Source organism: Zalophus californianus, chromosome 11 (genome assembly GCF_009762305.2).
Source record: "Zalophus californianus isolate mZalCal1 chromosome 11, mZalCal1.pri.v2, whole genome shotgun sequence".
NCBI classification, from domain to species: Eukaryota; Metazoa; Chordata; class Mammalia; order Carnivora; family Otariidae; genus Zalophus; species Zalophus californianus.
The window spans coordinates 73,351,495-73,494,826 of NC_045605.1; the positions used below are offsets into that span (position 1 = coordinate 73,351,495).

The following is a 143,332-nucleotide window of genomic DNA, read 5'->3' on the forward strand; positions in this document are numbered from 1 at the left end:
GAGGTCACCTTCATCTGGGGACCAAAGGGTCTTCATAGGTGGGATTATCTCATCTTCCTTTTGCAGATAGAGAGGGCACACAGGACAGATTACCGTGTTGGTGTTGGCTAGAAAATTCCTGACTGACCGCTTAAGACTACATTTCTGGGGAAGCTTAAAAGTGCCATTAGTTTAGGTCTTAAGCCCCGGTTTGGTGACTTGGCCTAAGTAATGGCATTTTGGGACCTGTGGTTTCCTTTTTAATATTATGATAGCCAGAAGTTTTTCTCTGTCTCCCTCTTGTGCTCTCTCTCTCAAATAAATAAATAAAATCTTAAAAAAAGTTTATTTCCAACAAATATTTGTATAAGTCAAGAATGAAGAATTATTTAAAATATTCTATGGAAAGAATATTATATTTATAGAAAAATAAAGATTGTGCTGTTGGGTTTTTTTATATGAAAGGAAATTGCGCCCATCTTTGTGCAAGGCTGCATCTGCTGGCGGGTGACCTTAAGCAACTTGGTGTAACCTCTGTGAATGACAGTAACCCCAAGGTGCTCAGAACTGTTGCCCTCCGTTTTGCATCCTGATTCTGATCCGGCTTATTCATGCCTCCCCCCCTCCCCCCTCCGCCCCCGGCTTGTGTCATCTGGGGATGTCCATCTCTCCTCCCCAGACCTGTTCTGCCTGAGTCCCTATGCCCCCTTCCCATGGCAATTAAGTGCTTTGAGATGTCTGAGTGCTGATGTCAACCTGACCTCAGGACAGGGTGAAACCAAGGAGTTAAACTCATGATCACTATTATGATTTATAAGAAAATAATCCTACCAGCTCCAGTCCTCAGAAAACAGACGGGGTCTCCCCAGGGCACCCTGCAAACATCAGCACATTGTTCCCTCATCCGGAAGTTTCTCTTTCTGTTTTCCTTTCTCTAAATAGTGATGGCTTTGTGGTATTTTCTGATTTTAAAACAAGAGACACTTTTATTTTTTTAAAGCATAGAAAGGCCCAGAGAGTAAAAATAACCATAATCTCACTATAATCTGCCAGATACAGCATATCCTTCCTTTTTCTAGACCTATGTAGCAGAAGCCTTTTTATAGGATATTATTGGGACAGTGCTTAGTGGGTTAAACAAAAAAGTTAATTGAAATAATGAATGATAATAACCATAAAACCTATACATACTTTAAATCTCTTATTTTTAACTTAAAATGTATTAATGTTTTAATATAGCTTTTCATGTTGCTATCAGTCTGCTGAAAGGAGTTCATCTTTGTCTTTTTTTTTTAGACACCATGATAGTTTGTCTTCAAATTCCTGTTTTGGCTTCTTTGAAGAAGCATTCTGAGAAAAAGAAGAAAAAGAAGCAAGCATTCTGAGAGCAGAATCTTGAATTTTTCCAAACCACACTCCCCCTCACCAATCCATTGTAACTACATTATTATGATAGCAGTTGAATTCTACAAAGCAATTTAGTCTTTTTAAAGGAACTTTTTTCCGTTTTCGCTCATTTTTTTCAATTTATATAATACTTAACTATGAAATTATACTAACAAGGACATTGGAATAAAGAGGCTAGAGAATCTTTAAACTGATACCTGCTGACCATGTGAGCTGTCTGGTGGGAGCAGAAGTGGTTGATAAAAAGGCACAGCCTTCCATCCAGAACCTTCCATGAATCTGAGCATCATTCCTGGGGGTTTTCAGGTGGAAGGGGAGGGTTGACTCAACTGGGGAGTCGGCTAAGTGGTTGGATACCAATCAGGAGAGATCACAGTGTATACACAAACGAGGATAATTTATTTACAGAAGATGAGATCATACTACACATATGGCCTATTTTTGGTTTATCATGTTGTTTACTTACATAACAATAAATATAGTCCAACATCATCCCTTTGAATGATTGCATTGTATTTCACTGTATGGATACCCTACCTTTGCCTAATCCCTTAGTAAGACTTTTTAGACTTTGTTTCGTTTTTCTTTTTTTTTGCACTTGTTTGTATTTTTATGTATTTGTTGGAGTATTTCCTCAGGATAAATTTCTAATAGTGGAATTGCTGCATCAAATCATATCCAGATTATTAAGACTTTTGGTACATATTGCTACCAACTCTCCAGAAAACATGTACCAATTTATACAGCTCCAGCAATGTAACCCCCAATTTTCCTATTGGCCCCCAAACTGCTCCCTTGCTCACCTGACTTCCAGGTGAGCAGTAAGGACTCTCAGGAGAAAAAGGGGTGCAGGGTGAGGTGAGGCTCCCCCACAGAGATACTGCTGACCAGTGATACCAACGCAGTCAATCCAGTAGAGACAGAAAATGCTTGGGGAGGGGAGAAATCGGAGACCCCTTTCTTTCCTGGAATCTCAGGATAGCATCATGTAGCAGAGAGAGCCAAGGATGAGACCCCAAAAGACCGGGAGATGACAGATGGCTCTGCCACTTAAAGGTTGTTTGACCTTTAAGCAAATCATTTAACCTCTCTGAGTCTCAGTTTCTTCATCTGTAAAATGGCATCACCTTCTGTTAGAATAATTATCTCTAGGAAACTTCCAGGTTAACATGTTGTGGCCTGACTTTCACCAGGGGATTGCTGCCTTAGTGCTGGGAAGCAGCTGACCTTGGACTTCCATGAGTATAACCGGGGTCCTGTTTAGCTCCTAAGAACAAGTCCTTGCTTACTCTCACAGTTAGGGTCTTCATCTTGTATTCGATAACCATGTTGCCCATCTTCTCAATTCCTATCAGGCTGGGTCCAGAAACACCTGGAGTCTTGAGGTGAGGGTAAGGAGAATGGGAAGAGAGTTGCCAATGCCTAGGACAATTCCATCATGTGTGTCGATTGTTACTATTACGATGACTTTAACACAACCTGCCTGATCTTGAACTTCAGACTGAAGATCCCCCTTCCTAGACCTGCCTGCTCCTGAGCTCCCTGTCTAGTCCCAGATGCTTCTGTTCTGCCTAACTGTACCTCTAGTTTGATGACACCATTTCTTCCACCTAAAGCAGTTTCTTTAAGATAACAACTCTTGCTAACACACATTGAGCACTTATTAGATGTCAAGTACTGTACTAAGCAATACACAGCAATATCCTCACTGATGGTCCTAGAAAGTAGGCATTCCCATTTTATATTTAAAAAAACTAGCTCATTGAGGTTTAGCAACTTTCCCAAGGTCACACAGCTAGAATGTAAATGAGCTGGGATTTGAACTAGTCTGTCTGCAACAAAGCCTGTGTTCTTAGTCATGGCTAACAACCCCGAGAGGCAGGGAGGTCAGTGTTCAACACCCTTCTCATTTTATAGAAGAGCAAGCTGAGGCTCAGAGCTTGTCAAGATCACCCAGCTGGTCTGTAGCAGAATGAAGCCTAGAACCAGATCCCAGGGAAAACAGGCCAGCTGGACCCGGCTGACCCAAAGGGGTCACCAAAAATGTTTAGGGGTAGTTTTCTGACTCCAAAAGTGGAAATGAAGAAGAGACACTTTGACATCTTGGTTGGGGATTAAGGGTCCTCACTTAAAAGCTTTTTGGCAAGAGCCTATGAAACATCTATGCAGACCAGAATGAGTTGTCTCCTTTCTCCATCTAAGGGAAACTTGAAATGCATACACAAAGTGACAAAAGTCCATATAGAGGTGGGAGGGGGCCCCTTCTGCCATATCAGGGAAGACTCCCTGGAGGGGTGCATTTTTAATAGTCCCTCAAGGGTTGATATGATTTGAACAGAGTTGGTGGTGCTGGACACCTAGCAAGTGTATAGTCCTGATTTCAGGCTGACACATACCAGACGGCTATTTTGAGCCAAGCAAACACTACTGTAAGGTTTATATGCTTGGTGATGTTATTTTAAAGCTATCCTTACTGAATGCATAGGCTGTGTTTGCTTATGTTGTTTTATTGGATGAAAAAGAATGATCATCTATCCTCACTACCCCTGAACCTGACCTTCATAATCTCCTTGCACTGAAAGCCCTCTATTTTTCTAGGCAAGGCTGTTCTTGACAGTCTCCCCATGAGTTCCTGTTGGCGACATATCTTCTTTAGTCACCTACTTTAAGCATTTATAAGTGCTTTTCCATCCATTATGTCATTTGATCCTTACACTATCCTTAGAAAGTAAATGTGCGGAGAGTATTCCCATTTTACACATGAGGAAACTGAGGGTTTAAGATAGGGGTAGCAAATAGGCTTCAATTCACTTTGACTTTCTGCAACATTGTATTGAGGGTCACGAGGTCAAGTCCAGGAGTTTGGCAAAAACTAGTGCTGTGATCAATTAGCAATGTCTGTCCTGGGCACCGAAAAGGAAGGTGATGGCACTTGTGCTGGTGAGTTAAAGAACTCAGATTTCCTGGGGTGCCTGTGTGGTTCAGTTGGTTAAGTGTCCGAATCTTGATTTCAGCTCAGGTCATGATCTCAGGGTTGTGAGACTGATTGGGCATGGAGCCTGCTTAAGATTCTCTCTCTCCCTCTCCCTCTGCCCCTTTTCTTACCCCGGCCTGTGCGAGCATGCCCTTGCGCACTCTCTAAGAAACAAAAACAAAACAAAAATAGAACACCCAAAACAAACCAAAAAAACAAACTCAGATTTCCTGATTCCCAGCCCCAAGTTCTTTCCCTGCTCTATGTTCCTCAGAGAGGGCTTGTGGAAGGAGATGCAGGGATCCAGACACAGGTAGGAAATGGTACAGAGTAAGTGTTCAGTTGGTAGGCTGAAATGGCCCTCCAAAACGTATCCATGTCCTAATCCCTAGAAGCTGTGAATGTTACCTTATATGGCAAAACAGAAATGGGGGGGTGGTCTTTGTAGATGTGATTAAGTTAAGGATTTTGAGGTGGGGGGATTATTCTGCATTATCCAAGTGGTTCCTAAATGCAATCATGTGTGTACTTAAAAGAGGGAGGCAGAGAGAGATTTCACACACCAAGATGATGTGAAGATAGAGCTGAGAGAGATTTAGAGATGTGTCCACAAGCCAAGGAACACTGACAGCCACCAGCAGTTGGAGGCAACAAGGAATGGACTCTTCCCTAGAGGCTCTGGAGGGCATGTAACCCTGACAACATCTTGATTTGGGGCCCAGTGACATTGATTTCAAATCTCTGGCCTCTAGAACTGTTGGGAGAATACATTTCTGTTGTTTTAAGCCACCAAGTTTGTGTTGATTTGTTACAGCAGCACCAGGAGACTAATATACTCAGTGAGTATGAATTTTCCCTCTCTTTGAAGTCTTTCTGAGCTCTGGAAAACACACATGCACATGTATTATCTAATAAATAACGTGTATTTCCATACATATTTCATTGCCGGGAAGAAAGACCTCCATTATGAGTAAATATGTTCAAGGCAGAATCTAATGCCCACTAGGACCATGCGCTTAGATGTTTCCTGCACAAGGATGTTTACTCTACATGCATACTAATTAAGAAGTAATCAGTCTGCTCCATTTCCTACCAGAACAGTTATTTGTTTGATGTTTTTTCAATCCATCTGACAGGGCCCAGGGATGGGAGAATAGCATCCTGAACAAATGTGAGCCTTTGTTCCAAGGGAAAGGTATGCATCTATCTTCTGGGGGTGTTTTTGGTTTGTTTGTTTGGAAGGTATTAGGGGCTGCAGTTTTTCCTCCTTTGGGAAGAAGCTGGTAAAGAAGCAGAAGTTCAGCCTGCCATAAAGTTAGTACACAGGCAGACTTAGTATCCAAGGCCAGCAAACTGGAAGCAATAAATCATGTCATCTTGGCGCCTTGCCCATGAAGCCCAAATTAAAAATAAAATCCATTGTGAGAAATGAAATTCTTAATAATGAAATCTTATTCATGGATGGATGTGAGTTGGGGAGGTTATAAAATATGACTTGGGAGAGGTTTGGAATGTTAATATCTGAAGATTCAGAAGATGGCTGTCATAGATGATTGCAATGCAAATATTAAAATGTAAGTCACCCACCGTGCCACCTTTTTTTTTTTTTTTTTTAATATTCTACACACGCCGCACTCAGGAGAAAACACCTGCCACCAGAAGACACAGAAGAGCCATCAGGAAAATCATTTTCAAAAGAGCTTCAGAGAAGATTTTCACCAGGCTGGACATCCTGGTGGCTGGGCAGGAGTTCTGGGTGCTCTCCTGGGCTGAACATATTTAATCCAGCCCCCATCACCCCATTTCACAGATGAGGAGCCTAAGGCTTAGAGAACCCAAGTTCAGTGGTCGGCAGTGAGTTAATGTGTGGTAGAAACCTAGGCCCCTCCCTAACGACCACACTGTCTCCCAAGGCACACACTCTGCTTGCCTTGTGAAAGTCAAGGTGGACCTCAGCTCCAGCCTTCCTCATACACCTATGGGATTGGGTGAATCTAGAACAAGCATTTGTTGGGTATGATGAAGAAACTGGCCACTTTATATGTGATTGAGTAAGAAAAAAATACCGTTTCGAGTGCGCTGATCTGGTTCATTAAGGGCCTGCCCCTGTTACCCTTGGGGAAAAAGGTTCAAATAGTGTGGGGATATCAGAACAGCTGGGAATGAGCAGGACTTCAGTAGCTCTTTAGTGGAACCAAATCTTCTCCTGCCTAACGTAACCTCAAATCAGTGCTGTCTTTATATACAGAAACCCTAAAGGAACCCCACTTGAGCTGCCCTCCTGGAGAGATCAGGGAAGCTTCTAGAAGTGTTATTTACCTGGTAGTGGCAAAGGGTAGAGATATGGAGGCTGTGAGTAGGGAAACAGGGTTGAGTAGAGATTTTTATTGTCTTGGCTAGCTCTCTGGTATATATAGGAGGTAAAGTTCAAAGAAGGCAAGCACCTTTTTTTTTTTAAGATTTTATTTATTTATTTGAGAGAGAGAGAGAGAACACAAGGGGGGAAGGAGCAGAGGGAGAGGGAGAAGCAGACTCCCTGCTGAGCAGGGAGCCCAATGCAGGACTCAATCCCAGGACCCTTCCCAGGACCCTGAGATCACAGCCTGAGCAGAAGGCAGACAGACACGTAACCGACTGAGCCACCCAAGTGCTCCACCTTTTTTTTTTCTTTTTAAGATCACACAGTGAGTTAGCCAAGCTGGAACATGAAACCAAACCTTCTAAGTCCTTAAACCAAGCCCTATGTCCCACAAAACTCAAAGGTAGTTTTCTAATTACAGAAATCCCTTTTAGTTTGTCAGTGGACAATGGAGGAATAGTATATTATTCTTCCCAGGAGTCCCTGTTACCCTCTGGAATTAAAATACCATGACCTTAACAAATAGAGAAAAGAAATTCCCAAGAATTGAAGTATGTGTATAACTTGCACACACAACCTTCTCTGAAGGGTTACCTGAGAATTGACCGATGCAGGTGTACAAAGCCCAACTCCTTTGCCTGGAGGCAGGGCAAATTCTGTGGTGCAATTAGCACTCCAGAGCTCCCCATGGCGTTGGGCTGAGACCAGACCCTTGTTCTGCTTCTCCTCCTCTCCTTTGCCATAATAATCAGAGTTCTTCAGAGAAACAAAACTGAGAGAGAGAGAGAGAGAGAGAGAGAGAGAGAGATTTTAAGGAATTAGCTTGTGATTGTTCGGGCTGGTACTCTGAAATCCACAGGGCAAGTCAGCAGGATGGAGATTCAGGTAAGAGTTGAGGTTGCAGTCTTGTGTCTAAGGATCAGAATTTCTATGTTTCAGTCTGGAGGCAGAATTCTTTCTTCTTCAAGAAAACTCAGTCTTTGCTCTTGAGGCCTTCCACTGATCGGATGAGGCCCACCCACACACTATATAGGATCATCTGCTTTACCTAAAGTCAACTGTCCTAAGTGTTAATCACATCTCAACATATACCTTTATAGAAACATCTAGACTAGTGTTGGACCAAACAACTGGTCACCATAGTCTAGCCAAGGGGACACATAAAATTAAGCATCACATCCCCTCACCTTAACAGGTATTCCTGAGAGCACACCCTTAATACATCACTTTTATATTAATCTTCATCTCAAACTCAGCTTCTAAGGGACCTGCACTAAGACCCACTGATTCTTTGTGTCCTGCTGCACTCCCTTGTTTGTCTTCGGCTTGCTTTTGTATTGCCTACCCTCCCCCTCCAAAAGTAAGTTCCTGGAGAGTGGGGTGTTTTCTGTCTTGCTTACTGCTATAACCCTAGTCCCTAGAACAAGACCTAGCACAGAGCACCTTGGCAGGTGTTTTGCCTGGTTGCTCTCAGCCTCCATTTCTACTCTGCTTTGTTCTGCTGTGTATTCCAGGGAGGCTTGGACCCTGTAACTGCATTTCTCGCCACGAGGCTTTCAGATAGGCTCCAACAATAGGGCAATGGTGGGAGATTAGCAGAAAGGAGGAGACCGGGGAGGCTCTTTTCCAGCTTTGGACTTGGGTTAGTGTCTCCCCAGCAGGCACAGAGGGCAACAGGGTGTTCCTGGCACTTCAAGCTCCTGCCTGTGAAGCTTCTTCCTCAGAGCCCGAGTAGCTCTCCAACATGGTCCTCGCACCGGCCTGCAGTGTAGCCCCGACATGGTCTCAGTTCTGGCCACCTTTGGGAAACCTCTATGGCTCAGAGCACCAGCTCAGCCTCCCCTCCTCCCAGGTTCTGGACTCTGGTAACACCACCTCTACCCTGCTGTTCTCCCATTCTTAGGGACAACAGCTTCTTCCTGCGGCACCAAGATCTGGGTTAACTCAAAGTCCCTCTTTTTTTTTTTTTTTTTTTGCTTCCCCAGCCCTTCTAGCACTATAGAGTCACTTTCCTATATTAAATTCCCTCTGTTTAAAATATCCAGAGAGGTGTATGTCTCATGACTGGATCCTCTCAACTCTGACTGATAATTTGGTCCTCAATAAATACTTGTTGGATGAATAAATTGTATTGCCACGCTAATGCTCTTAGAGCTCATAATTCTAAAGAAAGAAACATCTTTTCCAGCATCCAAAGATCAAATCACATGGAAGGACTCTGGTTGGCCCTGGTTGGGGCCTCCGTGCCTTGGACCAATCTCTCTGGGCAAAGGACTGGAGCACCCTGATTGGTCAGGCCTGACTCACAGACTCAGCCCTATAGCTCACAGCAGGTAGGGTATTGACATGGATGTCCCATCTGCACCACTTGGAGTGAGGGTGAAGGGCTTCACCAATGAAAGAGGGAGCTGGGCAGAAAAGAACCCCAACACTTCCCCACCATGATAACTTTACAATCTTCAGGGGGAAATAGACATATTGACAAACGATTATCATACGATGAGGTGAAGCACCAGTGTTCTAGGAGTACAAGGGAGCGTTTACTCTACAAAACACGTTCACATACGCTATATAATTTGTTTCTGATGATGCCAGCCACTGCGAAGTAAGCGTTTTCATTTTCATGAATGAGTGAATCTTCGGAATCTTCTCTGGCCTCTTGTGACGGGTCTGTTCTTTCCTTTTTGATTCAAAGCCTCATCTGTTCAGCTCCCTTGGCCCAGGTCACATCAGCCTTTGTTTTCTTTCTACTTCTGAATATCTCCGCTCCATTCCTTTTTGATGTAAAATCCTCTTAAAGGAGGAGTGATTACAAGCAAGTTTTCCCTGGTCCCATCACAACCATGGCATGTACAAAGCCCCCACTATGAGGCAGATACCGTACCAGATGTTTTGCACACATTCTCTCCTTTTCTTTACAACCTTACAAAATAGCACTAGTGTCCCAGAAAGATTGTGTGACTTGGCACAGGTATGTAGCTACTTTGTAATAGGATATAAATCCACCTCAGTCTGGCTCCCCCAACAGCAGCATTTCCCCTACGTTGTCTTTACACCAGTGGAGGAATGGTTGAAAGAACTGGGGATGTGTAACCAGCAGGACAACACACACAGGGGTGTCATTAATCATCCAAATGTCTAATGGGCTATGAGGTAGCAGAGAGAATTCATTGGAATTTTTGTGGCCCCAAGAGCCAGAAACGGCACCAACTATGTAAGTTAGAGTGAGATAAAGGTCTGCTCAATATAACCTAAATGGTAGAAGGTAACGTGGGTCTTCAAGGAGATAGTGATGGGGCAGGTTTTGAGAGATGTGGAAGAATGAGAAAATCCTGACTCAGGGAGCAGATTGGGTGGAGGTTTTTTAAAAGTCCTACGACCATGAAACCACTCCTTGCTTCCTGCTCACCCCATTTCCTGAAGTTACAATTCTGGCAAGGCTCCCCTAAGAATCTGGGTTAACTCCAGATGGTAAATTGATGAAAAAAAAACAAGTAACTCAAAATGACACACTGGTTGTTTAAGAAAACAAACCAACCACAAAACCATGTATTGATAATATAGACACACCATAGAGATGTTTTGCAAATTTTCACACAACTTTAAGCATCTTAGTCTGCCTGAGACTTCTCCAGACTTTTTAGTTTCATTTTATCATTTGAAACGTACTTCATGCTTATCCAGTTAAGACTAGACTGCTTGTTTGCAAAAATTTTACTGATTTTAATACTCCGCCTCAGACTCTACATGAATTGCCTGAGAAAAGGGCCCAATGGGGCTGAAGACAGTGGGGAGGGGACGGATGAGAGTGGAGGTGTCTAGTCTGTGCCTTGTCTGAGAGGCATCACAGCACGCTTCCTTCTGTGTCCCTCTGCCCCCGGGTCCATTACCTGGCTCTGCACCAAAGTAATGATGTGGTACTGTTTCGCCCTTCCCGAGGCAGGAGTCTGGCTTGTCCTTCACCTCAAGGAGAATCACCTGTAAGCGTCCACACTCCCATGTTTGGGACTGGAATCAAACTAACTTGGTCTTGGAGCTCAGGACTCCCTTCTTTCTTGTCTGTGGCATATGACAAACTCTGCAGATATTTCCATAGAACATACTTCTAAGTGCTGCTCAGGTGTGCTGTGGCCAAAGTTCCATTTGCAGGTGAGGAAACCTGTAGAGGTTCCATGTCTCACCAGAGGCTACGCAACCAATAACTGGTCACTTTAAAGCTGGCCCTCCTGACTGCTGGCCTGGTTCCTTGCCCTGCCCCACACAGCTCCTTCACAGGCTGCTCTGGGGCATGGTTGATGGAGGAGGAACCTGGGCTAAGCAAAGGCTGGGCTCTTGCTTCAGGATTGCTGTGGGTCTGCGACCCAGCTCTGATCACAGCTGGAGGCCTGGCCTCTGGTGCCCTTTATTCAAGTCACCCATCTTGACTCTCCTTTCTGATCCATCCCCTCTCCCCACCTTGGGTATATTCCAGCCTTGAGAGCTCTTTCTGGTCAGTGACGAGCAGGTAGCAGGTGCCGGGCCTGTAAAATCTTGTAGAGTCTGGGCTGGAGTCAATGTCACATATATGCAGAAGTTGTGGGAAAGCAGCAGTTTTGAGTACAGAGTACGCAGAGGGCCCCACTCTACGGTGAGAGCAGGACAGATGTCCAGAGGCACAGAGACAAGAGAGAGAAACTAGTGACCATGGCGACCTTGGTTCTTGAGGGCACCTCACTGTTCCACTCCAGTTCCACAAGGGACTTTACCACAGGCAATAGGGAGCCAAAGAGGGTTCAAGGGGATGGCAGAATTTCATGTAATCATTTTATTCCGTGTTCTGCCTCTCCTGCCATCTCACCTACTGCCCTTGCTGCTAAACCATACCTCCAGAAGTCAGATTCATCGGGAACTCAGTGGCTTTGGGAATGACTTCAGTGCCTTCAGCTTGGGAAATTCAGATTTTTGTCTGGATTCACCATCTCTCCAAAGCACAGGGTGGAATTCTTTCATTTAGAAACTGAGATGACACTTAACCAATTAGGCCTTCCCTTGTCCCTTCTATATTCTTGAACAACTTGCACCACAAGCCAGCTTGGCCGGTTACCATGGACACCACTGTCACTAGAATTGCGCCCGCGGGGCAGCAGCTAATAGCAAATTTAACCAGTTTCTTGTCTTCTAGGGAAGGCAGAGCTGGTGGGAACGCAGCTCTTCTCATCACTGTAAATAGTTTAGTGTGTAGGGCAGGGTGGTGATGGAAAGAGAAGAATAATTACTCCTTCAAAATGTCACAAACTAATGTTCTTGTTGAAACAAGGAATAAATTTTGACCAGTGGAACTGCGGTGATTATATTTGCTATGAAGTCACGAATATTTCAGAGTTGGATCATAATCAGTGTTAAGGCTGAGTTTTCCCTAAGATCTCAGCTTTTCTCAGGTGTCTGAGTATCTAGGAGTGATCAACATTTACAGAGCACTTATTGTAGGTACACTGCACACATTCTTTCATTTAATTCAGACAACTACACGGTGAAGTAGGTTCTCTTACTATTCCCATTTTATAGATGAGAGCATGTAGGCTCAAAGTGGTAAGGTCTCTTGCTAAGAGCACACAAAAAGTGAGCCTCCAAAACTCATGTCCCACCTGATTCCTCCAGGTAGGTGGGAAGTTTGAAAATACTTTTGAAAAAATACCTGTATGAAGTTTTGAAAATTCCTGAACCTATAGATCGTTCCTAGGCCCTGAACTTATTTCTCCTCAGTGACTGTACTGCCAAGGTCACAGCTTTGTCACACGGGAGATAGCCTAGCCCGTCACCCAAAGCTCTGGGCCTGGGCTCTTCCACAGTCTCTAGCCTGACACCCTGGGGCAATTGCCAAAGCTTCCCAAATCACAGTCTATAAAGTGGAGTGTTAATCCCCACTCTGCTCACTTCACAGGGATGTTATGAGTCTCAATCTATGTAAAAGCAAAAGTGTTTTGCAAACTGTATAAAGCCATAGGTGGGAATCTTCAACTCAAATCAACATTTTCTGAACACTTAGCTTGGGTTGGGAAATGTGCTAGGTGTCAGGGATATAAATACAAATGAATTAATGTAGGATTGTTTTTCAACAACAGTATTGAGCTGAGTTCCCATGGGCCAGGTACCATGCTATGCATTGGGAACGTGGCTATGTCTGAATCAGGGCCAGGTTCTATGCTCACAGAACTGCTCGTGGTGTGCAGAGAAGATAGATGTTCAAAACCTGAATTCAATAATGTTCCATGGGTGCTGTTAGGAGAACTATAGGTGCTATGGGAGCATTTAACAGGGAGTCCTAACCTGATGTAGGAGTCCAGCCTCCCTGAGGAAGTGATATTTAAGTGTCCTCTAGGAGCACAGAGACTAAGGGGGGAGTGGGTATATAAACCAATAAACACGGAGCTATGATAGATGGATAGAGAAGGAGAGAGGCGAGTCTTGCTACACCTGTATTAAAGTCAAGGCGGATTTATTACCCAATCCTGAGTGTTGCTGTCACAGTTTGGAAACATCCAGAAAAATTTCCATAGGAATACATATTTAAATATGTGACTGTAAGTAGGTGACTAAGACTCAAAATAGCAACCAACAAAAAAATTGTGGGAATATTTCCTGCTTTACCTTCTCCTCTCTCTCTCTCACACAGACACACATCTGGTTAATCCGGCAAGTAAAATGTAAGATGTTCACCATGGTCTCCTAACCCAGACCATACTGACTTCGAGTATCTCATTATCAGATCTTGACGATTTATATAGATTTATATATAAAATAAAGGGAAAACTCACTTTCACTTTTTCACTGTGAAGCTTTTCATGCATTGAAGACAAGAGACCACGCAAGATTTCTAAGGAATCCCTGCCCCATTCTGCAACTTCCAGCCCTGAGAATCTGTGAGGTTGGTTACAGTTAGAAAGTGAGGCACTTTGAGGGTTGGTGAGATAGCCTTGGGGCAGGGCCAGAAGCGTTGCCTTAATCTTATCTTCTCCATTAACTTGTAGGATGGTCCTGGAGAAGTCACTTCCCTCCCCAAGCCTCAGTTTCCCCATCTATAAATAGAGGAAGTTGAGAAAGTCCTTTTGACCTAGTTTTATGAATTTATGAAAAGGACTCTTAATCTCCCCAGGCTAATGCGGGTCCCTGTGTTATAATCCCTGTGTATAATTCCCTGTTAGCACTTATCCTTGTCTCTACTTTTTCTCTTTAAAAAAAAAAATCTATTCATCTATCTCCATTAGTGTTTGCCCTCCCCCAAAGACTTGACCTTCAGGAGAGCAGAGACTCTGCTGTTCGCCACTGTTCTCAGGTGTTTTAGCCTGTACCTGGCACAAAGTAGGAGCTCAATAAACATTTGTTGCCCGAATGTTCCCAGGGAGCACTCATCCCCACCCAGCCCTGCTGGCTTGACACCAGTGAGCACTGGGGTTTTCTAACAGGTGTCTGTGAAAAGCTCTGTGCTGACAGATGTGTGGAGCTTTGTGACATTCCAAAGGATCATGACAGTGTCTTTGAAATAATTACAAACCCAAGCCCCTGTTCCAAAAAACACTCCTGTCCTTTCTAAGGCCACGGAAGAAATGAGACCAGAGTCAAAAGGTCATTCAGAATGAAGTCAGTTGCCACCCATCGTGTGACAGTTGGGATTAGCAAACCCTAATGTGGAATTTTTCTTCAAAGTCAAGAGTTGTCAAACATTGTGAAATCAGCACTTCTTATAGTGATTTATGGAACTGAACCCCTTTGATTTCCTTTTGTAAACCATGACTTCCACTGTATTCATTCATTTGCTCATTTGTTTGGACAGTACTTCTCTTTAGGCTCTACCGTGTACCAGACCTTGAGCAGAGCATGGTGAGGGCCATAAAGATGGATGTGTGCCAGGAGTCCATGGCCAAATAGAGGGAAGAGCATCCACCCAAGAACTGCAAGGCTGATCTAAGAGGTCAGTATCTGTGAGCCCATTTGATTAAAGTCTGTCTCTTGCTACTAAACACTAAGTCCCAGGAAACCAGGGACTAATTTTTTTTCTTTGTCTTGCTCAATATTGAATGGTGCTTGGTACCTAGCTAGTAGGAACTCAGTATATAGTTTATATAGTTGCAGAATGAGGGCAGTAATGTTCTCTAAAAGAGATCCAAAAAGTGCTATGGGGACTGAAGAGGTAGAGCTTAGTCTCAGCAGGAGAAATTACCTGATCAAAACTGAGAGGGACCATTGAGGTTAGTGCTTCCTGTAGCCAGTCTCAGCCCCATTTTACAAATGAGCAAAGTGTCACAGAGAGAGAAAGTGATTTGCCCAGGGTCACACAGTTGTCCTCCCCCCTATTCACGTGTTGAAGTTTTAACCCCCAGTACCTCAGAAGGTGACAGTATTTGCAAGTAAGGTCTTTAAAGAGGCAAGTAAATTAAAATGCAGTCATATGAGTGGGCCTTAATCTATCTGACTAGTGTCCTTATAAGAAGAGGGGATTAGAACAGAGATACATAACGGAGGGGAGACCTTGCAAAGACACAGGAAGAAGATGCCTATCTACCAGCGGAGGAGAGAGGCCTCAGAAGAAACAGTCTGCTAGTATAACACCGTGATCTTGGACTTCTGGCTTCTGGAATTGCGAGAAAGTAAACTTCTGTGGTTTAAGCCCCCCAGTGTGTGGTACTTTGGTACAGGAGCCCTAAGGGAACTGCTACCCACAGTACGTGATGGCAGAGTCAGGATGAGAGGCCAGGTCTGCTTTCTTCTCTATGAAGCCTTGCCTAATGTCTCATCCTGGCCCTTCCAAATTAAATGCTCACGGCTCTGGCTCTCCCAGGAAGTTGCTTACTCTTCTATTTGTCCTTCCGTGTATCATAGAAGTTGATGACACACCTATCCAACTGTCTGTCCATCCTCTCAACAAAATTATACTTACCATTGTCCATGTCCCAGTGCTGTGCTGGGCACTGAGAGTTCAGAGATGGATGCCTGGGCACCCACTTTTGCCCTAACCAACCCTGTTTTAGCTCTTGTTACCACATCCTTCTTACTCCTTCAAAGAATTAAGGCTCTAGTTTAGGCCAGGGAAAGGTAGGTGAAAGAGAGATACGTGATAGCTCTCTGCAAAATCCCAAGGGACACTACTCTGTGCAGGAGATATTACCAGAAGACAGTAGTAGTTCCAGAGCACAGAACGGTTCATTGGGGCCCGTTACAGGAGACAACAGGAGGATGTTCCAAGAGAACAAGTTTTTTGTCCTTTTTGCTTATGGCCTCAAAGAGGGTGGGCTTCTGGGGCAACTCAGGGCTGCTCTGCCCAACAGGCAGGGTACTATGATAATAATGATAATGATAATGATAACAATAATAATAATAGAGTTTAAAAATTTTTTACCATTATATTGTATTATGGTATTTATTATGGGAAAACCCAGCACTTTGTTGGATTTCCAGACACTTATTTTATGATTAAAACTATTTTTATAGAATAAGGGAGTCATAGTGTTTTCCGTTCCTTTCCAGTTTAGCTTTTAAAGGTCTTAATCCGGTTCGGTTTGGCAACAGATACATTAAGGAATAATTACAAAGGTGGTGTTAAGTGCTGGGCTAGAAAACGCCAGTGTTTTCTGGGGTCTGAGGTAGGAGAGCCCCATTGCCCCACTGGAGTTCCCAAGGGCAGGAACCTGAACAGTTTAGACGCCAGTTCCTTCAGTCCACAAAAGGGCGTGGAGAATGCAAGTGGGGGGCTCTTGCCCAATCTTTCCCTAGCCTGAGCAGTGAAACGCACATATTTTCTCTTTCGTATGAAGAAATCAGAGGCCCAGATGATGGCAGTGGCTCACTCAAGATCACAAAAGTGGGGAGTGGCAAATGTTTTAATAGTTAACATTTATTGACTCCTTACTATATGTCAAACACTGACTGAGGAGCTTTGCACGTTTTCTCTCATTTAATTCTCCTGACAATCTGTGAAGTACCCTCGTTTTTCCCCATTTCACAGATGAGGAAGTAAAATAAGAGACTTTCACAAGGTTAGCTCGCTATCTATTAGCTAAGTCTGCATGTGCTCTCAGTAGGTGGTGGGGTGACTTTGGAATAACAGCCTGATCCTGGACCTGTGTGGGGGGCACGTTGAGGCGTGAAGGGCCGGTGTACGCCAACCCCGGCTAGCACTGCGCGGTCTTGGCCTGCGGCTGGAAGCACACGGCGGGGGCGGGCCAGGGGCGGGGCCTCCGACGCGCTGGTCCCCAGAAGCTTCAGCGGAAAGTCCCGCCCCCAGCCTAGGAGCGCAGGGATTGGCTCTCCCGAGGGCGATTGGCGGCTGCGGCGGAGGCGGGGCCACAAGCAGGAAGTGGGAGTAAAGGCGGCTCGAGGCGAGGTGGCCGGCAGGTTGCTGCGGCCACTTTGCCGTGTCGCCGCCGCCAGTGGCGAGATGGAGGGGCCGGGCCTGGGCTCGCAGGTGAGTGCGGCCGGATGCTGGCCGTCTTGGGGCGGTGAGAGCGGCGGCGGCCGTGGGGAGAGGGAGGGCGTAGGTGTGAGGCGGCTCCCAAGAGGGGCCTCCGGGGGCGGAGGGGCCTGGGCTGGGAAGGAGGAAGCAGGGAGACTCCGAGAATGATGCTGGGAATTCTCTCCGAGACGACCGGAAAGAAAAGGCGAGGACGTACGGGTGAGTGCCCTACGGGCCCTCCATCCTCCACGGTGGCCCAGGGCGCCCCCTGGGGCTGGTACCCTGGTGCCCAGTTAGGGACCGCTGAGGGGCCTGAAAGGGAGTGTGGCCCTTCCTAGGAGAGGTGTCAGGTGACACACCTGAGTTGGACCAGCCTGTCTTGACCTTGGCCTGGAATCCATGCAGTTCTCTTGATTTCTTTTTTTCGGTGGAGTTGCCTGGACACCTTCCTTCGCCCCACCCAGCCCTATTCTGGTTCTTGCTCCCACTTCTTGCCTACTCCAAAGAACTGAGGCTGTTAGTTTAGGCTGGGGAAAAGGTGGGTGGAAAGAGGTACGTGATAGCTCTCTGCAGAACCCCAAAAGACGCTATTCTGTGGAGGAGATACTACCAGAAGCCAGATGTAGTTCCAGAGAAGAGAACGGGCCAGTGGGGGACGTTACAGGAGATAACAGGAGGACGTTCCGAGAGAAAAAGATATTTGTCTTTTTTGCTTATGGCCCTCTTCCAGTTCCTAGAGTGCTGACAGGCATATTGTAGCTGTTCACTTAATATTTGTTGAATAAATGAAGAATATCCAGATTCTGCCAACATGTAGTGAGTGCTTAGCTTATGCCAGCTGCTTTTATATGCATTATTTTATTACGGAATTGAAGCATCCTTGAGATGATATGATCTCTTTTTTACTGGTGGGAAAACTGAAGCTGTCTCCAGTTGGAGTGAGTTAGGTAGATTTTCTGTCCTTAATGGGATCCAAGCAGTTTGAGATGACTGGATGAGTTAGCTTCTAAAAAAAAAGTCTTTCCATTCCTTAGAGTGTTTCTCATGCTTCCCCATTCCTGTCCTTCTTTCAACAGTCTGATATAGGTTTAAGAGAAAGAATAAAATGTGGAGAATTTAAGTTGTTCTTATCATATTAGGTATTCTAGCACTTTGACAGAAAAAAAGATTGCCAGCTGACTGGATTTTACAAAAGGGTGTAGAATCTTCACATGCAAACTATGTCTTGTTCTTTTTCTCAGAGTATCTCAAGGAAAAGTTGATAGGAGTAACTATCATATCTTAATTGCTGCCACTCATTTTCAAAAGCCTTCAAGTACTTAAAGTCCACTCCCTCATGCTGAAGGGAAGATATCCCTGCCCAAATTTCATGACAGATGGAGGAAGAGAATGATTCAGAGGTTGAAATTAATGGGGCAAGGTAGAGTAGTCATTGTTCATAATAATTGTTGTTGTTAATAATAATAATTGTTTTTCAGTAATAAAGATTTCACCTGTATATGGTGCTCTTCAGTTTGCAAAATAATTTCCCTATTCTTGATCACTCTGACCCTGTGAGTTGGGGAGAGATTGTTATTCTAGTCATTTGTTAAAAGTCAAATAGCTGCTAAGTGGTCGAGCCAAGACTTCATTCTCCTAGGTGTTGGGCACTGTTACAGGTGCTAGAGATAAATCAGTGAATATAACAGATAAAAACATTCCTGCTCTGGTTGAATTTGGTTCTTCTGATTCCACTTTCAGTGTTGTTGGGTTTTGCTGGAATTTGCTATGTCATCTGTCCCCTTGTTTCCTCTCTGACCTCATTTCTTTTTACTACTTTCTTGTTTGCTTAATCAGCCCCAGCCACACTGGCCTTAAGACCTTTGTACTTACTCTTCAACTCTGTCTGGAGTACTCTTTCCTCGAATACCCACAGGGCTTATTCCCCCACCACTTTAAGGTTTTGACGCAAATGTCACCTCAGTGCGGCAACCTCTTCTCCTCATTACCACTACCAGCAACATTTCCTAGTCTCTTTTCTTCTTTTATATTTCTCCTCAACAATTAATACCATTTAACATACTTCTTTGTTTTGTTTGTTGTCTCTTTCCTTCCACTGAATGTAAATTCTATGAGGGCAGTGATTTTTTTTTGTCAGTTGTGTTGACTGCTGTGTGCCTAGCTTCTAGAACAGTGCCTAGCACTGGTGGGTACTCTGTAAACAATTGTCCAATGAATGAACGTGGAAACGGAACTCTGGCACTTCTGTTAATGTCCTGAGAAATTTTAATAGTTATCTATTGGATCTCTCTTTGTTTTATTTGATAATCTGGCACGATAGTGACCCTCATAAGAGTTTGAATATGATTTTTTAGATCTTGGGTTTCTCTTCAATTAATGCCCACTGTAACTTTAACAGTACTTATTTACTATTTAGAAAAAATAATATGATTCATGATATCTCTGTGTGAAAAATATTGTGTGATCCCTTATCTCTTAAAATTGTTCTGGTTGTCTTTCTTTCTTTCTTTTTTTAAGTGTTCTGGTTTTCTGTCGCTGTGTAAAAACTACCCCAAAACATAGTGGTGTAACACAGCCATTGTCATGTTCATGGACTGTGTGTCAGGAATTTGGACAGGGCATAGCAGGGATGGTTTGTTTCTGCTCCACTGTGTCTGGAGCCTTTGCTAGAAAGACTCATAACCTGGGATACCTAATAGTTGGGGTTGGTATCATCTGATCATGTCTTCACTCACTTATCTGGCAGTTGATGTTGACTTTTAGCAGGGACACCTACATGTGGCCCCGGGCCTCTGCGCAGCATAGTAGCTACGTTCCAAGAGTGAGCATCTCAAGAAACAGAAAGAGGAAGCTGCCAGTTTCTCAGTCCTGGGCCTGCAAACTGGTGGAACATCACTTGTGGTATTTTATTAGTGAGGCAGTCACAGAGCTCAGATTTGAGAGGAAGGGACACAGACCCTCTCCTTTCAATGGAGAAGTATCAAAGAATTTAGGGACTCTATTGTAAAAATCACCACAGATGTATCCATATCTCTCTTACATAGTTTTCATAATATCTTGTTCTCCCCTGTGAAGGAGGGTGTTCAGCTAGCTACATGTTTCTTTCTTGGTATCCTTTTTACTTTTTTTTGAATCTTGCCTGTTGTGTTCACTGTCATATCCCGTGTCTAGAGCAGTGCCTGGCACATAGAGGGCATTCAGTAAATATCTCATGAATGAATGAATGAGTTGCAGCAGGAATTGTGTCTTATTCCCTAATTACCTCATACAGATCTTCATCGAGTTACATTGGGGTTACATCCAATAAACCCGTCATAAGTTGAGAATGCATTTAATACACCTAACCTACTGAACATCATAGCTTAGCCTAGCCCACCTTAAACACGTTCAGAACACTTTAAATGAGCCTATAGTTGGGTAAAATCATCTAACACAAAGCTATTTTATAATAAAGTATTTAATATCTCATGTAATTTATTGAACACAGTATTGAAAGTGAAAGAGAATGGTTGTATTTGGGTACACAATGTTCGGAAGTCTTTGTCAGTGCACATTTCAATAATGACTGTTGTAACAGCTCCTCTTAGACCCATACAGCATTAACGTGGAAGGAACTTTATAGCTATATTAACCTGCTCCTTCCATTTTAGAAATGTAAAAACTGAAGCCAAAAATAGGGTAGATGATTAGCCGCCATCATTCAGGCAGCATGAAATCTGAGACTTTGGCTTTGTTCTCAAGGGGTTTGCATTTCAACATGGTAAAAATGAAACAACTAGAGAATACTAAAAAAATAAATAAAAAATAAAGGGTTTTTTTTGGTAACTGGAGAGTAATTTCTAAGAAGGATTTTTTAGTATCTTGACATAAACTTTGCTTCAGTCTTGGCGACGGGAACATATGGTTGTTTTCTTAAACATCTTTATGTGACTGTCTCCAAAGCTGACCTCCCAAAAGCAGGTCATTCCTTTTCTCACCTGTAGCTCTTGTAAAATTTTGTGAGGGTGTGATACCTAGAGCAAAGGAGAGAACGTAGAGCTGTGGTCTCTAAGCTGTTTTGATCATGCGTTCCAATCAGTAAAACAGTTTTGAGCTTGTACCCCTAGAGTAAAACCTTACCATAATGTGAATGGGATCCCAAATTTTCATTTTTGTAAAGCATCATGTATTGTGAGATTAATGGATGATAAATGAAGGCTGTGCTATAAGCTGGCCGGGAGCTTGGCTCCAGACGCACAGTCCAAATCACCCAGGTACTGACTGCAGTTTGTCATCACTTGTTGGCAATTGATCACTCTAACTTACACACTGATGGGATGATTTTGTGTCATGTGGTTGGCTGGGACTTAAAAAAGTTCAGCTTCCATCCATTTGAGGTACGTGGGGGCTGGGGGTAGGAGCCACTTGCCGAATTTGTATCATGACAGGGCATGTTATTGTAAGATTTGGCAGTATGTTTCTAAATTATGTTCATTGATTGATAGCTCAATATATACTAGTGGTAAGGTTTTGAATTAAAGATAATAAATAGAAACCTCTTTCAAATTAGCCTTTTTGATAATTTTGATTTTTTTTTGGAGGGAGGCTGGTTTTTTGTTAGATCACATTAAATTGTTTTTGTTTTTACTTCAGGTGATACTGAAGATACTATGCATAGACATGTCAGCTTTGCCATTTTCTTGTTTGCTTGGACTTATGCTATTATTACTGTCCTACTTCATGGCTTCTTTGTAGGAATCGGTTTAAGCCACTTGCTTATTTTGGGAGGGGTAACTTAGTTAAAGTTAGATAATTTCACTTGAAAATTAACTTACCCTCATGTATACTGCAGTATGCTGAAGGTCCCCCTGTCAAGCCCTCTGGGTGGTAGAACTTTTACTCTGCCCCCAGGTCACCTTGTAAACAGACTGTAAGGAGTGACTCGCTTGACAAACAAATTGAGAGACGCTGGCAGTGCTAAAATTAGTAAAGCTTAAAGAACTGGATTTGTAAATTTTTGTGATGTTCCCCCCCCTTTTTTTTTAAAGATAAAAGTCATTATAATAGAAGCTTTAATATGTTCTTCCATTACCCAATGGGTCACTGCATATATGGCCTTGAGTGACCTTGCCCGGCTTTGGAGACGACTGACTTCGAAAACAGGCTTTGAGTTTGTATATAATTTTTTAGGTTTTACTCTGATTTGGATTTCGGCAAAAAATGATGATGTGAACAGAAGGTACCTCCTGTTCTTTAGTCTTTACCACCCATTTTTGGCCTTAATCACATGTTGCCTTCCATTATCATTTTACTCTGTTTGTCTCTGTTGGATTCTATTAGACTCAGACTCCTGGAGGATAGACACCCATGACTTTCGTGCTTCTAGCATAACACTTTGTACGCCATAAATACACAATAATTAATTGCTGAAAAAACAAATGCTCCTAATTGTGGATATTCTTTACATTGAAAGATGTAATCTTCAACTTTCTACATGAAAAATGAAGCTGATGTCCTTAATGCTTTAAGGCATTATGAGAAGCAACAAATTGGTATCTGTGGAATGCGTCAATTTTCTGTGATGAAAAATCTGTTTAAAAACAAAGGGTTAATCTTCTTAACATAACAAATGGGAAAAGATATACCATCCAACTAGGAAAAGAGTAGACTATGAAAAAGGAGTCCACGAAAGAAAAATATGAGAGCCAGTAAACGTAACAAACACACTCAGATTCATTAGCAACTAGGGGCATGCAGATGAAAAACAAGATGCCATTTTTTAGCCATTGGACTGGCAAGACTGTAACATGACTGAGAATGTTCAGTTATGGAAAGGTTTGTAGGGAAAAAAGAACATTTACATCCTTGCTGTTTGGTGTGTGAAATGGGGAAAGTAGTTGCTCAGTATCTATTTACGTTTAAATGCATATATTTCCTGACCTAGCAGTCCTCCTTTGGGGAATCAATGCTGTAGAATTGGACAGGGATTCACTGTAGCATTCTTTATAGAAGTGAAGGCTGAAATCAGCCTGCATCTCTGGAGCAGCACCAGGTATAGGGGCGCTGACCCCCCCCACAGTTAAAAAATCCTGTGTGTAGCTTCTCCCTAAAAACTCAACTAATACCTGCTTTTGACCAGAAGCCTTACTGATAACATCAAGAGTTGATTAACACATATTTTATATGTTATATGTATTATATTCTGTATTCTTACAATAAAGTAAGCTAGAGAAAAGAAAATGTTAAGGAAATCATAAGGAAGAGAAAATACATTTCAGTACTACACTGTATTTATCAACAAACATCTGTGTGTATGTGGGCCCATGTAATTCAAACCCATGTTGTTCAAGGGTCAACTATATATACAATGGGGTGTAGGATACACCAAACTCCTAATAATAGTATCTCTATTGCTCCAAGATTGGAAGGAAAATAGTCTGGATTTGCTTACCCTTTGTTCACTTTTATATTGCTAGATCTTTAAAATGGATGTGAATCAAAATTAAAAAAATTAATGTTGATGTAAAAAGTAGATTGATCACTCTGTCAATTTTAACTCCCATCTCCTATGTACTGACACTCTAACTGATTTAAGTTCAGGACTACCCAGACCTTTATTAAAAAATAGGTTGTCTTTGATCCTCAAGGTAGAAATTTAAGAATTAAAAAAAAGAAGTTGAATTGTCACAAGAGGTGGGGGGAATGACCTTAAATTATAGTAATTCTGAGTATAGTTCAACTCTTGCTCAGCAGCTAGTCTTTTTTCCAGTTGGATATAATTATAATTGCTGTGATATGATGAAAAGAATCCTAAAGTAATGTTCTTATTTATGTTTTAATCTAACTACCTATATGTTTATTTTTAGCTGTGTGTGAGTATGCTTGTGTGTAAAGATTGTCAAGTAGGGGGGAGGTTGAATTCACCAGATAAAGCAGAACTTACCTATTCAAAAGAGCATTTGTGGTTCTGGTTCTGAGTAAGATGGAGTAAGCACCCTCCACCCTGCCTATCCCACTGAAGGCACTGGGCAGAATATAAGTAGCAGCTATTTAAGGATTCTGGAAAGTAAATTGTAACAGGGAGATTGGGGGGAAAGACCAGAATTCAAGAAACCACTGAACCAGGAGCTAATTTACGTTTTTTTGTTTTGTTTTTTTTCCCACTGGGTCCCCTTCCCTGTTCCCCACCATGCCTGAACTTGAACCATGGAGTTGAGCATCAGTGCAGACAGAGCGCTCCAGGAGAAGCCCTCTAGTTCAAGTTCAAGGGACAAGAAGGAGGTCTGGCAACACAGGCTCCTGAAACTCTGTGGGAGGAGAACTTCCTCTTTGAACAGAGGAGTTGTGGCACCAAGACAGCTGTTCTTAGAAGTGACACCCAAAGCATGATCCATAAAAGAAAAAAATTGCTAAATTGGACTTCATCAAAATTGAAAATTTGGGACTTTTAAGAAATGGGAAGATAAGGTATAGGCTGGGAGAAAATGTTTGCAAATCTAGACACAAGAGGACTTGTGTCTGGAATGTATAATGTTAAGAACTCTCAAAACTTAACAGTAAGAAAACAAACAGCCCAATTAAAAAATGGGTAAAAGACAATTCACCAAAGAAGATATACAGATGGCAAATAAGCACATGAGAAGATACTCAACTTCAGCTATTAAGGATATGCAAATTAAGACCATCATGAGCTACCGCTACTTATCTATTATACTGACCATACCAGATGCCAGTGAGCATGGAGAGCAGTTGGAACTCTCCTACGTGGCTAGCGGCAATGCAAAGTGGTACAGGCACTCTGGAAAATAGTTTGGCGACTTCTTATAAATTCAACATATACTCACCAGATGGCCAAGCAGTCTCACTCTTAGAGAAGCAAAAACATATGTTCATACAAAAGCTTTGTACATGAATGTTTATAGCAGCTCTACTTAAAATTGCCAAAAGCTGGAAACAACTTGCCTGGGTTGTTTGAATGGATAAGCTGTGATACATTCATATTATGGAATACTATGCAGCAGGGAAATAACTATGAATAACCCAGAACCACTTGAATGAGTCTCAAAAAGCTTATGTTAAGTGAAAGAAACCAGTCTTAGAAGATTATATGCTGTATAATTCCATTATATGACACTCTGGGAAAGATGAAACTAGTGATGAAGAACATATCGGTGATTGCCAGGAGTTGAGGTATGGGGAGGTTGTGACCACAAAGCAGTATCCCAGCAGAGTTTCTTGAGGTGTTGGAACTGTCCTGTATCTTGATTTTGGTGGTGGTTATACAATTCTACACGCAATGTGTTAAAATTCATAGAACTACATACCAAAAAGTCAATTTTATTGTAAGTTAACTTAAAAGAAGAAAAAAGCATTTGCCCCTTCAGTAAACCCATTGAGGGGCTGTAGACTTATTTCAGTAAAACTATCATTTCTTAAACCTTTTTTGGAACTCCTGGGGAATTGACTTAGGCACATTATTTTAAATATCTTCAACTTTTCTATTCCTAATGTGTATCCTTTGAGGATGTTTTGTTTTTGTTTTGTCTGTAAACAGTGAAAAGCTGTTCAGAGAGACAGGTCTGATGAATAAGGTGGGTGAAGGCTGGGTAACAACTTAATGGTAAAGAACAAGAGGGAATGATTAATTAGCCAATTTCGATTTCTAGGAATGGTTTGCTAGATATTTGATGTGAACTTCCCCCCTTGAACTAAAAATGCTGGGTATGGTATTTTATTTTATTATTATTTTTTAAGGATTTTATTTATTTGAGAGAGAGAGTGCGCGTGCGTGCGTGCATGCATGTGCATGAGTGGGGGGAGGAGCAGAGGGAGAGGGAGGTCTGAGAGAATTCCAAGCCAACTCCCTGCTGAGTGCAGAGCCCAGCCTTATGCAGGGCTCCATCTCAAGACCCTGAGATCCTGACCTGAGTGGAAATCAAGAGTCGGATGCTTAACAGACTGAGACACCCAGGTGCCCCAGTATTTTATATTTTATATTTTTGATGCTATTGTAAATTTTATCAAAGATTCCTTAGGTCTCCTATATGTGATCATGTTGTCTACAAATAAAGATGGACTTGCTTCTTTTCTAATCCATATGCATTTTGCTTCTGTTCCTTACTCTATTCTGTCTAGGACTTCAGTACAATGTTGATTAGAAGCTGGGCGCCTGGCTGCCTTGGTCCTTGGTGCATGGGACTTGATCTCAGGGGTGTGAGTTTGAGCCCCACGTTGGGCAGAGAGAGAGCCTACTTTAAAAAAGTGGTGATAGTGAGCATCCTTGCCTTGTTTTCAGTCTTTAGAGTTAAAGCATGCAGTCTTTTGTCATGAAGTGTGTGGTAGCTGTAGATTTCTTACAGTGTACCTGTTTATCAGGTTGAAGAAGTTTCCTTCTTTCCCTGGTGTGCCGAGAATCTTTATCCAAGAGTTTTTATTATGCATGGGTGTTGCATTTTGTCAATTGCTTTATTCTACTGAAATGTGTATATGCTTTTTTCCCCTTTATTCTGTTAATATGGGGAGTCACTTGATTTGTTTTAAAGTGATTAAGCTTGGTCGTAATATATATTATTCTTTTTACATATTACTTGGTACACTTTGCTAATATTTTGTTTAAGGATATTTGTATCTATGTTTATGAAGGATATTGAATCTGTAGTTACTTTTTTGTTTTGTTTTTTTACTTGTAATGTCTGTTGATTTTAGTATCAGGATAATGCTGCTTCCTAAAATGAGCTGAGAACATTTCCTATAATTTCTGAAGGAGTTGGTATCCTTTCTTCTTTAACTATTTTGATAGAGTTCAGCAGTTAAAGGTTATATGGGGTTGGGGTTATTTTGTTTTGTTTTTTTTATTGGAAAGTTTTAAAATTATTCAATTTCTTTAATAGCGAGAGTGCTACTCATGTCTTTTTAAGACCGTTTTGATAACTTGTGACTTTTGAGGTATTTGTGCATTCATTCCATCTAGGTTGAATTTATTGACATAAAAGGTATTCACAGTATTGCCTTATTACCCTTTTAATTTTCATAGGCTCTTGTAGTGTTAGCCCCTTTTTAAGCTTGCTATTTGTCAATGACATCTTCTTTCTTGATCGGTTTGACTAGAGGTTTATCAATTTTATTGATTTATTCTTTACAAAGAGCAAGTTTTTGTTTTCAGTGATTTTCTACATTGTTTTTCTGATATTTCATGAATTTCTTCTGTCTTTGTTTACTGCTTTCTTCATTCTATGTTGGTTTTTTAAAAAGATTTTATTTATTTGAGAGAGAGAGCATGAGGGGGGGGGGCGGTCAGAGGGAGAAGCTGACTCCTGCTGAGCAGGGAGCCCGATGCGGGACTCGTCCAGAATCACAACCTGAGTGGAAGGCAATTGCTTAACCAACTGAGCCACCCAGGCGCCCCCGTCTACGTTGATTTTAATTTTCTTTCTCTAGATTATTATCTTTTTTTTTTTGAAGACTTTGTCAGAGAGAGAGTGAACACACACACAAATGGTGGGTGGGGGGCATAGAGGGGGAGGGAGAGAGGGAGAGCATCTCCAGCCGACTCTGCACTGAGCATGGAGCCTGGCGTGGGGCTCGATATCATGACCCCGAGATCATGACCTGAGCCAGTTTGACACTTAACTAACTGAGCCACCCAGGTGCCCCTCTTTCTCTAGATTCTTTTCTTTTTCTTTATTAAGATTTTATTTATTTATTTGACAGAGAGTTAGCGAGAACAGGAACATAAGCAGGGGGAGTGGGAGAGGGAGAGGCAGGCTTCCCGCTGAGCAGGAAGCCCGATGCAGGAGATGCAGGACTCGATCCCAGGACCCTGGGGCCATGACCTGAACCGAAGGCAGACGCTGAACGACTGAGCCACCCAGGAGCCCCATGTATGCTTTTATATTTAAAGCAAGTTTCTTGTAAACAACCTATAGTTGTAGTATTTTTGTTTTGTTTTTTAAAATCCACTCTGGCAATCTGTGTATTTTTTTTTTTAGATCATTTGCACTTAACATGATTATCAATATAGTGATTAGGTGAAAATATATCACCTCTATGTTTTTCTTTTTCTTTTTCTTCTCTGTTCTTTGTTCCTTTTTTCCTTGCCTTTTTCTTTTCTTTTTTTTTTTTAAGATTTATTTATTTATTTATTTGACAGAGAGAGAGAGAGACAGCGAAGAGGGAACACAAGCAGGGGGAGTGGGAGAGGGAGAAGCAGGCTTCCCGCTGAGCAGGGATCCCGATGCGGGGCTCGGTCTCAGGACCCTGGGATCATGACCTGAGCTGAAGTCGGATGCTTAACTGACTGAGCCACCCAGGGGCCCCATATTTTTGTTTTGTTTCTTTTAAGATTTTATTTATTTATTTTAGAGAGAGCACAAACAGGGGTGGGGAGGAGAGGGAGAAGCAGACTCCCTGCTGAGCAGGGAGCCTGATGTGGGGCTCTATCCCAGGACCCTGGGATCATGACCTGAGCCGAAGTCAGGTGCTTAACTGACTGAGCCACCCAGACACCCCTTTTCTTGCCTTTTTAAAAAATATTAATTGGGTGTCTTTAGCATTTTATTTTGTCTCTGCTCTTGGCTTATTACTTATGCCTTTTTACAGGTTGCCCTTGGGTTAACATTATACACTTTACCTACCTGCAACTACTATTATAGTGTCTTATAACTATTATAGCATCTTTTACAAGTACACTTAAAAGTATGCTTCCATTTCTCTCCTTTCATCAAGAAATTAAAAAATGAGAAAAAGTCTGTTATGTTTACCCACATAGTTATACATATTTAAAGGTACTCTGTTCTGTTGTATTGTTTTAGATTGCCATCTGGTATTATTTTCATTTAAGCCTGAAGAACTTCTTTTATCATTTCTTTTAGTATAAGTTTGCTGGCAATTTTCTCATCTTTTATTTGTCTGAAAAAGTGTGTATTTCACCCCCAGTTTTGAAGAATAGTTTTGCTGGTGTTTCAGGTTTGCAATTCTCTCAGCTCTTTAAAGCTGTGTTTTGTGTTCTGGCTTGCCCTTACTGATAAGAAGTCTGAATTCATTCTTATCTTTGTTCTTTTGAACATAATGTGTCTTTTTCCTTAGGCTGCTCTTAAAATTATCTCTTTGGCTTTGGCTTTTAGTGATTTGATTATAATATGCCGTTGTGTACAGTTTTGAGGTTTATCCTGCTTGGGTTTGTTGAGTTTCTAGGAGCTGTGGGTTTATAATTTTCACCAAATTTGGAAGATTTTGGCTATTGTTTGGTCCAAATATATATATATTTGATATATAATATATATATTAGGAAGCTTGCACGTGTGAGTCGGGGGTGGGAGGGGCAAAGGGAGAGGGAAAGAGAATAGGAGAATCTTAAGTAGGGGCGCCTGGGTGCCTCAGTCGTTAAGCGTCTGCCTTCTGCTCAGGTCATGATCCCAGGGTCCTGGGATCAAGCCCCGCATCTGGCTCCCTGCTCCCCGGAAGCCTGCCTCTCCCTCTCCCACTCCCCCTGCTTGTGTTCCCTCTCTCGCTGTGTCTCTCCCTATCAAATAAATAAATAAAATCTTAAAAAAAAAAAAATCTTAAGTAGGCTCCATGCTCAACAAGGAGCCCAACGTGGGGCTTGATCTCACGACCCTGAGATCATGACCTGAGCCCAGATCAAGAGTTGGATGCTTAACTGACTGAGACACCCAGGCGCCCCAGTCAAATATTTAAAAGCATTTCCTCCTCCTTTCCTGAGACTCCAGTTATACATATTCAAGAACTCGATTTATTGGGAGGTTAGGGGATATCCTTAGGGTGTGTCTGCCACAACTTCCCAAAGCAGAGGCCTGGTGACCTTCCCACTGTGTCAGTATCCATTACCCCCCCCCACCTGCTACAGGTCGTAAGGTCCAATTGTGCCTTTGCAGGTGACCTTTGTTTTATGACAAAATAATTTTCTCATAATGAGCATCTCATCTTAGTGAATAGAATTAAGATGAAAATCTTCCCTAGGATATACCTGTAAGACTGAAAGAAATTCTAATTTAATGACATAGATACAGTTGACAGTAGTAAATGCTTCCTTATGTAATTGAATGTGACATTAATTCTCCTACTATACTTTGTCAAATTACTCTTATTCTTCAGTGCAGGAATCACGGCCATGGCCCCCACCCTCCAGGGTTTGGTCGACATGGAATCTGTGCATCTGAAAGCAAAGAACTTGCCAAAGCGAGAGAGGCTCTTCCTCTTATAGAGGACTCTAGTAACTGTGACATTGTAAAAGCTACTCAGTAAGTCTCCCCAATGTTTCATTTTATCCTGTGTTCTGTTGAATTATAATGACATTTGTGCATTTCATGGCATCCCAGTGTATACCTTCCTCACTTCATACTTAAGCCCTAGCATGTTTGTCCTACCAACATCAGAGCACTTAATGCAGTGCACCCTTTTAGCTGTTGATTACCAGTCTCTCCCATTAAATCATGAGCAGCTTCTTAGCAAAAGCATGTCGTTTTTTTCCTTGTCATCCCAGGGCTTTTGCATAGTTCTTGTCATGTATCAGGTGCTGAATAAATCTTTGTTGAGTGAATGAATGAGATTATAAATGATACTAAAACTATGAGTTTGAAACACAAATCTGAGTTTTTAAAAACGTACTACAACCTAAATAGGTCAACAGAATGGAAAAATATCAGCTCACACATTTATGGATATTTTAAACAATTATTTATCGAGTAATTTCTATGTACCTATTGCACTGGGTGCACTGGAAGAAAGTCGGTAAAGTAAAATAGGTTTTCTGACCTCTTGAAGCAAATAGCGGGTTATTTGCTTGCACTGAAAATGAAAGTATGTTTTGAAAGTTTCCCCTTAAGATCTCCATAGGTGGGTATGTGCATTAAATCATTTCTAACATTTTCACCCTCACGGATCTCACTGTTCATTAACATCCACCCCACCTCTTGCCATTGAATGTATTTTGAAATATTTTGTCTCTCAGACTACATTAAATTGACTACTACATTTTCTTAGTAATCAAATACAAATCTGCCCATCAGAGCTAATCAACTTATAAGGAACTAATGTTATCACACCTAACTTGATATAATTTCTGTCAAAAGCAAAGCTGTTTGGTGATTAGCCTGTTAAGCCTTAACAGAGACTGATGTGTTATTTATGTTAAAAAATAATCGACGATTATTTGAGTATTCTAATTACTAATTTATATGAACTCTAGAGGCCCTTGGAGCTGCTACTTTAGGTGAATATTATTTGATATTATTTATATTCTTATTTTTATATGAAGGTAAGAGTGTTCTTAAGGTAAATCTTTGCTTTAATTAGCATAGAAGCGTTTAAATGTTTATCTGCTGCCGGTAAAGCTCTGTTATGATAAATGTAAGAAATTAGGCTACAGTCACAGGGAATCTCAGTAAAAACTCCCATTTTACATCTTCCCTAAAATTTCCGTCAGGTCTTGGGCCTTCTTAAATGGTTGTGGGAGTATCATTAGGTGGTGTTTGGAAAAGGCAAAAGAGAGGTAGGATGCGTGTGTTCTCTAAATTACCAACATCTCATTAGTGTGTGCTCTTACATTTCTCACATAAAGGGAGTATTTCTTTTTCAGTAAAATGTTAAAGTTGACATTTAAAACTTGGAGAATATGAATACATGTATCATTATCAACAGTTCACTCTCTTATTACTATTTTCACTTAGCGTTGTTAAACAGGTATCTCTGTCTTAAAGAGTGCCATAAAGACAGACTGATAAGCACACACATTTTGGTAAGGCAGAAATTACTTAATCTAAAATGTGATTTTGACCCTTGAGGGCCTATTGAAACATTCGGGGCCCTCTAAATGAAAATAAGTCTCAAAGAAAGTGCTAAATGGTCTGTTGGGGACTTAATAGTTACTGTTAGAAAGAAAGAAAGCTAATCAGTGATTTAAAAAATTACTATCGCATTAAAGAGAGACATTTCTCATTCTGATAGTCCATTAAATAACCCTCTTCAATATTCCTCCAGTCCATCCCTCCTTTTCCATCTCTTAGTTTAGGTTCTCATTGCCTCTCACCTGTATGTCTATACAAGAGTCACCCTCTTCTAATTAACTCCCATTCCACCACTCATGCGATCTTTCTTAAAACTCGGCGTGTGTGCTTTCCTCTTTAAAACCTTCAGTGGTTTCCCTTTGAGCTAAGAAGTCTAAACTCATAGCATGGCCCAGAAGGCCCACGCAGGTTTTGCCTTCCTCTTCTAGCCTCGTCTCTTGCACATTCCCTTCCTTTATGCTTAATGCTTCTGCCATGCTAACTTGCTTATATTTCTCTGAACACCGTGCAGTTTCACATCTCTGATTTTTGTCCAGGCTATTTCCACGGCCTCAGATACCCTTCCTTCAGCCTATGAGACAGCTCACATGTATCGTGCTTCATCTCCTTCAGGAAGGGCTAATCTTTCCTTTCTTTGCTGTGACTATACCATGTCTACATTGTATTGTTGAATTGATCCCGTTCCTACTTTGCTTTTAGTCTCTCTCCCTTATTAAAGGATAGGATTGTAGTCAGGGATCAGCACTATGCATTTCTGGCATATAGTAGAGGATAAAATGAAATTTATTGAAGGGAGGGGAAATGTGAATGTTGAAGTTTAGTTAAGAAGATCAAGTTCAACTCCAAGTGGGTTGGTCTGATCAGTTAGAAAATAGGGTTTACTTTCGTTGTTTACAAGGCTTAACAATATGCCCTCTGTGTACATCTTTGTTAATTACTGTATTTCTGTGTCAACTGAAAGACAGATTGGATAAAGATGTGATAAAAGGAAGAAATTTTGGTATTTGAAATTATTTTAATGGTATCAATTATGCTTTTTTTTTTTTCTTATTTGAGATACGGGATTTTTGAACGTTGTAAAGAGTTGGTAGAAGCAGGATGTGATGTCAGGCAACCTGACAAAGAAAATGTGTCGCTTCTTCATTGGGCTGCTATTAACAACAGGCTGGATCTTGTAAAGTAAGATGGGATATATGTGTGTTAATTAAGTGTGTGTTTGTTTTTCTAGACCTCTCTTCATTTGTCTTTTTCTTCAAGTACAAGTATGAATGTTGTACCATCTGTCATCTTTTATTGTGAATGAATACCTGAAACTTCATGCCATACACATCAGTTCATAGTGTTGAAAAGAACCTTAGTGATCGTCTATTTTTCTTAGAATAAATACATGAAAACAGAAATTGTAATAACCCTCTGTAAAAGCACTCAGTCCTACAGAAGTCTGAGATTCACACAATAGCATCAAACAGATCCCTGGTGAAATATTCTCAGCAAAAACCTTGGAGTTTAAGAAAATAAAAATGTACTAACGTTTAAAATATACTCAAATAAACACACTTTATATTCCCTGGCAAACTCCTTTTCTGTGGAAATAAACTAGATTATTTGGATAATATGATATATGAAGCATAACTTTAAAATAATGAGATTAATTCCTATAAACCACAGAAGAAAATAAGTCTCTTTACCTTATAGGTTTACCTGATACACTGTATCACACCTGTGACCCCGAAATAGAAAGCCAAATACTCAAAGTGTCTAACTTTTCTGAAAGGATTTTGAATGAATTTTTTACTACTTACTTTTAGAATTCAGTCCTGCCTAGTAATTCTAATTCTAAACTGTTAAAAGTGACATAATTCCACCTTTCGTCTTGCAAGTTAAGTAGAATGTCTGTATGATCCTAAATGTTTTGAATATAAACCGTTTTGAGAGTACTGAGTAATTAGAGTACGTGAAGAGTAGTTATTGTGCGCTTGGTATGTCTGTTATAATGGAATGCTCCTGACAGCAGGAGTAATTATTGATATGCTGAGAATATTTCACCAGGGATCTGTTTGATGCTGTTGTGTGAATCTCAGACTTCTGTAGGTCTGCGTGCTTTTAGGGAGGGTTATTATAATTTCTGTTTTCATGTGTTTCTTACTAAGAAAAATTAATGTTTTCTTTCTCAGCATGAATTTTAAGTTTTAAATCTTATTTTCATTTATGTCTGTTTTTAATAGGTTTTATATTTCAAAAGGTGCTGTAGTAGATCAGTTGGGTGGAGATTTAAATTCGACTCCTCTTCACTGGGCCATCAGGTAAAGATTTCTTTGAACACTGAAATTGCTATTCAGAATCAAAGTGACTTAAGTTCATTTTCTGAATCTTGTAGACCAACACTTTCTTACAGAATTTTCTGTGATAATGGAAGTGTTCTGTTATGTGGTGTGGCCACTGGCCACATGTGAAATATGGTTAATGCAACTAAGGAAATGAATTTTTAATTTTATTTAATTTTAACTAATTGAATTTAAATAGCCACATGTGGCTAGTAACTACGTTATTGGAAACTTGTTACAGACCATTTGAAAGGCTTTCTTTCCCTTTTTTCCCCCACCTTCATTAAAAAAAAAAAAAAATTACAGTTCTAAAGAGTTTCCAGAGACAGTGTTTTTCAGTGTTTAATTTAGGGTTCCATTATGATGCTAAAACTCAAATATGTGTATTATACTTTCTTATAATCAAAGTAAGTATCTTTTATATCTGATCACATGGATAAAGCGATAGTTCAGAGAACTGTAAACTCAGTTCTTTTTTTTCAAATTTTTATTTAAATTCTAGTTAGTTAACATACAGTGCAGTATTGGTTTCAGGAGTAGCATTCAGTGATTCATCACTTACATATAACACCCAGTACTCATTATAACAAGTGCTCTCCTTAATACCCATCTCGGTCAGTTCTTTTCTGTGGTATAATATTGGCCATTTGAAGCTCAAGGTAACATGCTTGTCTTGATACTTAACAATTTCTTCATCTGTCATTTTAATCCCAGTCTCTGGTTGGTGGGGTTGGCGTGAACCCCAAACTAAAATGAATAATTGTTCATTTAAGAAAAGGAGTAGAGTCTTTTTTCCATAGCCAAGAATTTTGAAGAATTTAGGTTACCTCATCCCTTTTAAGCTAGCAAGGTACAATGCTTTACATGGAAAATGAGCCATATTCAAGTGTAAAAGTATGTAGTTCCTAAGAATAAATAATACTATCATGTATACCTGTAGTCTGTGAATGTTGTACTTCAGTGTATCTGGCTCATGATTATTTCTTGTTTTTAAAATAGCAACATAGCAACAGTGAGGGGCGCCTGGGTGGCTCAGTCGTGAAGTGTCTGTCTTCAGCTCAGGTCATGATCCCAGGGTTCTGGGATCGAGCCCTTGCAGGGCTCCCTGCTCCGCGGGAAGCTTGCTTCTCCCTCTCCTCCCCCCTCCCCCCGCTTGTGTTTCCTCTCTCTCTTTGTCTCTCTCTGTCAAATAAATAAATAAAATCTTAAAAAAACATTTTTAATAAAATAGCAACAGTGAAGTCTAAGTGGTTTTAAAGTTTTCATTTTGGGCATTAGTCATGTAGAATTGTTACTTCTATGTGGTAGCAACATAAGGTTTATAGTAGATTGGGAGGTTATTAAGTATATTACCAGCACTCAAGAAAGACTTTCCAGATAGCTCTAAGTTTGGAGCATTAAAGTGAAATATGTTTAGAGAATCGCCAGTGTTTTAAAAGTCTGTTAGGAAATCCTCTTTATATTGAACCAAAATCTTTCATGTCTTAGGGATATCAATTTCTTCCTGAAGTTTTTCTTTTTCTGCATGCTACAGAAAACAGTATAATTTTTATCCTCTATCTACAGACAAGGACATTTGCCTATGGTCATATTATTACTACAGTATGGAGCAGACCCCACTCTCATTGATGGGGAGGGCTTCAGCAGCATCCACCTGGCAGTATTATTTCAGCACATGCCCATTATAGCCTATCTCATCTCCAAAGGACAGGTACGTTTTGAAACCTATCTCATACTCCAGCTATTGTGAACCTGAAGAGATTGGGAGGATGGTTAGTAATAGTCTGTCCTTGTTTTTAAAGTAGACGTTATAGATATCCAGATACTCAAATATTAGCCTCAGTGAAGCTAGCTATTGAATGCTGCTTTTCTGGCTTCATTGGAGCAAAAAGGACAGGTTTTTAGCACAGTAACATATAATAGGTATTTTTGAAACTTGTAAGCCTACAATAGTTTTCCTTATGATCCCAGTAATTTGCAGAGTTTTTCAAAAACATGACTTTAAAAGCCTGTATTTTTCTTCTGGTTGAATGTAGAAATGGTAGTCAGATCACTAAATTAACCCATCATTTGCTTTCATTATTTGAGTCCAAATGGGAGACCAATTTGAATGTGTGCTTCTTATTGTTCTCTAAAGTAATTCCATGAAAAATGACTTGCCTTAAGAGGCATCCATTTATGGCACAGGTTAAATTATAGGGTATTGGCGGTGGGAGTTTCACTGTCGGCTGTACTTGTCTGGGAAGTGCTTTCTGGTAGCAAAGTAGTTTATACATCAGCAGACTCGCCTGTAACAGGCATGGAAACGTGTTTGCACAAATTCTCTTGGAATGATTGTGTTCTTTTTAAATAAGCACTTTCTCTCAGACTTAGCCAGCTGAAGTAGAATAATTATAACCTCTTGGGTCTCATTTTGGGAAGACGTATGAGGAGGAGCCCTGTCTGCCTCTCTTTGGGCTCTTTCCCGAGTTGTATTCCTCCAGGGCCCAAAAGACTCTTCGGTAACTGAAACTCTTTCTTTGACTTGGATGGAACCATTATTGTGTGCCTCAAACCTGGGCCCATTTATTAAAAGGAGCATATCCTCGTGGAGATAGGGTTTCCTTTTTTCCCCCCCTATATTCTAAAAAATAGAAAATAATTTTTCACATTTTACTCTTTGGAACAGAAGTCCAAAAATACAGTGAGTTGCCTCAGAAAAGATGGATATTTCACTATCCCTTGTGTGTTTACATAAAGACTGGGTACCATTGTATAAGACACGGTAGTTTGAATTACTCTGTCAGTTAAGGTGTAACCTCAATGATTCCTAAGGTCTCTGCAGTCTCTTATATTTGATGGCCATTGTTAGCCTTCTCCCCCTTTCCTTAGCTCTCTTCCATTCACATTATACACTTTAAACCATATATTCAGATTTTCCCTTTAAGAATATTTTGTAGAAATCAATGGATTTTTACCCTATGGATGTGAAGCAGAACATTCTTTTGTTCAAATGATATTTGAACCCTTCTTGTAAACACAATGGTAATGTTGAATGTATTAGAGAGCTACTTCCATTAAGAGAAGAGAGAATTTTGACTGCGTTTACAGTAAGTCTGATTGACTCTTCTTTTTGAACAGAGTGTGAATATGACAGATTTAAATGGGCAGACACCTCTCATGTTATCAGCTAACAAAGTACTTGGGTAAGTACATTTAACTGAATTGCCTCATTTGGATTCTTGGTTCTAATTTCTGTGTATGTAATTTTAAGTATCTTAGAATGTTGAGATGATACTACTTTGTGAAAAAGAAAGATTTTCCACCTTGTGACTGATAGGAACTTTTAATGTAGTTGTGGTTAGACAGGCACCACTGAAATAAATTTTCTTTTTCCTGGTAGCTTTGGGGAAAAGTTTGAAAACTACTAATAAGAAAAAAATTTCCTTACAGAACAAGTAGAGATTCCATAGCATATACTTATTAATGTGACTTATATTTCTGAGTTTGCATTTTTTTTAAAAAAGGGCTACAAGTTTAAATGTTCTCATAATTTGAAATCTAGATGATAAAATCTTTTCAGAAAACAATACATTTTGAGGTTCTCTGCCATTGTTGACCGCTCTGAAAATATTAATTGTAACTGATCTATGAATATAGTCTATTGCTATGTTTATATCAAGTATTTACATACTTAAGTTTTTCTATGTATTGTATAAACACATGTGATTAATGACCACCATATAGTCCCAACTTCTGGTGGTCTTTCTGTCCAAATACTTGCTACAGTTTTACCTTTATGAATTTGTTTCCAGTGTTGTACTTAATTTCTGATTCTGCTTTTACTTAGGACCTCTCTCCTAGGAACCGAGTTAGTTGTGATGCCATTTCCTTTTGTTCGTGGAGTGCTGGGGCTGGGGGTTGAATTTTGTTAAAAAGCATTTCATCTTTTTTGCTGATAACTCTAAAGTCAGATAATAGTGTTTAAAGATGTTGATAGAATAAGTAAGTAGAATATTGCTTTATTAAAAGAATCTCTTCAGCAGTCACGAAGGAAGGGAAGATATTGATGGTAAAGTAAAAATATTGAATTCTGCCTGCAATAATTGGTTAAAGGGAACATGGAAAGTTAGCTTTTGGCTTATCCCCTCAAATATAATGTTGTACATTTAGTTTTTAATTAGGTAAATGACATAGCATTGGCCAAAGCTAAAGTCACAATTTAAGAAAAAATGTTAACCAATAGAACAACAACATGAAAGTAAAAGTTTGAAAAACAAAAGCAGTTATTCCACTGTATTGACATTGAAATTATATTATCTGTGTAGCAGACTGTCACTTGCAGATGTGTTTTTGGGGGGTGCATCTCTCCTATTAGCCCCTGGAATAGAACTCTGCAGAAAGAAGTTTTGTGGTTTTCAGAATACTTAACTGATTGGTCAATTTATACCTTAGCTTAAAAGATTTGTTATTTTGCATTTACCCGTGAAATCATTCATCTCTCTTAATACTCCTGGGTATTTTATTGTTTTGAGACAGGCCAGAACCAACTGGATTTCTTTTAAAGTTTAATCCTTCTCTCAATGTGGTTGATAAAATACACCAAAACACTCCACTCCACTGGGCAGTTGCAGCAGGAAATGTTAATGCAGTCGATAAACTTTTGGAAGCTGGTTCTAGCCTGGATATCCGAAATGTTAAGGTATGACCAGGTATTTATCTCCCTTAGTTTATTAGGTCTTCAGTTAGAAAATTAGTACATCAACATAAACATAAGCTATACATATATTTTCAATTAACCACAAGATAAATAACCATCAACTGTAGCTGGCTACTTTCAGAATGAATACATTTGAGTCTGTGATTCTGCTGATTTCTTATAAAATGTTTAGCACCCATACTCTGTGGAAAATATAATTGAATTTTCTGTCTCTCTCTTTTTAAGGGTGACACACCTCTTGATATGGCTCTACAAAACAAAAATCGCCTCATTATTCACATGCTAAAAACAGAAGCCAAAATGAGAGCCAACAAGAAGTTCAGACTTTGGAGGTGGCTGCAGAAATGCGAGGTATGTTCATATGGGTCCTGTTCTGTGGGCCATTAGAACTGTTTTATTCATTTGTGTTTGTTTCTTAAGGCAAATCAGGAAGAAAACCAGGGCGAAACCAGGAAATTGGCTTAGTGCTACATTACATCTGCTCATTGCATCTTTCCCACGCATCCCGTAGCCCAGAGTTGGAAATTTGGCACTTTCATTAGCAGTTTACTATTGGTCCTCAGCTAGATGGCTCTAAAGCTACATGTTATCTTGTGAATGTCATAGCATACTTCCACATTTATTTAATGAATGAATTGAAAACAGACGGTTTAGATTCTTAAACAAGCAAAGGGAAAGATACCTTGTTGCGAGAAAATTTGTGGAAGATTTTCTTTTTTTTTTTTTTTAAGATTTTATTTATTTATTTGAGAGAGAGAGAGCACGTGGTTTGGGGGGGGCGGTCAGAGGGAGAAGCAGACTCCCTGCCAAGCAGGGAGCCCGATGCGGGACTTGATCCAGGGACTCCAGGATCATGACCTGAGCCGAAGGCAGTCGCTTAACCAACTGAGCCACCCAGGTGCCCTGTGGAAGATTTTCTTAAAGAAATTGTTTTTATTGAAAATTTTTTCAAGAGGAAAATAGTAACATTCAACACGGATGAGTTGGACTTTAAAAATAAGTGTTGCAGACTTCAAGCATGTGATGGCTCTTCACAAAATGAAAACATCTGGAATTTCAAGAGATGTACCCAAGTTTACTCTTTGTTTAACTTGGCAGTTTCGAGTGATGTGAAAGTGAATTGATAGAGAAAGTTAGAATGTTCAGCTTGTTCTCGTGAATGGCCCAAAAAATCTCAGTCATATTAGTGAACATAATTGAAATTATGTACACAAAATGAAAACATCTGGAATTTCAAGAGATGTACCCAAGTTTACTCTTTGTTTAACTTGGCAGTTTCGAGGGATGTGAAAGTGAATTGATAGAGAAAGTTAGGATGTTCAGCTTGTTCTCGTGAATGGCCCAAAAAATCTCAGTCATATTAGTGAACATAATTGAAATTCTACTATTTTTAATGTTTTCAAATATGACAGATGGCATCATCTTATCTAATAATGATTAGTAATTATATCCTCAGAAGGATTCTAAATTCACAGACACCAGATTTCTATGCAGGGGTCATCACAAATACCACACCTATTTTGGCCTTCATATGTATGGAGGGGGAGAGGAAGAAGTTAACTGTCACTCCTCAGTATCCTTTGCCAGCTCCTCTGCTTCCCTCCTACCCCCTATTGGTAGAGTGCCCCAGGATTTTGTTCTTGGACCTCTTTTTTAATCCATTCATTCCCTTGGTGATTCCCTTGGTGATTTCATATATTTCCATGGCTTTTTTTAAAAAGGTTTTATTTATTTATTTGAGAGAGGGCGAGAAAGAGAGGGAGAAGCAGACTCCCCGCTGAGCAGGGAGCCCAGCGTGGGGCTCGATCCCAGGACCCTGGGATTATGACCTGAGCCAAAGGCAGATGCTTAACCGACTGAGCCACCCAGGCCCCCCCAGTACACTTCCATGGCTTTAAATGCCATGTACAGGTTGACAGCTTCCAAAGTTACCTCTAGTTAGATATTTCCAGACTCGTATATCCAGTTGCCTACTTACCCGGTTCCATGTCTGATAGGCATCTCCAGCATAACATATCCAAAACTGAACTCCCGATCTTGGCCCCACTCCTCCCCAACTGTTCCATCCACAGCCTTTCCCTTCTCAGTAGGTGGCAACTCGGGCTTCCCAGCCATTTTTGCCTTTTCCCTGTCACACCATGTATCCAGTCCATTAGAAAACCATATTGGCTAATTGTGCCTCAGTCTATATCCGGGAGTCTGACCCCTTGTCAGTGTTCCACCAGTGGCATTTTGGTCCAGCCACCGTTACCTTTCATGCAGATTACTGCAGGTGTCTGACATCTCCTTGCCCCCACTCACCTCTAGTCCATTCTAACGGAGCAGCTAGATGAATCTTTTGAAATGTAGGGCAGGTCCTGTCATTCATCTGCTCAGAATCCTGTGATACCTCCCCCTTTGTCCCAGAATAAAAGCCAAAGTCCTTACAGTGACTTATAAGGCTCTGTGTGATCGAGGTGTTTATGTACTATTAAATCACTTAGTACATTTAGCTGTCATCTTCTGCTAGAATTTAAGCTCCATGAGAGAAAGATCTTAAATCATGATGTGTCCCAAGTGCCTAGAACAGTGCCCAGCATACGGTACGCACTGGAATAGTTATTGAGTAAATAAATACTGTGGCTCATTAGGAGTGTTAATGTCTGGGGTTAAAATTTGAGATCCATATTTAATTCATAGTTTTGTTCCGAGAGTATGTTGCTTGTAGATTCTAAGTTTACTACTTTTTAAAAAATCTAACTTGCTAATTTTATATTGCCATACAAATTAGATTTAGGATTTTAAATATTTGAAAGCATTTGAAAGCATTTGAAAGCATTACATATAGTTCAGAATACTTAGAGAAGTAAAAATCAAAGAAAATAGGGCAGAATAAGTTTTCTCCCTTTGCTGTTACAAAAGCCCTACTGGCTTCCAAGGTCATGTATATTGCAGTTAAGGGACTGCATTGCAGCGGTGTGGTGCCCAGCTTCAGTGCATTCAGTCACACTGTTGGTTCATAGATACTTCATTCTTTTTTTTTTTTAAGATTTTATTTATTTGAGAGAGAGAGAATGAGAGAGAGAGCGTGCACATGAGAGGGGGGAGGGTCAGAGGGAGAAGCAGACTCCCTGCTGAGCAGGGAGCCCGATGCAGGACTCGATCCTGGGACTCCAGGATCATGACCTGAGCTGAAGGCAGTCGCTTAACCAACTGAGCCACCCCGGGGTGTCCCATAGATACTTCATTCTTAACTTTGCCAGAATAAACCTGAATGATTAGCATCCTGAGGATTTAATTCAGTCTTTGGCTTCTGTGTGACATTTGACAACTGAGAACTACTCCTTTCTTGAAACTCTCTTCTCTGGCTTCATGGGGACCTTTCTCTTGGTTCTCATCCTGCCTTTCTGGTCACACCGGTTACTCTTTCTTGGTGACTTTTGATGACTTAGCTTTTTCCCCCTTAAATGTTTGTGTTGGCCAAGATTCCACCCCTTTCCACCTGTCCACAGTCTTTGGGATGTTGTTCATTCATGGCTTTCCAGCCTGTATACCGATGAGTACAAAATGTTCTCCTGGGTGGTAGACCTGCTTTTTCTTACTACCTCTTGGGTATCTCCTAGATGCCCATAGGCATCTGAAATTCCACATGCCCTAAACTATCATCTTTTCTGCAAATTTGTTCCCTCTGACCTTCTTTATTAGGGGCTAGCACCATCTGGTGTTCAGGCTGGAACTCCTGTACTCTCCTCACCGAGTCTTGGGTGTATTGATTTTTGTGTGGTTCCTTTGTTTGGCTTTATGCTTTCTGACCTGTATTACTGTTTGAAAGGAATTAGTTTTTAAAAATGTTAGCTCTCATTAGCACTTTTCTAAAAGACCACCATTTCTTGGAGGGGAAGAAAGCAAAAGAAAACATGTTTAAGCAATATTTTATAGAGTCTAAGGCTTTTAAAAGATTATTTCCAAGATTTGTGGTTTCTCAGACTTCAAATTTATCAATCAGCAATTTCAGAGAAAAAACTCTGTATCCTGCTGTTGTATTGTTATATATTTAGGAAGTAGCTCTTTTGTTGTACTAATCATTGTTAGAAACTTAGGATGTAAAATCCATAAAGTTCTAAAATTCTCAATCTCTTAATAGCTCTTCCTGCTGCTGATGCTTTCTGTGATTACCATGTGGGCTGTTGGATACATACTGGACTTCAATTCAGATTCTTGGCTTTTAAAAGGATGTCTTCTATTAACATTGTTTTTTCTGACATCTTTGTTTCCAAGGTGTGTATATTAGTATTTGCAAGGCTGGTTATTGCATTTCCATTTGATTACTTATTTCTATTGTCGATTAGTTAGAATCATAGGTTTTTATTGAGCTATGAATGTTACTACATAGAGACTTTTTCAGGGGTGGTGGGAGGGAAGGGCTTTGGTAGCTTATGTTTTAGCTGAAAGCAAATTGGTCAACCCAGTAATTTGATTGAACTGGCAATTGATGGAAAATAAAGATCCTAGCTCACTTTTTGAATTGTTGATTTTGGTAAACAATGAGAAGATTTTTGTAACTGTTTTGCATCTTGAAGCATTTTTGCCCATTTTTCAGAATGTTTTTCCTTAATCTAAACTTATTTTAAGCTTATTTTTGCTCTTAATGCTTTATAGTTGAAACAACCTAATTAAATTATATGAAATTATAAAATAGCTGCATACGGTTCTATTTTTAGGAAAATATTATACATGATTATGTATAATCATGGTTAAGAGTCAGGTTGTCTGGGTTCAAGTCAGGCTTTACCACACAGCAGTCTGACGTTAAGTTGCTTTACCTCTCTGCGCCTCACTTTGTTCATCTATAAAATGTGGATAATTGTGACAATGCCTGCTTCATGGTTAATGCATTTACAATGGTTGGAACCATGGCTCACACACATTACTCAATAATCATGCCACACCCCAAACTCTTCTCACTTCCATTTGTCAATAAAATGGCATCCAGTTCCCTGTGTGAATGATGAGTGCCATCCTTGGATTACTTTCATCTTTTGATTCTTCCCTTCCCACATCCAGCCCATCACCAAGTTCTTCCTGCTCGTTGTCCAGTCAGTCTGCTCTCTCCATCTCCACACTGGCACCCTAGACCAAGGTTTCTAACTGGTCTCCTTACTTCCGCTATAATCCCTTTATAGTTCATCTCCACTTAGCAATCAGCACGGTCTTTTAAAAAGGCAAATAAATCAGTTTCTGTCTTTTCTCCCTGCTTTAAGCCCTCCAGTTCCTTTTCTGTGTCTTCAAAATAAAATCCAAACTCCTTGCCCGTGAGGTATTATGTGATTCGATCTCCCCTCTGATTTCATTTCTTTCCTCTCTTCCCTTTTCTGCTCTTCTGCCTTCTTTCTATTTCTAGAACACATTGAGGTCATCCCCCCCCGCCCCCTGAGCCTTGGCTCTTGCTTCTTTGTCTGAAGTGTTCCAATACCATATTGTTGTTGTATAGCAGGAGACATAACCCTTCAGGCCTCAGGTCCAGTGTCACCTCCTTAGGCCGTCTCTGACTAACGCTCTGCATCACCCTGTTTGATTTCGTTCATAGCACTTAATCACCATTTCCTGGAGTGTTAAGGCCCCTATAAGCAGGAAACTTGTTTCTCCTGTTCAATATTTTCATTTACTGAATGAAAGAAAAATGTAATGATGATCCATAGAAAAGGATCTAAAAGGAAATACAGTATTGCTCTCTTCAGGGTGTGGTTGGTGTTCGGTATTCCTGTGCCCTTTTTTGCTTGCCAGCATTATCTGGAATAAGTATGAGCTGCTTGAGTCATAAGAAAAAAAAGTATTAGAGGAATCTTACTCTTGGTCACTCAAGAGCAGGACAGTCGGCTAGAAATTAATTAGAATATAAATGTAAAGTAAAAACTTATTTTTCTGAAAAATAACAAAATGCCTAACATTGTCTGCTATTCAGAAAACTTGTAACATAGAGATATTTATTCATTTTCCACTACTTAGATTGACTCAGATGCCAAAGGAAATTTTAAGCCAGATCCCCAGGAGTCTCAGTCATCACTTCGGGGTTTTTGCTTTTGCTTTTTCAAAGGGCTGGCAGTATCTCCTCACCCAGGATAGGAATATTAGAGGTTTTATTTTCTAGTGGAAACTAACATTATATGAAAATTCTATGGAACTTTTGTTTTTGCTGACAGTGAGTCGAGGGCTTCATATGCTAGGCTTGGCATATGGACACAGTTCAAATGGGAGACAAATGCATATGGCAGCTTTATCCATACTGCTTTTATTTCTCTCATACCCTTCTGTAGAGACCCAGTTTCATGGAGCTAGGCAGCTGCAAACGTCTACTATTATTTAGGCTCCAGGGGCAGTTGCTTATTGATCCAGGCTGCTATGTGATGCCAGTTAGAAGTAGACAGGTTGTGGTAGCAGACGCTTACGGATAGGTAGTTCGCTGCACTACTTAATTAGGTCAAACACATTTGTGCTGCAAAATCTCAGACAGGTAATGCTGTGGAGGTTACATGGGCTCCATTTGGCCTACTCTGGCAGCATTTTATGTGCCTGAAGTTTGGGATCTTTAGTTTTTCTGAAATATTTTATCTTAATTACACTTATGATCTTGATAGCTTTTTAAAAAAATCCTTTTCCTGCCCGTCATCAACTATTGTTTTTTCCTGGTATAAATTTTAAAACAGATCCAGGTAAACTCTGTTCATGCATGGATTTACTATATTGAGTATTTAACATGAAAGACAGATTTTTTTTTCTTTTGAAACTCCAATAGTAACATTTGAGTAAGTGATATGTAGCCTTCCACGTTGCTTGTTACCCAAGCGAGGGCGTTAGCGTTCTGATGACGAGTGCCACCTTTAGCCATTAAAAATCATTTTATGTCGCCTGTCTGCTTCTCAAACTGGTTTTGGGATGAAACTGCTTAAGGTTGTGTGCATCTGTTTTGTTTTTTAAAATATGCTGCTATCCTCCGGAAGGAAGCGTGTTAAATGTGAGGTGAATCTCCCAAGTATTTACAATTTTTGCATTTTGGAATATTTGAAAACATGATATGCCAAAAAGAGAAATACACACGTGATACATCTCAATAGAACTAAAGATTCATTGCATATAAAAAGTTATGGGGAATAAAATAATGTAGAAGTTAGTTATAAGAACTGGAACGTGCATCTCCGCTTTACTTTTCTCATGGAAGATGGGGCAAGATGGCGGCGAACTCTCGGTTACCACGTGGAAAGTGGCACACAGGAAGCGCTTGGTTCTGGAAGCTGTTGCTGCTGCCATTACTTAAGGGGAGTGTTATTATTACTGTTATTATTTAAGGGGACTTAGAACTAAAATTAATATGGACCGTACTTGTTTTCACTAACATCATGTGTTTATCCTTTTTTCTTTCAGGTTCTTGGTCGGGTATAAGAGCCTCGTATACTTACCAGCGGTCTTCCTGCTAAGTTCCATTTTTTGGATATTTGTGACTTGGTTCATCTTATTCTTTCCTCATATCCTTCAAGCTGAAATTTAAACGCGTATCTCCTTTTGCCTTTAAAGAGTAGTAATGCCAGTGTTAGAAATTTAGGTATTAGAAGAGATGCAGGGAATGCAACTCCTATTTGTATTCATTTTAATTATTCTGGTTGATGATGTTTAGTGTTGAAAATCTTCTCAATTCCGGAAATAATCTCAGAGCACACCATGGAAGCGGTAAGGGTCTCGTATTTATTACTTCCAGGAAAGAAACAGTAGGATGAATTCTTATTTTACTTGGACCCATAAACATTTATTGTATTGCCTTGAGATACTCTCTTCAAGGTCAAATGGTTCTTTTAACTTGGTCGGCAGTTACTAAATCTTCTGGGTACCAAGATGGCCTGTATGGCAGGGGTATTCGGGGAAACATGTCCTCCTCAGCAGTCAGCGCAGTGTTGCTCTCTACAGCGGTGATTCTCACTCCACAGTAAAAACACTTTTATATTGCCACCCAAAACGTATGTGAAACAGAAAATTGATACTCCTGATGTGTGCTTTACTCTGAAATTTTGTTATTTTATCCTATTCTATTTCCTTCTTTTTAAAAAAATGCTGGTCACAGGGGTGCCTGGGTGGCTCAGTTGGTTAAGCAACTGCCTTCAGCTCGGGTCATGATCTCAGGGTCCTGGGATCGAGCCCCGCATCGGGCTCCCTGCTCGTCGGGAAGCCTGCTTCTCCCTCTCTCCCTCCCCCTGCTTGTGTTCCCTCTCTCTCGCTGTCTCTCTGTCAAATAAATAAATAAAATCTTTTTTTTAATGTTTTATTTATTCATGAGAGTCAGAGAGAGAGAGAGAGAGAGAGGCAGAGGCAGAGGGAGAAGCAGGCTCCCCACTGAGCAGGGAGCCCGATGCGGGGCTCGATCCCAGGACCCTGGGATCATGACCTGAGCCGAAGGCAGACGCTTAACCATCTGAGCCACTCAGGCACCCCATAAATAAAATCTTTAAAAAAAAAAAAATGCTGGTCATAGCCCACTTAATTCTTTCATGGCCAACTAACGGATGGCAGCCCATGGTTTCAAACAAAAAAAACTCTAAGAAATAGGTTTATCACTTGAGGAGCCAGGCTCAGGCCAAGACCAGCTTAGGGGTGTACTGTGCTCTTAGGGTCGACCAAGCCTAGTCACATAGAAGTGGGGATAGGGCATACTTCTTGGTTTACAGCTATTTATATCTCCCATTAAGAGGGAGGCATTTGTCGGATTTTTATCTTCCCACCTCTTTCCAGGTTTCTCTCTCCCCTTGCAGAGACTCTAGGAAGCCATTATAACCTTGCTTGCTTTATAGGGTAGGGGAAGAAGGAATGTGGTGGATAGAAATGTACCTGTAAACATACTCCTTTAACTTGTGTTATGTCTCTTTCTGGTAATGGTATTTTTGAAAAGAAAGAATGGTGTTTGTGGGAGAGATGCATATACCCAATTCAGCAATATTTTTTTCATGGCAATCAATGTAAAGTGAGAGAGGCAGATGAGTTCTCAGAGTGCATACATTTCCTTTCATCCATAGCATGTTTGTACTTCAGTGATGCTTTTTGTTTCTGAGCATTATCTCTAACATTTTTCAGATTTCTTTAATGTAAATGAATGGTGCAGCATACCATGGAGTTCATTTGACTTTTATCAAAGGTGTCATTACATATAGCCTTTGTCTCATGATTACTGATTTGGGGGCAGCTTTTTAAGCACTAGCCTTATGACCACTGCTTAATGAAGGCTTGGATGATACTATGTGATATAAAAATGCTTTATAAGTAATCATGAGTGTATAAAACAACAGCACGATACACACCCAAAATCACTTGGAGAAATCCCCAGGCTGGTAAATTCTGGGATAATTGACATGATCCTTAGGGGTGGCTGGTATTTTTGTTTACCGACCCATGTGGCCGTGGAGTAAACACAGTTTTAAAATTTTGTTTCTTGATGAATTTTTAAGATTTGAGCAATTCACATTATTTCGCTTTTTGCACAAAAAGTGAGATACCGTTCATATTGAATTATTTCAACTTTGCAGAAGTAATAGCAACAAGAATGTTAACTCCGCTGTAGTTTGAGAGCCTCAACTACAGAACTTAGTATTCAGGTGAGTTGCATTACAAGCAGTTCACCATTTGTGAAGATGCCATTAGTCAGAAGAATTGATTTCCAGAGCTAGACAGATTCTTACGATGTCAGAGTTGACAGGATGGGATATTTTCCTTGCATGAACAGCAGAAAGCCCTTTGATCCACGCACCCATGTGAACCTGCTGCTGGTGAGTACCTACATGCCAGTAAGTAGGTGGCGTACTTCTGCCGTCAGATCAGTGTTTTGAGAGCTGAATGTTAAATGCTGTTTGAACTGCTCTGGGTATGAATTGAGGTGCTACCCTGTAAAGACCCATTCTGAGTATATAGACTAATCTTGTCTCAGGTTGCCAAGTCTGGATCGTGTGGGAGCTTTCCCGTCCCACAGTCCATTACGGGAAGAGTGTCTGGGGCAATGCGGAAAGAGTACCATCTTTGGAATCAGACAGAATGAGTTTGAGTTTGGTTCTTTTTCTGACTCGTCACGAACCATTGGGCACATTATTTAATTTCTCTGAGTCTCAGTTTTGCTATTAAAAAAATCCCTGAGGGATAAGAGTACCAAGTTCATGGGATGGCTGCAAGGATTATTATGCTATGATGTCTGTAAAATGCTAGCCCCATTGCATAATAGGCATTTTCAAAATAATACCTATTTCATTATTAATTACTCTTATGAATAAAATCTGTGTGGAAGGCTGCATGTTGAAGTTAATTTTAAGGGGAGCTCTAGGTTGGTTCCTCAGAAGATCACTTCCTTTTGGTGCCTTTTATATGTTCAGCATTAATGTATTTGGCTTTTCTGAGGCAGGATCAAATGGAAAAGATAGGACCTTACTGCTGCGTTTGGAGGTAAGATTAAGACTCAGAAATGGTGACGCACAGATGCTTCTGGCTTGTTGTGGAGGGAGTGACCCAGCTTCAGTTCAGGTGCAAGAGTAAGAGCTTTGACTAAAAGCCTTGTGTAGGGAGTGACCTAGCTGCCATGGAAGCCGCTGTATTCTCCAGTTGTAGTGCAAGGATGTGAGTGTCCCTGCAAAGGACAACAGCAGTCGCACTGTCTCCGGCGCTGGTCAGGACAACCCTGAAGTGTGTTTGCTCTGTTTTGAATTCTGTTCTTTTGGGAGAGACAGAGACAAACAGGAGCATAAGCAGAACATGACCAGGAGACTGTACTGTATAAGGAACAAGGTTGCTGCTTATCCTGGAGGTGTGAGCACTGCCCTCCAGTGTCACGTGTTCCGAAGTCTATCGTTCGGAAGCCAATGCATTGTATGGAATGGACATTGAATAAAAATGTATTGAAAAATGAGGAATAGCTTCTGTAGGGTAGATCTAAGGACAGCTATGGTATAGATCTTTAGTGTAGAGCTACAGGATCTATGGAATGAAAAACAGTCCCAAGTTACAGAAAGGCAAATTTCAGTTCCATATTGAGAGACTTTTTAACTGCAAAGAGTCACAAGCTAACTGGGGAGGCTGAGGTGTGTATGAGGTCTAAGTACCACAGAACAAGCGTCTTTAGTTTCAGGGAAGGGAAAGAATTCTCTGTAGGCAATCAAGAAAGACCTTCAAGGGGAAGTAGAATATGTTAGGTCTTGAGGGCAGTTAGGGCTTGGACATCCTCAAAGTGTGCTTCTGGAAGTAGATGGGGGCAGTGGGGAGCATTTGCAGTTAATGAACCACACAAAGCAAGGGCATGGAAGCAAGGAACGTTTGGCTTTTATGTGAGGAGATAGAATGCATTCATTTTACTTGGAGAGAGAGGGGCTCCAGTGAGTTCTTCTGGGATTGGTTTTGAAAGTTATTTAGAACAGGAGCCCAGAGTTGGGTCAGCTCAGTATGCTGAATCATATGATTCAGCTGAATGTATTTTTGAGGATGTGTCATGTGCGTTGATCAAGATTCTATGGGAAGAAGGCAGGATGTGTTTCTTTAAAGGTCTTGACTTACGTACTCTATAACAGTGTTCTTAATTCATTCTAAGTAAGCTTTATTTGTTGCAATTCCATTTCACACAACTCTTGTAGATCCTCTTCCTTTCTTTTTTTTTTTTTAAATTTGACAGAGAGAGACAGCGAGAGAGGGAATGCCAGCAGGGGGAGTGGGAGAGGGAGAAGCAGGCTTCCCGCTGAGCGCGGAGCCCAATGTGGGGCTCGATCCCAGGACCCCGGGATCATGACCTGAGCTGAAGGCTGGCGCTTAACGACTGAGCCACCCAGGCGCCCTGATCCTATCTCTTTCTTAAAGCCAGGCCCTTCTGCAGACAAACTGATAAATTTAACCAGCAACGTTTGCTCCTGCCTACCTGAACCAGATGTTCTGGTTGCTGCTACTGGTGGTTTTTGTGGGTTGGAGCAGTGCTTCTTGAACTGTAATGTGCATGTGGATCCCCTAAGGATCTTGTTAAAATCCAGAGTCTGGTTACAAATCTGGGGTGAGGTCTAAAGTTCTGCCTTTCTAATAAGCTCCCAGGTAAAGCCATTGCTGTGGGTCCACGGACCACACTTTAAATAGCAAGGGTTTAGAGGCTCCTTATGGCCATCTTTTCAACTCCAGAGTTTGGCACAAGACAGCTTGAGGGGCGCCTAGGGGGGCTCAGTCGGTTAAGCATCTGCCTTCAGCTCAGGTCATAGTCTCAGGGTCCTGGGATCAAGCTCCACATCAGGCTTCCTGCTCACCTGGGAGTCTGTTTCTCCCTCTCCCTCTGCCCTCTACCCCCCACCCAACTTGTGCTCACTCACTTTCTCTCCCCTTAAATAAATAAATAAATAAAATCTTAAAAAAAAAAAAAAAGAGATAATACCTTGGAGGGCAGATACAGTTACCGTGTTGATACTGATTTAAATTGGGCAAGGAGAATTGGTTTACTACTGGTGTATTGGCTTATTACTTAGTGCACCTTCATTTATCTTTCCCTAGAGCAAAATTTTACTTTTTATACAAAATTTATACCATTTCAAAATGGGCAATGTTTATCCTTGAAATACTTTTTATCTTGTGTCTGTAATATGTTCCTTTCCCAAAATAGTATTTGATTTATAATTACTTTGCAAAGAGAGCAGTTTTTTTGTGTGTATTTCTAAATTAATACAGCCTAATACATGACAAGGATTCGTTATTAAACTTTCCATTTAGGAAATTTTTGCAAGCATTTATCTAATGTATAAAGAAATATTTTCAGTTGGAATCTGAATCAAGTGGTTTGTTTCTTTGAATGTTTTTTTTTAAATGATCAATAAATACTCTTTTCAATGCTTACAGGAGAGCCGTAGTTACATCATGAGGGATTAATTTATTTGGATCTGGAATGTTTTTCAGTCCTCAGGATGTTCCTCATACATTGCAACTATTCCTATCAATATTTCATGAGTTTTATCTAATCGGGAGGGATTAATTATTAGCAACTGTGAGCAAATTCCTGTAGGATTAGAACATAGGATGGGGCCAGGCTTGGGGGCAGGGATGTGTATACATAACGGAAAGTGAGGATATAATGCAGAGAGATTCTCAGGCACCAATGATGAAATTTGCCTAGGTCATAGTTATACCGTTCTTAGTGGAAGCTGATACATTCCTTAACGTGGCTCTCACATCTAGCAGGCACCCCTTTCTATTTTGCTTTCCTTCTCAGCATAATAGGCTTCCTCTACTTTTTCTACAAGACTTGGGCAACAGATCCAGGCTTCACCAAAGCTTCTGAGGAAGAAAGGAAAATGGTGAGCTTTCTTTATAATGTTACTTTTTTTTTTTTTTTTTAAATAAGGAGGTCATAGCAATGTTGGTGTTTGTCATGGCTGCATCTCTCATGTCTGGCGCATAATAGATGCAACATACATCAACAAAGTTGAGATTTCTCCACTGTCATGCTTTCGTTTGTTTATGTAAAAATTTTTAAAAAATATTTTTATTTTCTCTTAAGGTCATACCCACCAAGACTTTTTCAAACGTAATTTCTGTTAGCAAACATGATCTCGATTTCTTCATAGTAACGCTGAGATAATGATCATTTAGCTTAAGTTCCCCCAGTTTAATACATGGAGAGTAAGCAGGCAGGGGCAAGGGAGGAGTCCTTATTGACAAGAGATGCCCTTCTCTTCCTCAGATGTGAAGCTGTCAGTTGCCATGCATGGCTTCCTTTGCTTGTGAATGTTTAGAAGTCGGGGAGAGTATGGATGTCTGTGTTACTTCTAGCCAGTGTTCCTGAAAGACAAGCCCATGGTGCTTATAACCATCAGTTCTGGTGTCTACTGATGGGTTTTGTTTTGTTTTTTATGAGTGTATATGTGTGTATGTATTTTTCCTCTACCAGATTATAACTGGGAGATGCTAGCCCTTCAACGGAGCGAAGGGGAGGTGTAATTTTTGTGCATTCTAATTTATTGGCTTTGGTTGAAAATGCAGCCTTGAAAAGTCAACATTATTTTCGGGTACAGGATGATTTGGTGGCAAGTATTCCACATTGCTTTTCTGGCTACCTGAGTTTGGAGAGAGAGCTGTGAGAATGGTATATGACCATGCATTATACATTCCCTAGTAAAACGTAATCATAAGGTCAAATTTCATGCCTTTCAGAATATCATCACCCTTGCAGAGACTGGCTGTCTGGACTTCAGAACATTTTGTACATCCTGTCTTGTGAGTCTTTTTTTCCCATAGTAAGAAAGCAAATTCTTGGTAACATTTCTCATGTAAGCCTTTGTTAAATCTTCATGGTATATTTGTACACCTTCGTTTTTACCAGGTTCTAATTTTGTATTACTATCAGAATAGTTTTTTGCCTTGAGCGTATGAGGGAATGATGTTTATAGTTTCTTGAAGTTGCCCATGGTTAAATCTCTCTGAATGATCCATAGTGTGTTTTGATTGCTTTTTCCCACCATGGAGCATGTATTAGAACTAACTTCAAGTCAGAGGCTCACGATGACCCTAGAAACCACTTAGTGAAACCTCTCATTTTGCCATCGAGGAATCAAGGCCTAGAGGGAGGAGGTAACTTCCCTCAAATTATTGACAGAGCCAGAAATGTAACTTGGGTTTCCTTTTTCCTTTTTCTTAATCCAGTGCTCATTCTGCTGCCTGGTACTGCCTCACTTCCCCTTCGTCAGTGTGAATAGGCTCTGGAAGTCAAATCCCTTTTAGTGAAGGCCTAATCAAAATAGATGTTTGGAAGTAAATATTAATAAGGCATTCCAGAGCCTCTGTGAACTGATGATCTATTTAGGATTATTTGTGCCCATGTCTTTATGACTTAGGAGTATGATTTTGCTTGTGATTTGTTACCACTTTAAGACACTAATTTTTGCTTAGACCTGTCTTAATTGCCCACTTAGATAAGGAAGCCATTAAGGTCACTTCATTGCCACGTGTGTAACTCCTGTGTCGCTCGATATGATCAGCATTGTCTGTGGACTGGACGGTGCATAGGTGAGAGATTGAATTCTTTTAGTTAACACTATGAAGTTAAGCATATATTTAGCTATGGGTGTGATTCATAGAAAAAATGGAAGGGCATCTAAGGGGTCCATTTTATAGCTCTTCCTTATCTGAGAATCCTTTCACGGTTTAACACTTCTGGAAAACTGGCAGTGTTGATAATAATGAATGTGATTTGTATAGTATTTTAGAGTTTATAAAGCATTTTTGAATATAGTATCCTATTTGATCATCAGGGCACACCTTTGAGTTGGTATTACTATCTCCATTTTAGAGGTGAAAAAAAATAAAAGGTAAATTATTTGCTTGAGGTTATTTTAGTAATCCCAGTCTTCTATACCAAATTACCAGCTTCTTGCCATGTTTTGTGCCTTGTCTCTCTCATTTACTACTCCACTTGCCTCCTTCAAAGCTCAGGTAGGAGTCAGAACCAGAGGTGATTGGGAGTATTCCTCGTCCTGGTCTGTAGTCCTGAGTTTCCTCTGAGTGGTCCCTGTAAAAACCAGGGGTTTATTATGAGGAACTGCAGAGGAACTATGGTCATTTGTCTTCAGCAGAGGAAGTGCGTTCAAAAAATCTTGAACAAAAGGCTGCTTCACAGTCGGGTTTCTTTGGTGCATTTTGATGTTCTCTACTATTCCTAGAGAGTAGGTGAAGAGGTAATTCTTACGGCCCCAAGCTTCATTGACCCCATCCCACTGTAAAGATGGGATGGTTAGCATTATAGCAGGCAGCTTTGAATGGAAGTGGAAAAGCAGCAGTAATGAGTCCATATCTATTTGCTGTTCTTCAGATTCATTTTCTCTATTCCCCTGATCAAGTGGATCCTTGATGTTCCAAAATTGTACTTCTTAAACTCGCTACATGGAAGGAAGAGATAGGGTATGGTTTGCCCAAAGTCCTGCTTTCTCACTTTCCCCCAGTGCAGTTATAGGCCATCCTAGAGCTGCATGTGTCTAGTAAATCTTGTTCTGTCCAAAAACGATGTCTTTTAGGTAAGCAACAAATAAATATTAGTTCAGCTAACATGGACAATTGACCCTGACATACCAGAGCTGTTTGGTTTTGATGTAGTGGTATTTAAAGGCAAAGCATAAGCTTATTTATTTTTTACTTTGGTGAAGGCTTTTGACAGGAAAGTGGTTAATAAGGTCTTGATCTGGAAAATCATTGTAAGAAAGTGTTAAATATGTTTTTTCTTTTTGATGTAGGTTTTGGCAACCATCGCTATTACATATTCTTCTTATTTTTCCTTTCCATCGTTTGTGATTGGATTATATATGAATCTATTATCTGTAAGTATAAATTTTTCTTACAGCAAGCTCATGAACCCATACCCACATGCACTTTTCTTAGTAAATTCTTGTATATCACATTCTGACTGGGTGACGATAAACCATACCCCTAATTAAAATGAAACGGCTGCCTCTAAGACTCAGCATTGGGAAGCTGCAAGAAATGCTCAAAGAGATTAGTTGTTAGCACTTGGCAAGAGATTGTACCTCACCTTGATGAATTTGAGAAGTGGTCAGTAATACAAATTCATTCAAGGCAGAGTGTAGATTTATCACCTAGTGAAGTGAGGAAAATTAGCTGCTCAGGAACAAAGCTAGGGAAGTGAGAAGTAAAAAAAATGGGAAAAAGAACAGGTTGGCAGTGGAGAGGTTAAGGGTGGGAGGAAGTGATCACAGGAGGGAAGGAACAAAAGCCTGAACGTCCCTGCGATTTGGTAAATGTTGTCACAGGGCTAATGGGACAACTAATAGTCGTTGAAAGTTTGGAAGTAATGTCTTGGAAGAAAACCTTAGACCATTTATTCTGCATCCCTGAGAAGGGAAAATAACTTCTCAGTAGCAGCGTGAACAGGCATGTAGGGGGCTCATGTAGGGAGTGACATCCAGCTGTTCCAAGGTGATTGACCAAGAAGAACAGGGTTTACATTGAAGCAAGAAGGATTTGGGTTAGCTCTTAACAACTGCATGGCTATGCTTCGCAAACCTAACTGGGAAAACCCATAGCACATGTAGTTTATTTTGGCCTTAACTGTTTATTATTTGTTTATTTTGAAGGCTCTGGGAGAATCTGCCCTCACTACGAATCTGTTTCCACCCACCCTCCTGTTATATACATGCTCAGGTCTTAGATTTTGCCAGTAGTATACTAGTTTATATCCTGAGCTAAAATGTGGAACGGTTCAGGAAGATGTTAGGAACGTTTTTTTCTACTTTATTTTCTTTTTCCCTTAGCATCCTAAGTACCACCCCTCCCTGCCTTCCCCGGCCCCCAGCTTTCTTTAGTTTAAATTTTGTTTAGTTTTTGAAAATAAATCCTCCTGCTCTGTCCCTAAGCCTCCCAGTTCCCCTCCCCAGAAACATCCAGTATTACAAGTTTTGGTTTGTTTGGGGTTTCATTTTTAAAGATGCTTAATATCTATGTGAACTGGTTTCTTTTTCACCCTGCCATAGGCATGGAACGGGCTTCAGTTACCTTGTCAGCCCCTTTCTTGTCTGACACCTTGGGTGTCTATGATCAGTAGGGAATGCTTTTGTAAGCTCAATGTGACCGTCACTATCTCAAATGGATCTAATAGTCAGAAGGTTGAGATCCCTGATCTCCTTTCTTGTCAAAGGCCATCCGTACTCCTGAGCATTGGAATTCAAAAACCTTAAATTATGTCCTGTGGTGTAAGAAATAAAAGATTTCTTGACAGTTCTGTTGAAAGAACTGCCCTTTTAAGGCCTAACAATAAAACATATTCCTGGAAAACCTTTTTAAGCTGGCCCGTGGACCATCTTGTCCCTTGGACTTGATCCTGAGGGAGAGGAGCCAGATTTTACACCGCTCTTGTCTCTCCCGCTTCTCTCTTCACTAAAAATAGTCACCTTTGTTTGGTGTCCATGTCCAGCATAAGACTGTATTGATAAGGACAGAAGTAATTTTCCATCACTTCCATTCTTTCCAAGTTGCTTTCTTATTACATGCATTGGTTCTTCCCTCTTGTCTTTATTCTCTGGCTCTGATCCAATATTTATATTTTGTTTCTTAGGAATGGTCCCACTTTATATTCACTCGCAACCCTGTAGACTAGCTGAACGCATTTGGTTATTTTTATCCCATTTGTATTCCGACAGTATTTCTTTACACTAAATGAGGACATTGTGTCATTTATCATTACCTCACAGATGGAAAAAGTGAACTTGTGCTTCATTTTTCTAAGGTCTCACTGTCATCCCACCCTCGTGGTTTCCCAGGGACATTCCTGTTGCTGGAGCCCTGGCGGGCGCACTCCTCACTTGTGAGACAGTGCCAGCTACTTCTGGCTCTGTGTAGCCTCCATCTGTTCCATCTTCTGTGAGGTCTGCTTGCAGGGTGGACACTCAGAAAGTGTCAGCCTCCTACAAGTTGCAGGGAGAAAGATTTTAGGTTGTTGTTAGAAAGAACATTATAACTGTCAGAGCTATCTAGAGAGGAAAACGATCGGCTTGGAACAGTAGGAGTCCCCTGTCATTAGCCAGTGACAGGAATGTATTATTAGCACATATGAAAGTTTTATATTGCATAAGATAATGTATGTGGCCATTTGTTGCCATATCTTTGACATTAAGTCTGAAATCAGTCCTATGAAAATTTCAGTTTGAGGTCATGGTGTATTATCAAAAAAGTACCCAGAAGAGAGCAGTAGAAATCTATAAGCTGGAAGAATGTAAATATTCTTTCCCATGTAGCAGCTGTTTCCTCTACCTTCTGTTGGGAATCATATTCTTTTTTTGTCATGTCAGGTGCATGGGATGCATCTTTTTCTGCTGTCCTAACGAGAAGCTCTAAAGAGAGCATAATTTGCCTTAACTTGTTGCCTTGATTACTACTCTGTGATGATTGTCCTTAGAATGCTTCTGACATATAGTCATGACAGATGGTTAGGAACCAAAGGAGACTTAAAAGGGGGGAAAAATAGATTTTTAAGACTAAAATGGACAGACAGGTGATAGTAGTCAGGGACTCATGTTCTTTCTGTCCTAGGAGTTCTTAAGTGCTGCTTTGGGAAGATGTCTGAAGCTACTTGTCAAATTGTCAGAGGCATTAATGAAACCTCAAGGTGCAAATTTACAGAGTTCTTATTTCAAAAAGAATTTGCCCTTTATAAATGGTCATGGTACTACAAAAGTCATTGGCTTCACAAAACCTTGAAGATTTGTTCCCTTGTTCCTGCTCTACCTACCTGCATTCTCCTTACTGCTACTCTTAGCTGCATGGCTTAGGGGGTCACGAAGGCCATAGTGAAGTCCTCTCTTTTCCTAGGGTTTCTCTCTCATGATTCCCTTACCTGAACTTTCTCTCTCTACAGGATAAATCATGGTGCTGTTGCAGAAATACACCCAATAACCACGTGCTGTTAGGTCGTGTTCCAATGGTATCTGGGTGCTTACAGGATTTCTTGTGTCTACAGCAGTGGCCTGTTGATCTGAACCCTTAATAAGAGTTTATTCTGTGTTATAACAGACTCATCTCTTGCTGTGTATCCTGGATAAGATAAAGGGTTTTCTAAGCAGATATTTATTAAATACAGCTATTCTCCATTATCAGGTCCTTGAACGGTTAACCTTGGGCCAGTTTATTTTATGCTGAATAGGATGGTTTTAGTGGTGGTCTTACGGACCTTTTTTGCTTTTATTCCTTTACTGCCAACCACCAGTGCAATGCTATCATGGCCTTCACGAGCCGTGAAGTACCATTTTTTTCATCTTTGTTAGTTAAGCTGGCATTTGGAAGATAAATTCTTAAAGTTGGGTTCTAGTCTGTGTTACCATGTCTTAACTTTCTCTTCTGCCTGAATAGAAGAGCAATGATTTTATCTTCTTGAGGAATGATCACTAGTTTGTTGCCTTTTTAAATAATAAGTTCCTTTTTTTGTGAATTCACAGATTGGTCAAATCATTGTGCCACAACATTCAGAGAAGATGGACTATGGACCTACCTCAATCAGATTGTGGCCTGTTCCCCTTGGGTTTTATATATCTTCATGCTGGCAGCTTTCCATTTCTCTTGGTCAACATTTTTATTACTAAATCAACTCTTTCAGGTATTTATTTCTCTTCTTATAATGCTTTTGAGTAAAATTTCCTGTAGCCTGTAACAAGGTAGAAAAGAGACTTGACTTTTAAATCAGAAGGCTTTCGGGTCTTGGTTCCACCTGTCGATTACTCTCTGGGTATAGGCATGTCATTTGACTCTTGAATTTCAATTTCCTTGTCTGGAATATGTAGTTGATAATTCTACACTCACAGGATCGTGTAAAGGTTGGAATAATAAGTTGTTATCTTGTGCCTAGGAATGATCTAATCTGACCTTTTTATTTTATGGATGGAGTTACAGAGAGGTAAATTGAATTGCTCAGGATCACTCAGTGAGTAGCAAAATCAGAACTATAAACTTAGGTCTTCTGACAGCCTATTCAAAGGCTTTTTTCATCATACAATTAAATCATAAGATGTGTGAAAACATGATATAAAATACAAAAAGCATTGTGAGATGCTTTTAAAGACATTTGTGAGATGATTATCTTCCCTCATTTTTTCCAACCCTGTTTATATCCCATTTATTATGCAGTGCTTAAGTGAATAGAAGGGGGGAAGAAATGCGAGATCCATCACCAACCAGTGGACGTGGTAATTACACTTCCAGAGAAGGTCACGGCCATTAGAGAGTTCACGCTCCAGGGCAGTAGCCACATTCAGCTTCCTATGAAGCTCTGTCCTTTCCCTGCTGCTTTCCTTCCTCTATGAGCGTAACCTAATTCTTGTTGTTGCTATGGCCTGCCCTCGTGGAATGGACAGCCGTGATCAGTCTGAGCCCATTACTGTAAGACCTCAGATAATTAGAGCATTACTCATCGAAAGCAAAATGCATTCCACTTTTACAGGGAAGTAACCAATTCTACAATAATAATAATAATAATAATAATTAATAAAGAAATAAAGACAGACAAAGGAAAAAATGCTAAGGAAAGGAATGAAACTGGTAACACTGAACCGAGGCCTCTGAATGTTCATCTTCATCTCCTGCCCCTCTGGTATCTACAGACTCAGGCACGAAGAATGAATATTAGCATCACTGATTGTTAATATCTTATAATACCTAATATTTATATATGCTTTACATATACCAAAGCACTTTCCTGTCTATTTGCTGACAAACAGTTAAGGCATAGACTGTGCCAAAGCAGTGTCTCCATTTTATAGATGAAAAAACTAAGCCTATGAGAGGTTGAGTGCCTTGTTTTGGCCACGTGGCTGGTGAGAGGTGGAATTAGAAGTAGAACCAAAGATTTGAGACCTCCTTTCTAATTCTCTTCCTTCTTTTCTGGACTCTTAGGACAAGTACAGATACATATGAGACTATAATATCAACTTTTTAAAAGAAAGCTTACTGTTTCTTATGCTTTCTTTCTTTCTTTTTTTTTTAAGATTTTATTTATTTATTTGACAGAGAGAGACACAGTGAGAGAGGGAACACAGCAGGGGGAGTGGGAGAGGGAGAAGCAGGCTTCCCGCGGAGCAGGGAGCCCGATGCGGGGCTCGATCCCAGGACCCCGGGATCATGACCCGAGCCAAAGGCAGACGCTTAACGACTGAGCCACCCAGGCGCCCCTGTTTCTTATACTTTCTAAGGCAAGAAAATGGACTCAAAGTTTTGGATAGTTTTCTAATACAGGAATTCAGGGTAAAGTTGTTTTCTTAATAAAACAATTCAGTTGTTTGAAGCCTTTCATTTGCTGACTGCTCTAGTGAGTCATGGGTTTGACTGTAGCAAGTCAAACGGAGCATAGACTGGTCAGGACTGTGAACTTTATTCTCACACTGACTGAGGCGTCTGTCTCAGTTCTGCCACTTTCTAAGCTGTTGTGTGACCTTGGACCAGTTACTTCACCTCTGGAAGCCTCTGCACTGGCTGTTTTAAATATATCATGTTAAATCCTTCAACAGTCTGATGAGGGAGGATGGTGTGATAATCTCTGTTTCATGGATAAGGACCTTGATGTTTGAGTTATTTTGAGGATTAAATGGAGTAACTTAGTGAATAGTAGGGTTTTAATGACTTGGGGGTTTTTAAGTTACCTTAACTCTTACCTTCCCCAAATTATGGATTTAAATGTTCTTCACTTCAGATTAACTTTTTCAATTGGCCCTTTCCAAAGAGATGCTAAGAAGCATACGCAAGGTGAGATAATTGCAGTAATATTGACCTTATATAGTTTTATTCATCTAAAACTTACATGCTACATGTGTTGAGAGTCTAAACAGGCTTCTAAGCCATGACTTGAATTACTAAAGCAATTATTTCATGACTGTGCTTTGTTGAAGGTTAATAAAAACAGACACTCAAAAAAATAAATGCTTAAGGGCGCCTGGCTGGCTCAGTCGGAAGAGCATCGGACTCTTAATCTTGGGGTTGTGAGTTTGAGCCCCACGTTGGGTATAGAGATTACTGAAAAATAAATAAACTTTTAAAAAAATGATCAGCTGCTAGATTTACTTAGTCTCATTTAGAGCTGTTGAGTCGTTATCCTTACCATGATCCTTGGTTAGACAGAAGGCTAGGTTATACTGTCTTCGGAGGAGTACTGAATGTTTACCACTGTCCTGTGATACACTACGAGTGACAGAACCTCAGTATAATGGTATTTTTCATGTACCTTCCAACCTTCTTTTGCAGATTGCTTTTCTGGGCCTGACCTCCCACGAAAGAGCCAGCCTGCTGAAGCAGAGCAGGCATATGAAACAGACATTGTCCCTCAGGAGGACCCCATACAAGTAAGTCAGATCTGTTTTGGCCACTGTGTCCTGTGGAGGATGCTAGTCTAGCCATTGGTTTCCCAGCCTACTGCCACCACCCAGGCTGTGCTGCTCTCCTCTAACTTGCTGTCTGGTAGAGTTGACTCTTCTTTCTTGGAAGCCTCAGTGACAGGAGGTGAGTGGTAAGGTCATGAGCCCCAAGGTGGTAAGAATTTGGGACTTAGTCTGCTGGACTCAGCACCAATAGTTAAGTGACTTTGAAGTTTTGCCAAGATGGGGAATCTCTCTAGTCAAGCCACATGGTCACAAGATTGCATGTTGCTGGCATGAAGTCAGTGTGAGATAACCAAGCATGTGGCTGAGAATTCCAGCCACAAGGCTCTCTGCAGAAAGCATTAGATTGTGAGCTTTGCCAAGATTTTCCACCTGCCTTTCTATCACTAGTAATTCTTTTAGCCCCGTGTTTAATGTGCCCATCTGTGTCAGGGAGAACCTAGTGCTTTGGGTTTGGGGTGTGGTTGCTCCAGGGCGTCGGTTGTATAAAACCTGTTCTCAGTTGAAAATGGGAGTGTTTGTAGGAAGGCTGTCATCTTACGATATGAACTATGAATGATCGGGCTTTGAAGCTTATCTCCTTGTCCTACATATCGGGGTCTTGGAGGCTGGGAGTGCTGCAGAGGTCACCCTGAGCCCTCAGGGGATTTAACGCTCACTTGCATATCTCATGAGTAGTCTATTTTAAAGCACACTCATGGTACAAGATGAAACTGTTAGGCTGTTAGACAAGGAAATCAGAGCCTGGGATAGGACTATGATCTGTATTTAGAGAGGAGAGGAATTGACTTAATCGGGAAGAGATGGCTAAGGTGATGGAGGTTGGCCGGTGGTGCTGAGCTTGTGATGACGGGTTCAGACTGGCAAGGATAAAACCCTTTCCCAGTAGTTTAACCAGAGGAATAAGGATGAAAGCCTTTGTGACCGAGGTGGAATTTTCAGCTGAGCCTTGAAAGCTGTGGGATGGGGCCTGACGGAGAAGGACAGAAGAGTATTTCAAGCCCTAAGGAGCCCGAAAGAAGGGCCTGAGATGAAAGAACTGGGGCATGTTTGGGAATTACTGAGTAAGGGCAACATACCCTGGAGGAACTAGCAGGAAAGCCTTAGAGCTCCCTTGCATCTCGCTTCCACAAACCTGCCCAAATTGAAGATTTGTCTTGTCTGTCTTACCCTAAGTTACTTGCACTCACTCACTAGCTCTGGAGGAGTGTTGATGGTACTTTCCTGACAACTGTCCCCACAGCAGCAATGGCATAGTCCTCCTCACGCACAGATATGTTTTAATGCATACGGGGGTTGGTTTTGATAAGGTTTTTGGAGGACCAGACAGTATCCAGTTGATAAGATTATTTGGAAGGAGCTCCTTCCTTTTGCCTGGAACCGCCATCTTCCAGTAATTCGCCAAAATGACCAGCACCAAGGGAAAGAGGAGAGGCACCCACTGTATGTTCTCTAGGCCTTTTAGAAAACATGGAGTCGTTCCTTTGGCCACATATATGCGAATCTACAAGAAAGGTGATATTGTAGACATCAAGGGAATGGGCACCGTTCAGAAAACAACGCCCCACAAGTGTTACCATGGCAGAAGTGTAAGAGTCTACAGTGTCACCCAGCATGCTGTTGTCGTAAACACACAAGGGCAAGATTCTTGCCAAGAGAACTAATGTACGTATTGAGCTTATTAAGCACTCAAAGAGCTGAGATAGCTTCCTGAAGCATGTGAAGGAAAATGATCAGAAAAAGAAGGAAGCCAAGGAGAAAGGTACTTGGGTCCAACTGAAGGGCCAGCCTGCTCCACCTAGAGAAGTGCTGCACTTTGTGAGAACCAGTGGAAAGGAGCCTGAGCTGCTGGAACCCATTCCCTCTGAATTCATGGTATGATAGGTCTAAAAAAAGACAAAAGACCCCGGGACTATAAAAAATCAGTCAGTCGATCGATCGATCATTCAATCAGTCATTGGAAGGCATTGAGACAGGGCCATGTTTTACTTAGGAAGTTTAGGAAAAAACCCACTTTGTTGACTATAATGTTTCTGGCCTTTCTGGCCTTTGAGGTCATCAAAATGCGAATCAGTGCAAAGGGAATGGAAAGAAGGACACTTATTGATGGCAGTCACCATTCCAGTGATTGGGGGACTCAGAAGGGAATTAAGTTGCTGGGCAGAAGCCAGGGAATCTCGAAATAGGGATTCAGGTCCAGAAATGGAACTGGGCTTCAGTTTTAATGTCCTCTAAGCCGGGGAACTGTCTGATTCACCTCTGGATTCCTGCTACAGGATCTTCAAAGGATGTTGTATGTTATAAATTCTCAGTGAATGTTTCTGGTCTGAATGAATGTTCAAACAGGAAATGTAGTAAGATGTGTTCTCTTCCTTCCTCGGCAGCCTTGGGCTCACACAGAACCTCGCAGATTTCTTTCAGTGTGGCTGCTTCGGCTTGGTGAAGCCCTGTGCCGTGGATTGGACGTCACAATACACCGTGGTCTTCCACCCAGCGAAGGAGAAGGTCCTTCGCTCCGTATGAAGAAAAACAACCCCAGACTCTCCCTCTGACCTGCTTGCGTTTATGTTGATGCCCTGTGGTCTGCAAGTGAAGTGAACATTCAGAGTTCACCTAAGCCCAAAGGAAAATGCAGGTGGTTTTTAAAGCTATTTGGTAAAAACAAGTTCTCAAATAAAGGCATTACAGTTTTAGATTTAGCAAGATGGACTGTTCCTGAACAATCTTGGCAGACATCTAAAGAAACTTATATTTTTCACAAGAAAATACAAGTTACATTTTTTTTGGAGATAATATTCCCTAATTATGGATAAAATGTGGTATTTTCAAATAGTTTATTGGTTGTTTCAAATAGTACTATTCTTTAAACTTGTAATTTTTGATAAATTATTTGTGTTTGTTTTATCTATAAATATGTAAAAAATATTTAAATAGATGTATCTGTTTTGCTTTCACACTTAATAAATTTTTTTTTGTAGTTGAGATTTCATTTCTGACACTTAACACTTTTAGAATCTTAAATTGAGAAAAGGTGTATATAGGACATAAACTGATTCGTGATTCCAGGAATGAGTTGAGCTCTCTGTTAACACCAGTAAGCAAGATTTAATTTAGTTTTCCATCTTACTTAGAAAATTGAACAGAGGAAATCTTAAAGATTAATTACTGTTTTTACTTAGTACCCTCAAAACATTGGACTGATGTGATTGTAATTGCTAATTTCCCTACAAATTCAACTTTAACTCTTGGTATTGTATATAAATGCCCCTGGGCACGGCCCCTTCCTGCTGAAAACCATTCCTTATGGTTCTGTCGCTCTTGGGGTAAAGGCTAAAATTCTCATCATGACCTCCAAGGCCTTGAATAATATAACCTTATTTTGTTTACCAGTCTTACTCTGGACCACGCTTTGTACTGGAACCACATTGACCTTTCAGTTTTTCAAGGATCCATTCTTTCCTCTACAGAGCCTTTGCAAATAAGGAAACTAAAGCCTAAAGAAGTTCCTGTCTTCTCCAAGGTCACTTAGACACTAAATGCGGTTGCAGCTCTAGGAGTGCTGGTCACCTTGAATACTGTCCAACGCACTCTATGTGTTCAGTAAACATTTAAATTCGTTGAATGAATGAATGGTTTTTAAGCAGGATGTGATGTGATCGTAATTGTTTGAAGACTGATTCTCTACTGGGGGACAGAAGGACTTTCTCAAGCTATATTCTTTCCCTTTCTCTCTCTTCGGACTCTTGTACCAAGTATGTATTCTCAAATTGTCGTCCATACACCATTTAATCAGAATTACAGGGATGGGACAGGGGCTCACTTGTTTAAAATTCAAATACCCCACCTCACACCTTCCAAACGACTATATTCCAGTACTTCTAATTGACATGTAATAAGGAAAGCACATTTCATTAATTTAAATTATTCCATAGATATTTATTGAACACCATGATAGGTCTTTCAGGCCATAAAACATTTAATTGGGCACATTAATCACAGAGCTTGCAGTCTAGAGGGAAAGCTAAGATAAATGAGCCTATAGTATAATGTAGAAAATATTAAAAGCCATAAGAGGGGTACAAATAAAATATTGTTAGAGTTTAGAGGTTGGAGAGAGCCTCAGTGGATGTGATCAAGTGTTTATGGACGATAAGGCATTAGAAAGGGTCTTTCAATGATACTTAGTTTGGAAATACGGAGTTGGAAGTGAAGGGCATTCTCATGGAGAGAACTCTACAAGTGAGGACAATGGGAGAGTCTGAAGTGTAGTTAGAACCATGACAGGCTGGGTCTATAGGGTGTTTAAAGTGGGGAGCATGGTCAGTAAATTGGACTGTTGATTGGGACTAGATCTCCAGGAGCCTTGAATGTTAAGCTAAGGAGCTGTATTTAAGTGAGCAATAAGGAGCTATTTCTTTACTCACTTGTCAGTAAAAAGTCCTCTTATATCCTCTTGTCTGCTCTCACCAACCCCTGCCAAGTAATTACTCTCAAATTGGGGTCCACAGACCATTTACATCAGAATAACAGGCCTGGGATAATGATGGGGGTGGTGTCTGGGGATCACTTGTTTAAAATTCAAATTCCTAGGATGCCTGGGTGGCTCATTTGGTTAAGCGGCTGCCTTCGGCTCAGGTCATGATCGGCTCAGGTCATGATCCCGGGGTCCTGGGATCAAGCCCTGTGTCAGGGCTCCCTGCTCAGCAGGGAGCCTGCTTCTTCCTCTGCCTGCCGCTCCCTCTGCTTGTCTGACAAGTAAAATCTTTAAAAAAATAAAATTCAGATTGCTCTTCTCAGACTTTCTAGAGGTCTGAGGAGTGAGTCTTGGAATCTCAGTTTTTATCAGGTTCCCCAAATGATTCTTACATTTACATGATACCGTTTGGGAATCATTTACGTAAGGACTCTTACCCCACCGTTCCATTGTGGCTTTTCCTCAGGCATACGTTCGTGGGAGAGTTTTAAGAAAAAAAAAGTTTGAGAGTCGGTGTTTTATAGCTAGGCATCCTGGGTTTGAGTCCTTGGATCTGCCAATTATAAGTGTCTTTTACCCCTGAACAAATGACTTACCTCTATAATGCTCTAGTTTCCTCATTTGTATCATGTGGATAATAATAGTAGATACCTCCAAATATTGTGATGAGGATTAAATGTGTTAATAACCTAGAAAATGCTTAGAATTCTACTTGGCACATAATAAATGCTCGATAAATGCTATTAATTCAGGAATCTTTGGAAAATTGACTAGAGGTAAGGAAATGTGCCATATTCACCCTTCCATACTCTGTGTTCTGTGTTTGGGGACTACGATTCTCAAAACTACAGTTTTCCTTGTCAGCTGATTTTCCATTAAGTTCGGCCAGTAGAGGAGGAGGAGGGAAGAAGAGACTTCCACTCTTCTTAGCAGCAAGTCCTCTCAGTGTTGTTCCTGCAGTGGCCCTTCACCCTGATGGTGACAGTTGGAATCTGTCTAGCTTTTCTCCTGCGTTCCCCAAACCACCTCCATTGTTGTCCCTTAGAATCCCCAGCAGGACCCAGATAGGGCTGTCTGCTGGGAGGTCTGGCTCATAGCCCTGAGATACCTGGCCTGGAGGCATCTGAATTAGGGCGCTCCTATCTCCTCTTTGTCGGGGCTGCTTCCCCGCAGGTCCCATCTCTGTGCTAAATCAGTGTGCTTCTCTTTACTTTTTGAAAAATATTAGCACCTGCTTCGTCAATTCCCTCTATTATTTTCTCTCTGTTAAAAAACACAAAACAAAACAAAAAGCCTAGTGTGGTCTCTGTTTTTCTGACTGGACCCTGACAGATCTAGAATGTTAGAGATAAGCTTTTAATAATATTCTAGGCAAGAAGTGATGAAGGTGCAGATTACTGATTGAATGTGGGGGGAAGGGAAGGTAGAGTCCAAGATGACTTGGAACCCAGTGAATGAGAGGGTGGCAGTGCTCTTCTGAGAAGTAAAGAAAGCCATGGAGAGACTAGGTGATGAGTTTGGTGGTTGGGGGCTACGGAATTTGAGGCATCGCAGGCTGTGCGGTGGAAAAGTCTGGAAGGCAGCTGTAAAGAGACCAGGGCATGGATGGGAGTCATGAACACGGATGAGGTTGTCACAGGAAAGAGGTAGAAAAATGAGATGCAAATGAAATGGGGAGTTGCCCACCTGGAATGGGAAGATCAATTCTAGAAAGACACCAAAGATGACAACTCAATGCAAACAAAGAAAATATGAGGGGGTGGGGGCAGGGAGCAGGAAAACGACCTTACAGAATATGGATTTAGGGAGCTGGAGATGAGGAGGGACCAGCGGGGAGGAGAGAGTACGTACCGTGGCATAGAATTCAAGAAGAATTCAAAGAGGAAGGAGTCACTCGTCAGGAGCTGCGGAGAGGACAACTGAAGAAAGATGGGTGTTGTGGCTAGGAGGGTAGTGGCGGGCTCAGTGGAGCCGTGGCGGTGGGGGAGTGGGGTGCGCAGCAGGGAGGGCACTTGGAAGCCTGATGCGCAGGCAGTAAGGACCATATGGAACAGAGTCCTACGGCTTGGCTTTGAGAGGAGCAGGGAGAAGGCGGTAGCTTAGGGGCGAAGTGGCCAGGTTTGGGCTTGTTCGGTTTGTCGGGGCCAGGGGATTGGGACTCTTACCCTGCGATGCCAGAACTTCATTCCTTTCCCCAAATATCTGTGTAGTTCTATCGGAGATTGCATTTGAATCCCTTCCACAATTATTAGCATCCTGAGGATGCTGCCTGTGATTTAGCAGACAGGCTGTACACTGAGCAGTGAGAAGTGGAATATCTTGGGTATAGAACGTTCGGTATTATAGCTGCGAGTATTTCAGTGCAGGGAGTTCATGCAGTAATAACCGCCCCCCACATCTCACTGCCTTAACAGAAGCCTTCTTTCCCCTTCTTGTTACAGCCCGCATAGCTGTTTGCAGACACTCTAACCTGCAGGGACCCAAGCTCCCTCCCAGCTAGAGCTCCCACCATTTTCTAGAGCCTCAGGGCCTGCTGGCCCTTCTGCGTCCACGGATGTGGGAAGAGAATGGAGCCTGTCCTGGAGGTCTTGGGGGCCTCAAGTCCCGTGTCCCATGTCCCATGTCCCAGTCGATGTAGGTGAGCCTAGAAAATGTAGAACATTGCCCAGGAAATCAAGGGGAAACACAAAGACTGCTAAACCACAATAAGGTTCTTCCTTTGTTTTGCTTTGTTTTTTGTTTTTTCACTTCCAAGCTCCTTCACTCTGCAGGTAATAATCTCTTCTTTTACGTTCTAGCAGAATTTGCTTGTAGTCCAGCCTACACTCCCACTTCACTGGCTCAACAAATGTTTACAAAGTGCCTACTGTTCCTAGAGCACCATGAATACATACATGTCACATTTTAACAAGGAAGCAGAGGGGAATTCAAAATCGCAATGTAGAGAGAGCAGTGCTGTGTCACTTATATAGGCTGTGTATCCAGAGGTGGATTAATTCTGCTCAGGAAGTTCAGGAAAGATTTTGCAGAGGAGATGGCATTTGACCTGTGACTTGATTATAGGAGTTTGCCAGGCTGAGAAGTTGGGTGGGGTGGTGAAGATGGGGGCAGGGGGTGGGGCTCCGTCTTCTAGGCGTTTCAGGCAAAAAGATCAGCATTAGCAAAAGCATGATGGGATAAGGATGCTTGGCCTATTTGGAAAGCTTCAAATCTGAGTGTAGCTGGAGCTCGTCTGGAAGAGATGGTCTAAAGCTAAGTTGAAGGGTGAGTCCCAAGTCAACTTGTGAAAGTCCTTATATGATATACTGTTATGGGCCAAATTCTGTCCCTCCCCCTGGCCCCACATCTATGTGTTGAAGTCCAAACCCCCAGAACCTCAGAATGAGATTTTATTTGAAGACAGGGTCATAACAGAGGTAATTAAATTAAAATGAAGCCTTTCAAGGTCCCTAATGCAGTAAGACTGGTGTCCTTATAAGAAGAGGAAATTAGGACACAGACATGCACAGAGAGAAGGCCATGTGATAACACAGGGAGAAGGTGGCCATCTATAAGATAAGGGGAGAGGTCCTCAGAAGAAACCAACTCTGCTGACACCTTAATCTCGGACTTGTAGCCGCTGGAAGTGTGCAGATGTAATTTCTGTTGTTTGAGCCAAACCTGTCCATGGTCCTTCATTATGGAAGCCCTAGCTGACTACTGTGTATACGAAAGGGTAGGAATGGAAGGGATGTATTCTAGAGACGTTTTGGAGTCAGAATCAAGGAGGCTTGGGGAGTGAGGCAAGGGAGGGGGAGGGGGAGGGGGAGGGCAAAACTAAGGATGGCTCGAGTTTTGAGCTGAGTCTCCCGGGTGGATGGGTGGTGGGGCTGGTAACTGTGAGATGCGGTAGAGGAGGAGAAGGTTGCACTGTCCAGTGATCATTTCACGTGTGTATCTTACCCCTCTGCAAGCCTGGAAGTCTCTACGGTAGGGGACTTCCTAGTGAAGGCCAAGGGACTATATTGCTTTTAAAATCCGTGCAGGCTACAGGGGACTTGATTGACTTATTTCAGTTTATCACTGATGTTATTAATTGTTCGAGTGACATTGATGGGATCCCAGACGACTCTGGCCAAAAGCTTACAAATTAAAAACAATTGCCCTGCGCTTCCTTCCCCAGAGAGTGTAAAGTGTACAGTATTTCCACCCTCAGGTCATTTGGTGGAACTCTGTGGCTGAATTACCCAGCAGGGGTCTCTGGACAAAGAAAGCATACGTCTACATTACCTCTTTGAAAGGGGAATGGGACACAACCTCTGCCAGCTCTTTGTTTTTCTCTGAGCCATTCTATTAATGCCAATCCAATAGAGAAAATGACAAAACGTAACTGCATTTTGAGCATCAAAAAACTAGTAAATAAATGCATAATAGAGTCAGTGCGGGGCTTTGTCTATGACAGCAACCCCGAATAAGTGATCATTTTAAAGAAAGTCTTCTTGAGACTTGGAGCATAGAAGAACCCATGGTTTAGTCTAGATACTCACTCGCTTTCGTTTCCTCCCATAATTCAGAATTGCATGGGGGTGGGAGAGATGCGGTCGTTGTTGAAAGCAGAGCCCCAAGAAAATGCGCACGCCTGGGCTGCCGAGAACTTGCTGAGGAGGCACAGAGACATTTTTAATTGGCTGCATTTCACGGGTGAGACTGGTAATTTGACGTAGGAGAGGTTTTCAGGGAATTGCTAAACCCTAGGGAATTGTCCCAGGATAAAAGAAAATCATCCTCCCGTTGTTTACGACACAGAAGCAAACTCCGCGTTTTGTTGCCATGTCCGGTTTTTATGAAATGTGTGAAGATTGCAAAGCCCATTGTAGGACAACAGGACTGACTCTTCAGCAGTTTTTTAGTTTTGATGTTCCTTTCAGAATTTGCTCTCCTGTTGTCTGCTTCCTCTGGAACCCCGTTTCCTTCTGCAGCGAGAGAGCCGCTCAGCGGACAGATTCTGGAAGCCCACTCTCCTTGGCCTCTCGTTCCTCCTCTTCCCGCCTTCCCCAGGTGACACCAGGATTCGTGACATCCTTTGCAGTGAGTTTCTCGAAAACCCCTCTGTATTTTTTTTTCTCCAAATCTCCCTCTACTCTAAAGAAAAGATCCAGAGACACACAAAGTGCCACTAAAACATTTATTTATTGCCTCTCCCACCCCGGTATCAGAAATAATAACACATTTGTTACAGCTTAAACTTTTAATACTTTTCTTCCAAAAGTGTTTTCTAACTTTGGGTCAAGACTGTGATCAGTTCCGAAGAGAAATACTGGCTGACCCTCCACGAGAGGATGATCGGGCAAGGCTTTCCGTCCTGCAGGAGAACATGGCAAATGCTCGAGGCCGGTGAAGTTTGGCATACCTTTCACTCTTTCTTCTCCACTTGTTGTGTTAGGCCTCCAAACCCAATACCTGTAGGGCCAAAATTTTTGGCATAGCAAACTGTGAACGAGAGGGGGTAAAAGGGAGAGAGAATGGGTTGGTTAGACCGCAGTTGCGCTTCCTGGGGTCTGGACAGTCCTTTCACCTGTGAGAGGCATCCTTGCCATACCTGTGTTCCTAAGTGAACTTTGAAGTATATTGAACTACCTTGACTTTCGATCTCCTGATAAAAATTGTTCATACTTCCGGGCACTTAGGACCAAGTGTTCACAGGCATTTTGTCATTTGAGTCAAGACAAAATGGCCCCTGCTTGCCTGCCCAGCCTCGTCCCCTCTTGCCTCTGCCTCCTTCCCGCCACCCCAGGCACAGAGAACCACCCACGGTCCCTGGAATGAACCGTGGTGCCCTGGCTGGGGTGCTGTTGCACGCACTGCTCCCCGTTCCTTGGCTGTCCGCCACCAAAGTCCACATTCACCCTTAAGACCAGAGGAGGCTTGTCTTCTAAGAAGCCTTCCCTAACACCCCAAGCTGCTCACTTGCCTCTTTGTATGCTACTGCACTGTATACTACCAGAGCTTCTTTCCCTTGGCAATGCAATTATTTGTCTACGGGTCGATCTCTCTGCTGGCTGCAGCAACATTTTAGGGTTTTTGGCCTGTGAATGCTGAGGACCCTCTGTGTCCTCCGCTGTCAGGAAAAGGCATCTCCCGTGGGATAGTGCATTCCTTCGCATTCTGTCTCCCTGTGGGCAAAGCTTTGGCATCCTGCAGTCTTGATTAGGAATGGCCTGCCTCTGCCCCCTCCCATTGCTCCTCTCACTCCATTCCAACACACACAGCTGGAGACCTAGGGACACCATTATTACTTGCAAGTGTGGGCGGGCACCACTGAGAAACAATAGGCCCTGGAGAGGCTCTGAGGTTGAGGACACATTGCCTTGGCCCGAATGCTTCCCCTCCTTTTCGTAGCATCAGAAGAGAGCTAACCTTTCCTACCTCTCCACAAGACAAAGGGACTGTGGAGGCATCTGGGGCTAGAGCTGTGAGAACCAGAAGGAAAACCTGTTTCTCAGTTCTGTCCCTGCCATCACTAAGTGATACGCAACATTAGAAACAGAAACGTCAGGAAGGAAGGAGGGAGAGAGCAAGAGCCGGAGGGAGGGAGGGAGGGAGGGAGGGAAGGATCTAGATATGTCTCGATTAATTAAAGAGAGGTCAGACTCTCTAAACTAATGAGCTATTATTTAATCTAATGAACTAAAGAGAGTTCATCCTCCCCCAGTCGCCCGTAACTACCACTTGGGTCGACAAAGGGCATTTGGGTTTTCAGAAGGGAATGTGATGCTGTTTATCGAGTCCTGTGGCCTGTTCCAGGACTCGTGCTCTCTGCCCCCAGGCACCCAGCTGCCTTGAACCACTGAGCATCTGCAAGCATCCGGTCCCTCCCACGTGTTCTAATGGAAGACCAGAGCTGGGCCGGGGGTAGAATTCTTTCCCTTTAGTGGTTTTGCTCCCCATCCTAAGAGCCCAAACTCCGCTCAGGCTGAGCAGCCATACCCCCTGGCAAACACAGCTTACCCTCTAAGGATCCTCCTTGGGAAAACCTCTCAAGAGAGTCCCTGAACCACTCACCTTTGCAGTAAAGTTCCCCATCTTTGTCAGTGACATTCGTGGACTCTAGACTCTTCCCACAGATGGCGCAGCGAAAACATGTCTTGTGCCAAGGCTGAGGGGTGCAGGAGAGCAGGAGAGCTACGTAAGTGTGGGGGGCAGCATATTCTGTGTCCATGTTAAATCTCACCAGCAGCATATAAAGGAGTGCCACTGTCTTAACCACTCATGTATCTAGTCGACCCCAGAATAATTTTTCCAGGGATTCAGAGAAAATGAGATACTATGGATTCGGCCAGCAATTCTTAGAATCCCTACAAATAAATTTATCGAAGTGATCACCACATGTATTCCTTCAGAACAGAGTAAATAGAAAAGGGCTTCCCCCTTCTAGAAGATCAAGGAATAGAGTAGAGAGAAAGGAACTCGGACTTGGGGCCCTGAATACGTTCATTTACACTGAATATAAAGTTAAAGAAGAAAAGAAGTGAAGAGAGAAGGCAATTAGCCAGGTAATTCAGCTTTGCTTTGTACTCTGTGTATTTCTCATGGAAGACAGTTGCCTGGCTTGGATCATCACAAGATGGCCTCTTTCCTCACACCCGCCTGTCCACCAGGCATGGCCTAGGGGTTCTCATACATCTTCAAGTAGTCGGTTTGAGGGTGGAGACTGCCTTCATATTTGAAGTCAGACACTCTCCAGGGCCCTTATTTCCACCCACCCCACTCCACTTTAGTATAAACGGGTTTTCCTTTGCCTTTGTTGGGCCCAAACCCTCTGGTGAATACCCTGAAACCAGAGGTTGTAGAACCAAGTGTGTGGTACTGTCTCAGACATTGGATAACTCCCCTGACTGCCAGGATGCTTGGGAGCAGGGATGCTTCTCACTGCCATGAGGGGTCTGCTCTACCCATCGGTGGTGATTGAGTTATGCAGTGGTGACTAGCTCACAGGGCTGACACCTTTCTGGAAGGATTTTGGACACTGAAGGACAAGGGGCTGGTGCACCTTTGTATCTCCGAGCTTCTGGCTGGGTGCCTTCCACCTAGTGGACTGAGGCTTGTTGCATCGAATTGCACCAGTTTTAGTTTCCAAGGGCTCTGCCGAGTGGCAGCCACAGCCCAGGAAAGTGGGTGAGAATGGGTGGCTCCTAACGTGTCTCCTAATGTGGCTCCTGGGAGCAAAGGAGAATAAAGGGCCCGGCTCCCACCTGTGCACAGTTCCTACTCCTCTCTCACTCCTCCCGACTGAGCCTGTGCAGATGAGCAAGTCCCATTTGGCTCACATGGCAGTCCTTACCTTGCCCCCTCCCATCACCTTCTCAGCAGCATAGACTGACTTTCCGCACCGGGGGCACTTCTCTGACTCTCCAAATTTTGCGGTGAACTTGGAAGGGTTGCTGGTGGTGGCTGAGCGTGCAGGCTTTGGGGACCTGGTAGGAACAGACAAATGAATGAAACCTATAGACCTTGTTGGCAACGAGCACTTAGCTGTGTGACCGTGAGCGAGTTACTTAACTTCTCTGCTTCCCACTCCTCATCTGGAAAAAGGAGCTGCCTTCCTCACAGGGTTGTTGAGAGGGTTTGATGAGGGGACATGAGGAAAGCCCTTGGAAATCTGAGTGTCTCCTGGTATGTAGTAAGGGCTAACAAACCTAGCTCCCATTGGCTTAAATCTTTCCTTTCTGTCGTTAAGCCTTTAGCTAGTGTTCCATGTGCATTAGCTTGTGTTGTTGTCATGTTAGTATTGTTGCTAGTGTTTAGATTTTTCTGGACCATCTCGAAGCCTACTGGTCTGCTTTACCGAGTGAGTTGTGAAGATTACTATAGAGCAAGATGGGATCTCGACAGTTGATAGTAAACAAACCACAGTCCAGTACGTTGATGAGTCCTTGTCACAGTTCAGGTGGTGATCCTGCCTCAAAAGGTCACCTGTCCCCATGTCGAGCAACATCTAAGATAGAAGCACAGGAGCCTCCCCCCCCCCACCGTTTCCATCTCTGTTGGTGTTTCCTTGTACGTTTACCACTTGCATCTCATCATAACCTCTAAGATAGGCGGGACTAGCTGGGGGAAAGCAAGGGTTCGAGGGGTCCCTGCCCAAGGTCAGGCAGCTCATGACTGGTGGAGTTGGGACCAAACCCAGGTCTGTGGACTCTTATTCCTCTTTGGTGTAATGTCATAAGGAAGCCATAACAGAGAAGAGTGGGCTTCGGGCAATGCGTGGCCCAGAACGAGGTCGGTATCTTTCTTCCGAGGTCAGTATCTTTCTTCACTAAACAGTGTGCAGTTGGGATCGAGTAATGAGAAAAATTCAAATGACTAATCATACATCGCTGCATCATTTTCCCAGGCTCTACCATGGGCTACTCTCTTTGGAAGGGGCCAGATGACAGTTTAGATGGTCTAACTGCTGCCCTCTGGGGGAGACCCTCCATGGGCCACTGGCTCATGTGGGTCTTTCTGCCTAGTCCCACTGTGGAGCTGAGCCCAGAAGCTTCCGGATGACACTGTGGGCAAGTGGCTGTCAGTCTGTACTCAGTTCCAGGCTGGAAGTCAGCAAGATCATCAAGACAGTAGACCAGCCTGGTAGATGGACCTTGTATGGGGTGGTAGCCCAGCTTCCCTTCATCATGCTGGGGGGATGTCAGCACTGTGTTGTCAGCGGGCAGCTAGGGGCGCCCAGAGAACAGTCATAATTGATTGTTTACTCCTGAGGCCCACTGCCCTCCCTGCAGACCCACCCTCCCTGTGATGTGGACATTAGTCATCTTACAACCCGAGGGAAGAAATCTTTTAGTGACAAGTGCACAGCGAATGGCCATTGCTTCCCTGCCATATTTATGGGATTTACACAGAAACGCTCAAAGGGGAAGAAAAGAGACTCCATGCAGTTTTAGCAAAGGTCAAACAATGGAAAATCTGCACTTTCTGGGTTTTCTCTTGACATGTAAACCAAGAGCCATGGTGTAAAAGTAATTGCCCTTTAGAAAGGCAGATAATTTGAAGAGAGTCTTGGGAGAGATGGCACATTGTTAAAACTTGGTCAGACTGAGTATTCCTATTGCTGGCAAGTCAACAATAGAGTCCATTCTCCCACTTGCAGAAAACGTTACTATAGGAACAGAATGAACTGTCCTGATAGCTGGGGCTCTACCGGGCTGGGAGAAGCGAGGCAGTAACTCACTGTTGGAACTGGAGGCCCAGATGTTCGCCTGTGTCCGTGCTGAGGCAGCCGGCGCCTTGTCCGTACCCGATCCCCTTGGGGCCATACCTGCGCCCGTAGCAGATCTTACAGTAGATCTCCGACTCGTGAGCTGCCACCGTGGTGCTGTCCAGAGCCTTCCTGCAGGCCACTGCCGGGGAAGGGAGGGTCAGGGGGCTGGGGCCACGGTTCCTCTCCCACTTCCCCGAAGCCTTGATGCCATGCTCAGGGCCAAGAGACCCAGCAAGAGGGGTCCCCGGCCAAGAGCACAACTCTGATTCCTGACCAGAGCATTCTGAGCTGTGGGCTCCATGGCACCCCTGATTTCATAGGTGAGGAAGCTGGGAAGCAGAAAAGGGACAGAATGTGCTCAGTGGAGCCCAGCTAGAAAGAGGGGGAGGCCAGGATCGGAACCAGCTGTGTGGTCTTGGACCAGCTAAGAATATTGTCCCTGAATCCAAACAACCTGAATCCCTGAGTGTCTCAGCCCAGATGACACCAGGAAAGTGTGTGTCTGTGTGTGTGCAGGTGTGGGTAGAGGATAAGGCGCTGAGGCTGGGGGTGAGTTTATTTTTCCTTAATCTTATCAGAATCAGTGGCAAACAGTTTCTCTACTTACTTTGAAGAGCACTATGATATGCAAGGAGTCAGTTACCACTGAGGCTACTTTTGATTCAGTTCTGGAAGCGGGAGGTGGTGAAGGGGTAGACCTATCTCGTAGACCCTTAGGCTTATATTGACTTAAGCCCCCTGGTCACTGGTTACCCAATATAAAGTATCCTCCATAATATAAAGTATATAAGACAAGCCTCCATTTTCCAAAAAGAAGATATATAGAAAAGGTGCTTTTTTTGCCAATTTGAAAAAATAAAGTTTTGACATCTAAAACTAATGATGTACTATATATTGGCTAATTGAATTAAAAAAATAAAATAAAATAAACTTTTAAGGATGTACATGAAAGTATTAAAAATCTACTTATAATATTTAATTTAATAATATAGATCAATAATATGTTGATTTGGAGAGTTTCCTTTTTCTAACCTCACACAAATTCAGGAAACGATTGTATCCAAATTCTTCCTCTGCATAGTCACCATCAGCATCTCCCTATCACCAGTGTCTTTTTGAGGCAGCGGACTCAGCTCTCCAGCTCCCCACTTCTGTCTGCATCTTTGAGGGGCAGCCCTGTTTGTACCTGAGCAGGAGGCTGTCACCCGGAATTTATATCTCAACCAGAAGTTCCTATTAGCATAACATTTGAGCAGCTTTAAAGAACATGTAGCTGGGGCGCCTGGGTGGCTCTGTCAGTTAAGCGTCTGACTCTTGATTTCGGCTCAGGTCATGATCTCAGGGTCATGGGATCGAGCCCAGCATTGGGCTTGGAGCTCGCCATGGAGTCTGCTTGAGGTTCTCTCTCTCCCTCTGCCTCTGTCCCTACCCCCAGTCGTGCTCTCTCCCTCTAAATAAATAAAATCAAAAAAATATATGTAGGGTTTCTATAACTTAATAACTTGCTTCACTGCTTTGTAACAGTGATTCTTAAAGGTTGTTTATTGTGGTACTCACTGCTTATAATAGTGAGGTCGTAGCCCCAAGAATGAATAACACATGTGCATTCGATTTATTTGCCTCCTTTTTGTTTTTAACCAGTTCAAGTGACCTTTTAAGCAATCCAGCATGAATGAAGTTGTTGCAGGGTAATATGCCTTCCTCAAATGGTATTTTATTTAAAAACATAAAGTAATTGAATATGAGAGTGGGTGAAGAGAAAGAAGGTTGTGGATGAGGGGTTGGTGGTTGTGTGGATGGGAAAGTGAGTGGAAATTCATTAAACAATTATGTCAACATTGTATGTGTTAAAAAATCTGTATCTTACCTATCTCCACCCTTATTACTATCACTACAAGTCTCCAGAAAAACATCTCCAGTATTCATTGATATTCTAGACTGTGAGTTCCTTGAGGGCAACACTTGTATTTTAATAACCTCAGTACATAGTATGGGGCCTGGCCCAGAGTTAGTCCTCTGTAAACATTTGTTGAATGAATGAATGAGTGAGTAGATGAATGCATGCACGCACATGTGAATAATGGTCAGTGACTCATCCATGATTCTACAGCAGTAAGTTGCAGAGCCATGACTGGCCTCAGGCCCTCTGACCCCTGCTCCAGTCCATCCCTCCAGGACTGCGTATGCCCCATCATGCCTGGGCCCTTCTTATAGCCACACCCTGGGTCCTGACCAGCTTCCATACACAGGCATCACTGTAGCCATTCACCGCCATGTACGTGATGTGTGGTCAGTGCAAGATGCACACCGACTTCCATCACTAAGTACAAACAAAAAGGAATATAAAATATCCCATGAATAATGTGTATCTTGATTACATGTGGAAATTATAATATTTGGATATATTGGGTTAAATAAAAAGTTTAAAAATTAACGTCACTTCTTTATACCTTTCTAAAAATATGCCTACTAGAAACGTTAAATGTATATATATATACCTTGCATTATATTTCTTTGAACTGCATTGGTAAGGAGGATTAAGATTTGTCTAGAAGTTTGGAGAACACTGGCCAGGGGACAAGCTAAGGTAGGCTCTGGTTTTCTGAAGCCTATTTATGACAACTACAGGTTGGCCTGTAGACAGGCAAGTTCTGGGTGATAAAATAGAAAAGCATGCTCCTCTCCGGGATCCTTCTGTCCACTACCACAAAAATGTTTACTGCTCACATCCTCATCCCACCCATGAGTTCTAAGGAAAATATCAAAGGATTAAAAGGGATGTACCAGTAAATACTCACATCCCTTCCACCATGGCTCCATTGAACAGGGCGTCTTCCTGCTACCTGAGGAAAACAAGACGCCCCTGACCATGGAGAGCTTCCCTACCAATCCTGTTCTCACTCAGATACTAAAGTTGATCAGAGGAGAGTAGAGGCCTGATCGAGAACCCCAGTTTTCATCTTGTGACAACTATCACAAGGTGGGTACTATCATCTCCATATTATAGATGGGGAAATTGAGGCTCACGATGGTGAAATCACTTGCCCAAGGTCACGCAGTTATCACATGGTAGAGCCCAGACTCAAGCCCTAGTCATTTGTACTCTAATTCCAGTGGTCTTTCCATTAACTCCTTGCGCCTACTCTTTTTAAAGAGCACTAGCTGTTTTTGGACAAAAGCCGGAAGGTTATAGAAGGGACTCTTGAGCAATGACTTCTGGGTAATAATGTTGAATATGATGGGTGTATATGATGACTTAAAAATAATTACCCATTGAGGTGCCTGGGTGGTTCGGTCAGTTAAGCATCCAACTCTTGATTTTGGCTCTGGTCATGATCTCAGGGTTGTGGGATTGAGCCCCGCATCAGGATCCGCCGTGCTAGGCATGGAGCCTGCTTAAGATTCTCTCTCTCCCTCTCCCTCTGCCCCTCCCCACCTCAAAAAAAATTACCCATCATTGGAACCCAAAGCTTTAGTAAATCCGCCAACCCAGTCACTCAGAGCTGCTCTTCCATAAGAATTCTTATTTGCTGTGGAAGGTAAGAGATCATGGAAACTCCTGCAGCAGGTAAAACATTATTATTTCTGGCAGCTTAAGGACAAAGTGCCTCCATGCTTTAACAGATGGAGCCCAATCCTTGAAGCTCTGTGTGAAACAGTTTGAAGCCGTGCAATGCCTTGCGGCCACTGGGCTAAATCATGGTAGTGGTGTGGGGGACCATGTGGGGAGGAGGTCTGCCAAATGTCCAGCAAAGCTAGCCCTTAAGCCAGACCTGCAGGAGCAAAGCAAGGAAGGTAAGTGGCCAAAAAAGACTGTTCTCCTGGAACTGAACTAGCCACTGAAAACTCTAGAATGAAGTCATGTGGAAGAGACTGGACTGAGGGTCTAAAGGTACAGGTTCTACTCCTGGCTCTGCTGCAGGTGCTTAGAGATGAGAAATGATTTGTCCAAAGTCATGGGTCAGGCAAAGCCAGTCTTCCAGGTGGACCCCAGGGTTTGTATCCCCCCCAGTTTTGACATTTGTGCATTTGTGTCCAGCCGGTGATGGTAAAGATACCCTTTGTCAGGCTACTGGTGCCCAGGCCCCAAACTCTTCCCTTTTGGACTGTTACAGAATTGGCATACGTTGCCCCTCGCCTGACACAGGTTATTTCTTTTGAAAAGACCAGTGGTAGCTGGCTTCAGTAACACTGGCCAGTGGGAACAACATAGAGCCAGATCCATCCTGGCTCCAGATAAGCGATGGCTTCCTTTCTCTGCCAAGTCACACTTTATAAATGTTGCCACTGGGTCAAGGTTTTCACCATGGTGGCAGCAGCAGGCCAGCTTGTTCTGACTTTGAGTGGCAGGGTAATGGCCTCTTGCTGGGCAAGCAGTTGGTGAGAGGGTGCTCAGGAGAACACCATCCTTTTACAAGGGGCCCCAAAGTGATATTTTTCTTTCTCTCTCTCTTTTTTTTTTTTTTAAGTAGGCTCCAAGCCCCAAGCCCAATGTGGGGCTTGAACTCATGACCCTGAGATCAAAAGTCAGATGCTTAACTGACGGAGCCACCCAGGCGCCCCCAAAGTGATATTTCTATTAAGTTTCCAGGTGATGCTGCTGCTGTTGGTCCCGGGACCAGAGCCTGAGGACCACGGATATACAGTATCTGTGGCTAAATGTGAACTTTGCAAAGCCCTCTGGATGCTGCGGGGCCCTCGTGGTGTTCACCCAACTCACTGCAGTGGAAGCAGGTCTTGTGGAAACTCCTTCCATTGCACTGGATTTCTTCTGCGTGGTAGACTGTCTTTTCGCAGGCTCCACATTTCGCTCCTCCGCCCCAGTTTGGCATCTTGAAGACCCTCTGACCAAGGTCAAGTCTAACAGGATATAAAGCAAATACCCTGAATGTAGGTAACCTCAGGAGGGAACCAGTGCCTGGTAGTACTGTGGTCTCAAGACCAGGATCCAGCCCCAGTGTGTTTGGTGGTTCATTCATTCATTCATCCATGCATGCTTTCATCCATTCGTTCAGCAAATAGTTACTGTGTGTACATCCCTGAAAAAGCTCAGACACTCAGATGGCTCTGAGCAAGTCACTTTACTACTTTAGGACTCCTTTTCCTCTTCTGTTAAATTTCAGTAGCACCTGCCCTTATGTACCTCACAGGGTTCTTAGAAGGAATAGATGAGCTAATTTTGTGTATATGAAATTATATACAAATATTAAATTTTTTTTGCATCTAAGGTTTTAAACATTCCATCAGAAGTGGGGATGATCTATGAAAATGGCATATCTTCTTATCTAGTTCAGTGATTCTCAGATCACGTCAGATCTTGCTGCTCTGCAGATGCTGGTTTGGTAGATGTGGGTGAGGCAGGAATTCTGCACTTCTAACAGTCTCTAGGCAGTGCTGATGCTACCCATAGGGGACCACCCTTTGGGTAGCAAAGCCTTAGCTAATCTTGTTGATAAAAATCTATGATAAATAGAATCCTCCTATCCCTCAGACTCAAGCAATAAGCTACAATGGCACTACACTAGCTCAGTAGTCTGGACACATGCCTTCTGGTCTTGGGGCTACCGTCGCCGGCCGTGGGCAGTGAGATGAACTGTGTGGCTTCTCTTACGTCTGTCTCCCCACCTGTACTATGAAGCGGGTCATTCTTTCCTGTGTGTATATAGAGGACCAAATGACACGATGTGCAGGAAGGTACTTGGCAGAGCTCACCGTGCCAGGTGTGATCACAGGAGCCAGGTGATGATGCTGCGTGTCCTCCCACACCCTTCCAGGACCTTCGGCTGCAAGGAGCGGCTGATAGTCACAGCCCCAGACCCTCATTGTCTCCTCGCGATAACATTTGTGTGAGAGATACCAGACAAGTAGGGGCATCCAAAAACAACTTTCCCTTTCTTTCTGTGTCTGTGCATAAGTATGAATCCAGTTGTCAGTTTTCCCAGAGCAGAACTAAAATCAGCCACCCATACTCAGTGACATTTCTGAAATCCTGCCAGCTCCAGGGGGCTGAATTTTCTCTGAGATCCTTTGGTTTCTAAGAAGCCTGGTATGTCATCTTGTCATTGACACCGAGCACTATCAGGCCCTTCCAAGTGGCTGCTTCTGACCTTTTCTCTTTCCCTTCTGGGAAGCCAGTCACCTTCTTGTAATAGTTGGCGATTAACACTAAGCCCTCCTATGTCAACTGGTCTGGAATGTGCCTTCCAGCCTCATAACAAAAACAGGTTTTGCTAAGAAACAGAAGGTAAATAGCAAACCGACCACTGAACCTGATACCAGGACCTGATACCAGGACCGAAGGGAACATCCCTACCTAAATGTCCCTGTAAAGAGCTTTCCCACTTACAAAAACAGTGTGAGATTAGCCAGGAACATCCTATCTGCTTCCTCTCATAGAAGCTGGCTCTTCTTTTTATTCAGTAAAATTTTAGAAAATACACTTGAAACTTTTTTTTTTAAAGGAAACATTTAGTGCATCTATTTCTGTAGTTCAGGTTGTTTAGTCTAGAGGAAAGAATAATGGATTTTGAAATGAAAAGGCTTGGTATCAAGTCTACATGCGTTCATTTGCCATGCATTTACTACCTACCGATCATGTGTCAAGTTCTGTACTGGGTACTTGGTACGGATCAAGGGGAAGAAAACTTATAAAAGTAAGTAATTTGTGTCACCTAGAATGAGAAGTCCACATTCTAGAGGAAGAGGCAGGAACCAGAATACTCTGTACCAAAGAAGAACCTTATGAGAGTACCGTGCAAACTCAAAGGAGAATATGGCTACCCACGTTTAGACTGGGGATGAAAGCAATGAGTTGTTAGAGGGTCACAGTTGTCACATCCAAATGAGGTTTTGCATGGTGAATAGGAGTTTACCAGATAGAGAAAAGGAGGAAGGACATTTCAGGCAGAGAAAAGAGCACACAGAAAGGCATATCTTAATATCTCCTAAAAGAGCCCAAATTATTTATTTTTGACTCCATTAAAAATTTTAGGTCTCAGGGCGCCTGGGTGGCTCGGATGGTTAAGCATCTGCCTTCGGCTCAGGTCATGATCTCCGGGTCCTGGGATCAAGTCCTGCATCGGGGTCCTTGCTTGGCGGGGAGCCTGCTTCTCCCTCTGCCTGCCACTTTCCCTGCTTGTACTCTCCCTCTCTCTCTCTCTGGCAAATAAATAAATAAAATCTTAAAAAAAATTTTTTTTTTAGGTCTCTATGGTTGGAATAGATCTTCAAGATTGACCAACCCCCTTATTTACAAACCAGGTAGGGCAAAAGAAGTAAACATGTGGGAGTATTTTCTTAGCTAATTTCTTTTACTAAGATTCACCCTTCTCTGATTAAAGATGATACATTCTCTGGAAAAGAGTAGAATCACATAATTTTGTTCATGTTCACTTTGATCCTGGATTGTAACATAAAATAGAAGAGAAATGTAATATATATCTGGGAATGAGACAGTGACACTTGTGAAATTAATGAGATGGAAAATTTCAATGAAAACAAGCCTAGGTCAGATTTCTTATCTCAAATCTTTGGTGGAAATCTCATTGGCATGTCCTGCAAGTTAATGGTAGCCAGAGATGGCCCTTGGGAGGATGTGTGCGTGTACATTCAGCAATTGCCTACACATGATACTTTTCAAAGTGAGGATAAGATTACAGATAATACCTTCTTCACAAGGTAATGGATCCTAGCACAGGTTATTTTTTAAGTGATCATAAAATATCTGACATACATATATTAGGACTTGAAACCCAGAATAGAAATCCATGAGCATTTTATTAAACAGGTGCTGAGTTCCATTTTTAAAGTTGGAAATGTAGCTACGGAGGCTAAACACAGAAGACATCTCTGATTTCTTCTTCTGCTCAAAGGCCAAAAGGCAGAGTGTGTGGTAAAGCATCCTGAATTGAAAGACATGGGTTCTAATTTTGACCTTGTGACCTTGAACTTGGGTGAAATATGATGGAATTGAAAGTAGTATCGAGGAGCTAGTCAAAGGCAAGGCATCATTACCCCCTTTACTTCAGGTTATTCAAATAGCACCAATCTGCTAATTAAGTCACTGTGATTTGAAAGCACATTTAAGTCCTGGCTCACATACATAACCTTTTTAGCCTCCCACATTGCTTTGGAATTCCTGTGTCTCAACACTCCACTAGCCAGGCCCAGAATGTGCGTTTATACTGGCAAGATACCAAGGGATGGGTCATTTGTTTATCAGTGTTGCCTGGCACAGGCAAGGGTCATTGAAGGTAGGATGCCAAATATAGGCTTGCCCGTTACTCAGCCCCATCTGCCACCTGGGTCACAATCTCCATCACATCACCTGGCATTACTCCCTGGGGCCGGTCCCGGAGATGGCTGTGTTGTCACTGATGAAGTCGAGGGTCAGGATTGAAACGGGGGACAGTCTGGGGTTCCTGACGGTGAGAGATAGATTGCAAGCTTTGCTATGTCAGCTAGGAAGAGGGTGGGCTCCAGACTTTTGGATACCCAAATCCCAATGAAAGACTACCTGTGTCAATTTCTTCACGAATAATACTGTGGGAACAGTTATACTGGGCATGTGCCATAGCGGGTACTGGGAAAAGTGCTGGATCAGATGCAGGAAGCCAGAGTTCTAGTTCCATATTGCCTCCTCAAAGCTGTGTGGTCTGGGGAAACCAGCGAAAGTCTCTGAACTTCAGGAACCTTTCTCTAAAATGGGCATAAGAGTTGCATCTGTTCTATATTGCTGGGAGGATCGAAACAGTTCAAGTACATCAAATCACTTTGTAAACCATTGAGTATTCTAAAATGTGAGCTAATCAGATCTGCAATAACTCTGAACTGTCACATCTCAATCTGAACTTTTAAAAGGATAACTGTGCCGTGCATCTTGGCTCCGTCTTCCTCCTGCAGCGCTCACTGTCTGTTGCTTATCAACAATGGAGCTGAAAGGTGATCCTTTAGGGCAAAAGTGGGTGGGGGAGATAAAATGGGCACTGAGTGACTCAGTTTCTTCTTTGTAGGGGTCCATTAAAGAATGCGGGAGGGAACCTTAGGCCATGACTTTGAGCAGAGACTATTAGTGACGATGCGATTTTCAGCTCAGTGTTGGTTCATGTGGTCATCCTTTTCGATGCCTGATTCTGCATAGCTAGTTAAATTGTCTACACTGGCTGAGGCCAAGATTTTGTATCATAGGAGCTTATATCTGGAATGTAACGGATAGTCATTACCAATCTAATTATGTTATTATTGAAGCTGAAGTGTGTGGGGTCCCTTGGGCCAGGCACTGTGGTTTATCTCATTCTGTCTTCACAGACCTTCAAGGTAGGCACTCTTACAAAAGTTGCCTTTTGTAACTTTTGGGGAAATGGAGTCCTAGGGAAATTATGTTGCCCATGGTCACATGGCTAGATTAGAATTTAGGTCTCTGACTCCAAAGATGTGTCCTTATATTAACATTAGCTACTATTTATTGTTTACCATGTGTTGGTTGCTTTGTATGTACTATCTTTAATACAACAGCCCCACAGAGCAAAATTAGTCATCTCCATTTTGCAGATGAGAAAACTGAGACTCAGAGAACTTGAGTGACTTGTCTGAGATCACACAGCTAGTAAGCCGCAGAGCTGCAATCCAGACCCAAGTGAAGCTCGTTCTATATCCCATGTCTCTGTTTACAATATGCTGGAGAGGGGCTAGGGTCAGCACCTCCATTAACCAAACTTTCCAGTTGATGGGAACTGGGTTCTGATTGACCCCATTGTCTCTCCATGGGACAGAGAGTACTCATGGGTGGGAGTATCCAGGAACCTGACTTTAATTCAGTAAAATGAAAGCCTCCCTAAGAGTCATTGCTCTTCAGACACGGAGAGTGCTCCTTTGAGGCTGCAGAGTTCCCTTTCACCTTGACTTTAGCTCAGCTGGGAATGGTTGCCCATGTGACTGCAATGTTGTGAAGCCCCTTCAAGGATCCTTCAAGCCCTGAGACAGATGTAGGGATCTGAACAGTGACTAGAGCCTCACCTTGCTGCCCAGTGACAATCCCCTCTCAAACGCTGCCTCTTCTTTACTCTCTTAATCCCAGTAGAAGAGACAATAGAGCATAGTGGAACATCACGGGCTTTGGAAAGAACCAGGCCAGGGCTCAAAAAAATGCTCTCTGCTGGACCTTGGGCAAAATGCTCAAAATCTCTGAGCCCAGTGTCCCTGGAAGTAAAGTCACCTTTACTTCCTCATGCAAGTAAAGACAGATGAGAAGGCTTGTCGTCAAAGGTTGTTTCCGGGTTAGATAAGATCATCATAATAGCTAAGGAACTAAATATACAAATGTGTAATACATGGCAGGTGTCTAATAATTTTGTTGCTTTCCTTATTACTATTATGATGATGATGATGATTTTATCGCCATCTTTTAAATCCATTTTCTTAAAACAAGCAAATCTTTCCTGGCCTCTTCTCCATGGCCCTCGTGGCTCAGACTGTGAACCAGCTCTGTTTCTCGGCCTTTGGAACGTGCTGCCCCGAGGTGCAGATGCAGCCAGGCTAGGGAGAGAGCTCCACCAGGGAGTGGGGATCGGGGTGCCTGGAGCCAGAGGTGGCATGTCAGGCAAAGTCCTAAGCCTGAGCCGCAGGACAGCTGCTTCCTCCATTTGGCAGCCCTGGTGCCTAACACCAGCTGACCTGGCTGGCGATGGGGACGTGGAAGGGAAGCAGCCAGCCCGAGCAGAGTCCTCATGGCCCCGGGGAGACCATGCCCTTCAGCTTCCCCGTGTGGGATACTCAAGGTCAGTGGCTTCGTCCTGCGCTCCTGAACAGATGAATGAAGTCTCCTATCCAGAGGCCCCTCCGCAAGGCCTGGAAAGCCAAGGTTGCTTATTCCCAGCACAGAAATAAGCCCGAGTGTTGGCGTTCATCCCCTTAAAACTCCGGGTAGACAGACCTGCCCGCTGAACCCACAGCTGTGACACGCGGGTTCCATTGCACCTTTCCTGAAATTATCTCTTGACGTGTGGCCAGATTTTACTTTCAGAAACTCACTTTGTTCTATTTTGGCCCTTACCACGTGTTTTTAAAGAGCACGTTGCACCCTGGTTTAGATAGATCCTGGCTCTGCCACTTTGTGGCCACGTGACCCTGAATAATTACTTTACTTCCTTGAGCTTTCGTTTCTTCCTCAGAAGAATGACCACTCACGGGACTTTCTGTGACAATCAAATAAGCGAATATTGTTCCACACCTGCACAGGGCAGTACACAGCCCACAAATCGTGCTTAATCCTTTCCCACGATGAGGTCCACACAGAGGCTCAGAAAAGGCTCCCGTGCCCTGTGTGTGGTCCTCATGACCATCGCTGCCTCCCCTCCTGCTTTTCTTCACTGCGACGAATAACTGCAGCTTTTCACATTCGAAGCTGTCACATTTCTCTCTGGCTGTGAAGCCCAGCCTTGGCTACAGTATGCCCAGGGATCTGAGCAGCGTGCTTATACCTGGCAGTCTGCAGGCCTCGGGAGTTGCATTTCCTGTGTGTTATATTCCCTGTCTGTGTCCTTCCTCTTGTAAAACAAATTAATCATCTTCTAATGCCTGGGCACCTTGTTATCCACTATGACCTCTGGACTTTCTTCATTACACTTGTGCTTAGCAGGAAATCCGCCTGCGACCCACCGGGCTTGGCCCCGGGCGTACTTCCTATACTTTATCTCCTTGGATGCTAACAAATCCCTTTGGGATAGGTGGCCTTAGTTTAATTTGATTGCGCAGAAAATGGAAACTCAGAGAAGTTAAGTGATGTCCAGAGCTGGGTTTTGAACCATCTCAAAGACAGAGGCTATTTTCTTCTCTTTCCTTCTTCAGATTCCCAGGATTTCTGAGTCTGTTCTTCCAAGATTTTGTTTCCACTTCTTTCAGGAGGATTACGGCTATTTGCCTGCTGAGTGATCATACTCACACTTTCCTTCTCTTTCTCTCCGGCTCTGTCTCTGTATCTCTGTCTGTCTCCTTCCCCTGCCCCCTGGCCTCCCTCCCCTATCTCTAATGGATGGCTTGTGTGCCTGGGCTGCCGAGCACCTATCTGCCTGGCCCTGGGGATAAACTGCCCTCCCTGCCAATAGTCGGGCTCATTTTAATGACCAGTTTGTTCAGAATGGAACCAAAGCCAGGTCAGAAGAATCCCTTACATTTTCTGGGTCATACAGCAGTTTTATATAGTTTGTGATGAGTTGGAGGTATCCAGCATTGAGATTTCGGTCCCAAAAGTCAACCAAGGACACAGGCTCTCCCTGTTTCCCCACCCTTCCCTGCCTTAGTGCTACCTTTCCCCACCCCCCCACCCCAGCCCTGCCCCAGCACAGAAGATGGTCAACACAAGCTCATTCAATTGCACTGAATCGTACTGCAGAGAGACAAAGCTCCTCAGACCTGACACCCAACTCCTCCTCCTTGGGGATGTCACTGGCCTAGCTCAAGATGGGAACAGAAGTTAGACGTGGCGGCTCTGATCTTTGGGCAGCATCTTCACTTAGACCACTGCTTAAAACCACTTCTCATTGTTCCTCACACTCATGCCTGTCATTCAAATGCTTAACTGAAACCTGGAGGAAACACTGGGAATCACCCCCCCGCCCCCCGCAGGGAATTCTCATCCCATTAAATAGAGCTTTTAATGGGTTTTTCAGTCTAGCAAGGTCTTTTTGGGGTCCTTTTATGGGTTTTGATTAATTTTAAATTATTAAAAGCAAGCCTGTTGCTGAGCATCCTTGAGATATAAAATCTATTTTAAACCAGCAAATTTCACTGAGTATTTCCCATGTGCAAGGCAGGGTATGGTGAACTATAGAAATCTGTCATTCGCCCACACCTTTTGAATAGCGCAATGCCTTGTATTTTGAGCATTGGAAAGAAGGCTTCAGCTGTATTGTATCTATAATAACCACTCTGTAACTTTAGAAAAATATTACTGCTTCCATACTGAGCCTCACGGAGGAGACGTGAGGGCCTGAAGTTTTCCAGAGCTCCAAGTTCAGTCATTATGTGATAGTTCTAGAACTGGTACGGAGGAGACCTGAGGGCCTGAAGTTTTCCAGAGCTCCACGTCCAGTCATTATGTGATAGTTCTAGAACTGGTATCGTGTCTTTTGATTAAGACACTGGGAAACATTACAACATGGAAATAGTCTTAGGCCAAACATTATCCCTTATTCATTTCTCTGAGAGGTTCCCTTTAACCCCCAAATGCTAATCCCCCTTTTAGGAGTTTTTTTTTTTTTTTTTAACAACTGCTAAGTCCACACCAGAATCAAGCACAGTTTGAGCCTCCTCACACAGAACCAGACTGGACGCTGGCCCCTGGGACGCGAAACACACCCTTACTCTAGGGGACCCTTCCAAGTCCCAACCAGCCACCAAGCCAGCCCACCCCCAGCCCAAATGTCTGCTTTGCTCCACATACCTGCCTGTGTGGTCTCTGTCGGCTCAACTGAGTATGGGGGCTCTCGTCCTCTTTAAATACATGGAGGCCGTCCCCAGCGTTGGCCTGTGGAGGGAAGGGTGGGAGGGAGGCCGAGGGGAGAGGGTGAATGAGACATGAGTAACACAACTGCTATCAGAGGCTGAAAATAGCCTGTGACCAAAGCCCTGAATTTTGTTCCCCCCACGCCAGCTGTGAGGCCCTTAGAGAACAATATTGCTTGGGTTCTGTTTTAATTCCCAATTGCCTATGGCACTAAGGGATCAATTTGTGGGGTGTAAATTTCTGATCAAGTGGTTGGAACAGCAAAGAAGGATTTTATATTGAAAATCATTTTTCCAGGCTCCTACTCCCCGGAACTTCCTGGAAATCAATGCAAGGTACCTGCAAATGAATCATGAGCCATATCTGGGAGCCCTCTGGAACTCCGAGACACAGGTCACAACACTCGTGAAGAGAACTCAGAGCTAAAAATAAGAGTGATGGGTGTCTGAAATGATACTTAGATAATCTCTTCAAAGAAGCTTGGAGGAAAAAATGTCAGTTAATCATCAGGGTCCTGGCACTCCATGGCCCACTATCCTATGAAGAGAAGTTTTCTCTCAAAACTTTTTTTTTTTAAAGATTTTATTTATTTATTTGACAGAGAGAGAGATAGCGAGAGAGGGAACACAAGCAGGGGGAGTGGGAAGAGGTAGAAGCAGGCCTCCCACTGAGCAGGGAGCCTGATGCGGAACTTGATCCCAGGACTCTGGGATCATGACCTGAGCCGAAAGGCAGACGCCTAACCAACTGAGCCACCCAGGCGCCCCATCAAAAAGTTTTGAATTGCTATGTTCATCATCTTTTTCTACTTAAGAATTTAATATGGCAGTGTGTCATATTTACGACAAATCTTGATAAGCTTCTATGAAACTATGTTTTCTTTGGAGGCCTAATTTCTCTTTGCCTGATACGTACATATTTTTGGCTTTGATCAAGCATCAAGGACACACATGAATTTTAGAATTTGATAGGTGACAAGAAGTTCAGATTTAATGGACTAATTCTTCATGTTGTCACTGAGGAAACTGAGACACCTAACTTGCTCAGGCCAGGTGCCAGGCAGGTTGGCATGTTCCAGATTGAAATTCAGGTCATCCATTTCTCAGGCCAAAGGCACTTTATACTAGCATTGGCCTGGATGTTGAGGTTAGGTGTAGGTAGTACCCAACTAAGAGGTGTATGAAATCCAGCCCTTCAGATCAGCCATATTAGCCCTTCAGTTACATGCCCACAAAGCAGTTGGTTGAGTGATTGAATACTTCACTGTAAAGAAGGTTGGGGTAATTTTGTAAATATGGACACAGCACAACCTCATATGAAATGTCCTTGATCTAATGGGGACATCATGCTTTTGACATACTTTTGACATACATCAAAAGTATTCATCGTAGAAACGGGGAAAGGGCAAGTACTCTAGAATGTTACAGTTAGAAGGGACTTTAGAAGTCTTTTAAGATAACAGCTTGCAAACATTTGTGGGGTTTTTTTTATAATAATAATACTTTTTTCTATAGATAATCTTAAATGGAACATCAATATATAAAGCAGATAAAAGAGGAAATTCATTGCTTGAAATAAGTAGGTGGTCTTAGAATCTCAATCACATAACCTTTTCCTGATTCCCCTAAGGTAGCTTCTAAAACACTTCTTTGGTGGGGCACCTGGGTGGCTCAGTCAGTTGGACAAATGACTCTTGATTTAGGCTCAGGTCATGATCTTGGGGTCCTGGGATTGAGCCCCACGACGGGCTCCCCGTTTAGCAGGGAGTCTGTTTGTTCCCTCTCCCTCTGCCCTTTCCCCTGCTTGCTCTGTCTCTCTCTCTCTCTCTAAAGTAAATAAATAAACCTTTAAAAAATAAATAAAATAAAATAAAACAAAATACTTTTTGGGGATGCCTGGTTGGCTTAGTGAGTGAGCATGAGACTTGATCTTGGGGTTTGAGAGAGATTGAGTGAGATTGAGCCCCACGTTGGGTGTAGAGATTACTTAAAAAATAAAATCTAAAATAAATAAATAAATACAAATAAAATACTTCTTTGGGCAGAATTTAAAAGTCACAAGTGTGGCCCACCACTTTCACTTTATAAATACAGATATTAAGGTTCAAAGAAGGGATCTGACTTGTTCAAGGGGAAATGCAATATATATAGTCAAATTATTTCCAGAGCCAGAAAATCTGGGGTTGAATCTAATGCTTCTTTTTTTTTTTAAAGATTTTATTTATTTATTTGAGAAAGAGAGAATGAGAGATAGAGAGCACGAGAGGGAAGAGGGTCAGAGGGAGAAGCAGACTCCCCGCTGAGCAGGGAGCCTGACGCGGGACTCGATCCTGGGACTCCAGGATCATGACCTGAGCCGAAGGCAGTTGCTTAACCAACTGAGCCACCCAGGCGCCCCGAGTCTAATGCTTCTGACCCTTAAATAAAATATTTTTAACTTACATAAATAACACAGAAATGCATGCTTATTGTGAAAGACTAAACAAGGAGGATGTATTTAAGGTAAAATGTAAACGTGCCCTCCCACAAGCCTACTCTTTTTCCCAGAGTTAATAACTGACAATATTTTTAGTTTTACCTAATATGAAAGACTAAACAAGAAGGATGTATTTAAGGTAAAATGTAAACGTGCCCTCCCACAAGCCTACTCTTTTTCCCAGAGTTAATAACTGACAATATTTTTAGTTTTACCTAATTTGAGTCATCTTTTAAAAGATTTTAGCCCATTCACTTTTATTGGGATTTTGGATATATATGGACTTATCCAACCTCATCTCATTTTATGTTTTATTTTATAATGTTTCTTCTTTTCTCGCTCTATTGTTTTTTTTCCCATGAGATGAGAAACTTGTAAGAACCTCAGCATGCTTTTACTATCACCACCTTGCCCTCTCCCTTCACGCTGGCCTTGTACTTACATACCTACCCATCACATTCTGTGTGTAAATCATTTGGGATTTTGCTTCCAGGTTGTAATTAGTTTTGTTCATTATGCATCAGTACTTGTTTAAACCTAATTATAAATATTACTGCTTTCTTCATTCAACTACTGTTTCTTGCATATTTTCTGTATCTTCCGTTTTTAATTCTGTGATTATGTGTATGATAGAATGCATTCTTGATGAATTCATTGAGGATATCTGTTGTAAGTGATGTAAATTATCACATAATTGAAAAGCCCTTTGTATTAGATTGCTAGAACTGCTTTAACAAATACTGGGTGGCTTTAACAAGCCACTGGGTGGCTTAAACAACAGAAATTTATTTTTTCACAGTTCTGGAGGCTTGAAGTCCAAGATCAAGGTGTCAGCAGGGTTGCTTTCTTCTGAGATCTGTCCCTTTGGGTGGTAGATGGTCGTCTTCTCCAGATGTACCCATGGTCACCCCGCATGTGTGTGTCTGTGTCCCAATCTCCTCTTCTTATAAGGACACCAATCATATTCGACTAGGGCTCACTCATATAATCGCATTTTATGTTTAAAAACTCTTCCTTCGAATATAGTCACATTCTGAGGTACTGGAGGTTAGGACTTCAACATAGGAATTTGGAGACACATTTGTCCCATAACAGTCCTAATTTTACCTTATGCTTGAATGCTAGTTCAGCAATCTCTAGAGTTGTACTGGACATAGAGTAACCCATAGTCACATGTGGCTATTCAAATTGAAATTATTTTTTTAAAGATTTTTAAAAATTTATTCATTTGAGAGAGAGAGAGAGAGCATGAGTGGTGGTGGGTTGGGGGATGGGAAAGGGGAAAGTGGGAGGGAGAAGCAGACTGCTGCAGAGCAGGGAGCCAGACGTGGGGCTCGATCCCAGGACCCCGGCATCATGACCTGAGCCGAAGGCAGACATTGAACTGACTGAGCCATCCAGGCGCCCCTAAATTGAAATTATTTAAAATGAAATTAGCCGTTGAATTCCTCAGTCACAGTATCCATATTCCAAGTGCTCAATACCCATATGTGGCTAGTGCCTACACATTGACAGCATAGATATAGCATGTTTCCATCATTGTAGAAGTTCTGTTGGATAGCAGTGCTCTAGAGTTTCTTCATCTGAAAAATGAAGCACATTTCTTTTGGATTCTGTGAAGAATAGATAATAGTAAGCATATGCTGGACACATAGCAGGGCACTCAGTCAATACTTGTTGAACATTAACTCAGCAGTAAATGTATGGTAATATTAGGACTAGAACCCACTGTTCCCACCCCATTGTTCCCCCAGAATAACCATAAATAAGTAAGCCACTGTGAAACATAGGACATGAAGAAGACCAGGCAGGAGAGTGAGGTGGGACAATGGGGGCAATATTAAACACATGCCTTAAAACACTACTTCTATACCCCAAATCAGAATAAACATATTCTATTTAATCTTCTCAATAACTTTGTAAAGAAGGTATTATTATACCTATTGTCTGAGTGAAGAATGGAGTAAATGCAGCTCATGAAAGCTAAGTGACTCCTCCAAGGTGGCACAGTTGAGTCAACAATGAGTCAATGGCAATGTCAGGACTAGAATCTACTGCTTCCTACTCTTCTTTCCTCTAGAATAACTGAAGGCTGGTAAGTCATGGGAAATATAGATCACTGAGGTGACAGGGAAATTTAAACCCAGATCTAACTCCAAAACCCTTCTACAATAGTGGTTCCCAAATTTGTTTGATCTCGGTCCCTCAGTAAACAAGTTTGAGCAACACACACACATGTGCACACACGCACTTATAAGTAAGTATGTGTATGTGTGCACATGTGCATATTTATTTGTAAATTATTAACTGTATTACTGTAATAATATGTGCTTATGAAACATATGCCAAACTACACACTAAAAAAGATAATAATAAATGTAATAAAAGTTCTGATTCTTTTTCTCATACTCCAGTACTATTTCGCATGTTCCCTGGCCTGCCTTCCACTTCGGGAGCCCCTGCTCTGAACTATGCCACACAAAGAATACACAAGAAATTACAGGCCTGGGTGTCTCTGCTTTCATCTGCTTCATCCAAACTACTTTGAAAAGAAACATAATTGGACCATAATGTATTCAATGTCAGCCACATTCTTGGAGTAACTAGGGCTTTTCACTATTTCTATGCACCAGTGGTCTGACATTTGTCATTGGCTCTTATTTCAAAGAGAGAATTAATTTTAAACTACCATTCAAAGTCTGCTTGTGGCCATATGTTCCATCCATGAAAGGCAAAGAAATGGGCAAAGCAACACTTGAGCTCATCAAAATGGCTCTTTTTTTTTTTCCCAAGGGAGGAAAAAGAAAAACAAATATTATCATCTTCACTGACGTGTAGTGAGATTTAGTGAAACAAATACTCGATTTACTTGCATCATCTAGGTTTTTTTTATTGGTCTTCTTGTTTTTATAGCCATTTATCACTTGCTGTTTCTAGTAGTAACTGTTCCCTACATAATGCTTTTCAGCATAAAAGCACTACCATTCTCTTGGGGGTGATTTCTTTCCTCTCTCTCTCTGTCCCTCTCTCTCTCTGTTTTTGTCTCTCTTGAAAGCAGTGGGAGGATTTGGATATTATTATCCCACTTTCCAGATGAAGACCCCAGCTTGAGAGGTTAGGTCACACAGATAGTATAAGTCAAAGTCAGGACCTGAACCAGGTTCTCTACTCTAGAGCCAATATTCTGAGGGAAATTTTAACTAATCTGGTTGGCTCTAAGTAGTTGGAAGAGAGGACACTGAAGGCCTGAGAATCACCACAGGTCTGAACACTTCCACAACCCAAGGACCAACTAAGCTTCATCCTGCCCTGAGAGATTAGCAGGGCTTTACATCAGTGGTCCCTCAGGTTTGGTAGATGCTGTTCCTACATTTGTTATTCAGCGAGTATAAAGCCAGAGCAATGCAAGCTCCTAAGGTGGGAATCACAGGGCCAGCAAATTGACAAATGGGAGAATCAACTCACAGAGGTTCAGAAGCGGGTCAATGGGATTGTCTTCTTAGGAGATATTTCCATGGGTTGAGTAGAGTCTATGACTGTTCACCTGTGTCAACAACAGATATTTAAACAATGCCTTTGAATCTAGCCCTTCTTTTTATCCCTGCTCCTCTTATTGCGCAGGGTCAGATGTCCTGCCTAGTTTCAGGAGCCTCCAACCACGTAGATTTCTGCACCTCTTTTCCATCTCTCACACTGTTACCACATCTGATGATGGCACCTTTAGCCTGAAGACTGCCGTTAGCGTCCCGTTACTACGAGATCATGTTAAACAATTTTGACATGGCATTCAAGTTTCTTCATCTTGCCCCAATTAACTTTCCACCTTTTTTCTCCCACCACCCCACTTGCCTTTCTCCTATCTTCCAGCCTCTCCAATCTAATCACTGTTCTCCAAAAATAGCCAGCATTCTCATGCCTCTCTGCTTTGCTCATGTTCTGTCCTCTGCCTGGAATGTCCTCCGCCTCCTTAACCTTCCCCCTTCTAGGGGGGGAATCTTCCTTATCCTTTCATAAGCAGGCCAAATGCTGTCTCTTCAGTGCAGGCCTCACACGCACCCCTTTCCAGGTGGGATGTGCCACTTTCCGTGCCGGGTCCCCCAAACACTTCCCGCTTCTCATCACAAGGAGCTTTGTCTGGTTGTTCACATGTCCTTTTGGCTCATTAGCTGGTGGACTCCTTAAGGGAACAGAGAGTGTCTTATTTATTTTTGTGCCCTCGGTGTTGCCGCCTAGTAGACATTTGAAAATTTTGGGTGGAATTTATTTATATAACTGAATGGTTTTGAGAGACCTCACAAGGGCTAAATTTCTATCAGATCTGGAATAATCAGCAGAAGAGAAAGCACAAATTCATCAAGAAGAAATTACTTATGTCCACTCCATCTAAAATTTAAAAATAAGGATTGGAGGCATTTTTAGAAGAGTTGGAAGCTTTTTATTGCCTTCCCCAAAATGTTCATGCTGTGCCTAAAGTGGAAATAGCAACGGGTTGGAATGGATAGATGCAGGTTTCTTTCTAGTCTCAGCCCTGCTAATTGAACGCCGTGTGCCTTTTGACAGCTCAGTTTCCCTTTCTGATTTATCTGTACAATGTTCATGCTGAACAAAATGACTTTCAAGCTACCTTCTAATTCTAAAATTTGATGATTCTTATTTTCTAGTTAGGAAAACCGAGTCTTTATTTCCCTTTGAGTGTGATGGTCCCCTAGCAAAGAGGAGATATTCTATATTGTCATAAAAACACTTTTACTTGACTGTGGCCCCATTACATAAAATTTGGATATTAGAAATAATTCAAAATATGGGCACCTGCGTGGCTCAGTCAGTCAAGCATCCAACTCTTGATTTCAGCTTAGGTCATGATCTCAGGGTTCTGGGATCGAGCCCCAGGTCAGGCTGCACGCTCATCAGGGTGTCTGCTTGAAGATCCTCTCCCTCTGCCCCTCCCCCCCACTCACACACTCTCTTTCAAATAAATAAATAAATACATGTTAAAAAAAATAAAAGCAAAAACAACAAATAAAAAACTCCTTACTGCTAAAGCATCAGGGTTCTGCCCCTTTAAAGTTGAAAGACCATGCATCAGGCTAAAAGACCTCAGAAAGATGAGTTGATCTAATCTTGGGTTCATAAAGATGCAGGAGAGAATAAAGTGGTCAAGTCATACATGAAGATGGTTTGTAGAGGAAGGAGAAGGTACTTGGCTGTTGAGTTTTAAACTCAGGTTTTTAGGGAAAGCATTCCTTAATATGTCACAGGTACAAAGAGAATTGGAAGTCTTCAGGATGGAGAGTGCCGCTGTGTCACTGTCTCTTGCTAGATGCTGTGACAATTTCCTTTTGTATAACCTGAAAGTCCCCCAATATTCTGAAATGCTGTTCTACCCATTTTTTAAAATAAGCTTTATTTTTTAAAAATCAATTTTAGGTTTACAGCAAAATTGAGCAGAAGGTACAGAGAATTCCCATATGCCCCCTGCCCCTAAATATGCACAGCCTCCCCCAATATTCAGTATCCTGCACCAGAGGAGTACCTTTGTTCACATGTCGTTATCATCCAGATTCCATAGTTTACATTAGGGCTCACTGTTGGTGTTTTACATTCTCTGGGCTTTGACAAATATATAATGACCTGTATCCACCATCAGAGTATCATGCAGAATAGGTTCAATGCCCTAAAAATTCTCTGTGCTCTGCCTATCCATCCCACCTTGTCCCGTAACCTCTGGAAACCACTGATCTTTTTTTTATTGTCTTCATAGTTTTTTTTTTTTTTTAAGAGTCTATTTATTTATTTGAGAGAGAGAGAGAGAGAGAGAGAACATGAGCAGGGGGAGGGGCAGAGGGACAAGCAGACTTCCCGCCGAGCAGGGAGAGCCCAACACAGGGCTCGATCCCAGGAGTCAGATGCTTAACTGACTGAGCCACCCAGGCACCCCTTTATTGTCTTCATAGTTTTTCCTTTTCTGGAAAGTCATATAGTTAGAATCATACAGTATGTAGCCTTTCATGATTAGCTTCTTTCACTTAGTAAGATGCAGTCAAGTTTCCTCCATTTCTTTTCATAGCTTGATAGCTCATTTCTTTTTAGCATCTAACAATATTAATTGAATTATTCATTTTCCTATTGTTTTATGAGTTCTTTGTATATTTTGGATAGCAGTCCTTTATCAGATGTCTTTTGCAAATATTTTCTCCCAGTCTGTGGTTTGTCTTCTTAGTCTCTTGTCAGTGTCTTTCACAGAGTCGTTATTCTCATTTTTCTTTTTTTCTCTTTTAAGATTTTATGTATTTATTTGACAGAGAGACACAGTGAGAGAGGGAACACAAGCAGGGGGAGTGGGAGAGGGAGAAGCAGGCTTCTCGTGGAGCAGGGAGCCGGATGCGGGGCTCCATCCCAGGACCCGGGGATCATGACCTGAGACTTAACAATTGAGCCACCTAGGCGTCCCTGTTATTCTCATTTTTCGTAGACACACTTAAACAAAATTCTACTTTTAAGCTGTTTTAGCAGAAATACCACTTAACCAGAAATTTCTTTCTAGCCTATAGAAATACACTTTGTTTTACCTGTATTTCCTTGACTTAGGAATTAATAGAAATGGAATTTAGAAAAATCATTTGTGGCCAAATTTGAGATATAACTTGCAATATGTGTTTCAAATGTCCATTGAGGGGATGTCTTGGGGTTGGCTGACTTCAACCCAATTTCTTAAACAGGTTTTTGTCACATCTGAGGTCACTGACCAAAAGATTTCAACTAATGTTCCGTAAACCCACAGGACATAAAATTTCTTTTTTTTTTTTTTTAAGATTTTACTTATTTATTTGAGAGAGAGAGAGAATGAGAGATAGAGAGCATGAGAGGGAAGAGGGTCAGAGGGAGAAGCAGACTCCCCGCCGAGCAGGGAGCCCGATGTGGGACTCGATCCTGGGACTCCAGGATCATGACCTGAGCTGAAGGCTGTCGCTTAACCAACTGAGCCACCCAGGCGCCCCGATAAAATTTATTTCTTACTGACTATACATGCTGTTATAGCAATGTCTTTGTCCCCTGAAAGTAGAGGGTGAGATGCCTTGTAAGTGAGGAACAATTTCCTCAGATTCGCTGGAACCTAAGAAACGTCTCTTTATTTCCTGGAAGATGGGAAGACTTGGCCTCATGAGTAGCTGAGAGAATGTGGTCAGGGCAATAAGGATCTCTAGTCACAGAATGACATATTGCTGGAGGGGGCCAAGTATATGGTGTGACAACTGTGGATCTTTTTATAGATGTGGATCCTTTTATAGATGCTGAGATATGGTGCTGGTGGTTGTGTTGTAGTTATTGTTGATTTGTTTGGTGATATTTGAAGCCTATGAATTCCTTTTATTGGGTTGTCCCCAAACACTGGAATTTGAAAGTGCTCCAAGAACTCTCAGAGGATATAGGGGCAGTTCAATTAGACCACAGAACTTGATGAGCATGAGACACTGTAATATTTTGAGTCAAAGAAAGATTGCATTATACATTCTCTGTTGGATGTGTGAAGGCAGAAATCATGGGACCATTTTCAATAAAAATGTTTTCTTTGTAGATCCTATGATAAAGCTGAAAATTAAATATCATTTTCTATTCTGGAGACTGAGAAGAAATATTGAACATAAAGATATGTTTCAGGGGACAATAAAGAATGTTAAAAACCTGCCATGTGAGGAACAGGTCAAAGAACCAGACACATTTACTCAGAGAAGAGTTGATGATGGTGGGAATATGAAAATGGATAGCAAATCTTCAAATATCTGATAGAGTGTCATATATATAAGGAAGGAATAAGTTTGTCCCGAGAAAGGGAAAAACTAGGACCAATAAGGGTACACCTTGCAGGTAGACTGATATTGTTTCAACAAATAAAAAAATCTGAGTTATCTAATAATATAGTGCATCGTTTTCCACTTTATGGCAATAATAGAAAATGGAAGAATTTTACAGCCCACTGTGCATAAGAGTAGCCCAATGACTCCTGCATGCCTGAGGACTGAGATTTTTACTGTCTTAGCCTCCTGTGACCCTTTTGCAGCACAGTGATTGGCAGGCTCTGTAATAATAGCATCAGTGGTCTCTGAGAAGAGTAAATTCCCCATCACAGGAAATCTTCAAGTAGAGTTAGAAAGCAACTCAGATGGAATGTTGTAATGGCAATTTTTAAAAATTCTTTACAATTTATGTACTTTTTATTAGGTGGTTTTGTGAATTCTGAAAGACGCCTAGATCCGCATAACCACTACCACAATGAAGATACAGAATTCCACCATCCACCCCCCCAGTCCTTTTGTACTTCCCCTTTATAGTCAGATCCACTTCCGTCCTTTACCACTGGCAGCCACCTATCTGTTCTCTATCTCCATAGTTTTGCCCTATTTGAGTATGTCCTGTAAATGGAATTACACAGCGTACAGCTTTTTGAGTCAAGTTTCTTTCACTTTGCCGAGTGTACTTGAGATTCATCCATGTTGTTGACTCATCCATGGTTTGTTCTTTTTTATTGCTGAATAATATTCCACTGTATAGATCTACCATAGTGTCCATCCATTCACTAGTTGAAGAATATTTGAGGGACTTCTGGTTTCTAGTACAGCATGTAAGGAGTTTGGAAGTCATCACTTCATTCTGACAACAAGTAAAAAGCTTAACTGAAAATCAACAACTTTTCTTAGATCCATTAGAGAATCAAGATCACATGACAAAATTGGAGAGGCAGTCAAGTGTATACAGAGAATCACAATTTACTGGAATAGAAACATCCATGTAAACCAGTATTGGGTTTCCTTTACCCAGTATATCATGTCCAGGTTTCAACAAAGAATTAGAAGACATATCAATTAGACAAAAAAGAGGGTTTGAAGAGTCAAATATGGCAAGGGTGTTGGAATTATCTGTCCAGGAGTTTAAAATAACTATGGTAAATATGCTAAGAACTTTCATGGAAAAAGTAAACAATATGCAAGAACAGATAGATAATGTAAGCAGAGAGATGGAAATTCTTTTTTTTTTCATTTTTTAAATTTAAATTCAATTAATTAACATATAGAGTATTATTAGTTTCAGAGTAGAGTTCAGTGATTCTTCAGTCTTATGTAACACCCGGTGCTCATTACATCACATGCCCTCCTTAATATCCATCACCCAGTTACCCCATCCCCCATCGCCCTCCCCTCCAGTAACCCTGAGTTTGTTTCCTGTAATTAAGAGTCTCTTATGGTTTGTCTCCCTCTCTGATTTCATCTTGTTTTATTTTTCCTTCCCTTCTCCTATGCTCCTCTGTTTTGTTTCTTAAATTCCACATATGAGTGAAATCATATGACAGTTGTCTTTCTCTGACTGACTTATTTCGCTTATCATAATACCCTCTAGTTCCATCCATGTTGTTGCAAATGGCAAGATTTCATTTTTTGATGGCTGAGTAGTACTCCATTATATATATATATTCCATATATACATATATATATATATATATATATATATATATATATATATATATATATATATGCCACATCTTTATCCATTCATCTGTCAATGGACATCTGGGCTCTTTCCAGAGTTTGGCTATTGTGGACATTGCTGTTGTAAACATTGGAGTGCAGGTGCCCCTTTGGATCAGTACATTTGTATCTTTGTGGTAAATCCCTAGTAGTGCAATTTCTGGGTCATAGGGTAGCTCTATTTTCAGCTTTTTGAGGAATCTCCATACTGTTTTCCAGAGTGGCTGCACCAGCTTGCGTTCCCACCAACAGTGTAAGAGGGTTCCCTTGAGAGATGGAAATTCTAAGAAAGAATGAAGAAGAAATGCTAGAAATCAAATATACTGTAAAGAAATAAAGAATACCTTTGGTGGGTTCATTAGTAGACTGGACACACTGAGGAAAAAATCAGTGAGCATAAGGATATGTCAATAGACATATCAAAAAACTGAAAAGCAAAGAGAAAATCAACTGAAAAAATGTGGAACAGAATACCCAAAACTGTAAGACAACTACAAAAGCTGTAACGTACACATAATGAGAATACCTGGAGAAGAGAGAAAGGAACAGAAGAAATATTTGAAAGAATAATGACAGAATTTCCCCAAATTAATGTCAGACACCAAACCAGAGATCTAGGAAGCTGAGAGAACACCACGAAGGATAAATGCCAAGAATATTTGGGTTGTTTCTAGTTTTGAGGGAATAGGAATAAATATGCTACAAACATTAATATAAAGGTTTTTGTGTGAACATAACTCTTCGTTTTTTGAAGTAAATACTTCAGAGTGGAATTTGTGAATCATAAGGTAAGTCCATGTTTAACTTTATAAGAAACTATCAGTTTGTTTTCCAAAGCACGTGGGTCATTTTGCATTCCCATCAGCAATGAATGAGAGTTCCAGTTGCTCTGCACCCTCACCAGCATTTGGCATGATCAATTTTTTGTTTTTAAAATTTGAACCATTCTAATAGTGGTATTTTACTGGTTTAAAATTGCATTTCTTCAACGAACAATGATGTTGAGAATCTTTTTGTGTGCCATCCATGTATTTTCTATAGTAAACTGACTTTTCAAATCTTTTGCTCACTTAAAAAAAAATCAGATCTTTCTGGGGTGCTTACTGGTTCAGTCAGTGGAACATGCAACTCGTGATCTCAGGGTCATGAGTTCAACCCCCATGTTGGGTGTAGAGATTACTTAAGAAAATAAATAAAAATTTTAAAAAATTAAGCTAAAAAGAGAACTGGATTGTTTTTTATTGTTGATTTTTGAGAATGCTTTACATATCCAGCCTACCAGTGCTTTGTTAGATGTGTAATTTGCAAATATTTTTGCCAGCCTGTGACTGGTCTTTTCATTTTAAAAATAAAGCCTCTTTATGGGTACACATTTTTCATTTTGTTGAAATGCTCAGTTGGTAGAGCATGCTACTCTTGATCTTGGGTTTGTGAATTGGAGCCCCATTTTGGGTGTAGAGATTACTTAAAAATACAAATAAATAAAAGTAAAAAAATAATTTTGTCTTTCATGAATCATGCTTTCAGGGTTGTATCCAAGAACTTTTTGCCTAACTCAAAGTAACAAAGATTTTCTCCTATGTTTTCTTTTAAATGTTTGATAGGTTTACTTTTTACATTCAGGCATACTATCCATGTTGAGTTTATTTTTGTGTAAGGTGTGAGGTGTATGTTGGTGTTTACTTTTATGTGGGTATGGATGTTCAACTGTGTTAGCACTATTTGCTGAAATGACTATTCTTTTTCCATTGAAGTCCCTTTGCACTTTGTCAAAAAAAAAAAAACAACCCAACAATTAACTGTATTTGCATGGGTCCATTTCTGGACTCTTTATTGATTCTTGGTATTACTAAAATCTCTAGAGAATGTTCATTTTTTATTTGTGCTATTGAGCCCATCCAATGAATTTCTTTTTATTTCAAAAACTGTATTTTTGAGATCTAAAGTTTCTGGGATGCCTGGGTGGCTCAGTTGGTTAAGCATCTGCCTTTGGCTCAGGTCGTGATCCTTGGGTCCTGGGATCAAGCCCCATATTTGGTTCCCTGCTCAGCGGGGAGTCTGCTTCTCCCTCTTCCTCCGCTGCTCCCCCTGCTTGTGCTTTCTCTCTCTCTGTCAAATAAATAAATAAAATCTTAAAATAAAAAGATCTAAAGTTTCCATTTTGTTCTTACTTACAGTTTCTGTTTTTCTGGTCAGAACATCTATATTTCTGTTCATCTCAAGAGTGTCTACCTTGGGTGCCTGGGTGGCTCAGATGGTTAAGCGTCTGCCTTCGGCTCAGGTCATGATCCCAGGGTCCTGGGATCGAGTCCCGCATCGGGCTCCTTGTTAAGCAGGGAGTCTGCTTCTCCCTCTCCCTCTGCCTTTCCCCCTGCTTCTTCTCTCTCTGTCTCTCCCGCAAATGAATAAATAAAAATCTTTAAAAAAAAAAAAGAGTGTCTACCTTTACTTCATAGAGCATGGTTATAATAGTCACTTTAAAATCTTTGTAATTCTAACACCCAGATCATCTTGGGTTCGGCATCTGTCAATTATCTTTTACTTTGAAAACTGAGCAGACTTTTTCTTTTGTTTTTGTTTCTTTGTAAGTCAAGTAATTTTGGATTGTGTCCTAGAATTTTGAACATTATGTTGTGAGACTCTGGGTCCTATTAAAATCCTCTGGAGAACATTAATTTTTCCATTAATTGTTTGTTTATTTTAGCGGGCAGTGTACCTGGTTTGGCTCATAGCTCAAGTTGTATCTTGCCTTCTGAGAGTGGTGGTTCTAATGTCAGTTCAGTTTTGAAAGCTTTTGCTGTGCTGTGTGACGTGTCTGCCCAACATATACCCCATTCAGGTCTTAATCTGTCACTTGGGCAGTGATTTCTATCATCCTTTGGTTCTCAAAGCCTTCCCTGTTCTTGTTTGGGTCTGTTCTGTGCATGCATCTCTTAGGAGTGAATCAGACACTAATGGTAGTTCATATACAAAATTAAGGGATTTCCGTCTCCAAGTTTCTCATCCTTGGAATTTCCCTGACACTCTCTGGCTCCCAGGGGTCCTTCTTCCTAACCCTCTGGCTAGAAAGCCAATATTTCTCTCAGAATTTTAGCTCATGCCCTTGGACACAATTCTGAGCACCTGGGGTGCCTTGGGGCAACATGAAGAGAAAAAAAGAGAAGAAAGTAATCGGAATCCCATACTCTCTGGACCCTTGAGACTCCTTTCCCCAATCTCTGTGCACTGAGGGATGGTTGTGGTAGGGTTTGAGTGCCCATGCCTGAGCTGCTGTCGCCATGACAGTGCCGCTTTAGGACTAGGACTAGGAGGGGAAAAAGAAGAAAAAAAATCAAAAAATGAAAGGCATTCTCCCCATCTTCAGATTAAGGGGCCCCCTTTCCTGATCCTCTGGCTAGAAAAGGGGGTGCCTTTCAGATTCTTTGCTGTCAGACTGTGGCTCAGTTCTAGGCCTCAGCCCACCCTTTGACTAAAGCCAAGAAATAAAGAAGGAAAGAAAAACCAAGTTAAGTTCACTGCCATACGAGCCGTTCTTCAAGTTTTGACTTCCCCTCTCAATCTATTTGCTACTGTTTACTTTTCAGAGTCCTCAGCTAATTGCTTTTGTATTCTGTCCAGAGGTTTTATTTATAATCAATGGGAGAGATAGGTTGTAATGGGCTTACTCTGTCTTAATTCATACCAGAAGTTCTGTAATGACAATTTTAAATACCAGATGAAGATTCTTCCAGATTGTTATTCTCAAACCTAGCAACCAATTTGAATTAACCAGGAAACTTACAAAAAACTCAAGGATTCTAGGGCCCTACCCCAGACTCATCTCTGAGGATAGGAGCCCAAGAATCTAGAAGATGCTTCTGGGTTTCTGTTATAGCCAACTTGGCACCGGTTTAGGGGCCCATAGTGGGGGTCCACGCTGGAAGTTTGGGAACCCCTGGATGAGATGATCTCCAAGTTTCTTTACAACCTTGAGACACCCAAGCTCTATATTCAGAATATTCCATTCATGAAGCTGCTTGTTAAGTGATTTGCCAGTCTGTTCACTTCCCTCAAGTTTTTAACTGAAGCTATAGATGACACAGGACATCTCAAATAATGTCACAAAGCAGACAAAATATATATATATAGAACTAATAGACAAAGTCCAGATATTAAAACCAACAGACCGAATGGACGCCCAACCTGTAAAATTAGTTTTGTGGAAATTACAACTTCTTGGAATAATAGCAGCAATAAATTCGAAGTCTGCTCTATTGGGTGGTAGCCAGGAGAAATACGGAATATACTGACGTCTGAGGATTAGTGGATTCATTAAAAGCCTCCTTTCCTCCCTAGGATTAATCCTTTCCCATACATTTGACAAAATTCTTTCAGTTGAGTGCAGTTTCTTATGTGCTAGGAATCACTGGTGAGTTTAAATTTGCTTTTCATGTAAATTTATTTCTAAGGGACCTCAGAAGTTATTTCCTTGAGCTCACATCTATGAAAGAAGAAAGCAGACCCGAGAAGTGACATGTCTTGTGCGGGGGGTCAGAGCTGGGGCTGGAAGCCAGCCTTTGGCTCCTCGGCCATGCATTTTCTGTCTGACTGAGCTGAATCAGGTGAATCCTTGGATGCAGAGTGTCCTGGCATCATCACTGAGCTGAGTCAGTCAGCTGTACTGGGCAGTGACTGAGTTCCATGCAATGCATTTGTAAAGGGCACTATGACCTAAAAATTGTTTAGCTACTAGATTTGTGGCTGTGAAAATATTGGCAACCAGAATGACCCACAGATGGTAAAGTGCCAACTTGCTAGCATATCCTATTCTCTGGGCACTGGGAAGCAGACAGCCCCTGGCTACCTCTGGAACACCCCCCTTCCCATTTCTTCCCCAAAGAAGAAGAGTCAGGGTTTAATCAGGGAAGCAGAACCATGATGAGTTATGATGTAAGGGATGTCTTATAGGAACTAGACCATGCGCAATCATAGGAGGAGCTGGGGAAGTAAACGTTTGAAAGGGTGAGTTGGAGAATCAGAGCAGTCACCAACCACTCAACCTGAGAAACCAAGCATTCCTCTGTTGGCCAACTCAAAAGCGCAAGCGCAATAACATGAAAGGGTTTTTGTGATGTCTTACAGAACTCAGTAGAGTTCTGCATTACAGGTGGAAGCCTGAAAAAGAGACGCCTCAGGAGTAATGCTCCTGAAGCTCTGTTCTCATTTGCCAGCGAATAATCTGGAATCAGCCCGTCTTACCACAGCCTGGAAATGTGTGACAGCTTTAGTATGGTGGCGCTCAGGAGTGTGGTATTCTGGAATCAATGCAGTGCTGTTGCCAGGCAGATCTGCTCATCGAGGCTGGCTCTGCACCCTTAGGCTGTGATTGGGATGCGTTCTTCCTGCTTTCTGCAATTAGCTTCCTCATTCATAAAATGGGACCAATAGTAAACACCTGATAATATTGTTCTGAAGTAGGTATGGTAGTAGATACTCTGTAAAAATGATTCCTTTTAACTCTTGAGTCCCACTCTTTCCCCTAGTGCATCTGGGACATGTCTTATTTCTTAAGAATATCTTCATGCAGAAATGCCCTTATTGTCTAAGTGCTGGATTTTGATAATGAATATAGGTATATAATTTATATTCAACATTCCTGGCATTCCATCATGGTCCCAGATTCTCAGTATCAACAAATTTGGATCTGTGTGGACAGTGAGAAAGACAATGGATTGGCAAGGTGGACGGGACACCTGAGGTGAAGCTCATGGCCTTCTTCCCCCAGGAGAAAGAGCATTCCTTGAATAGTTAGAAATCTATCAACTTGGAATGGTTTATAAAAGCAAGTGTGGTGACTTCGGTTCCCCTGGAATCCTCTAGTTTCTCTGGGTTAGAAAAGAGATTTATCATGAGGGTAGAGGGAAGAGGCAAGGAAAAGCTAATATCAAAGTTGGAGGCAGAGAACCATAACAACAGAACTCAAAAGGCATAATACCCTGGAGCCATTTATTTTAGGAGCTTATAGACCTACCTACATGTCAAATAGCCAGCCACCAAGGATATTACTGTATCATAGATGGTCTACATTGTTGGTTGACTTTGAATTTAACAAAACAATAGTGCTCATGAGTTTCTGAAACATGAAGAAAAATTTTATTTCCAAGTACTCTACTTAGGAATCTAGGGAGCTATATTATCATTTTAAAAAGATTTTAGTCAATAGTAACTAGAAGTTTCATTCAGGATAAACTTATAGACAGAGGATCTTTTCTTATCCAAAGTAGGATAATAGGCATTGTTTTGCATAACACAGTGCTAGGCAAATGGTAAAAGCTGGGAAAAATACCTTTTTAAATAGAATTCAGTTTATACAGGGCAAATCAGACTCTGAGCCTAACTCATGCATTATGGAAGATTCTCTTGTAGCCTTTCAAAAATGCTTTTAATTACTTTGACTGTCAGAGGACACTGATAATATATGACCTACCTGTATTTTCCTACAAATTGTTGGCCATTATGACAGGTTCTCATTTAGTTACTGATCTGATGGAGCAAATAATTGACCTGAATGTACTCAAATAGGCCACTGAGATGTAAAATCACTTCTTTAAAAGTTGATGTAAATACTGATAGTTTTTTTTAACCTAAAATGATGACACATTTCCTTCCAACTTATCTCTTATTTTAGGCCCTCAAGATTTGAAAACTACCAGTCAGGTGATACACATTGTAGGGAATCTTCAGTCAACCCACACTCCTCTGTATAATTAATAGGATTGCTCAGACAGCTTATCTGCTTAAGTTCTGAAAATCTCTTTATCCTTTATCTGCAGGAACACTAATCGCTTGAAAAGGACAGGGCTGAGGGAAGTTGTTTCAAAGCCATCAGTTTCCTGGTTTCCTTTTATCTCTTCTTTCAACTAGTTCCCTTTCAGGTATTTTAAATGGCACTTGGCATTCACTTGAACATAGGTGAGTTGCTCGAATTGAGAGTTGCGGGTGAGGTAAGCATCTTATCTATTCACTCCTCAGCTGCATTCAGCTGCATTCCACCAGGCCCAGCGAAGAGGGAACTGTCTGGTCTGAGAACTGGGAAGCCTTGGCTCTTGGGTTCCCTCTGTGATTTGGTAAGAGCCCTTTAGTTACCAGGTGTGGAAATGATCGGCAACTTTAAGCCAAGGAAACTTATTGGAAGGACACCAAAGGCCTGCAGAATCAGTGGATGGCTGAAAATCAGGCTCCAACAGGAGCGGGTACCATGACCTTTCCAGAAGCTGGGACACAGGGGCCCAAGCAATAGTCTTGCAGCCGGAACGGCATGGGGAGAGAGGTCCCTGCTAGGATTAAATGGAACATCAAATCCCAGGGAGGTTGTCTGAGGCTGGGTGACATGCTCACTCTTGCTAGATATGGGCGGGGCCCCCAGTTACAGCCAATGGGCTCCACCGAGTAATTCCTTAAGAGGAAATCAGGAGGCAGCTGAGGAAAAGAAATTGCAAGCTGGGCAGGTAATTGACCACTACTGTGGTGTTACTTGGCATCTTGAAAGTTGATTCCTGCTTTAAGATGAACAGACAGTGCTTCTCCCATGAAAGCCTTTCAGGTTAGCATGTCCCTGTGCTGTTTGCTTCTATGAATGTCTATAAAGCCAATGAACAATAATAAGACAAACTGGAAGAAGACAATTAGAAGAACCAGTGGTTTATTAGTTGTCCAACTTCTGATGACTTCATCACTGTGTAATAGTGGTTGTATTGGTTATCTATTGCTGTATAACATGTTACCACAAAAGGCATCTTTTTTTTTTTTAAGATTTTATTTATTTATTTGAAAGAGAGAGAGACAGCCAGAGAGGGAACACAAGCAGGGGAAGTGGGAGAGGGAGAAGCAGGCTTCCTGGTGAGCAGGGAGCCCGATGTGGGACACGATCCCAGGACCCTGGGATCATGACCTGAGCCGAAGGCAGATGCTTAATGACTGAGCCACCCAGGTGCCCTGCACCAAAGGCATCTTAAAACAACACAGATTTACCATCTCACAGTTCCTATGGGTCAGGAGCTTAGGAGCAGCTTAGCTGGGTTCTCTGCTTGAGGTCTCTTAGGGCTGTGATCAAGGTGTCATTTAGAGTTGCTCATCTGAGGCCTGACTAGGGAAAGATCCATGTGCAAGCTCACTCAGGTTGTTGGCCGAATTCAGTTCTTTGTGGTTCTAGGTAGGACTGAGGATTTCGGTTTCTTGTTAGTTTTAGCTGCAGGCTCCCCTCAGCTCCAAGAACACTGCGTACAGTCCCTTGCTGTGTTGGGTTCCCCTAACTGGGTTACACTACAATCTTACGTGACGTAAGTGGATAACCATGGACACATAATCACACATACACCATCCCCTTTACTGTAGCCTATTATTAGAAGGAAGACGTAGGTCCCATCCACACTCAAGGGGAGGGGATCGCACAAGGGCATGAACACCAGGAAGTGGGGATTTTGGGGGCAACCTTATGAATCTGTCCAAGTGGAAGAACTGAGTGGGATGATCCCCAGAGCTGTCTTGAAGTCGAACATAGCTTGTTCTTTCTGTGCATCTGATTTCCCCAAACCTCAGTGCTGGGAAGGTACTTCTTCATGTGAATTGATAGGGGGGCAGAACCAAATCTTGGCCTCTGATCTCTCTAGCTCAGCTTTAGGGGCAGGGGAGGGGATGTAAGGAGCTTCATCGCCTCAGAGCTACCATGACTGGGTTGGTTTCTCTCGGTTGTCAGTGTGTAGTTGAATCTAGTGGCCTCCACTGAACTGTATCTTCTGCCAGTATTTACCATTTGGCAAGTTACCATCTCTTTACTGCATGGAAATGCTTTCATTTATGCATGCACACATACTATAAGCACCTTAAAGGCAGGAGCCATTTCTTATATCAGGAACCATTCACATGACCTCCAAGTAGGATAAAAGCAAAGGCAGAAGTGCTTTGGAAGAAATAGCTCATATTGGTTCTCTAGGGTGAAGGAAGGGGAGTCTCTACGTCAGTGTGAAAATCTGCTCTTTACTTGGTTGTGCAAACAAAATATGTATATTTGAAAGGGATGATCTTAGATTACCCCGAGTGTGCTTGGTTCCTACTACAGCAGCTAGGTGGGCGTGTGTTAGCAGATGGGTGACAGATAAGGACCACACACCTGAGTCATTCCATATTCTAGCAGTGTGATTCTGGACTTACTGCTTTAATCCGTCAGCCTCGGTGACCTCATAGTTTTAGCTTGTGGAGATAATGCCTTTAAAATGTATAGCACAGTAGCTAGCATATAGTAAATATATAGGAAATAGATAGCACGATGATCCTTTAAGACCCTGACCCGTGAAGGCCTGTGTCAATTGTGAAGATGCAGTTCCCATAACGAGGTAGTCAAGGAGATGCACGCTTAACCCCTTGTAGCTCGTTCCTTCTCTTGGGGCTCATGGGGGTTTACCGTGGTAGTTCCTTGCGTAAATTAGAATCCCTACTGCTGCTTTCCCATCCCGAAGCCCGGCTGTTTGGAAAGTGTGGTGGGAGGACTGAACTGCAGCCCCTCCTCTGTAGACGGCAGCAGACGGGCTGGATGCTGGTCAGGTCAGGCCCGCATAGGAAGTGCCCCTGCTCCTCTCTTTCATTTCTAATCTCCCCAGGCATGATGGAAAGTGCAGGAGACTCAGCTGGGTGTCTGTGGCCCAGCAACAGCCTCTCCACAGCCATTTTAACTGCTGAAAAGTAGAGCCACAGGGGGGATCAAAAGTGGGAAGGAATGTAGGAACATTTTATAAATGTGGCACATCTACAGGAACTCAGGAGGTACCGTCCTTACCAAGGACCCGCCTCCCCAGCTAGTGAGGCTTTCATTTTCTCCCAACAGTGCCCGAACTGGCCAAATGAAAATGTGAAATACATTTTAGAAAAGTTTTAATTTGAACAACTTATGATTAAAAATACGCTTTATAAATAATTTTTCCATAGACTTGATTGAGGATTGTTGCAAACTTTACAAAAGGACACACGGCAACAAGAACAGGTTAAAGGAATTACAAAAAATATAGCTATAGCCCTCCCATTTAAAAATACAACATTATACATCACAGCGTTTCCATTGTGCAAAGGTGACGAGAATGCTGCATTGCGCATGTCACATAGTCACTCAAAAGGAAGTAAACTTTAATACGGTTACACTGCATAATAATATAGGCACAGTTGAGACAATGAAGCCTTTCCTCCGGACGTTAATACACCTTAGTTCAACATTTTGCTTTTACCTGGTACGACTGATGGCTGAAATTAGCTTAGTACAAATGTGTGTGTGTGTGTGTGTGTGTGTGTGTGTGTGTGTGTAGAAAAACAAGTGTCTGCTTTGAAATTAAGTAAACTCCCAACATATTTACAGTATTTTCAGAGAATGTATTCTCCAAATCAGTCTGATCACATCTTCTCTATTAAACAACTCTTTAGAAAAGTAAATGAAGCCCAATATGTCAATTAATGGACATCCTCCGTTGAGACTTCCAGTTTTCGCTGTGGGACAAAGAGAGTTCCTACGGAGGTTTTATTAGCACCATCGAAATCCACGTGGGATGGGCCCGTCAGCTTCACTGGTCCACCTGGGGTCCGGAAGAAACTTTCGGCCACTGACTGTGACCCTTGGGGTGTCACAGGAACAGGCTGATTGGAAAGGGAAGAATAAGAAAAAGACGTCAAATCCACACAGATAGGTATGGCCTACTAGCATCGGAGGGCGGAACTGGAAGCGCAAGACACACAGCAGGAGCCCAGCATATTCTGCAATGGGCCGGGAGGACTGTGGACTTCTGGGTACTCATCCTGGGTTTGGAAGGCAGCGAGGCCTTCCGTCTCCTCCTCCTCCCATCCTTCCCCTCGCCAGCGAAGAGAAGCAAAAGCGAGTCTTCCGTGATACTGATATCTGGGCCTTATTAACCCAAGGGGGAAAAAAATCCATTAAACGGAAATGCTCTCACCTGTTGTGTCCCCGTCAAAGCAACTGATTGTCCATTTGTTTGGTTCTGTCCTGGGGCTGGAGAGTCGTACCTGGTGGCCCGTCCTTGCTGAGTGCCTGCATTGTCTGGTACAACACTAACAGCCTCTATTCTTGGAGACACGGGAACAGCTCCCGGGCTGGCGGACACCTGCACACTGGGGGAGAGGAGTCCCAAGTGCTGCAGGGTGAAGTTTACAATGGCTGAGCTCGGGTTCTGGACGGGAACGGGGTGGCTCGAAGTGAGAGCCGGGCTGTTCCCGACAGGGACGCCTGCCACGGAAGTTGGTGAGACCATTAGCTTCAAAGGTGTTACATGGAAAGAGGGAAAATTAACAGCAGTGAGTTCGGATGATGTCACTGGAATAACACCTGGAAAGAAGAGGGGGGAAGATATCTTAAAAGCACAGGCATTTGTCTGAGAACCTTATAAGGCTTACGTGAACTTGAGCCTGACACTCATCTGAATAGTGTTTTACGTACACTCACCTGTGATTGGGGAGCTGTAGATCCTGTGGTTTGGGGAAAGTGTATTTGAGTTTTCTTTACTAGACAGAATGGACTCTGCCCCCAGGGATGAGCACTGGGTGAGAGGGATTAGGTATCCTGATGGGAACAGGGTCTAGAAAACAAGGAGGAAGGATTTATTTTACACACAAATATGGAAGGACAATGGCCATGTGCCTGTGCCAGGACTCATATCCCTTAGCGGTGGTTTGACTTTTTTCTGTTAAGATTTTATTTATTATTTGACAGAGAGAGACACAGCGAGAGCAGGAACGCCAGCAGGGGGAGTGGGAGAGGGAGAAGCAGGCTTCCCGCCGAGCAGGGAGCCGGATGTGGGGCTCGATCCCAGGACCCTGGGATCATGACCTGAGCCGAAGGCAGAAGCACAACGACTGAGCCACCCAGGCGCCCCGAGTGGTGGTTTGTCTTATAAGACCAAAGCATCCAACGGTATTGGCGACATGTGGGCCAGCTCTACGGCTAGCGGAAGACAATATCCCTCCCTCCTAGTCCAACATTTGTCCTGACTATCATAAGCCATTGGTTTCTTAAATGCTGTCTGTGGTCTTAGGAAGTATTCTAAAGCTAGCAGTGAGCCTGCTTAAGGGTAGAATTTGCCCAGCACACCCCCTCACACTGACATCTTAAGTCCCACCAACAGATTTTTTGGTATGATGTGGTGCCATCAAAATCACGTTTAATGCAGTTGGGCACCATAATGGCACTGTCGAATTACTATAGGATTGTTCCTGAATCATGTAGGATGGTCATTTCCTAGAGTATTCTGAGGAACCCTGGTTCCATAAGATGCAAGTTGGCCCTACTTGAATCATGGTTGAACAGGTCTCAGGAATGCTGAACTAAACAAAGGAATATGGTGTCTTCATTAGAGAATTTCTGAGGGGCTTTGATGATAGCACGCATTTGTAAATCTCCAGGGAGCATCCAGCATGTAGCATTTCCTGGGTGATTTGGCAGCTAAATTTTTGGTAGTATTGGTATTCAAGGGAAACATTTTAAGAAATGGTGATTTAGAGAAGTAGGTTGCCAAAATCATGGGCCAAAATGTGACCTCCGGGCTAGTTGGGTGAATGAAATTGTATTGGAACACAGCCATGCCCATTCATTTATGTTCTGTCTATAGCTGCTTTCTTGTATTTTTACAATGACAGAGTTGAATAGTTAGCACAGAGACCATATGGCCTGCAAAGCCAAAAATATTTACTATCTGGCCCTTTCCAAAAAAAGTTTGTTGACCCCTCACTGAGAACTAAGTAATTATACAACTATGTTTTTTTTTTCCTAGTATTTTAGGTTCCAGTGATACTGAGGAAATGCTCTTAATAACATACAAGCTAAAGGGCAGGGCACCAGAGTTCAAAAACTATAGATAAAAAAGAAAACTGATTAATTCATATCGCAGACCCCAAATGTCATGGAGCAAAAGTTTTAGGCAATAAAGTTATATTTGCGACAGAAATGGCCAGTGTTATGTTGTGTGCATCCCCCACCGAGCCTGCTTGGTCTCTGCATTTCACCAAACAGAGCCTGCCTGGGTGGCTGAACTGCCTGAAAAGTCCATTTCCTCTTTACCATGAGCAGGCCTGGCAAAAGCTAAAAGCAGCTCTTGTAACCTGGGGGGGCCTCCTTTTATCTTCCTCCAGATCTTTCTTCTCGCCATCGTCCAAACAATAGTCTACGCTTTGATCTAGCTGTTAATAGGTCCCATCTTTTCCTTGGGAACCAGTGAATTCAGAATCCGCAATGCTCACACTGTTCTACGACACGGTTATTTATTAATTTTGTTTCTTAAAGGTTTGGTACTGTTTCCATAGCTTTACTGGTTGGGTTCCTTGAAAGCTACAGGAACAGAAACTTTTAATGGGTGGATTTAGGCATTTTACAAAGAGCTGTTCTTTGCTAACCATTAATCATACTCTTTCATAGTACAAGTTACTCTGGTTGCTGGTTTAATTCTTTCAAATCTTCAGCAAAACCTATAGTACTCTAATAATTATTTTTCCATTTTCTACAAACTTCATTCTTTATGAAATCTTTTAACCTATAATGCCAATTCCTTTGTGTCTTTTTATATTAGAACTATGAATTAGCAGGATGAATGAATTTGGTATATTTCAGCTTGCACGTTTCTCATCTAGTCAGTCCTACATTAGACCTCTTACCCCTTCCTTCCCGTTCCATCAGCCTGTTTTATTTTTACTACTTATTCTTCACTACCTGAGGTATTTGTGTTTACTTGTATACTGCCTTCTCTCCCCCCATAGAAGTGTAGATTCTCAGTAATGTTTGATGAATGAATTGACACATGAATCTCTCATTTTCTTTGTTCAGCTCAGTCCATGCTAAAAAGAAATGGTCAAAATGAAGTCATAGAGACGAGAAAAGAAGAGGGACGTGGAAAATCTATCCACTGAAAATCCTAATCCTGAATGACTAAGTGAGCAACAGGAGACCATTATTAAATCATATCCATTGGCCCGAAGAGATTATGGACCTCCCAGAAAATTGAATCAAGCCAAAGCCTGGTGATTTTCCCCTTAGCATGTATATTAAATGCAAAATGATACTATGCTAAGATAATAGATGTTTCGAATGGTTACCATGAGGCCATCCTCAGGGAAGATTTGACAAACTCTAAAGCCTCTTTAATAACAGTTACAGATAATGCCCTTCAGCTTATACGGTGCCTTAAAAGGATCACAAGCCCCTCTATGTATATTATCATGTAATAAATGCAGTTAACCTCACAAAACCTGTGACGGGGCCCTGGGGCAAGAACTCAAAAGCAACAGTGACCAAAGGCGGGTGCTGGGTTTGATTTGATCCAGAGCACAGTGCTTTACACCCAGGAGATGATCAGAAAAAACTGGGGGAATAAATTCTTGATGGAGGTGGAAAAACAAGATGCAGAGAAGTAAAATAGCTTGAGTTAAGAGCTGGAACAAAATGAGAGATTAACGTCTGCCTCCACGTTTAGTGGTAGTTTATTTGGTGGTAATGTCCTCCATATATAATTGTCCCAAGGGAGAAAAATGAGATAACGTATATAAAAGTGCCTAATACTTCTGGTAGGCATCTAATAAATTCCTTCCTAAACTTAACTCCACCTAGGAAAAAAATGATCTGGAACATCGAAATCCCTAGAAGCCAATGCAGCAAATATACCTACAGTCTGCCAAGATAAGCTTGACTTTTCTAGTACACAAAACAGAAATTTGGGGTTAAATTTTAGGTGGAAAGTGAAAACAGAGGGAGCAATTTCTCATCCAGGCAACAGATGCCAGGTACATGACCTCAAACAAACATTAGGTAGTGACTCAGAAAGCAGGAGTTAACGGAACCCTATCCATCCATCCATTCATTTGAGGTTATGTCTGCTTGTAAATTATTCAAGACTTTCATGACAGGTGTTTGCATTCCAGTATGTGACAGAGAAATGGACTTAAGGACAACCACCCGTGGTGCTTTAAAAAGAGAGCAAATAATCCCTTCCTCCAAAGGTTAAATATATCCCTGCCGTCATCCCAGTCAGGGGATTAGCTGTCTGGGGCTTTGTTTGGATTATGGGATGCTAAGGAACAGTTCCTTGTCTTCTGAGAAACTGCCCTTTGCTCTGGTTAATTTCAGAGCTACTGCATTCTCCTCTGATCAATTGCAGAGTTCCCAAAGCTTTACACAGTTCAAGGCTCTACTTACCGTGGAGACATTTTCAAGTCCTTTTAGGTCCTCTTTAAATTTCTTTTTGGAACCACTGTCCTCGAGCAGGCTTGCCCTCTTCGAGCCTCTTTCTCCAGCAGGCTCCTTGTCTCGGTTCTTGGCACCCGGTCTCTCGGGCACTGGCAGCAAGCTTCCGGGCCTGGTGGAGGCACTGGACTTGGTGGCATCACTGGTGGCCTTCTCAGTGGTGGCATCTGCAGCATCTTTTGATCTTGTAGCTTTACAAGAGGGGGTGGGGCAGACTGTGGGGCTCAGGCCTTGGGGTGGCGTCACGGTCTGGGCCTGGGCAGGCTGCAGGTAGATAGCATAGGACGGGCCCGAAGGGGCCTGAGGTAGGATCACGGGCACTGCGGGTGACAGCGGGCTGGGGATGAGGGGGACCACCCCCAGGGGCTGGATGAGGGACGGTGCCGTCAGGTCCAGCTCAGCATTTGCTGGGGTGTCCAGAGGGGCCACGGGTTTGCACTGCCCAGATCTTGCCGGCTGTACCTTCACTTTCTTTCTGGGTTCACTAAGAGACAAGATTTCAAAACATGACACAGTGGAAATGCATTTTTCTCTAAAATGTTCTGCCACTTTAGACTGGCCCAAATTGAAGCCATGCGTTCATGAAACTAGCAGATAGTGTCTGTAATCACTGCCTAAGAGTTATAGAAGAGATTAACTCGCCGGTTTCCAAGGCTAGCGCATATTCTTACATAAAATAAGGAATCCTAATGATGCAATGTAAAAATAATTCATCCTGCCACTAAAAAGTATTGCTAACCTACCTTGATTGCTCTTCTAACTGCATTTTGCAAATAGCTGCGAGCTGAGCCATTTTACTTGGGAAGGGTGCCGAATTCCGAGAACTCTCAGCTGGTAAACAGAAAGGGGGGCGGGTAGTGTTGGTCAAAGCAAAAGAATAAATGCTCACACAGATGAAACATGACTGAAATCAAAGGAACAGAACACATGCACCTCACCCCCCAAATCACACAGCAAGGAAACGATAAAGTCCACCAATTACTTTTTATCCTTTCATTCATACATGGGTTAGGCTTCAAGTGGGTCCGGGTATTAGGGTACTGAAACAGTTCTCTAACAAGTACCAGAGGGATCAAGTAAGCTAAAGAATCAGATAGAAAAGGAATTCCTCGGAGCAGAGCCCGACGCGACTAAAAACATACCTTTGTTGGTCTTGATGGGGCTGCTGGGGGCAGAATTTATCTTCCTCCGGTCGTTTTCTATACTCTTTACCAGTTTGATAAGAGATGGGTGTCGAGTGAAGTTCGGTTTCCCACGCGTGGAGAAGAGGTTTTTGGCACAGTTGTCTTTCGAAGGACGCTTTGCTTCCAGATCGGAGGGGAGGAGAGGAACAGGGCCAAGGCCTGAAAGAGAGAAGGGCGGGGGGTCAGAAGCTGGCCAGCTCTACTTCCTTGTGGGGGCTGAAGCCCAAGTGTAGTCCGAGATCGATTTTAGGAATGAAAGCATCAACAGTTATAGAGCACCGACCCTGGGACAGACACTGTCTGAAGGGCTTTGATACAAAACCTTGTTAATCTTATTTTAACTGAATTCGGAGGTAAGATTTCACACGTTAACTTCTCTGAAACCCACTGCGTCTTACAACCAACTGGTGATGTGCTAGAGTGTAATCATTAGTGGTTTCTCTTTCTTACAGATACAGACACAAAATTGGGCATCTTCTCATCGGTGGAGTTCTAACCCAATGAAATATGGCAACCCTCACAGTGATGGGCTGAATATTTGGGCCCCTCAGGTTCATAGGTTGAAATCCCAACCCCTCTGATGTGGTGTTAGGAGATGGGGCCTTTGGGAGGTGCTTAGGTCATGAGGGTGGAGCCCTCTTGAATAGGATTAGGGCTCTTATGAAAGAGGCCCCATAGTGCTCTCTAGTCCCTTCTACCATGTGAGGTTATGACAAAATGACGGCCATCTAGAAAGCAGGCTCTGGCAAGACAATGAATCTGTTCGTGCCATGATCTTGGACTTTCCAGCCTCCAGAACTGTGAGAAGTAAACTTCTGTTGTTTATAAGCCACCTAGTCTATGGTATTCGGTTATAGCAGCCTGAATGGAGTAAGACATTCTCAACAACTCCACCAGGTAGGTACTTCTTTGGAAATGCATCCCCATCTCTGAGACATTAACCCACTGACCTCGGTCTCTAAGCTAGTAGAAAGTGGGCCTGGGATATGAACCCATCAGTCTGGCCCCTGAGCCTACACTCAGAATCCCTGCACCAAGGGACCTCTCTCTTGAGGTTACAGTGGACTCTTGAACTGCAGCGAGTCCACATATACACAGATTTTTTACAGTGCAGTACTGCAAGTGTGTTTTCTTTTCCTTATGATTTTCTTTGTAACATTTTCTTTTTTCTACCTTACTTCATTGTAAGAATATAGTATATGATACACATAACATACAAAGTATTTGCTAAGTGACTTTATGTTATCGCTAAGTCTTCTGGTCAACAATAGGCTATTAGTAGTTAAGTTTTGGGGGAGTCAAAAGTCATATGTAGATTTTCGACTGCGCTCCTAAACGCTGCGTTGTTCAAGAGTCAATGTATATTCAAAATCACAATAACCTTGCAAAGCCACCACTGTTCTTCCCATTTTGCCGGTGAGGAAACAGCCTTGGAGATACAACTTGCTCAAAGCCACACAACTAATAAGGGGCTAAGTTTCCCTCTGCCTCCGTGGCCCGTGTTCTTGCCACTTTAAACATTTTGGCATGGGATCTTTGGTGGAATGTAAAATGTCAGAACACCAGAGGTGAGATGGAGACTAGAATATTAATACTGGAATGAATTCATTTCATATTCTCAGTGTGTATAGGCTCTGTTAGGGCCTTTCACACAGATTCTGCCTCTTGGGTACAGGGTAGGTGTTTTGGACCGTGGGTTGCTGATGGAACCCATAGCCAAACTTTCCATATTGGCAGTCATCTTTGTCTTTCCAACAACTTACAGATATCCTTTCCATGTCGGAGTGTGGACAGGGAGGGGAAGAGAGAATATCTCCCAATGCGCATTAATTCACAACAACGAAGCGAGGAATGAAGGGAAGCAAATACATACCACAGGGACTTGGACTGATTTCTGGGCCTGTCCATTTAAAAGCTGGTTTTCGGCCTCTTTCTTCTGTAACATGAACTTTCTTGATAAGATTCAGGCTACTCAGAACATTAGCTATATCATACAACCTCCTAATTTTTGCTGGAAAATAAAAGGTATATATACCACTCAGTGGAATAATGAAAGATCAAAGGACTTTGCTTCATAAAGACTTCATGTATATTCAGAGAGCTAGCCCAGCCATCAACGTCAGACAGAGGAGAATGTGACTCTTTTAAGTTATTCTGGTGAGACTGCTTTAATTCAAACAAAAAATAGTTTTAAATATTGAAAAGACTTCAGTTGCTGCGGGTACCGAATTTTGAAATGACAACGGTTGAAAAAGGAAAAAAGCCTTCATGAGATCACCCTATCGGGAACTACATTACAGATTTTTTAATAAAAAGCTCCCACTGCTGGGCATCTTCTAATGGGGATTCAGAAGAGTTTTATGAACAAATAAAGCACCAATAGAAAATGTATAGCTTTCCTGCCTGTGACGGTTTATAACAATGAGATTTACTTAGCTCATAAGCATGGAAGATTCTCTACCCCATCAAAATTTGTACATTTTCATACTGTCCTTAAAGTTATATGCAAAGCAGAGATTTGTGAATTCTACAAATCTTACATATCTTAAAAAGTTTTGTTACAAGAGGTCTATCTCTACTGCCAGCTTGATAGTACAAAATCGTAAATTGGGCCCCTTCTTCATAGCCAGGCCAGAGGGTTCTGAATTCCCTGGGGATTCAGCAAATGACACATTTGCAGTTCCTGGGATGGTTTCTGATGCTGTGACTAACCAGTGAAATGGAGAGCTGAGAACTGCCTGGTGAGTCAGAAAAATCAGGCAGCCCATCAGTAGTACTGGGACTGTTTTCTGAAATTACACATCTCCCAGGCCAATTGCCGGTATTATTGCCTTTACCCTCGACTTACTTTTATCTTTATAGAGTCACTATCAAGCTGAGGGTGTTGGAATATACTTTCGAGGGACTAGCGCAGCTTTACAGGGATGGAGAAGTCTGAGCTCCCGGGCACTCCCCACAGCGGGTCCCCTGGTCAGGCTAGCCTCGTACACTGCCTGGACGTGGCCCCGGGAGAGGTGGACGCACAGCAGGCCCCTCCCATCTGCTGAGCTCTTCTTTCCACATGCTTCTCTTCCTAGAGGCTCCTGCAAAGCCTGTCCCTGAGGCGCAGGCAGAGCTCTGCATCAGGAACCCAGTCCAGGCCTTCCTTTATTTTTTATTATTCCTACTTTGAGCGGGTCTGGCTGAAACCATTCTTTCAAAACGGCAAACCAATGGTGCGGCAAGTAGGTCACTTCTAGGAACGATTTTAGAAGAGTTATTTATACTCTTACATCTGAGAGCAGAGACCTGAGTTCTGGACCCACTTTACAATTTAATGCTCACTTAGACTTCGGGTACCACAGAGTCCACATGTGCAAAGTGGGGACAGTGTTACAGTATCCAAGGAGGGAACTTTTAAGCAACTGTTTATAAGCCCGAGTGCCAGACAAATAAGAGTAGTTATATACATATCTTTGAATCCTACAAGTTAGCGAAAAACAGTGTAATCCTGGCTTCTGGGGGGGGAAGTGAAGGTACAGAAGCATAATTAGAGAAGATGTCAGTGTAGCAAATGTATTTGGCAATTAGTTCATACGTAAGTTTTTATGGTTTACGAAGAGGCCCAGAAGTCCACGGCAGTCATGGCACTTACTTTTAAACTTGCTTCTATCCAGATCTTCCACGTGGTCTTCCCCAATTAAAATCTTGGCGGCGATTTCTAGGCTGACTATCTGAGGCGTTGACACCAAAAACAGCATCACAAATTTCTGGCTCATCACTCTTAACGACTTATCTTTGCGGCTGTTTACAGAAGCTTTGGAGAAGGATGAGGGTTAGAGAATTAAAATTCAGGAAGGGACAAGTGACTTCTAAAGTAACAAGGCTAAAAATACCACAGCCTGATCAAACAGTTGACAACTGCAGCTTTTTAACATGTTAAAAGGCAGCAGCAGTGTCAGAACAGTGTTCTGGAAGGAACCTTTGCCTCTAGGGAGAAGTGCTGTGCAGCCCGGCTCTCCCAACCATTGCTCACCTGCCCGAAATTCCACTCCAGGGAGTTCGACGAAACACATGTCTGGGTGTCCGTTCTGGCCCGTGTTTGATTTGATGATATGATCCTCTATACTGTAAGTCTTACTAAAGTCAAACTCTTGTTCATACTCTTTCTTTTTGATCATCATGATCTGCTCGGCATACTTGTTCTCCTCCCCGACGCTTTTCAGAGTTCCAAGGGTTTTGTTGAGATTATGTCGCCCGTGCCAAGTGTACCTGTTTTTGGCCAGGCGGCTCACCATGTGTAAACTCTCCAGGACATTCACAATATCGTAAATGCGTCGCCGCTCAACATCTGCCAAGAATGAGCAATTGTACGTACTAGGATCAGATTTTGTACGTTGTATAGAATGGGATAACTTCTTCTTCCATGGTCTATTGATCAGTGTGGGTGTGGATGATAGAACTTAGTTACACTCCACAAAGAATGTGAAGATGAGGAAGACATGTTTCTGCTCTCATAGGGTACACCAAGAATACGAATGAGAGAGGTAACATTCATTGAGGGCCTATGAGGGGCCATACAGCTGGAGGAAATGTCTATCGTAAACCGGTGAGGCAGGTATTATTATTTCACACTTTACGGATGAGGGAACAGCAGCTCACACTGGCTAAGTAGCCTCCCCAAGGTACAGAGCCAGTAAGTGGCAAAAACAAGTCTTCAGTACTCTAAATTCCACATATTACAACCTGTTTTTATATTCTTCTTCAAAGCATGCATGCACATGCACACATGCACGCACATACAAACATGCACACGTGCATGCATGCATGCACATGCACACACAGAGCCGTCATATGACAGGCACAAGGCACTGAGATTTCTTGCTGCTCCTGGAACCTGCCAGATATGCCCTTGTCTGAAGGCCTTTGTAGTGGGCTTTTCCTTCTGCCTGGAATCCCTGTTCCCGATGCCCTCACTGCTCCCCACCTCCATTCTGTCAGGTTCTTGCTTAGATGTCACCTTCTCAAGGAGGTCTGAGCTGACCACCTAACTTAATGTTGCAAAGCACACTCCCAGCACTCCTGGCTCCCCTGTACCCTGTTCTACCTTTTATTTTTCCCACAGCATGTATTACCTTCTAACATACGTTATTACTACTTGCTTACTATGTGCTTTGTATAATACCCATAATTATCTCTCCTTATTGTCTGTCCTTTGCATACTTATCTCTTAGGCCGCACTAGAAAGTAGGTTCCACAGGAGGGAAGATTTTATTCTTGTCATTCATCGATGTCATCCCAAGCTTTTACAGCACTGCCTGGCACACACTGGTGGTCAACAGCTACCCACTGACTTAAAGGTGCAGCTGACATAGTTATAATTAAGGATAGGTGAATAGATGAATCTGAATGGCATATTCTTAAAATGTGAAATCAAGTTGATACTTATAAACGGGCATTTGAAGAGTAAAACTTTCTCTGAGGAAGTGATAGCTCTATGTGAAAATATCCTGCATCCTCCCTTCAGTTTCAGATTGTAACATTTTCATGACTCCAAAGGTATCCCAAATTTGGCACAGACCCCTTTTTAGCGGTCACTAGATTCAGGTGTCTGGAGGAGTAAAGGGGCAGGAGGAACACGGTAACTTTTGCCAAACACAAACACGTAGATTGAGTGGCAGGGAGCGCTAAGGCCCGGTAAAGCCCGGCTTCCGCTCACAGAAGCGCATCCCCATTGGAAACTGTGGAGATACCTAGTTCCTCAGCCTAGCTCTTCAAGGAGAGAACCGAGACAGAAGGTCAAAGTTGTAGCTGTTTATGAAACAAGTCCTAAAACAATGTTGCCTTCCTTTACAGCTTCCAAGCTTTCGAAATGCAATCAGAAGCAAATCTCCATGGTCATTTTTCCTTCTGTTTGAAGACTCACTGAAATTGGAAACTCTCTGCCTTCATTCTTAAATTAATAGGGCTTCAGAGATTTACTGTGTCATTACACACACTGGCTAGATGAGTGTGGGTCTGAGGGAGCAAGTCCACGGAATCACTTTAATTACTGTCTCTGTGAATGCTCTGCATACTTACTCAGTTCCTCGGCGACTTCGTCAAGACAGATGTCATTATTCACAGCGGGGTTAGGATAGTTAGGATATCGTGCTAAGAACTTATGACACAGCAATCCTAAACTTTTCTCTTTTCGACTTGGTTGGGATTTCTCATATTCGTCTCCGGATAAGTGTTCCTACAAAAGAAGAGGTAAATAACGTCTGAGTCGGAAATAAAGTCTGACAGGTTTATTGGGGCCCTCTGCACTTGAGGGCTAACACGCTTAGCTTCAACAACTGCAAAATTTGGGGGAAAAAGATGGGAGCCAGTATAAAACCGCTTGGCAGATCTAAAAAGGAAGCTTGAACTGAAAATAAGTCAAAGGCTCAGAATTCCTAGTGCTGTATTTGATGCAGTCCAAACCTTTCCTGTGCTCGGAAGCAGGCTAGTAAGTCTGTAGGTGGCAATGCTTTATATTACTGGCACTTTTGTAACAGCTACCCCTCCCTACACACACACACACACACACACACACACACACACACGCACGCACGCACGCACGCACGCACGCACGCACGCACGCCCACCAGTTTCCACCCAGTCTTTTGCAAACCTACATGTAAACAATCTTTGGCCTCAGGTAATCCATTCCTGCTGTCAAACAACCCCCTTTTCTGATCTCTGTTTCGGATCTCAGGGCTCACAGCACTGATGAGCATTTTCAGGTTGGCTGTTGGTGTCCACGGTTCTCCCTGGGAGATTTCCTTGGGCTTGGTGGGTGTGGTCAAAGGGCCAAAGTCAGGCTGGATCTCCGTCAACACTATATTTGCTGCAATGGATTCCTTCAGAGGTGTTTTCATGAGTCCTCTTTTATGTGGCTCAAAAAAGAGATTTTCCTGGTTTAAAACAAGTAAACAATTAAATCCACTATTAAGCAGGATTTATCAGATAGCTTTCGATCCAGAAATTGTACAATAAATAGAATATTGCTAAGGAAAACATGCTTAATGAGGCTGGAGAGTCGATTAAATTAGTAACTGTCTTCCAAAGATCACTTGACACTTATTGTCTTTTTACTAGCTAAATTTCCATTTTTAATCTTGCAGTAAAGCACAGACTTAAATTTTTCTTATGTTCCAAGAATTAAAAAAAAAACCTCGAAGGCCTAATTTTAAAACCTTTTTGATATAATTTTTGATGTAGAGAAATGTTGCAGGTAGTATGGAGAGTTCTCATATACCTTTCACTCAGCTTCCCCTAATAGGACTGATAATTTTAGGTGATCCAAAACTCCTAGGAGTGACTTTCACACATGACACTGCAATAAAGCCTATATGGCAGAAACCAAGTCCCGTTCCTCTGTGTGTGTCTGCCTGGCCCAATGGCTGCATGCATGGAATGCTCAGTCAAACACCATTGATGTGGAAGAGTCAGAAAGCCAAGGAGACAAGGGTGAGGGCTAGCCTATGGTCATACTTACAGGCAAAACCTAGTAGGGAGGGGTACCTGGGTGGCTCAGATGGTTGAGTGTCTGCCTTCGGCTCAGATCATGATCCCGGGGTCCTGCATTGGACTCCCTGCTTAGCGGGGAGCCTGCTTCTTCCTCTCCCTCTCCCCCTGCTCATGCTCTCTCTCTCTCTCTCTCTCTCTCTGTGTGTGTCTCAAATGAATAAATAAAATCTTTAAAAAAAAAAAAACCTGGTAGGGAGCAAAATCCAGAGTGCCTAAGAGTAAAGGAAAAGTCTTCTCTTTCAATATTTACCTCTCTCACTTTATTATTTTTTTTCCAAGACTTTATTTATTTGAGAGAGGGAGAGCGCAAGCAGGAGGGAGCAGCAGAAGGAGAGGGAGAAGCAGGCTCCCCGCTGAGCAGGAGTCCAACACAGGGCTCTATCCCAGGACCCCTGGATCATGACCAGAGCCGAAGGCAGATGCCTAACTGACTGAGCCACCCAGGCGCCCCTAACTCTCTCACTTTATAGAAGGAAAAATGGGGCCCAGAGAAAGAAAATTAGTTATCCAAAGTCACAAAGCTAGTTCCTGGCAGAGGCAGGACTGCCTGAGACATGGAGGTAAATTAATAGCAGCACAAATAAGACGAATGAGACTATGTTTCTTCTTCCACTTTTGGCCACTGGGGACTTCACACATTCTTACTACCTATGGCTATTTTAGAGAAAATGTTTGGAATGGCAATAAGTGAAAGAAGACAGAGACTCACTAATTCCTCAGTGACTTTAGGAACAAAGATTAATGGGACTGTTTAACATGTCTATGACTCCTTGGGATTTATCAGGTGCTTTTCCATTTGTAATTTTCACCAAATCCTGTAGTCCTATTCTGCAGAAGAGGAGACCCTGGCTGAGAGAGGTTGTGCAGGACTTGTACCTGAATATCCTCAATCCAACTATGGTGGTCTTACATGGAAATCAGTGTGATGGATACAATGGGGGACCCTCCTAAGCATGTGCACCTGGGAGGTACAGACCCAAGAATGGCATCTCTCTAAAGGCTGCTGTCCTTTGCCTCAGACTATCCGAAAAGATAGCAATTCTCTTACTTGACTAATATCTAAACCTTCGAGGAACTTCGCATTTTTCCTTTTTTAACCTATCAGTAGTGGGACACCAGTCAAGATACCCCTACTGACAATTCTTTTGTTATTTTACAAAATGTCTAGCTCACAAATCAAGTGTTGTGGCCCCCAAGTTTAAGAAGCTGCCGATTTGGTAGAAAATTATCTTCAAAAGGAATCTGATCTCAAATCATGTCAAATGCCCTCTCTGAATTCTAATTGTTCAAGAATTCTGAGAAATATCATAATGCAGCTAGCAAATTTTATTATTCTTAAAACTACCTTTTCTCTCTGCTTATCTCTTTGAGATTTCCATTTGAAATCAAACCATTAAAAACTTTGGATTACTTTACCTCTGGCCAAACTCTTCCCCTCGTTAAAAATTAAATTTCCCTTCCTTCTGGGTTTTTACAGAAGGTAACTAAAAAGGGATGTGGCATTAATAAGATATTGGATATGGAAAAATTATGGGGTTAAATCAGGATGATATTGCATTTAAAACTGGGATGATGAATACTAAAGTTAAAAAGGTACCTTTTCATTCTCCATTCTGTAAATTTTTCATACATTTAGAGTTTCTTTAAGAATGAAAAATCTGGAGTTTCTCCCAACACCCTGATGGTTTAAGTAGTCCAATCAGTTCTATTAAAAAGTTTATTTTCCTTAAAAAGAAAAGGAAATAGAAAAAGTTAAAGAAAAATAAAACCAGGAGATCCGTTGAATATTCCCTCATGGACACCACAGGCCACTTAAACAAAGACTAACGAAAAATGACAAATTACATTTACATTTTATTCCCGACCAGAGATAGTCCTCCTGGGCAGAGAACTCAATCAAACGCCAGTAAATTCCTTCAGCAAACCGAGCTGCTGTCATGAGACTTAAAGGAAACCACAGAACTTCCAGTGACAGTCCTCTCCCACCTTTAGAGAAGGCGCGCCATTCTCCGGACCCCACCAAATGGACCTTAGTAAGCACAAGCACCCACCTGTTCACAGGTCAGGGCTCGGGACTCAGCGCCCCAGCCCTGGTTCCGGCTGAGCAGACACAACCCCAAGCATCCCGACAAAAGTCTGCATCTAGATGCCTGAATTTTTCCCCTGACACACACGTGCACAGGGTCAGCAGTAAAGTCTCGGGAAATAGCTTCATAGGAAACTTCCAAATTCAGTCCTTAAGCTCCAAAAGTACTCTGGGTATTTAAAGAGCGCCTTGTGATTAAGACTTTTTCCTTTTTTTAAGACATCCTTAAAAGATGCAAAGCGCTGGGTACTCTCAATTCGGTTGGCCAGTTCACGCCACGATGTTGGATCTTACCAAGGAGGCTGCATTTGTTCAGTAAAGCAACCAGGTACAGCCCCCCTGCCGCCACCCGCTCCGCGCCCCGCGCACTTCCCCCTTCGCCCGGCCAACTACCCCTCCCCCCCCCCCGGGCCCAGTCCGCGCGCCACCAGCCCAGCAGTTCCCGGACAGCATCTTCGCGGTTCCCAGGGCAACGATTCCTAACCAATCAGAGAGCTGGACGCGGGCCTGCGATTGGTTGGCGGCGCCAGGGGCGGGTCCGGACCTTCCGCCTTCGATTTAAAAATTTGGCGCGGAAAGCAGGACCGTGGCCGGCACCGCCCCTTAGCTGCGCGGGGCTTGAGCGCCGGCAAACCCGCGCCCGGAACCACTGTATCCCCGCCCCTCCCCCTCGCTCGCCCCCTCCCCTCTGCGCGGGAGCTCAGCTCCTCCCTCCACGGCCCCCGGCGGAGCGAGAGGCGGGAAACGGCCGTCTCTGCCGCTGCCCTCCCGAGCCCTCTCCCGGTGCTGGGCCAGCTGGGCGCCGCATCCCTCTGCGTCCCGCTGACCTGTCAGTTCACCTCACGGTTGGAGCCGGCGGGGGCTGAGCGGGGACTCCTCGGCGCCCCTTTCCCGCTCAGGTCCGGGAGCCCGCGTGTCGGGCCGTCAGTCGGTCCTCAAGCCGCGCCGAGGTGGGTGCCGCGGAGGGAAACGCCGGGACCGGGACTGGCGGGCCGGCGGGCGGGCAGAGGGAGCGTGACCGTCCAGGAGCAGTCAAGCCCCCGATTTGAAATTAACCCGCTCCCGGCGCGAGCAGATCCCGCGGGCTGGGAGGGCCGCTCCCCTCCCCCACGCCCGCTCTTCCCTGCCCCGGACCCCGCGCGCCAATCGGAGCCTCCAGAAAAGAGCCGGCGGCGAATCAGGGTGTAGGCACCGCCCTCCGGTCCCGCCTCCACTCAGAGTTGGGGGAAAAGTTCAGCAACTTTTTTTTTTTCCCCTTTTTTTTTTTTTTTTCCGAACACCCCCTCCCCTTGCTAAAGTTGGGGAATAAAGTTTGGCCCTCTCGGGGCGTGAGGGCTGAGACGCGGGCGCTCTGCGATTCCCAGTCAGGCCGTCCCACTCCCTGCCTAGCTCCACTCACCTGCCCTCCGGACCCCCAGCCGGGACCATTCCCCCTTCCATCTCTGGCATGCATTATTATGCTGCCCACCACTTGCCCCATGGCTTCTAGGAACTGGTGTGTAGAGGGAGAAGCTTGACTAACTGGTGCCCAAACTCGATGGGCGTGGGGTCTCGGCCGAGCTGTGAGAACTCAGGTGTGGGAGGAGGTGTAGTAAGGTTGAAAACCCGCCAGGCCTGTTCCGGGCGTCCGCAGTGTCCTTCTCTCTCGTGGTCTCCCACCCGCTCCTCGCTTTCCCCTCCCTTGTCGTCTTCCCTCGCTTTCCTCTCTTTTTCCGGTTTCTGAGTCTCGGACAGCTTCAGCATGGAATACTGTAGAGTTCTAGATTAATAGCAGGATTGGGAGACGCTCTAGTCCAAAGCCCTCGTTTTGCAGACAGAGCTGCCTTGCCTGTGCCTGGATTGTGTGCGCCCGTGTTGGCTTGCCCCGCGGTTCTCTGCCTTAGAGCGTTTCCCCTTTTCTGGGGACCTGTGCTGGAGTTGCGGTACGGCATGTATTGCCCAACCGCGCCTAGATCAGGGCGCCCATCTCCCGACGGTTTGGTTTGAGCTCTTCCCCCTCTTTTGTAGTCTCGCGTCTCTAAGTTCCAGCAAGGCCCACGTCCAGGATCTCCCAGGCTCGCTCATGTGTCAGTGAAGCACCAGGGCTGACTTGCAGCGCGGGACATTCCCGTATTCCCGAACGCAGTATAAGGGCGGGGTTGTTGTGATATAGAGGCTGGGGTCGCCGTGCCGCAGCGACCGACCGTAGGGCCTGGGGTCCGGTTTGCGAACGGTGGTTCTTTCTCCCCGCGAATTGCGACCCTGGGGTGCGCAGGGGCTGTGGTGCCCCTGTCCTCCCCTTGCCGCCAGCCGGGGGTCACGGGCCACATCGACTTCAGGCACTTCTACTTGAAAGCCCGCCTTTCGGGGTGCTGTGCAGAATGTCTCAGATTTAAACTAAAGCGAAGGTCATTGGGCAGAGGTCTCACCACCGACAGCACTAAGCAGCTGCTTCTTCTTGAGCCCAGGTACACCTTTTCTGGAGCAAGGTGTGCTTATACATGCATCCGCAGAAGGGGGTTGGATGGTGTTTCTGCTTTAGCCACTATCTGTTTCAGATTGTTGCCCTCCCTGCCCCCCATCCCCAGCGCTTATAGGAGTGCTCCCGCTCCCCTGTGTTCAGAGGCGGTGACTAACCGGTTCATACCTGATCTACATGGCCACTGATGCCCCAGGGGTCTGAGTGCCAAGGACCTGTAAGGCAAACAGTGCAGGGAGCAGCCACCTCTGTGGTGCACAGATGGCATCTCATTTAATACTCAGCACAGGTGTTCACCATGGGTCAGGAAAGTGAAGTAGCGCATTTTACAGTACCCGTCCCTAAGTGGCAGGACTGGGATTGGAAGCCAAGTCTGTTTACTCCTAAGGGCTTTCCACTGAAAGCTATGTTCTTCAGGTGCCGGTGCCGCCCTTGCCTACTTCACAGGATAGTTCTGTCCCACTTTATAGAGAAGAAAACTGAGGTACGAAAAGGGTTAGGTGATGGCCAAGTTAGCTATAGAGTCAGAATTGGAATCCAGGTCTACCTGCTCCCAGTTCATATATCCAATTTCACTGTCACTGTTCCTACGGAAACAATGTTGGTGACACCTGAGACCAGTCTGTAAGCATCTACCCCTCCTCATACCCCCAGCATAACCAAATAATAGGAAAAGTGGGATATAGTCATTCTTGTTTGAATGACAACTGTCATATCTTACTGAAGCATGTGAAATTAAAATCCAAGTCACTGACTGATGAAAAGTAGCTCTACTAAGAGTGAAATGAATGAGTTTTAAAGTCGTAACAGATCTTTTATGTAAAGGTAATGAAAAAGCAAGCTGAAGTATTTCCACTCGACACTGCCTCATGTGTTGATGTAAAATTCAGCACGAATATAAAGGGAAGCTTTAATGTTCACTGCATTGCCGAGAAGGAAGGAGGAGGGGACAGGTTTGAAATCTTTTTTGTTACTTCCCCATCCAACATGTTTTCCGTTTACTCGTTATAAAATCCAAGGGAATATTCATTCGTTCATTTTGGGTCTTTCGTTCACCATGTTGTGTAATCTGTGTCTCACCGAAGTTAGACCAGTTTTTCAACTCTACGCTTAATGGTTTGCACAACGTGGAGGGTGAGGTGTTGTGTAATACACTAAGCACTAAAAAGGGAGAAAAGAAGTAAGGGGGAAAGATGAGTGTCATCTGAGGTGTCTAGATTCAAAGGACACGCTCAGGATTTGGGAATCCTGTTTTGTCATCATCACCAGAGCCTCGCAAGGGTGGTGGGGTGTGAAAAGAGCAGCTCCCCGCCCCCAGCCAGGCTGGCCCAGGGCTAGAGAGGGAGGTGCTCTAGCTCCTTGTCTCCTAGACCTTTTTTTGTCTTGCCGCCCCACCTCCCAGGTTCGACCCAGTGGGGCAATGCGGGGTTGTGCTTTTTCGGCAGCATGAGTTGGCAGAGCCACCCTAAAAGAGCTGTCTAGAGCTTTAAATGGCACAAATCCCCGTGTGCTGGATTAGCTCGCAGCTGCTCATGACCAGATCTCAGTCCTCCCGGATTCTTTTAACTAGTTAGTTACTCTGCCCCCAGATGAATTGTGCTGGGTCCAACCTGGGCAGGGTTTAAAGCAGGTGGATAGAAGGGACGCAGGAGGTGGGACAGCCTGGAGCTGGCTTGTGCCCACCGTGGAGCTAGATTTGGTCGGAGCCTGCTGGCAGCGGCAGGCGGCTGGTAAGAAGTCCCTGTCGCTCTCCTTGACTTCCTTTGGGCAACCTCATTCAGCGGATGAGCCCTGGATGGATATTTGCAGCCCTGGACTCAGCTGCAGCAGCAACAGTTGCTTCCATATATCGAGGAATTACTGCATCTAAATTTTTTAAATGCCTTGGGGTTAATTGAACACAAAATACGGAGAACCCTTTTATAGAATTGGAGTCTGAGTTCTGTCCTCGTTGTATTACTGTGGCATCTGATCTTAAAATTGTCACAGAGCTGAAGATCATGTAGTCTTAGTGCTTATTTGTAGATTGGAACCCATTTTTTTCCAGGTTCTAGAACATTAAAAATGTATATATATATACCAAAAAATGTATATATACAGATTCCGGGAGGGGGGGATTTCTTACATGAAAAAGTCCCAGTCAGTGGAGGAATCCCATAACCTCCTTGATCAGCAATTATTACCCTTTGTTTGAAGTCTGGTAACAAAGGGTAACTGTTCTGATCCCCTTCAGAAGGCAGATTCCTCACCTCCTGTCTTGATCACAGCCTTGTCCATTCATCTCTGTAACAGAGCCCTCCTATACCACTGTGAGCTCCTGGAGGGCAGGGAAAGGGACTTCCTTATCTCTCTCTCCCCCCAGTGCCCAGCTGGGTGCCTGGCCCAGAGCAGGGGCTTGATAAATATTGGTTCATTGAATAAGGCCCTAGTTTTGAGTGCCATCTCACCAAGCCCAGAGGATGCCTTGTTTTTTAACCTCTTTATCATCAGGGCCAAGTTCAATGCCTGACACCTACTTGGTTCTCAGTGTTGGAGAAAATGAACTCATAATTACCGCCCTTTAAATTTTTTTTTTTTACTTTAGCTAAATAGTATTTCCAACCTCTCCCATACTCGTCACTCTGTTTTCTCTATTCATTTACTAAAGCATAATATCCTGAATGCCTACTCTGCTCCCAAGCCCTAAATGAGGTGCTCTGGGTATACAGGTGAATGAAAGAGGCAAAGTCCTTGCGCTTTTGGAATTTACAGTCAAGCAGTAGAACAGTGCCTGGCACAAAGTGTTAACTACTGTTATTATTACTATTATTTTGTTTTTCTCCTATAAACGTGAGACCTCTCTGCTACCCCTCAATTTAGCACATATGACTTTTTTCTATGTTCTTCCTCTATTGTACTTACTTATTTAGTTAGTTTTCTGTGGGTCTTTTTCTTCCCTGGGAACCCACGTTGTGTTCTTTCCTCCTTTGGGCCACATGTATGGGTCACTTGCTCTGAGCCCAGGGACTGCTGGGTATGGTAGCTGCCCCCAGGTCAACAGCAACAAGGCCAACTTTTCACTTACCACTCTTCTTTCTCTCTTTTTCTTTTCCAGGGACATGGCCTTCATTTGGAGAAGTTGTTTGCTTTTCTGAGCCTTTCAGACTGCTGCTTCAGAGTCCCTGGAGGAGGCCTGGTGTCTCCTGGAATGATCAGGGAAGTCAGCTTAAGTGAGTTAGGTCAAGCTTGGCCGGCTCACAGTTGTGTCCTGGAGTGGGGAGCCGGGAAGACAGAGCAGGCTCCTGATCAGCCAAGGCAGGGTGGGGGACATCGCCCCACAGGGTTAGAGGCAGTCGCCGAGCCCTCCAGCATCCTACTCCTTCCTCTAGTCGGTATCTTCTCCCTCCTTGGTACTTGTGAATTCCCCTTAAACTCCTGGTTTCCAGGATCTGGTCTGACCTAATATATCCCACGATACCCAGATATCACTGGGTAAAATTCAGCTGTTCACTGTGCTGCTTTATCATACTGAACAGAGATTGACTAGGACATACATAATTCATTTGGTTGGCAAAATACTTAGGATCTTCTGAAAAGATGTAGATTGCTCCCCTCTCAGCTTTAACTGCAAATGCTCAATAAAAACTCACAGTATTTTTCAGTATGGAAATCGGTTGCAGTAATTGCATTAGAATCTGCCCACAAAACGGATCGTTTTACATGTGCTTTTTAAACAGTGCTAAGCTTCGTTCCAAATTCAATCTTTGAAATAAGAATCTGGAATTGTTTTTAAGTCTGTTTGAATAATGCAAAATGACACTTTCTTTTATTAAGAAAGGGCAAGATACTGGTTAACCAAAATTTTGAGGTATTTGTTATCTTGATGTCATTGTGAAAATGTCCTATCTGTGTCATATCCTAGACGGCCGCCTCTGAGGGAAACTCGGGGTTTGGAGAAGGGAGAAGGAGAGTCATCTTCTAGTCCATTATCTTCTTGGAACGAGGATAGGATGTAGATACAAGTCAGGCCTTTGGAGGGAAAGAGATCTTGATTCAGAATCACCTCATCATGACATTTGTATGACCTTAGGTAAATTACTTAACCTCTCTGAGCCCCACATTCTCCTCACTGAAATCAGGTTGCTGTGGGGGTAAAATGGGATAATGGACATAAGAGACTGAGCACAACGTTCGCACATTAGGGTAAGTACTAAGTGATAGTTACTGCATATTATTATAATCCAGGCAAATCAACATTCGTTTTTGTTTTTATTTTTTCTGGTTGTAATCACTCTGGGGAAAAAGATTCCCAGGAGCCAGACTGTTTGGCCGGGAAATCATTCCTCCTGGCCACCCGGGTCTGCATTTTCTGCCCTCTTCTGCTACCTCCCTCCATCCCCTGCTACTGTGTCAGTGCTCAGCTGTTGGGGCAGGTCTTTGGAAACCTACAACCACTAGTCTGCTTCAGGTTTTTTTTTTGGACTGAATTTATAGAAATGCTTGAGAAAAATACATTGAACAAGAAAAAAATCCTCTACGATAACATACTCTTATCTCTTAGTAGAATTAGTAAGTGCATCATCATTTAAGGTTTCTCATCAAGTTTGTTGGCTCTCTTAGTGCATATTGCCTCCCCTGCTCTCTGCTGTTCTGTATCTCTTCTCCCAGCACATCCACATCTTAATTCCTCTAAGCACAGCCCAGGGCATAGAATTGGATTTGGTTAATACTGGCCAACTGGCTTAGAACCCAAGGACTCTGGCTCTAGCCATGGCTGTGGCACCTACTAGTTCTGTGACCTAGGGCAAGCCATGGACCTCTCTGAAACTCAGATTCCTTTTCTGGGAAAGGGGCTGGAAATGTCAGTGACCATGAAGACTTCATTGATGGTATGGGACCAACTGAGGCGACAAATGTAAAAAATAAAGTTTTAAAACATTAATTGTTATTTGATTATAAGGAAATCGTTTTTTTAATAGGCTCCAACATCTTGCTAGCTTATTGATTTCCACCATAGGAACTGTCATGTGCTGTGTGATCAAAGACATGCCACCCAACTCCTGAGCTGCATGTGTCCCCTGTGATATGGGGGGAGCAGACTTGCTTCCTTGAACCTTCCAACGTGGTATGACTCAATGCTGATGCTGAGCTCCCCTTGGAGCCTGGAGGAGGCACAGGCTTTGAAGTCTGGCAGACTGACAGACTGCTTCAGAGCTTGCTATCTTTTTGATTTTTTTTCGGACCTTTACAGGATTGTCTCAGAGGGTCCCGGTTATTTTTGAAAACTTCACAGCAGTTTGGCTGAAGGGCAGTTTTGCCTGTAATCAGACATCAGCTGTGAGCAGACCTCTGCAGTGACAGAAAATGGATTAGACCAAGATTTAGGCCTGTAATTTCCATACTCCAGAGGCCCATTAGATAGAACCAGTTTGCTTTGGCACGTTGAATTTTTGTTGCCTAAATAACAGCGCTCCCTCCAAGAACTGGGATGGCTTATTGGTCCCTTTGCCATTTTGCTGCTCTCGAGGTATGGCTCAAGCATTTCAGACAGGCCTGCCTCCCTGGCCCCTGGCCCAGGGGCCTGCAGCTAGCTGTGTCAATAGGCCTTTGAAGTTCACACTCCCCAGCTGACTGGTCAGCAGCCCCTGGGATCATCTTCACCACGCTTGTCACAGGAAATCAGGAAAGGTATGTGGAAGCTGGTGTTGCCTGAGAGGCGGGGGAAGGAAGACGATGGGGTCCTTGATGAGAATATGGGAGGAATTTACCCAAATTCATGGTCTAATTCCATTAGCAGGGATTCTTCCTCACTGCTCTTTCTCCTTCTGGCTCAAAAGCCATACATTGAGCTGGTTTATTTTAACCTGATCCAAGTATGTGCCAACTAGTGCTTTTGGGGGGCTTTAACACAATGACAGTATGTTGTGATGTTGGTGGTTCTGCAAGATCTGGAAAGAGCTTCTGAATCATCAAAACGTGAATATTTGTTCTGGGGAATTTGAGTGCAGAGTGTTATTAAATACTTTTGTATCCTCTGTTTCGGGGCCCTGGCATTCTTTCATTCGGCATTCACTTTGCTCTCTCTTTGGACAGATACTTTGCAGGTGCTTTACGTTTTCGTCTTACTTAATCTTCACATCTCTTACTTAATCTTCACCTCCGTGAGAAGTATTTTTTTTTAAAGATTTTATTTATTTATTTGAGAGAGAGAGAATGAGAGCCAGAGAGCACAAGAGGGAAGAGGGTCAGAGGGAGAAGCAGACTCCCCGCCGAGCAGGGAGCCCGATGCGGGACTCGATCCCGGGACTCCAGGATCATGACCTGAGCCGAAGGCAGTCGCTTAACCAACTGAGCCACCTAGGCGCCCGAGAAGTATGTTGTTTTTACCCCTATTTTGCAAATGAGAAAAGCTCTGGGAGGTTAAAACGGACGGAGGGTAACCCAGCTAGCAAATCGCATAGCAGGTATACCTAACTGTTCCACTCTTAAGCCCGTGTTCAGAACTTCTCCTCATATTCAAAACCGTACAGTTATCTCCTCCTCCTCTTCATCCTGGCTCTGCACATCCTCTTGGTCACTGAGACCTGTCCTTCACCTTTCCCAATGTCCCTTGCATTTCTTTTCATTCTCACCCCTGGTACTGCATGCTTGGATGGTTGCAGTAGCCTCCTAGTTCACCTTGTCACCAGTCTTTTCCTTTTCCATCCTTTCTGCTCACCCTGCCAGAATCATCTTCCTTTAACACTGCTTTGTCCTAAAATCTGCATTTAAAATGTTCCAGGGACTTTCCATGGCTCATAGGATAAAGTTAATACTCAAGGTTTGAAATCGAGACCCACCTCTCTACTTCCCACCCCCAGACACAGATGACCTCAAAACTGATTTCTGGCCTTACCCATCACTTCCGGCAATAACTTGATGTTGCCTTGGATTTTTTTTTTTAATGTTATTTTTTTTTTAACATGTATTTATTTATTTTAGAGAGAAAGGGCAGAGGCAGAGGGAGAGAGAATCCCAAGCAGACTCCATGCTGAGTGCGGAGCCGATGCAAGGCTCCATCCCACGACCATAAGATCATGACCTGAGCTGAAATCAAGAGTCGGAGGCCCAACTGACTGTGCCACCCACGTGCCCCTGCCTTGGATCTTCTGACTCAGGATCTTTGCGCATGCTATACCTTCTGCCTAAAATGTTACACATCTTTCTACTCAGTCTTCCCTCTGTTAAAATCTCACTGTGGCCTGTCTTCAATGAAGACTTCTCTGGTTGCCTTGCAGGAATGATGCCCCCCCCAGAGCATTTTGCAGCACTTAAGTAGTACATGTCACACGTAACACTTCCTCTCTAATCCCAGTGTGATGGTGGAATGCGTGCATGCATGCGCGCATGCCTCCCCCGCTATGGTCATTGTCATTAGCATAGTGCCTTGTGCATAGTGGGCCGTTGCTTGGTTGAATGAATGAACTAATGAAGAGAGGAAACTAAATGGGAAGAAATAAGCCACTTTTTGGGTGTTTACTGTGTGCCAGACAGTGTTCTTAGTACTTTTACAGGTAATAATTCCTTTAATCCTTGCATCTACCCCAAAAGATAGGTGATACTATTGTCCCCATGACAGAGATGAGGAAACCAGGGCCCAGTGAGCTGAACTGACTTGTCAAAGAATTAATGATAGACCCAGGATTCAAATTCACACAGTCTGTCTCCAGAACCTAGGTTCTCACTATGGCTACCTCTCCGTGGACGGTCCTGACCCTGATAGGTTCATTCACATAGGCGTTACCTCACGGACTTAAAGATTTATCATGTGTGACAGGTTCGGGAGAGTGTGAGAATGGTTAAGATCCAGGCTTCCTCTTCTATGTCAGTACACGAAGACTTGCCCACCTCAGCAATGTGCATTGGGCCAGTTGGCGAGCCAATATAACCAGTCCCAGGTGCTGGAGCTCCCCAGGTGACAGGTGCTATGTAAAGATGAAGGACATGTTTCATGTTCTAGGAAACATGGTAACTTGACTACACAGCCGTCAGACTATGGTCCTGGGGCTCCTAGAACAGTCCACGTTAAGCATGAGATGATTACTTGGTTAATAATCCTAATTAGCCTCGTGCACTTACCCTATGTTTATCACTCCTGTCTCATAATCAACTTCTATATTTTCCTTAACTTTACAACTCAATCTGTGTACCAGAGTGACGGCAAACCCATATTTATCTAATTTAGTGAACATTTGCATGTGCTGCAATTAGACTTACATGTTGTGTGATCAACATCCTTTGCTAATTGCATAATTCCTTTTGCATTTAATTGTCAGAAGGCATCCTTTCTGTGTACATGTGTGTGTGTGTGTGTGTGTGTGTCTCCATGGTTTGCTGCTGGTTGGGAGCTGCATGTGGAATTGCAGGCTGAGGCACCTGCCATGACAGAACTAAAGGCCTTCCCCGAGAGCTGGGAGGAACCGCCTTCCTTGTTTACAGGTGAGGAAACAAGTCCCAAGAGAGTGAAGGGACTCCTATCCAGTTAGCTCAGTCCTGGGAAGTCCTGAAGGCACGGAAGGATGAACACATCTGCAAAGGATACCCCCCCCCCCAAACCATTCCAGTGTAGAAATTCCATGAATAATTCAAACCAGTCTTGACAATTAGCATTGGAACTTGAGTCTGGACAAGATTAGGCCAGGCCTAAAAGAAATCAAGTTTCTGGCAAGGCAGAATCTTAGGATATTCTGAAGTTATAACCCTTAGCGATTGTTTTTCAGCTTTGGACTGCTTATTGCCAGCACGTATCTCACTGTAAGGAAAGCAGGCTAACCTCCTTTCCCTTCCTTCTGCCTCTTTTTGTAAGATTGTTTTTTATTCCTCTATAAAGCTAGACAAGAAGAGAGTGGAAGATCCATCCAGGAATTAGGGATTAGCATAGAAAGAATCAGAATATTAGAGCTGAATGGGGACCCAGAGACCTGGTCTACGGACCCGGCTGTACAGGCTGTATCTAAAGTCCCAGGATTGGGTGGTGGCAGACCTGGGATGCAAGTCTGTGTCTCTTCACTCAGAGTTCAATCACAGCACTCTGCTAAGGAAGGGGCTGAGAGGACAAGGTGTGCCTTGACGCCCCACACTTTCCTCCCTCCCTCGGCACCTTTACATCCTGCCTGGGAGCCCTAAGCCAGGGGTGTAGGGATGCAGAGGCTCAGATCTTCATCTCGGCTGGGATGAAAGGGCTAGGGAGGAGGACCCCTGCCCCCGGTGGAGAAGCCTCACCCTGGTCCCCACTGTGAGCATTCTGAACCCAGAGAGGATTTAAGAGAATGCAGCGGAACCCAACATGGTGCTGGTCCAGAGTGGGGAATCTGCCGATATTTGCAGAATGAGCGTGTGCACTGGCCCAGGGGTGACGATGGGGTGAGACAGGAAAGGGAAGAGAAAGCTAGCTATTGCTACCTGTAGTTTCTGTGCTGGGAAGGCAGAGGAAATCATGAGACACTCATCACAGTGGACTTCCTCTCCTCACCTGCCCAGGAAGAAAGACCTGGTCATTCCTGTGGAAGCACCAAGAATCATCAGGGCTGGAAAGCAGAGTCCAGGGGTGTGCTCAGAAAAGAAGAGGAGAATGGCCACTGACCACTGCCAAATCTTCTGAACTGGGAAACCTTCCCACTGCTACTGGCAGCACTGGGAATGCCCCGCTCTCTGAGTCTCCAGTAGCCACAGCGCTGCGACCACTACCCTGGCACCCGCCACCCTCTATCAGATAGAGCCTTTGTATCTCCCGACTCTGGTCACAGTGTCTAAGCAATACTGGGTGCTCAGTAAATGTATATTGAATGAACGAAAGCATGGATTGTACACTGTTGAAATGTGCGGCTGTCATCAAGTTGGCAGGGAGAGAGAACGTATGGAATTGCCAAAGTTCTGTGAAAAACCTTTTAATAGCCTGTATAGATGGGCCAGAGCTGTAAGATTAAATTTACCTACTGCAAATGGAACACAAAGTCTCCATTTAGTTTTAAAAGATCAATTGCCCAAACAAAGAATGGTAAATGGGGCGCAGCCCAGATTTTAAGAAGCCAGCAGGAGTAGGTCTTGGTGGGCCAGGAGCTCCACGTGATTAAGATGGTGATGTAACTGCTAAAATGGGACTGGATTCCATAAGGTGAAGCTGGATCCAGACCAATGCAGGCAACGCTCCCTGTAGTTTCTGAGCTCACTCAGGTCACATCTGGGGTATAATGTTCATTTGGGGTTTTATTAACAGCCACACCTTAACCTAGGTCTAGTGCTTTAGTTTACATAGCATTTTCCCAGGCATTATCTCATTACGCTGTCCTAATGAGATGGTTTATATACCGGCAAGGGCAAGCTGACTTGCTCAAGGTCACCTAGCTAGCGGGCGGCACAGCCCAGCCTTCTGACCCCTTATCCACACTCTTTCCGCTGCACCACGCTGCCTTTATGCAGGCCAGAGCCCCACTGTGCAGCATCTAAAAGCAGGACCAGCGTGACGCTTGTCAAGTGCTGTCAACAGTGGACACGCTCAGATGGGCACCTCGCTATCAGACAGCCTGAGAGTGATGTCTCAGAAACCACCTTTCTGGGGTGGGTAAAACCCACCCGGGAGGGCTTTTACAGGCCAGCTCACACTCGCAGGCTCAGGGACCCTGGCCTGTTTCAGAACTGGTACCAGACAAACCTCGAACATCACCTCACCTCCGAGTGAGCCCAGGAGAGGACAAGTCCCCGTCCTTAGCTCACCAGGTCCTGCAGAAAGGATTTGTGAGCTGGCCTGCAAAGGAGGAAGGGGAAAGGGAAAAGAGCTGACATCTGTCAGAAGCCTATTAAGTGTCGGGCTCAAGACATTTCACATAGATTTGTTTCTTGTCATTAATGCAGTGCCTGTTTCTGCAACCTCACCGCTCACCCTGGTCACCATTTGACTCCTCCACCCCCTGCTGTTGGGTTGTCATAATAATCCCTCACATTCATCTGGTCTCCTCCAATGGCTATCCACTTTCCAAAAAAGTCCATGAAGGGAAAAAAACAAACAAACCTCTGCATGCTCTCACTTAAATATGGAATCTAAAGAAGTCAAATATATAGAAGCAGCATCGTAGAACCATGGTTCCTGGGGGCTGGAAGGTCGCAATGTTGGTCAAAGAGCACAAAGTTGCAGTAATGCAGGATGACTGTGTCTAGATACCTAATGTGCAGCATGATGGCTGTTCTTAAGACTATTCAATACTGGAAATATGCTTACAGTGAATGCAGGTGCTCTCATCACTAAAAGGTAACTATGTGAAGAGGTATGTTAGTTTGACTACTAATCATTTCACTATATATATGTATATCAAATCATTTTTACTAAAAACAAAACAAAGAGATAGGTAGGGCAGAGATTACGCCTTCATTTCATAATGATGCACAAGAATGCCCTTCTGTCCTTTTGTCTGTCCATCCATCCATTCATCCATCCTTTCATTCATTCATTCTTTTTCTAAAGATTTTATTTGACAGAGAGAGAGACACAGCAAGAGAGGGAACACAAGCAGGGGAAGTGGGAGAGGGAGAAGCAGGCTTCCCGCTGAGCAGGGAGCCCGATGTGGGGCGCAATCCCAGGACCCTGGGATCATGACCTGAGCCGAAGGCGGACGCTTATCAACTGAGCCACCCAGGCGCACCCCCCTTCATTCATTCTTTACCAAATATTTGTTAACTTACTCCTCTGTGCTAGGAACTGTGTAATACATCAGGGAAGCAAAGATTTCTGGGGAGCTCTTAGGAGAGATACAAACTTATACAAGAAAAGGGGGTATCAAAATTGGGGCTGACAAGTAGGGAGGCCATGCTTTTACCTGAGAGTGGTGGGATGTCATGGCAGACCATGACCAGCAGGTGGCACTCCGGGTCCCAGGAGGCCCCCCGGAGCTCTTTTCAGCCTTCACGCTTTCATTTTATATTCATTACTGTACTTAAAATCAAATTCTAAGTCATATCACTGAAAGACTGTGTTCAATTTGATTTTAATTCCATTTATTTGATGTTAATTGTTTCATGCTCTTCTAAAAATGGTCAAATTAAATCTAGTGTCAGGGCTTTCTGGGTAAGTGAAAGACTTGTCCAGAAATTTAGACTCCTAAATAAATTAGCATCTCTAGTGATCGGTACTAGCTTCTGAAGTCCTTTCATAGGAAATGCTCATAAAAAGTTAGTGCTGCTGGGAAAATATCTGGAAGGATACACTTTAAGATGTTGCTTGTGCAGTCTCCCAGTGGTGAGAATACAGACTTCTTTTTTTTTTTTTTAGATTTGTCTGTACTTTATTCATTTTTAACAGTGAGCATGTATTATTATTTTTTTAGTTTTTCATTGACATATAACCTACAAGCAGAAAAATGTGCAAATCTCAACCAAATAGCTTGGATTTACATATTTTTTACATGTGTGTAACCTTCACCAAGATTAAGATACACATTACCAAAACCCCAAAAAGTTCCCTCATGTCCCTTCCAGTCACCCTTTAGCCCCCCAGGAATCATTATTCCGTCCCCATAGGTTGGTATTGCCTATTTTGGAACTTCATATATATGGAGTTATACAGGATCTCCTCTTGTATCTGGACTCTTGTTCAATATCATTTGTTTAAGTTGATGTGTATAAATACCCTAAAACTCATTAATCTGGTTGTCGCGCGTAGCAGAAACCTTTTCTTTTTCACTGAGGGGTAGTGTTCTATTGTGTGAATGTATTGTAGGTATGTGTTTCTCTAATCAGAAAAGATTTACTAAAAATAATCAAATACA

At 42.8% G+C, this 143,332-nt stretch overlaps 3 protein-coding genes and 1 pseudogene across 13 annotated transcripts; 2 read left to right on the forward strand and 2 right to left on the reverse strand.

The window, feature by feature from the left end:
- The first annotated feature begins 17,032 nt into the window (after window positions 1-17,032).
- On the forward strand, window positions 17,033-64,802 carry ZDHHC13 (zinc finger DHHC-type palmitoyltransferase 13). Of its 8 annotated transcripts, none has more exons than XM_027579969.2 (17): window positions 17,033-17,157; window positions 30,238-30,383; window positions 32,985-33,107; window positions 34,154-34,231; window positions 35,819-35,963; window positions 37,373-37,437; window positions 38,771-38,933; window positions 39,177-39,302; window positions 43,075-43,208; window positions 46,350-46,450; window positions 52,140-52,264; window positions 53,121-53,183; window positions 53,879-53,972; window positions 55,193-55,276; window positions 58,904-59,061; window positions 61,695-61,792; window positions 64,213-64,802. In XM_027579969.2, exons 1-17 carry the CDS (start codon window positions 17,131-17,133, stop codon window positions 64,349-64,351), a joined length of 1,869 nt encoding a protein of 622 aa, XP_027435770.2. In that variant the 5' UTR covers window positions 17,033-17,130; the 3' UTR covers window positions 64,352-64,802. The 8 variants fall into 8 exon arrangements, with proteins under 8 accessions (XP_027435770.2, XP_027435771.2, XP_027435772.1 ...); XM_027579976.2 differs by having other exon boundaries at window positions 17,064-17,157; window positions 30,243-30,383; window positions 64,213-64,782; XM_027579970.2 differs by lacking the exon at window positions 34,154-34,231 and having other exon boundaries at window positions 64,213-64,782.
- On the forward strand, window positions 61,799-64,204 carry LOC113914601 (annotated as a pseudogene).
- Window positions 64,803-71,452: 6,650 nt separating the features above from the next.
- On the reverse strand, window positions 71,453-90,116 carry CSRP3 (cysteine and glycine rich protein 3). 2 transcript variants are annotated; one of them, XM_027580560.1, is made up of 6 exons: window positions 89,978-90,116; window positions 81,260-81,399; window positions 76,510-76,678; window positions 74,623-74,755; window positions 73,344-73,437; window positions 71,453-71,771 (listed from the first exon to the last, which is right to left on the reverse strand). In XM_027580560.1, exons 2-6 carry the CDS (start codon window positions 81,369-81,371, stop codon window positions 71,695-71,697), a joined length of 585 nt encoding a protein of 194 aa, XP_027436361.1. In that variant the 5' UTR covers window positions 81,372-81,399; window positions 89,978-90,116; the 3' UTR covers window positions 71,453-71,694. The 2 variants fall into 2 exon arrangements, with proteins under 2 accessions (XP_027436361.1, XP_027436362.1); XM_027580561.1 differs by having other exon boundaries at window positions 71,454-71,771; window positions 76,597-76,678.
- Window positions 90,117-111,937: 21,821 nt separating this feature from the next.
- On the reverse strand, window positions 111,938-129,137 carry E2F8 (E2F transcription factor 8). 3 transcript variants are annotated; one of them, XM_027580034.1, is made up of 13 exons: window positions 128,926-129,137; window positions 127,610-127,737; window positions 125,118-125,396; window positions 124,540-124,696; window positions 122,495-122,809; window positions 122,114-122,275; window positions 120,353-120,490; window positions 118,438-118,638; window positions 118,039-118,126; window positions 117,248-117,779; window positions 113,513-113,645; window positions 113,007-113,395; window positions 111,938-112,692 (listed from the first exon to the last, which is right to left on the reverse strand). In XM_027580034.1, exons 2-13 carry the CDS (start codon window positions 127,622-127,624, stop codon window positions 112,510-112,512), a joined length of 2,592 nt encoding a protein of 863 aa, XP_027435835.1. In that variant the 5' UTR covers window positions 127,625-127,737; window positions 128,926-129,137; the 3' UTR covers window positions 111,938-112,509. The 3 variants fall into 3 exon arrangements, with proteins under 3 accessions (XP_027435835.1, XP_027435836.1, XP_027435837.1); XM_027580035.1 differs by lacking the exon at window positions 120,353-120,490 and having other exon boundaries at window positions 112,003-112,692; XM_027580036.1 differs by lacking the exon at window positions 113,513-113,645 and having other exon boundaries at window positions 112,003-112,692; window positions 113,007-113,324.
- Between the last annotated feature and the right edge of the window lie 14,195 nt (window positions 129,138-143,332).

Bases quoted from the DNA above. Each gene is read 5' to 3' on its own strand.
- ZDHHC13 (XM_027579969.2), top strand. From the start codon at position 17,131: ATGGAGGGGCCGGGCCTGGGCTCGCAG. The intron at 35,964-37,372 runs GTACGTTTTGAA...CTTTTTGAACAG, and splicing joins ATCTCATCTCCAAAGGACAG to AGTGTGAATATGACAGATTT. The intron at 59,062-61,694 runs GTATTTATTTCT...CTTCTTTTGCAG, and splicing joins TACTAAATCAACTCTTTCAG to ATTGCTTTTCTGGGCCTGAC.
- CSRP3 (XM_027580560.1), bottom strand. From the start codon at position 81,371: ATGCCAAACTGGGGCGGAGGAGCGAAATGTGGAGCCTGCGAAAAGACA. The intron at 73,438-74,622 runs GTAAGGACTGCC...TGCACCCCTCAG, and splicing joins AGGTGATGGGAGGGGGCAAG to CCTTGGCACAAGACATGTTT. The intron at 71,772-73,343 runs GTGAGTGGTTCA...TCTCGTTCACAG, and splicing joins TGGGGAACTTTACTGCAAAG to TTTGCTATGCCAAAAATTTT.
- E2F8 (XM_027580034.1), bottom strand. The intron at 117,780-118,038 runs GTAGGTTAGCAA...CTTGTCTCTTAG, and splicing joins CAGTTAGAAGAGCAATCAAG to TGAACCCAGAAAGAAAGTGA. The intron at 113,646-117,247 runs GTAAGTAGAGCC...CTTGTTTTCTAG, and splicing joins GACTTGAAAATGTCTCCACG to ACCCTGTTCCCATCAGGATA.